The sequence below is a fragment of the Phyllostomus discolor genome, chromosome X (assembly GCF_004126475.2).
Source record: "Phyllostomus discolor isolate MPI-MPIP mPhyDis1 chromosome X, mPhyDis1.pri.v3, whole genome shotgun sequence".
In the NCBI taxonomy this organism is placed as follows: Eukaryota; Metazoa; Chordata; class Mammalia; order Chiroptera; family Phyllostomidae; genus Phyllostomus; species Phyllostomus discolor.
Window position 1 is genome coordinate 34,574,708 of NC_050198.1, and position 125,075 is coordinate 34,699,782.

Below are 125,075 nucleotides of genomic sequence, written 5' to 3' on the forward strand. Positions count from 1 at the left end.
AAGGAGGAGAACATCAGAAAGAGCTGAAGGAAGCATGAGGATGTTCCAAAGGGGCCCCAAAGCTTGGTACACAGGAGCATCAATCAACAAATCAACCAAACATAACTTTACTTACTCTAAGATTTAGTTTAAAATAACTATTCAGTCATTCATTCAAATCAGCCATGTTTTAGTGTCATCTGTGCTGTGCCAAGCACTGTGCTGGGCAATGCTCTGGACAGAGATGATTTCAGACCAGTGTCACTCTTGAGCCACTTTATATAGCCTAGTAGGGGAGATAGATAATGGTGTGAGGGATCTCAGAAAATGTGACCAAGGGCACATTCTGTGAGGGAGGGATTCTTTAAGCCCATCTCACAAGGGTGAGAAAACCTTCATTGGGGATGTTGAGGAGGGCACATCTGGCAGGGGGCCAGCACAGGTAAAATACAGTTGACCCTTGAACAACGTGGGGGAGAAGGGTAAAGGTGCTGACCCACTGCAGATCAGAAATCTGCATATAAGTGGACCCGTGCAGTTCAAACCCATGTTGTTCAAGGGTCAGCTGTATTGAGTTGGGAAATTAAATGCAGGCCCTTTCAGGGAATGAGTGGATGTCCAAAATGTGGGCGAGGAATGACAGGACTACAGAGATCGGCTGGGGCCACATGGTGGAGAACCTCCAATATCAACGCCAACAAGTTTACACTTCTTTCTGTAGGTGGCTGGAAACAGCTAGCTGTGGGTCTGGCAGGAGGTAGCATTTCACATGCATCTATTAACAATTGCCCTGTGAGATTATTATCCCTATTATACAGGTGAAAGATCAAGCTCTAAGGGGCTAGAGGACTTGCTAAAGGCAACACAGTCAAGTGTGTAACTGAGCCAGGATTCGAGTGCCAAAACTGAACTTTGGGAAAACAAAACCAGCATGAAACTGAAGGTGGGAGAAGAGGGGCACGACCAAAGGCAGTGCAGCGTGGTCTACCAGGGAAGAAACAAGAGAGTGCTGATTGGACTTAATTCCTGACTCTCCAGGTCTAGCTCTTCAAATGCTTAGGTCTGGTCCTCGAGGAGGCATGAAATGCTCAGATGGCCCCAGCTGCTGCTTTTGCTTAAATGTGCGCATGAAGAAGAAAACAGGCACCGGTTGAAGATGCTCTAGATGATGGTCAGCCAAACCACGCCTTCTTGGAGGCCATTCCAGACTCTAAAAAGGCACCAACATTTTTACTGATTGCTGCTTTCAGGGACCCTAACCAAGAGCCATTGCTTTGCCCTATTCCTCCTGGGCTCTGTTGAGGACCAGGACATAATCAGTAGTGCTGGAAACATGTCCGTTTCATAGGGAGGCTGTTTGGGGGACTGGAAAGAAGTCAGGAACCCCCATCTTGACTTGCTTTGTGGCCTTGGGAAAGATCCTTCACTTGTCGGGGCCTGTCCCCTCCTCTGTAAATGGAAGGGAATCCAGCTATTTGTTATCTACCATTCCCAGCATATACACAGAGCTCTTACAATGTATCTAGCCCTTGGCTTCCGGGCTTAAGTCACCACCCCCCTCAAGGGCAGAAATGCAGCCAGCTGTGGGGAGGGGAAAGGACTGCAAGGCCAAGCCAAGCCAGCCACAGGAAGGGTAAATATCGATGCTGCAAGAGTAGAAGGAAGTATCCAGCTTGTGAATGGAAGAGAAGGGAACTAACTTGCTGAGCACCTACTCCACGCTACTGCTTGGCATTTGTTACCCGTGTGGCAACGGCTCATCACCCCAACTTTTAAACTGAGACACCCACTCAGGGAGGGTGTATTTCCCAAGTGTACATACCTAGCAAGGAAAAATCCCAGCATTTGAACAGGATCAACTCCACAGCTCAGAGCCTCATTACTTTGTTATGCAGACCTTTAGTAAAAGGAGGCAAACCTGCCTTGCCCTTACCTCCCACTGAGTTAGAGCATCTCACCCACCCAGTTGCCTGAGCCATCTCCCAATAGTGCCTCACCTCCCAGGGCTAAGGCCTCTCTCTCCATAGGCTGCACCATGGGGGAGGGGGCATAAGGAGGAGGCAGAGGCGGGAGGTGAGCACAAGGTCTTTTTATGAGGCATCAAATATACATTCTTATATACAAGGAGGAAAAAAGACAATGCCTGAACCCCAGCTCCTCTCCACACAGCCCCTCCCACTGCCGCCCTCCCCTGTCCCCAGGCACCACAGTGCCTGGCCCTTCATACAGCCAGGGTCTGTCTGTCTCTACTGCAGTCCATGGTGGAGAAGGGAGAGGGAGGCAGGAGCTGAGAAAGGAGCTGGAGATGCAGGTCCAGAAGAGGAGCTGGGGCTTGTAAAAAATATATTTATAATAAATAAACGGGTGTAAAGGGGCTGGAGAGGCAGCGGAGATTTTGATGGACAGAAAGACTCAGGCATCCTGGCTCCTAGTCCCCGCTCTGATGGCTTCAATCTCTGCCTCAGGAAGGACCATGTTGGGCTCACGGTGGCCCTCTGGAAGCCTCTCTCCCCAGGGCTGATGCTGGGTGCCCTGCCCCAGCGAGGTGTGTGTGGGCGATGTCTGTAAAGTGCATTGTCTTCCGTCGTAGGAGGGGTAGGTGTAAGGGAATGGGGGGGCATGCAATATGGGTGAGGGAGGGTAGTACCCTCCTCATCCCAGACCTGAGCCCCCCCCCCCAGCAAATCTGTCTGGACTTTGATCAGGATAAGAACGTTGCAAAGAGAGGCAAGGTCCTGAAGCTGAAGAAGCCAGGGCTGGGGCATAGACTGGCTCTGGAGGGGAAGCACTGCCCCATCTGGGGATAAGCATAAATGGGAGCCCACCTACCTAGTGTGTGGACAGTCCATGTTCTCTGGCAGGCAGAGAGACACATGGAAGGGTGTAGTCAGGCCCTGAGGTCAGAGAGAGGGCCAAACCCTAAGGTTTGGCCACAACTCTAACAGAGCTCCCTTCTAGGCCCACATGGCCAGAGGCGCCCTGGGGAAGCCTTTGTCTTCACCCCTCCTAACACCTGCTCTTCCCTACAAGCCAGAGCTGGCAGGAAGCTCACACTGGTGGGGAGGTCTGAGGTCACCAAGCTAGACCTGGGTGCGGGGGAGGATGAAGAGAGGAAAAAGAGGACGAGGATCTCCAAAAGGTTCCCCCTGGAGCTCAAATCCTGTGTTCAGGTTTCAAGTGGCAAGGACCCTTGAATTTGGAAGGAAACCCCATGGTGACTGTTGGGGGTTAGAGGAGGGGTCCCAAGGCAGGGAGGAAGTGGGCAGGAGGACATTTCTATGTGTACATATATTTTGGAAAAACTGAGGAAGCAGAGAGGGTGCAAGGCCCTTGTCCCGTGGATTCCCCACACCTTCTTGGGTCCCAGCTCATTCTTTCCATTCATCACACCACGGTGCTGATCCGGCTTGGCTTGGCCTTAGGGTTTGCAGTGGGTGGGTTGGCTGCGCCAGGGGGCCCAGAGGCGTGCAGTGGGCCATGGGGGGAAGTGGGTGGCAGCGGTGAGTGTGGGGTATGGGGTGAGGGCGGGGGCAGGGGTGGGTAGGAGGGGTGGGGTGGGATGGGTGAGTGTGGTGACAATGGGGACTGAGGGTGGTGGGGGTGGGAGTAGGAGCCCCCTGGTGGCCGGGATCCTGGGCCCCCAGAGGCCCCTGCTGCTGGCATCATCTGTGGGTGGTGGCTGAAGATGAAGTGCTTGGGGCCCTGTTTGTGAGCTGGAGGGTGCTGGGGGGCAGGACTGTACAGGGGCAAGGGGGATGTGGGTTGGTGCAGGGGGTGGCGGCCATGTGGAGCAAACTGAGGGTGTCCTCCAGCCCCTCGCCTGGGAGCTCTGCCTGGCCGGCCCAAGGTATAGTGCTGGGGGCCTGGAACTGGGCCATGGGCGTGGAAGTGGCGATGTGGCCCCACAGGTGGGGCTGAGGCGGGAGGTGGTGGAATGGAGCCCAGTTGGGGCAGGGGTGGGGGCTGCTGAGGAGGTGGGGGGAGAGGAGGTTGCTGGGACGGGAGATAGGGTGGTGGGGCGGGGCCTGGTCCTTGGCAATACTGGGCATGCAGGGCCTGGAGCTTGGACTGCCCATCAGGCAACACCCCCAGGCCACCGTGGCTGTGACCATGGTGGTGGTGGTGGTGGTGGTGGTGGGTAGAAGAAGCAGATGAAGAGGAGGCAGAGGCCTGGCCTGTTGGCGGTGGTGGCATCTGGAAGGGCCCCTTGCCCCGCTTGCTTCCAAATAGGGAGCCCAGGAAGGATGAGGAGTTGGAGACGGGCCTCTGGCTCTTGTACTCCTCTGGCGGCGGGGGTGGGGGCGGAGGTGGCATCCTCTGGTGAGGGCGTGGACTGCTAATAACGGACCCCTGGAAGGGGGAGGGGGGGGAGTCAGGCCAGTCTAGACATCCTAAATCCCCAACCTTAAACTCCCCCTGGGCCCTGAGGGCTGGAGCTGGGGAGACAGGAAACCCCACAGCATCATGAAAACCGAGTAACATCCTGTACTTGTACATGGAGCACCCCAGCTCGCAGAGCTCTGCTGTCACATCCACTATCTCATCTGAGCCTCAGCTGGGAGAGGAAGAGGAAGAATTAGCGGTTCTTCCTCCTCATCCCCATTTTGCAGGCAGACAGAATGCTAGGCGCAGAGAGACAGAGTAACTCGCTCAGGCTCCAAGAGCAGGAGTTGGAGGTAAGAGCTCCTCGCAGCCCAACGCCAAGGGCCTTACTACTCAGAGTTGGCCCAGGGGTTGAGAGAGGGGGCTCGGGAGAGTTGAAGACAGACTGAGAGACAGGCAGAGTGAGGACAGACAGAGTTGAGGACAGATGGAGAGAGTGGTTGGCTGGGAGAGGCAGCAGCAGGGTTCCCAGCAGGGAAGAGGCAGAAAGCAATAGGGCCCCTCCTCCTCTGGGGTCCAGGCAGGGCAAGGCTCATGCAGAGGACGAGTTGGGCAGGAGCTGGCACTTACTTCGATGGTGCTGTCCAGCGATCCCACGCTGTTACGCCTCCCCCGCTTCCCTGCACCCACAAGCAAGGAGCCCAGCGTCAGAGTGGCCACCCGCCCTCCCCACCCTGCTGGGCTCCAGAGCTGGGCACTAGGCCTGGGCCCCTCCCGGGGACAGACACCCCTATTCCCTTTCCCCCATTGAAGAGGGAGGGTGGGGAGGAGGAGAGGTGAAGGAGGAGGAAAAGGAGGAAGAGATGGAGGAGGAGTAGAGGTGGTACTGGAGAAATAGAAGAGGAGAGAGAGGAGGAGAAGTGGAGTAGCAGAGAGGGGCTAAGACTGTGGCCCCACTTCACACTCCCGGGCCCAAACCCTGGGCTCCACCTGTTCTGATCTGGCTCCCAGGCCCCCTACAGCACAGTGCCCAGGCCTCTGGATGAAGGCAGGGGCGTGCATGTGTGGCAGGTGCAGGGAAGGCTGGTGGTCAATGAAAGGAGGCAAAGAGGACACCGGGTCCCACGTCTCCCCAGCCAGGGCAGGGGCCCAGAAGACTTGCCTGCATCTGAGAGGTCTCGCAGGGAACTGCTAAGTGCACCCCTTTTGAGCCCATCGCCTGCTCCATAGGTGTCCTCCAGGCTGCTTCTGGCCAGAGTGCCATTTACTGAGTCCTTGGCCCCTCCGGGCTGTGACGCGTTAGGCCGCATCATACCTTTCTGCTTCTCCAGCTCAGCTGGGTGGCAGTGGGGGTGACAGGGATTGAAAGTCAGGAAGAGGAGTGACAGGCCAGCTGACTGATCCAGCTCTCCATGGGCCTTTCCCCTCCTCACCCACTGTGTCCCCAGGGCTTCTGGTTCGCCCCTTGGACCTCCAGCGCATCCCCACCACCCTCAACTACATTTCCCAATCCCCCTGTAGTGTCCAGCCCCTTCTTGCATGATCTCCTCTGCCTTGGTCTTTCTTTCCTCCCTCTCAGTGCTTCCTCCTCTCCTTGCCCTTCTTGCTTTCTCCCGCCCCTGCCCACTCTCAATTTGGTCTCCTAAACCAGACCTGCCCTTCAAAACAGAGCTTTGTAGTGGCTGGTTCGCAGTAGGGGCCCTTCTAGACTGTGGCAAAGGGCAATCATTCCAGAATCTGCTCAGTTCTAAGATACTTTGCTGCAGAGCAGAGGGTTCCTGGAAGGGCAGGAGCAGGAAGCGGACAGGAGTCGTGTCCTCTAGTATGTGTGAGCAGTATGCTGGGCACTATGTGTCCTCGATCTCTGTCAAGCTTCACAAGAGTTCAGAAGTAAGTGTTATCATCCATATTTTTTCAGAAGAAAAAAAACCTGAGAATCCAAGAAGTCATAGAGCTTACCCAGGGTCACATAGCTGGCAATAGGGCAGCCAACATTCTGGAGGCAGGCCTGCCTGAGTCCAGAGCCTGTGTTGTTTAGCCTCCTTATACCCCCACCACCCTGCAGAGGTCATGGAGCTGTGTGTCCCCCTCCCTTTATCTTGGTACGCTTATCCCTCTCTCTGAATGTCTCAAGGATCTGGTGAGCTAAAATGTGTGACCCTGCCTTGCTGAGGAGTAGAGTAGACCCCAGAACTGTGAAGGCCTCACCGAGAAGCTGTCTTCCATCCATATCTCTCTCTCGCTCACTCTCCTCCCTCTCTCTCTCTCTCTCTCTCTCTCTGTCTGTCTCTCTCTCTCTGTCTCTCTCTCCTCTCTCCCTCCCTGCTTAATACCATGTTATATAACTGTAACTGCTTTGTTTGGAGAAGAAGAGAGTTGGACAGCATTGGGCAGAGTGAGATGTAATCACACACTATTTTCCATTATACATGATCAAAATGACTTGGTGTGGTCCCTGGGGGCTGGGAGGATGGGTCACTGGGACCCAGCTGAGGAACTGGCATGTGGGGAGAGGAGAGGAGAGGCTGGGAAGAAGAATAACATTTGCTGGTCACCTAGGATATTCAAAACTAGTGTTCTGCTACCATGGAGGACACTATGTTGGCCTTATCTCATTGAATCTCTGTAACTCTGTGAAGGAGATTTCCTTATCCCAATTTCATGTAGGAAGACAGTCAACCAATCTGCCCCAGCTCATCCAGATAATAAGTACCATACCTGGGATCTGAAACTAGAGTCCTACCTCCAATACCCTGATTCTTCTCCCTGATGCCTTTCATTAGCAAGAAGAGTTGCTCATAATTAGGGCTTGGAATAATAATCAGAAGTTGACAGGTAATGAGCCCCTTGTCATTGAAGGTATTCAAGCAGAGGCTGAAGGGTTCCTGGAATGAGGGTAGGAACGTTGGGCAAGCTAACCCTCAGCTCAGATTTTCAGAGGACAGGATTCTTGGTGTCGACATGGTTCTGTATCAGGATGGGGCGCGGAGGGGGAAGGAGAGATGGTGGGGCTACTCACACTCCACACGGTATTTCTCCATCTCTTGCACCTCAGCGATGGACTCACGCAGGTCAGATGTGAAGCGTAGCCGATCCTGGAGGCTGGGGGCGTTGAAGATGATGAGGACTTTCCGTTCCCCGCCAGGCACTGCAGACAGCAACTTGATCCCAAACTGGTAATCTGTGGGGCAAGGAGGGGGGGGGCCCTCTGTGAGGACTAAAGTATGATGGCCCATATGCAAAATAAGTTCTTTCATGTCCAGCTCTGATTGAGCCTCTTATCTGTTTGAGCATCTTCAGTGGTTCCCCTTTGCCCCCAAGAGCCACCTGGGAGTCGGCCATGTTACTCTCTCTACCCTGGGATGTAAGGGCAAACTCAACCCTGGCTGCTCTCTAGAACCTCCCCTCCTTTACACCTCTACCTCCACTCACATTGCTCCTTCTGCTCAGAAGGCCACCCAAAAATGGCCTCTGGCTCAGTGTTTCAAAGCGCAGCATCACTGCCATCCCTTCAGCCCCCCAGAAACCATACACACTGTGGGACCATAAGCTCCCCAGGACACAGGGCCGAGTCATACTCCACCCTATCCTACCCTGCATCCAGGGACCGAGTAGATGACATCAGCCCAGTTATCATGGACTCCCAAACTGGAGGTTGGTGTGGATGCAGGATGAGCATGGGGGCCACGGCATAGACTGTTGGGATGATGGGATTCAAGGAGGGACTCACATGAATTCTGGAAGAGCTGCATGTGCATTTCCACCAGGGGAAAAGACTGACGGAAGCTGTACGTCACCAAGATCTTCTTCTTCTGGAAAATTTTGGTGACCTTTGGCAGGGGTGGGAAAAAGACAAGAGGCAGGGTTTGGGGTGGGGAATTTCCGAATGGCACCTATTTCTCATCACCTCTCTTCCCTCCCACTGCTACTACCAGATGTATACACACAAACATACATACCCACAAACTGGGGAGAAGTGAAGCTTGAGGAGCAGAACAGGAGACAAGAGAAAATGCAAGTTCCTGATGTAATGACTACGCACAAACAGGTGTTTGTAGCTTTCACAGGAAGTAACTGAATGCTGCTTCTTCCAGGAAGCCTGTCCTAACAGCCCACACAGATCCACCCCTGCCTCCCAGAGTGCTAGTTCAGTGCCTTTCACCATCCTCAGCCTTGAGGAGAGCGCTCTGAGTGTGTGATCTCTTCTTACTGGACCAGGAGCACCAAGAGGCAGGAGTATAGTTTTCATATATCTCGCCCACTCGCATGGAGCCCAGCACACAGTGGTAATCTCCACTGAACCAACATATACGTTAATATCTTCGTGTGAACGCAAGGTCTTTATCAAGTACTTGGGTACTCTGGACTCAATGAACACAGGTTGTGAACACCTGAGACACTCTGTAAGCAGAGAAGTCTGCAATTTGTGTTGAAAAGCAAACTGAGCCCTGACTGGCGTGGCTCAGTGTGTTGCGCTTTGCCCCACAAACCCAGTTGGGGGTGTGTGAGAGGCAACCAATCGATGTTTCTTTCCCTATCTCTCCCTTCCCTTCTCCCTAAAAATAAAGAAAATCCTTTTTTAAAAAAAAGCAAATTATTTGATTTCAGGAGAGTTTCAGTGTATAGGTAGGCAAAATATTTGTTGAGTCCTTTGGACTATGAGCTCCCTAAGGATAAGGACTAAGGCTCAGTGGTCTCTGTGAACCCAGTGCCTCTCACAGGGCCGGACACACACAGGGGCCATTGTCTGACAAACGCTGAAACATTTACTCAGCAACTGTATGGGCCAGGAACTCCTCTGGGTTGGGCTATTCCACATCTGACCTCTTATTTCATCCATAGGAAAACCCTATGAGATAGGAAGTAGCCTCATTTCACAGAGGAGGAAATTAAGGCTCAGAGAGGGCATCAGAGAAGCTTCATCTAATGCAGCGATTCTCAAGTGGGAGTGACCTTACTCCTCCCAGCGGACATTTAGCAAAATCTAAAGACATTTTTGGTTGAAGAAGTGCTGCAGACATCTAGTAGGTTGAGACTAGGGTACTACTAAATATCCCACAATGCACAGAACAGGCCCCACAACAAAGAATTATCTAGCCCCAAATGCCAGTAGTGCCGGAGTTAAGAGACCCTGCTCTAAAGGAGAGAAGATCAAGGGAGATAATTCACTGTCCTAAAATCCCCAAGGGGAGGGAGAACTTGTTCTCTGTGATCCCAAGGGCTGAGTGACAATTGTTGGAGGAAGCCCACCGGGAGACAGACTCCAGCAGTCAGAGCTGTCTGACTGGGAACCTGGATGCCAAGGCAACCTTCAGTCCTTGCAGTCACACCAGCAGGGCACTGTGCAGGGTGCCGCTGTCTGCCCTGGGTCAGTGGTTGAACAGGAGACCCTGAAATTCCCTTCCCTCCTGCAGAGTCCTCAGAGTCCCAGCTGTAAAAGACGCACGTCAACACTGGTGATGAGCTCGGTTTTAAGAATTGCTTTAAGCATCCTGACCATCTGAAGGGCTCAGACTGAGCCCAGGGTCACAGGTTCACCTTCTCCCATCCAAACCTTCAGGTTATTGAGGTGGATAGGGACCTTTCCTACCACTTCTGAGAATGTAAGCCTATCATCTCCCCTGATCCTCATGTTTTCTGCCCTCGTGTGGCTGTCACTACCTCCAAATGGATCCAGGAGGTAAAACAGGGAGCAGGGGGAGCCTATACCTTGCCCAGGACCACAGAGAGAGAACACATGGCAGAGCACCACGCCCACCTATCTGCACTACTGTTCACACGGTTCCCAGCGCACAGGGGCCCAGCTCACCGCCTCCTCTCCATCTCCTCTCCTATAGTGTTCTTACCACGAGGAGGTCGTTGAAGAGGAAGACTTCCCGCTGATGCAACCCTAGCCTCTGGGGGCGGTTTGGATCTGGCACCTCATATAGCTGGCAGCAGCAAACCAGTCTACGGTGAGGAAGAGACAGGACCTAGACAGGCAGGAAGAAATAGGTGTCAGCAAGACCAGCAAGGCAGCTTCAGGCACCTTAACGTTGACTGCAAGAGGACATTTCCCTCTGATACACACAAGGAGCCTAAGAAACAAATGCCCAGGCTTTTCTGCTGCCTTGCCTTTGCCCCAGGAGCTCCCTCTGTCTGGAATGCCTTTCTGGCCCAGTTTCATATGACCACACTTCACTCTTCCTCTGAATCCCAGCTCTAGTGCCATTTATTCCAAGAAGCCATTCCTGCTCTCCAAGGACTGAAAACAACCTCTCCCTCCTTTGTGCTCCCCTAAACTAACTGTAAGGCAGAAGTATTGTGTCTTTGTCTCACACCCCCTCTCCCCCGCCCCACTCCGGGCCTGTGAGCACCCCCAAGGACAGAGTGTGTGTGTGATTCATATCTGCATCCCTGGTGCCCAGTGAAATGCTGGGCTCAGTGGAAAGGCATCCATCAGTACTGGTTGACTAAAAGACTACAGTGTGTTCTTGACTTTGGTTATCAAGTATTGGCTTGGCTCCTCACTTGGGATGGACAGACAAAACCAGAGGTGGGAAGGATGCTAAGACTGAGACAGTACCCACCGTGTGTCCTGCAGCGCACTAGATACATTCCCATACAGTGTCTCAGTGCACATCGTGACCCCTGAGGAATGCATTACCACCCACTCCATTTGGCAAGTGAGGTGGGTCTAGGGCTCAGAGAGGGACACTGACTTACCACTTGGTGGCAGAGGCCAACCCACACCCTGTCTCCTTTGGAGCCACACAAGTCACTTACCGGCTTCTTGCCCACAATCATGCGCTCCACAGCCTGCACCTGGGACACATGGTCATCATTGGTCCGCAGTTCACGCCCCTGGATCCGCTGGTAGATGCCCACCAGGAGGTCTCGAGGGATGTCTTCACCATTGTCAACCCCTGCATAGGGGGAGTAACATAGGTATATGGCATAAATGTGGGGAGTGGGTAGCAGGTATTCTCCACAGAACCCCACATGCAGGCCTGGGCCATAACAATAGCCAGGAGTAGAAGGAGTAGGCACCCTCGATCCTTTCGTCAGGATCAGCCAGGAAAGCCATCACTCAACTACAGAGGCAGTTGCTTTCCTCCCCAGCATGGGGATTTTGTCTAAACAAGTCAGATCATATTGTGATTAAAACAATCTGATACTTTTTTTGCCTTTCCAACTGGCAAAAATAATGTTGAGTGATAAGATCTAGTGTTAGAAAGAGTGCAAGGAAGTGGGCACGTATAGTAACATAACTATTTTGGAAGGTAATTTGGCAAGAGCCTAAGTACTCAGTGATTCCTGTCCTAGCAGTCTGCCCTAAGAAACTACTCAGAGACATGTACACAGACATGTAGAAGCGCTACTGAGGGGAATGTTTTGAAACAACCCAAGTTCTAACAATAGAAGAACAACTAGGTAAAGCTGAGTATATCTGTTTAATAAAATAATCTATAGCTATTAAAAATTTGACATTTACAAAAAGCATGAGAAAATTCCTCTAGCAAATTCAGTGAAAAGAGCGGGGCAAGTTGTGTGTAGGATCTTGACTTCTTGAAAAGTTACATGAGTGTAGGAAAAAAGACTGGAATACACCAAAATATCAACCATGATTGCCTCTAGGGGGCACAGTTTGGGGTGATTAAAAGAAATGCCAGCCCTGGCTGGGTTGCTTCGTTGGTAGGAGAGTTGTCCCATGCACCAAAATGTTTCTGGTTCAATCCCCGGCCGGGGCATGTGTGGGAGCCAATCGATGTTTCTCTATCACATCGATGTCTCTCTCTCTCTAAAATCAATAAAACATATCCTGGGTGAGGATTCCAAAAAAAGAAACGACGACATGCCATGCCTGCTCCTTGCACAGGTGCTAAAGGAACATCCTTCATCACACAACCTTTTGACCTCAACTGGCAGAAGGGTTAACTCATCGACTGTGAAAACCCTGAAGGTCAGCAAATCAAATTTGTCTTGTCTGCTTGTTTTTCTGCAATTCTATTTCCCTCTTTTGTTTCTGTTTCAATAATCCTAACATCTGTGCCATTTTTAGAAGGCTTCTCTTTGGTGAGAGGCTGGGCCTGACCAGCCAAGAAAAAAGGTGACACCCTTAACCTGGCACTCAGGGCCTTTGTGTATTGGTTCCAACTGACCTTTCCGACTGGGTCATCTACCCCATCTCTGTTATTAGCTGGACAATTTTACACTTTCCTACTTGGGTGCCTTTGTTATTCTTTCTTTATCGCCACCATTCTGCTACATTATCTGTGCTTTCAAGATCCACCTTAAAATGAATACTGCTTCCTTCAGGAAGCCTGTTGGAGATGGGCCCTCCCTCCTCTGAGCCCTGACCATGCTTTTGGCCCACTCAACATCATGGTCTGTTATCTCTGTTCGCTTTCTGCCTTATACTGTGTCTCTGGTACTGTAAGTCGGTTTCTCCCACTAACAGGAGCTCTCTTAGGGCAGGGACTATGGCAGATGCCGCTCCACTGCCCTCAGCACCCATCACAGCACCTGGCACACCTGAGGCACTCGGTTAGTGTCAACTGGCTGGCTGGCTGGTTGAGTTAAAAAACAAATGCATAAGAAGAGGAAAGGATACTAAAATAATTGAGTGAGTCTTTCTGGGTATAAATAAAGAAGAGAAAAAAGGAGGGAGTGATGAGTGAATGAACACATGAATGACTGGGTGAGTTAGCATTAGCTCTGTAAGAGTCGGGGTTTTTATCTCTCTTGTTTAGGACATGCTTGGTCAATATTCAGTGTGGGAACGAGTAGATGAACAAACAATTGAGTGAATTAATGAGGGAATGCCCTGGGAACATCCAGTCTTAGCAGAAAGTGAGAGCATCACAGGTTAATTTCCAGGGAACCTTCCCCCCACCCCACGCCCCTCACCCTGCCCACTTTCCCTTCCCAGGGGAAGGACAGGAAAAGCTGATAGGGAGGTGTGGGGTCACCTCTCAGGTTCTTGATGAAGTCATCTAGTTTCATCTTGCGTTCAGCCTTGACGCTGGGACTGTACATGTCAGTATTGAGGAGGATGATGGCAAAAGCAAGGATGAAGATGGTGTCTGGGTTCCGGAACTGGCGCACAAGGGCTGGGTTACACACACAGTACCGCTGGCTGCAGGGCAGGAGGGGTCAGGGCCAGGGTCAGGCACCAGTAATCTCTACCAACCCACCATCCTCCAAGTCTGGCACCACCAACTCTCTCCTTTGAGAAGTAATCCCAAGCCCTCTACGTCTGTCTTTCTTCAGAGTTTCCCCAAGACCAGCGCGTAAAGCTCACACTCACTACCTTTTACTGAACTCTGCCAGAGGATTTATGCACATGTCTTATGTCATTCTATCACAGTCCTGCAAGGTAGCTATTAGCAGCCCCATTTTACAGCTGAAGTGACTTGAGATCCCCAAGTGATAAGGTAATTTGCCCAAAGTAATAGAGCTGGTAAATGGGGAAGCCAGGATGAAAATCTAGATCTTTTTGGTTGCAAAGCAAATCCCTCTCCCATTATGGGAAACAAGTTTTCAGCAACTCTCCTGTGTCTCCTCTAAATACCCCCAAAGTGGTGGGGCCATGGTTTATACCCAGGACTGCCTGAACTCTGCAGCATTCATAGTAGAGGATAAGAGTTAAGGGTTGTGGAGTCAGACACACTTGAGTTCAAATCCTGGTTCCACCACTTACTCACACTGTATGGCTCTGGGAAAGTTACTTCACCTCTCTAAACTTCTAACTTCTCATCTGCAAAATGGAAATAATAATAGAGGCACCTACATTATAGGGTTCTTGTATTCTGTGAAATAATCATGCAAAGTGCCCTGAAACCTGGTAAATACCCAACGAACATTAGCTACTGTTGCTGATGTTGTCATCACTTATTGGAGACCCATGTCCAGATGCTAAGCTAGACACTTCATGCACATTACCTTTGATCCTCACAACTTAACTGCCTTGCAAGATAGGATGTATAACTGCCCTTTTCTGATGAGGAAAGTATGAGGCTCAGAGAGGGGATCTGCAGACACATTATGCTGTCCCCCCCCAAGATAAGGAAAGGCAGCTTCAGCAGTGGGGAACAGGCGCACCTGAAAGCTTCGATGAGTCGCTCTACTTTCTGGGCTTCGCCCTGCACCCGGATATGGGACTGGAACTTCCTGAGTGCATCATCCAAATCCATGGAGGAGAAGTCCATCTCATCCACCACACAGCTGAGGAGCGAAGAAAGGGGTGTGACATTCTTAATTCCTCTGCAGAAAACCTCTGACCCACCCTGACCAGCTCAAATGGACAAACACCCCCACTGATAGACATCCACGTAATATGGACCCGTGGCCCAAGTAAGTACGTACAGGGACAGAACATTGGAAATTGAATCCACCCCTGAAAAATCAGGTCCAGACACATGGTTTCTAAGAGTCTTTTCCATTGACCCACTCATTTCAGAGATGGGAAAACTGAGGCCCAAAGAAGGCCATAGGATAAGCATGTCTTACCTGGGGCCACCCAGAAGACTTTAGGAATAGGGTCAAGAGAGATCAGGCCTCTTTGGGGCACAAGGGTATAGGAGCGGGAAAGGCTATTTATCCCATTTTGTAAGTTTATCTGAGCAGAAAGGACAGGCTGCCCCCTTCCTCCCTCTTGCCCTCCTTTTCCAGGAATCCCTGGCCCGGTCTGCCCCATCCTGGGGTCCTCACTCCAGCACATCTCTGTTGAACTGTTTCTGCCGGTTCCCTAGGAATTCCCCTATCATCTGCCGGCTGAGGCCTTTCCGTTCCAGGATGAAGTGAGCCACTCCCACTGGTGTGTCTGACAGGAATCCCCGCTCGATCAGATACTGGATACCCTTCTCTGGCTTCCTGCAGAAAGAGAAGAGGTAGATGAATGACTGTCCTCCTAGAATGGTGCCCTCTGTCCCATTTCTTGAACTCATTTTGGGCCCAACCGTGACCTTGGAGAAGCAAGGAAGTCAAATACATAATTTGGTTCAATCCCTTTCTTATACACGGAAGAAAAGGAGAGGAAGCCACTTTCCCATTTCACAGAGCTTCAAAATTCCAAGGCACCCTCAACTCAACTTCCTCCTTCACTAGAGCTACACTGTAATGGAAAGAAAATTCAGATTTAGTGAGAGCCTGGTCTGTGCCGGGAACTTTGATCTTCCCAGCAGGCACTGAGGACTCCTTGGAGAGGGCCTGAGCTCCAGGCTAAGCCCTTTTTTCTGAGTCCCAGACCATCAGTTTAGGAAAAAAGTGAAGAGGCTACCTTGCTCCTTATCCCACGTGCCCCCTAGACAGGTATCGGCCAGCCTCTGAGCGTGTCTATAAACAAGGCGCTCTCTACTTTCCACACAGCCAAATCTGCATCTGAACTATCCCATATTCGGAGACCAGAGTCTTAGACCCATCACTTATCATGCATGACTTGGGACAATTCCCTTTACTTCTTCAAGCCTCAGCTCCTTCTCCATAAAATAGGAACACTACCACCCACCTTGCTGAGTTATTCTGAGACTGAAACATAGGTGGCAGTGTCTAATAGGCTACATGTAAGACATTTATTTTCTATTTTCAAATCACATGTCACACTCCCACCCCACTCCTAAGCACCTGGCCCAGGACCAGGCATCTAGAAAGAGCTTGGTCCTGGTTACTGACTAGTCTAGCACTCCACCCTGCCCCCCCAGTACTCAAATATACACATCCTACTAGTCGACAGATGGAAACATTGAAGCCCAAGGAAGGAACCCACCTTGCCCAGGGCTACACAGCGAGTCTGGCCCAAGTCAGGATAGGATCCAGGTCTCCTGTGTCTCAGAGCAGGGCTCTTTATATAGCACATCGGCTCCCCACCAACAAGGGGAGGTGGGGGACCCCAGGTTCAAAATCCATTATATAGATAGTGAACTGGGGCCCAGAGAGGGGAGCATCTCACCCAAGATCACACAGCCAGTCAGAAGCAGTGCTCGGACTAGAAGTGCCTCTGATGGGTGTGTTGGGGGACTTTCTACTCTGTCACCCTGTTTTCAATCTTCTTCACTGAATGGCTGGGGAGAAACACCATCCACAAAATGAGAAGGTGGCAGAGGCAGATCACTGCTTGGAGTTCAGCCCCAGGGGTCAAAGTGCCCAGTGGCAGGGTAGGAAGGGGCAAGGGGGGGCAGGAATGGGAAGCACATACTTATTGAAGAGGTTGAGGCCAATTCTGTAATGCCGCCTCTGCACCACATCGTTGTTGAAGGCTGGTGAGTCCCAGCTGTGCCTCGTCTCTCTCTGGTAAGTCTGCTTGCACAGGCCAGTGGCTGGAGGCTCCCTCAGGCTGTCCCTCGAAGAGGAGCCAGAGCTGCAGTTGATGGTCTCGTTGGAATTGCTGGAGCTTTCAAGGCTCTCATTATCTCCACCATCAGAGTTCTCCCCTGCTGCCTCACACTTCCCCAACCTCCGACCCCCAGCCACACCACTGGGCCCAGTGCCACTGTTGGGGGCTGGTGGCAGAGGCCCTGGTGGGGCTGGGGCTGGGCCCTCTGGGGCTGGGTAGTGGCGGTGTGGGATCGGGGCCCTGCTTGGTGGCCCCTTGTGCTTTAGGGTCCCATGGGGGCTGCAGCCATCAGCCTCATACACCAGCTGGCGGTGGACAGAGCCGCGATCTGAGCGGTCACTCAGGTCCACAGAGCTGTCACTAGGAGGCTCAATGGTAAGCAGGGGAAGGTGGGCAGCCCGCAGCCGGAAATCTCGACACTCCAAGCACCCAGGCCCCCTTCGAGTGCCTTCCTCACGGCTACCATCTTCCCGGGTCCCTGATGGCCCTGGTGCAGGAACTGGTGGGAGAGGGGCCTGTGCCCAGAACTCAGGCCGGCCCTGGGGTGGGGGCTCTGTGCTGGGCAGCCGTTCAGGGGATGGTGGGGGAACTGGGTCATCCAAGTAGAGGGGAAGGTCACTGAAGGATGTGGCTGAGCTGTCCTCTTGCTGTTCCTTCGACTCTCGTTTCTCCAGTTGGGCTGATCCTGTCTCCTCAGACATGGGCCCCGATGGGTGGCAGTTTAGGGCCTCATCAATGGATTCAGCCAAAGACTTTACCTGTGTTTGGAGGGAAAGGGGAAGAGGGAAGGGGAGAGAAAGGAAGGGAAGATGAAGGGAAGGTTGGTGGGATGGTAGGAAGGTGGGGATGAGAGAGGAAGGGAAGGGGAGGGAATAGGGGAAAGTTCTTGGTTGGTCAGCCAAGAAAAGGGATTCCCCTCCCCAGCTCCCAGGCAACCATTGTGACCTCACAAGAGCAGGGAGTAATGGCCACAAGGTTCACTCTCAGATATCCCAATACCTCTTCAATGTCCATATAAACCCAAGCCAAATGCCACGTCCTCCCTCATTGAATCCACATTTCTGCCTCTGCCATCCCATGGGTGAACCAAAACCCCAGCTTCCTCTGGGTTTCCAAAGCCATCTGTCTCGTTCTGTCTTAGGAAACCCGTATGATTTAGCCTTGAGAATCTAGACCATGGCTGGCAAACTCTGCTTCCCTGTGGTATTCAGCCTGTCAACTGGCCCCCAATGATTCCTGCCTCCTGGTATTCACACCCTTGTGTACCATACTGTCCTGGGGTTGGTCTGTGGGATTGGTAGCATATGTCAGAAGTGATGACATATCACTTCCAAGAATAGGTTAAGGAAGACTACAACTTCTGTCCTGAGGACTCTCACTGGCTTGTGCTTTCTCTCTCTCAGACCCTTTGCTCCAGGGAAAGCCACGCTGTGCACAGCCCTATCGAGAGATCCATGTAGTGAGAACCTAAATCTTCCTGCCAACAGCCAAGCGAGTGAGCTTGGAAGCAGATCTGTCAGCCTCAATTGAGTCTTCAGTGATTGTGGTCCCACCCTACAGCTTCAGTACAGCCTCATGAGAGACCCTAAGCCAGAACCACCAGCCAAGCCACTGCCCTCAGAGACAATATTTGCTGTTTAAGCTCAGTCTTTCAGTTCCGTGTTAAACTACTAACTTTTGGGATCATTCGTTACACACCAGTAGATAACTAATACACTTCCCCATCAGACTTGGATAGCACTGAGAGCTGGGCCTAGGCCTGGTTCCTTGATCTTCTCACCAGACTGTGAGTCCCTTCTCGCCTCTCTTTCTTGAAGGATGGGTTCAGGCCCAGTTTCTCTCTTTCTAACTCAGCTCAACACATTTCTTAACAGAGAAGAGATATTCAATTAATGTTTGTTGTATGAGTGAATACATGAGTGATTTAGATTTTTGTATATATTACAAAATACTAGGTATTTTTGCATATATTACCTAGCTGAACTGAATCTCCAGAACAACTCTAAAAATAAAGTTCTACCTCCATGTTATTGGTCATGTTTCAGTGAGGTTAAACAGCTTACCCAAGGTCACACAGCTGGGAAATGGCAGAGCTGGAATTTGCACCTGAGCAGCTGTGCCGTCACACCCAAGCCCAGAATACTCTTCCCACTACCATCAGTGCCCTCTGCATTCCCACCCTTCCATGCTTTTGCTGATGCAATGCCTATGTAAGCCACCTAGCTTTAACTTGCTAAACCTTATCTGTCACATAAGGCCCAGCACCATTGCTGTTTTCTCAAAGAAGCCTTCTCTGGTCCTCCCAGAAGAAAATTTCTTCTCTGTCTTCTAGGTTCCCATGTGATCTTTTCTCATGGCTCTGACCACATTCTATTTTAGGAGACAGTCATGGGCACATAATGTTGGCCATTAGATCCCTGAGAGCTACTGGCCTGGGAGGTCCTTGAGAAAAAGGACCCTGGTGGTTCCTCTGTCTCCCCCATGGTGCCCAGCACAGAGCCTGGTCTGTGGTGTTGTGGTGTAAGTGAAAGGGCGTGGGCTTTGGAACCAGACAGAGCTGAGTTCCAATCCAATTCAGAAAAGTCATTACACTTTTCAGTGTCTCAGAGCCATAGTCACATCCCCTGGAAGATTGGGGTAAGCCCCCATCTCACAGGTCATTATGACGTACGCACAGTAAGTGCTCATCACCTGTTATTAGGCCTTAATTTGATAGTAGATCAAGTTCCAAAGAGTGAGATTTTTTTAATGTTTTTATGTGTTTTATACATCCAGATTTTTAATTTGCTTGTTTTAACTATATAATTTTTGGTCTTGCCAATTGTTTCCTCACCCCCAGCAAGTACCCAGGAGTTCCTGCCTTCCGGTGGGTGGGCTCCCTCCCAGAGGGCTGCAGGATGCCACACTCCACCATGGAGAGATGGGCCAGGCCTCCTGACTCCCCAAGCTAATGAACCACCCAACCCAAGGGTGACCCTCAACGGTCTTTAAACCTCTGGCCCTAGGTACCTGGAAAGGGGGAAATGAACCCTCGAAGGCCAAAGCCTCCACACCGACCCCCGTGGTTCCCGCATTTTGTCAACTGTTTTTCATTGTTCCCATAGTCCCTACTGGTCATTGTTCTTAAATGCTTGTTGGGCAACAACGTCTAGTTTGAACTATAGGTAAAAAGTGGTAGGAGTAGATGGAACATAGGGATGGGAAGGGAAAGCCCTTCTCAGGGATGCTCACCTGCTTGGAGAAGGAGTCCTCGAGCTCTGTGATGTCATTGGAAAACTCTCCAGATGTGGTGACAGAGCTTCCTCCACCATCGATGCCCCCTCCACAAGAGCCTCCATATGGGAGTCCCCGTTCAAGCCGGTGGCTCCGAGCACCAGCCATGGCACCCTCGTCCAGCGAGGCAGGCTTGCCCTCGAAGTACGCGGGGTTCTGTGCCTTCTCATACTCCTCAAAGGAGAACTGCATCCTCATGTTGGAAAGGATGATGCGTCGGGACATGCGGCTTTCTGAAGCTGAGCTGCGGAGCCGCTCAAAGTTCTTGTTCATGCGGTACTGGCGGAAGGCCGTCTGGATGGTCCTGGCAGCCCTGCGGCTCAGGAAGGAGCCCCCATACTTCCTTTCCAGCATTTCCACCTGGCAGGGGAGGTTTGACAGGAACAAGGTCAGACATTCACTACAGCCTCATCTCCCTGGACCTCAAGGACACCGCAGCCACCTTGCAGCTAACTGCCTACAGCTGCCTGAATGCGCCAGGCTGCCCCCAGAGCATTGTCTTTCACTCTAGTCTCAGATAGCACTTGTTACATGGGACGGGACTGTGGTTTCTCTCTCTTTTTTTTTATTTACAAGAAGTAGATAGTATTCCAAAAAAAAGTTAGACAAAATAGAGAAGTCAAAAAAAGGAAAGAAAGAAGGGCGGAGGGAGGGAGGAGAGAGGGGGAGGGAGGGAGGGGGAGAGAGAGAGAGAGAGAGGGAGAGGGGAAGAGAGAAAGAGAGAGACAAAGGAAGGAAGGAAGGGAGGAGGGAGGGAGGGAGTGAGGGGGAGGGAGTGAGGGGGAGAGAGAGGTGGGGAGAGAGGGGGGGGGGGAGAGAGAGAGAGGGAGAGGGGAAGAAAGAGACAGGAAGAAGGAAGGAAGGGAGGGGGAGGGAGGGAGGGAGGAAGGGAGGGGGAGGGAGGAAGGGCGGGGGAGGAAGGGAGGGAGGGAGGGAGGAGGAGGGAGAAGAGAGAAAGAAGGAAAGAAAAACTGGGAGCAAGGAGGAGGAAGAGATAGAGAGGGGAGGAGAGGGAGGGCGACTGGGAGTGGGGAGAGCGGAAAGGAAGGAAGGAAGGAAGGAAGGTTGGGTCACTTAAAGTCCCAACACCTAGGCATAACCACATTTAACATTGTGGTATATATCCTTCCAGTTTTTTTCTATACGTAATATTTTGTGCCCCCACTTTAGTCAAACACTATCTTGTGTGCTATATGTAATACACTATAGCACACTCTTCTGAAATTGTCAACTTATGTGTTTGCTTCTCCCCTTAGACTGAAATTTTTGAGAACTGGGTCCAGGGCTCATTCATTTTTACATCTCCAGTGCTCAACATGGAGCTCAAGGAGTGTGCTTGCTGAGGGAATCAAGGTTTGGTGACTAGGTGGTGAATGCATCCCCAGCAGGGTGAAGGGTCCTGGAGCCAGTCTTCTCCCATTCCAGTCTCACTATCTCTCTCTGCAGACCACCCCCAAGTGCCACATCCCAATCCCTCCCGTGGCTCTCTCATTCCTGTACTCCTACTTTCATTCTCAGCCAGAGCCATGTCTGCCGTACCTTCTTGTCCTGCAGATCCGTGGAGAGTTCGTAGCTGTCCGACAGGGCCTTGGAACGCTTTATCTCCTCCTCCTCCTGCTTCCTCAGGGCAACACTGGCTGGCTGGAGGCGAGCCCGCTGAGCCCAAGGAAGGCCCACCCCAGCAGGGGAGCCCCCCATGTGGCTGCTGGTGGGGGGCAGCTGGCTCAGCCGGTATGGGGGTTGGCTCCCAGGACTATCAACCGCTGTGCTCAGGTCACTGCCTGGGGCATCACCCTCCACACTGCGGGGATGAGATAAGATGAGCCAGGATGTGGGAACAAAGGACAGGTCTGCTGGGCCAGACGGAGCATGTGGATTAGATTCCTTCTGGCAACCCCACCTCCTGAGGCTTCTTCACAGACACAAAGACCCTAACAATTAAATGCCAGAAAGGAGTCCTACCCCCCAAGCTGTCTCCTCACTACCCTCATGGTCCCTTCCTTCAGCCCCCCTTGCCTTCATAGTGCTATCCTCATTCCACATCAGCCCCATCCTCTCACAGCTCCATCCTGAAGTGTCCCTCCCCCCTCACAGACCCCGTCCCCTCACAGCTTCATCCTCTAGACTGCTTTCCTTTAAGGCTTGGTCTTCTCAGTCTTGGCCCCAGTCCTATTCACCCCCTTCACTGCCTGGCCCCCTCATGGCCATATCCCACCACAGACTTATCCCCAGACTAGTTTCTTTCTGATCATGTCTCCATAAGTCCCTTTTTCTAATAGTCTTGTCCTAATAGTTCCATTTCCAAATCCTCCTTCCCTTCAGGGACCAGTTCCCTTAGAGCTCCGTCCCTCCCCCACACCTTTTTCCCTTATAGCTCTATCCCCTCATGGCCCTGTCCCCGACACAACTGTTCTGTGGTTTCCCTCCCTGCCCGATCCCCAGCACAATTCCAGGTCAGCCCTCTCCCCACACCCAAGGCCCACTCCTGGCATCCTGGGCATCCAAGCTCTCCCCTCCCTGTCCAACCCTGCCCCCTGCAGCCCCACCCCTGCCTTTAGATGCCTGGACTTGGGCATGGCCAGTTCCCAGGGTTCCCTGGCTGCTAAGGCACAGGGCTCAGCGACAGTGGGCGGTGCCTCCCATCCAGCATCCTCACAGGTAAAGAGCTGCCCTGCGGGGCAGCTTCCTTTTTCTCCTCATGGCTTCCTCTGCTCAGCTGGGGAAGGGAGACAGGGGTCTCAACGCTGAATAGTGGCAGGAGCTGGGCACTGGGCCTTGCCCCCCCTGGTTACCCAGAGCTGTTGTTCCACCTGACCCGCTCCCATGGTGCCATGGCAACCAGGCTGCCAGGGAACCCAGGTGGCGACAGAGCTCAGACGCCCTGAGCCCAGAGGGCATGGTGCAGAGCCACAGAGGTGGGTGGACAGGGAAGGGACTCAGAAGAGGATATCTGGTGAGGCCTGGAGGGGGTTGTGGGATAGGGGGAAATGGGTGTGGTTGGGCCCAGGTAATGGTCTGGTTTGGGCAGGCAACAGGTGGAGGGAGTTATTGTTTGGTGAAAGGATTAAGGGGCCACTTTTCAGCCCTTACTTAGCAAAGGCCAGGGTGCAGGGCAGAGGAGAGCTGCGGTGGGTGCAGGGGAGCTCTCTACCAGTGCAGGAGCTGGAGCTGCAACAGGCCTGCCAGTCTTGCAGAAGAGCAATTTGGGTGGGGTGCTGGGCTCAGTGGGGAAGCTGCAACAGTGAGGCTGAGTCCTGGGCTGCTCGGGAGGAGTTCTGCTTCTCCCTAGCGGGAGCTCCCGCCCACTATTCATCTTCCATCCTCGCAAGCATTAGTCTGCAACATTATTAGAAGCCAGGCAAAAACAAACTGGAAGGCTGCTCTTTACCCCAAATTGTCTTTTCTCCTGGGCCTCCGGGGCCTGTGCAGTCGCCCTCCAGGAGTCAGACTCAGCCCAGCCCCTTGTCCCTACCACAGGCATCTAAGATGCTTCTTTCCTCCCCCTGAGGGCCGTAGAATTTTGCCCAGCACCTCTCAAACTTCTTTCTCCCACTACACAGCTCCAGCTCAGTTTTGATCAACCTTCTCCTTTGTTCATGAGCTAGCTAAAGCTCCCACTGCCCACAGGAGATAGCCCCAGTTCCTTACTGTGGCATTTGAGGACTAAGATAATAATTGCTAATGCCTAGAGAGCATGTAGCATGTTCATGCATTGCCTTTACCACTTCACATATAATAACATGCTTACTCTTCAAAACAACACTATGAGATAGGTGTTGTTATTTATCTTCATTTTACACATAAAGAAACTGAGGCCTAGAGAGGTTAAGTGACACACGCAGCTACTAACAGTGGAGCCAGGGTCCAGATCCAGGCAATCTGACTCCAGAGTTCACACTCATAAACATTAATCCATGCTGCAGCATTGGCTGCCGGTCCCCCACCCCATCCACCCTTCCCTCCAGCCTGGCCCAGATCCTGTTTCTTCCCAGTATTCCTCTGTTTTCCACCTCCAAAGCTGCTCATACAGTACCTTTCACCTAGAATGCAGTCCCTATCATCTCTGCCATCTGCAATGTGAAAAATCCCCCACGGGTCATATGCCACCACTAAGAAGCTGTTCTGAAGCCTGCTTCCAACCAGAAATGATGCCTGATCCTGTTCTGAGCTCCCCTACACAGCATGCCTGTCCTTCTTTTTATGGTGCAGGTTAGCTTTGGCAAAGCGTGACCGCTATTTGTGGTCATGACTCCCAGAATCCCAGCACAAGAAGACAATTTGGGAATCTCCTAATGAACACAGAGCTCAAGGCCTGGAGCAGAGTAGGTGCTCAATAAAAAACTCCCAGAGTAAGGAAATCAGTGAATGAGCTCTGGTGGGCTTATTAGGTGAGAGGAGACACAAGTCCTCTCACCTAAATTCTGACCACAGCACCCAATCCGTTCTCCATCCTATGGTCAGAGAGAGAGAGAGAGAGAGAGAGAGCGCTTTCTGAAGTACAAATCTGACTCTTGCTCTCCCACTAAAACCCTTCCAGAGCGCCCCATGACTCATCCAGCAAACAACGATTGAGCACTTTCACTGTGCCAAGCACAGTGCTGGGTGCTGCAAATTTAATGGTGAACAAGATGCATAAGATTTTTTCCCTCAGGGAGATGACATTCTAGTGGGAGAAGCAGACTATAAATATACACTATCGTTGCAGGTAGCGGTAAAGTGCTAGGAAGGAAACTACAGCACAATAATAAAAAGTGCTGTGTTAGATGTGGTGGACAGGGAAGGTCTTTTTGAAGAAATGGCATATAAGCAGAGCCCTGATGGAAGTGAAACTGAGCTGTGTGGTTATCTGAAGCAAGAACAGTGCAGATGGTGGGGGTGAGGGAGCAGGGAGAGTTAGTGCAAAGCCCCTGAGGTAGAACTATGCCTGGCATGATTGAGGAACAGTTACTCCTCTGCTCCGGTTTAGCTGGAGCAGAGTGACAGGAAGGAAAGTGATATGAAATAAGATCAGAGGAGTAACAAGGGGCCAAATCATGAAGAGTACTGAGCCCATGATAAAGACTGGTTTTTGCTCTGAGATGAGCAGAGGAGGGACACGATCATGATCCAACAGGTATTTCAGGAATTATCATTCATGGGATAACCTCCGGCTTCCTCACCACAGCCATGGATGGCTCTCCTAACCTGCCTCATATACCCTCTGCCCCAATACCCTGGCCTGGCAACCTCCTGCTCACCCTTCAACATTTAGCTGAGGTGTGCCCTTCCATGCCTGCCTTCCCCTTTCACACAGATTGGTTTACAGGTCCTTCTTTGTGCTGCCATAGGGCCCTCTAGCCAGCTCGATCCTTAAGGCAAGGGCACTAATTGGTTCACTGAAGCCTGCAACTTACTGAGGAAGTCACCATTGGCACCACTTTCTAGATGAGGACACTAAAGCTCAAAGAGATCATGTAAACTGGCTCAAGGTCACACAGCTGTTAAGTACGAAAGTCAGGATGCAAATCCAGGGTCTAAAATGTCTTTTCAGAACTTCTCACTGACTCTCTCCACTTCTGGCTCGGTGCTGCCCCCTGGCTCTCCATTCTTTGGCAATTCCACCCTAGGGAGCTTGACGCACAGTTTTGGTTGCAAAGGGAATAGCGGCAGGGAAGTCAGGCTGTCAACTCAGGCTCCCTCTAGAGGGCCTGGCAAAAAGGACAGTGCTTGATGGCAATGCTCCCAACACTGAGACTTGGGGGCGTGAAATGCCTTAACTCACAGCCCCCAAAACACTCAGGGACATGCTGATCATAATCAATCAATCTCTCTCTCTCTCTCTCTCTCTCTCTCTCTCTCTCTCTCTCACACACACACACACACACACACACACACACACAGATGTGCACTCCCTACTGGGCTATATTCTGCAGGGGAAACTGAGAGTGTCCTCTGCGTTGGGGGAAATAAACCATGTGTCACAAATAACCACAGTACAAAGCTGAAAGTTCTCAGGGCTGGGGAACAGAGGAAGTGTTGGGGGAGCTCAGGAGAGAGATTCCTTCTGCTTGGGGGTGGCTGAGCAGAATAAAAATAAACTCGCATGTACAGTGCACCTTCCCTGTGTCAGGCATTTTCTGCACATTATTTAACTTGCATGGCAAATGTGAAGGAAGAATTAGGATTCCTACACTGCAGGTAAGGAGAAAGGCTCTGAAGGGGGGAACTGACTGCCAAAGGTCTCAGCAAGAGGCAGAACAGGGACTGGAAGCCCAGAGCCCTGCTAGTTCCCCTATTGCCTGAAGGCATCCTGGGGGAGAAAGCTATTGAATGGGGCCTTGGCTAAGAGCAGTTGATAGAGATGAGGAGTAAAGGACCTTGTGAGTCAAGGCACTAAGATGGGGAGAGGCAGGGCAGGATGTTCTGTCTGGATCTGTGGTAGCATGCTCATGGCAGAGACACCAACCCTCCCCAGCTGCTTTTCCTAATGGGAGGTCTCTCTCCCTCTTTCCCTTTATTGGCACTGCCCAGAGCCAGGCAGCCAGCAGGGGATGGGATGAGGATGCAGTTGCCATGGAAATGAGTGGGGGCTGTTGCTATAGATACCATAAGATGAGGGCAAGAGGAAGCCAGGGATGCTGAGGACTATCCCCATGACAACTTGGGCTGCAAGGGGGGGACCGGAAGTGAGAGACAAGAAAACAAGATGAGATCAGCACACCTAGATGAGGCTGGAAGAAGACTGGACAAGGAGATGGGACCCAGCCAGGGGCCAAAGGACTCCAGTCACCTCCGTCTTGCCCCAAAGCTCCTTTGCAAACTGTTCCTGGTGTCCAATCCCAGTGCCACAGGGCTTCCAAACCTCAGGTCAGCCTGGCTTGGCACCGGGGCTGGCAGGGCAGAAGGAAGCCATCAAAGGACTGGCTGGGCAGACAGCGGGCAAACACAGTCTGGCAAGCACACAGACCTGGGTTTGAATCCTAGCTCTGCTTCTTTGCAGTTGTAAAAATAATAGTTGCCATTTACCAAGTACCTGCTTTTCTCTAGGCCTAGCAACCCTGCAAGGTCTGGGTGGTTCTCCTGAGGGCGGTAACACAGATGAGGAAACTGAGGTGCTGAGAGATGAAATAGCTTGCCCACAGTCTCGGTGACCAGCAGTGGTGGAGCCAAAAGTCATACCAAGGTTCCTGCTCTTACCACCCCACACTGAACGGCCCCTCCAAAATGGAGTCCCTACATTCTCCAGCTCCCCACATCTTCCCACAGGGGCATGCAGAGGGCCAGAGACTGGGTGAATATTTGTGGACTGTGTGAGTGAGGAAGGTACCCAGGAGGAAAGCCTGAGGTGAGAAGGCAGAAGTGCCTGGTGCAAGAGCAATGGCCCATGGGTTTGGGAGGCTGAGGGTACAAGATCCACAGAACTAGTATGGACTTTCTGAATCCCCCCAACCCTCCCAATTTGGGAGGGTTGACTATTGGCACCAAAACGAGGTGCCAATAGTCAAAGTGATTTGCCCAGGGTCGCACAGGATGAGAACCCAAGTCCCCTACCTTACAGGCCAGTGCACCCCTTTTAGCTTTTTAGCTGAATCTGTCCAGCCTCCTCCTCCCCAACCTTTAAGTTCCTAGACAAGAGCAATAGCAGGCTACTTGTACTTCCTAGGATATGGCGAGCTGATCCACACTGCCATGCCTGGGCTCAGGCTCATCCTTGGCTTCTTTTGTGCAGGATGCTCTTTCTCTCCCCTTCACCAGTAGACTCCACCGGTCTAGGGAAGCTCATCTGCATCTTGCAGCATGTGGGGCAGGCAAACCCTCCTGGGAAGTTGGTTTTGACTCACAACCTGACAGGGTCAGCTACTCCTCACTATGCACACTCCTGTCACAGGTGGTCCTCATCTCCAGCCAGCTTGTGATTATCTACTGAAGTGTCCATTCCCCATCCTCTTCCTGTTTCCCAAGGGCAGTGGCTGGTGTGATTCATCTCTCTGGCTCTTCCAGTTCCAGGCCCAGGCCCAGGCCCAGGCCCAGCACACTGCAAGTGCTCAGCAGCCACCTTGGTAGCATAAGAGCACAGGTAGTTTTCATGTGTGTCTGTGTGACCATCTTGTGAGACAACTATCACTCTAGAAGCCACAGTCCCATATGCGCAAAAGCCACCCACACACAGTCTTGTGATTATCTCCACCAGGTACATAAAGTCACCACCTCATACAATCGGCCTCACCCATTCAGAATTCCTCACACCCAGCCTCACATAATCATATTCCCTCAGATATATAGCAGTGCACAGTCTCTCATTTCTGTTATACACCTGCCAGGCTCACACAAAGACATGCACATGTATGCACAGGCACACGAGTTTCCCTCACAGCTGATAGAACCCCCCCTTTCCACAGCACAGGCCCTCAGTCAATTCAGTTGCCTACACAGGAGTCTACGCCACAGCTCCCATGATGGCCATCTGACCGTGACTTGCCTTGTCCCTTCATTTAGATGGACCCTTGCCCCTCTACTTCCTTCTATCTCCAATCAAATGAAGAGTAGAATGTTCTCCTACTCCTCAGACACAGGTCACCTAGACCCAATGCCCAGGAGAACCAAACAGAGCCATCTACGCACCATTGCCCAACAGGACCCTAGAACTCTCCACCAGGTTTTTGTCCATTCTGTCTCTCTCCTATACTGACTTCTCACCTCTCAATGCCTATTCAAACCCTTCCCAACCTTCCACTCTTGCCCCTTCTCTTCCAGTAAGCCCTCTTGGATACCACTCCCCAGCCCACCTTGTTATCTCCCTCCTCTTTGGGTCAAGAACATATTTTGCTCATTACTAAAGCCATATCTGCTTAATCATTTCAACGCTTCACAACCTGCCTACTTTCCCAAGGGATTTCTCATCTCCCCTGAGAGATAGAGGACTTATGGCGAACACAGCCAGTCTTAATTTTGATCCCTCACAGTACTTAGCTTGAAGCCTTGCACACAGTGCCTTCTGGAAGAGTAAATAAGGGAGAGAAGAAGCGAGGCAGGGAGGAAAGGAAGAAATAAATGAGAGTTTGAATGAGTAAATGAATAGATAAGTTGAGTCACTGAGTGAAGTAATGAGGGAGGGAATGAGGTGAGCCTCTGGAAAAACGATGGGATCAACGTAATGAAGATACAGAAGGGAAGGAGGAAAGAAAGGGGAGGAGGGACTGTCACGTGGGCCTTAATCAGAACAAGAGCCACGATCACTGTGCACTCACCCAACCACACACCAGACCCTATGCTGGGCTCCTTGTGTTTTCTTGCTATTCTTCGTAACAACCCAGAGAGGTAAATGTATTCTCACTGTGATGGGAAGCACAATCAAGCACAAAGAGAAGGAAATCCTTGCTCCAGTTTACACAGAGAATAAGTGGCAGAACCAGAGGCAAACCCAGATCCGTCTAATGCCAAAGGCTTAGAAAGGGAAAGTTGGATCCGAGCCCACTTAGGGGGTCTCCTGGCTTTGCTGCTAACACAGACACATGATACAAGATGTGGGTTCCACAGCCCTTAAAGGGCACCTTTCATCCTCCTACCGACAGCCTCCAGGGATTCTTAGAACCAGCTTCTGGCAGGTGCAGGAAACATTCAGGGTCATTGCATCTGGGGTGGAAGAAATGGCTTCCCCTCAGATTCAGATATCCCTAAAACTGCAGAATCAGAATCTTGAAAGTAGAGAATCAAAGACTTAATATCTCAGAAGATTAAATCACACCATCAGAATTTTTTTCTGAAATGGTAGAACCATGGAATCTTAAAACCACAGTATTGGAAAATCCAAAATTACTCTGGAAACAGAAACCACAGGACTGCGTGGAATATATCACTGAATCATATCTTAAATCCATAACTTCTTAAAATTGTAGCATCTCATACTGACAGAATGTCAGAGCTGGAGAAGCCTTTGGAGATCCTTTGAGCAGGCCTCCCGCCTCCTGTCACACATGGGGGAACTAGGTAGAGGAGAGGCCAAGTGACATGTCCAAGTTGGCCAGCTCACACTTCCTTAGGCTGACAGGCTGTAGAAGGTGACAGGCTTGCTCGTGGTGAGAATGCCACACCATTCCTTCACTTACTGGGTGCCTTTTGGGTGTTAACACCACCACAAATTAAACCCTACTCTCTCTCCCAGACCCTGTTCCCAGCCCTGGATAGGAGAGCAGGTAAGGCCCTGGAGAAGACAGGGGGAGGGAAGCAGGGGTGGGGTGGAACATACATCAGACAGAGAGAAGAGATCAGCTTTTATTGATGGAAATTCCTTTGTACACAGCAGCACGCACTCTGAAAGGCCTTTTCCTCCTGATCATATTTACAGAGCATTATGGGAGTGGCAGGGGGCATGGGACAAGGCCTTCAAGCAGTGGGAGAGATGGCAGCAATGGCCACAGCAAGGGAACAAGTGATGGGGAATTAGGCAGGCTGGGTCCTGCCCCATCTGGTCCTCCGAGCCCTAGGCACCCTGCATCTCTGTTTGTGCTCACAGAGGACAGAGGTAGGTCCTTGGGATGTTATTTGGAGACCTCTCCAGGAGTGGCAGGCTTCAGGGTGCCTGGGAAGCGGGGTGCAGTTGCGGGAGGGTCCAGGTTCCAAGCTCCAAGCTTTGCTGCTCCCACATTTGAGTCAGACCTAGGGCTCCAGCATTTATAATTTGGGGGCTGGAGTCCAGGGGAGGCAGCAGTAGGGGTAGGAATTCGAAGAAGGAGGTGGGGGAGGAAGGGGCACGATGCTTGCCCATCTGGTTCTTGAAGCAGGGATGGAGTGCCATGGGGAATTGCGGGGAGGGGGGCATGGGGGACTGGTTAAGGCTTTTGCTTCTGCATAGAAAATGACCCTTGTCCTCTCAGTTACCGAGAGGAGGGACTGCTGCACTCGGAGGCCGGACAGCAGAACTGATGAGCGTCTTCCTCTTCCTCTTCCTCAGTCTCCTCCTCCTCCTCTTCCCTGGGACCAGGAAGGGCAGGGTAGAGGCCACAGGCGGTGGGTGACAGAGAGAGGCAGAGGCATTAGTTTGCAGAGCAGGGGAGATACGTGAAGGGCTGGAACCAGGGAGTTGGGACTAGGATGGGGGTCAGAATGGGGAGGCCAGGGCGATGGATTGTCTAGGCCAGAGGATCTTGTGGCTGGTTCCCTCCTAGGACAGCTCCCCCCCCCACACACACCCAAGCTGGGCTCAGTCTTCAGGTCTTACACAGAGTATAGAGACTCCGCTTCTGACCTGACTGGGGCCCAACCTTCATTTGAATACATAGTAGCAACTTGCTCTCTAGGGCACTTTGCACATATCATCTCATTTAACACCCCCCCCCAACTTGCAACAATGCTGCAACATTTTAGAGATGAGGGAATTGAAGCTCAGAGAGGGTAGATAACCTGCTTAAGTCACATACCTGGATGGTATGTGCAGAATCAGGGTTTAAATCTGGAGTCCCTGAAGGTCCAAGTCTCAGACTCATCCCACCAGGGTCTTTGGGTGAACTTGGCACTAGCCCTAGAAATCCACTATACCCTTGAAGGACAAAGATTTGTATAATATTTCCTGAAGGCTCAGGGTTGGGGAAATAGGAGATGCTTAGAAATGGAGTGTGGAAAGCCCACAACTTTGGATGCAATGCCACAACAGACCTGGGTTGCAATGCCAGCTCTACCAGTGCTTCCAGGCCGTGTTCCCAGGTGTATTATCACCCCTCTTGAAGCCTCAGTTTTCTCGTCTGCAAAAATGGGGCTCATGTGCCAACCCCACTGGATTGTTGAAAGGACTGGAACATATGTCAAGTGCCTCGCAAATAAGAGCAATGGGAACCCGGTGGTGGTTATTGTTCACTGCTCATTAGCTGAATCTAATTCCCAAGGTGGCCGCTTACACCCACACAGAAGTGCCACAGAGGCAGGGAGGAGTCACTGCAGATACACAGTACCCTAGGGTACCACACAGCGGTACCAAGGGCCAGTCTGCATGTGGCAGTCACTGGAGCTTCGCTATAGCTTCATGAGGTGGATGGCCAGACAGCAGAGCTGGGAGCGGTGGTGGAGGAGGGGCAGGTGCCTTGGAGTGATGAGCCTGATCTTCTGAGGAGACCCAATGAAACATTATCACCCCACTTCTGGACCCCTGGGCTTGGGGGAGGCAGTAGGTACGGAATCTAGGAAAGTGGAGGATTAGGAAGAAGTGGGAAGGAAAGAGGATAGGCAAGGGAAGGCACTGCTGTCCATCTCACAGACAGACAAGCATGCACACACACATGTGCACACAAACACGCACACACACACGCATGCACACACAAGCCTCCTCATACTCAGAGTTCCCTCTGACACATTGTTCCACAGAGCCCCTGAGTCAACCAAATCACATGAACCAGGGCTCAAGTCCCGAGCAAGCAGCTCCCCTTTTCTGAGTCTCCCATTCCTCATCTATAAAAGGAGAAGAAAACTCTGTACCTCTCAAGGCTGTCATGAGGAACAAATAATCTTCCAGGCCCACTGCTCACTTCCCTCATATGCAGGCCAGGCCCCTGCTACCCTTCACTCTGACACTGCAGCCACTTCCTGATTTCTTCTCCCTACCCTTTTGGCCTACATTAGCCTTCCTAAAGCCCACCTTCGACCACGTATCTTCTGCTCAGACACCCACCTTGGCTCCCCATTGCTTCCTGGATAAAGTTCAGACTCCTCAATTTGGCATTCAAGGCTCCCCCACATTATGGCTTCACCTGGCCTTTCCTGTCAGGTGAAAGAAGCACCAGCTTTAGAGTCAGACAGACCTGAGTTTGAATTGTCAGCCCCACCACTTACTAGCAGGATCAACTGGGCTCCATTTCTTCACCTCTCTAGGACTTATTGTCCTTATCTGCAAAAGGAGGAAATACCTCTTCTGCAGTGCTCAGTGGGAATAAATTCAAGTGTGTAATACACCTACCACCAGGTAGGTTTGGTGCTTCGTGCATGGTAACTGTTGTTAGTACTGTCATCATCAATGGGATCAATGTTATCCTGCTCACTCATGCCCGGCCTTCACCAAACTACCTTGTTCATCATTCCACCAGTATGCCCAGCCTCTAGGACTTTCCTAATTCTGTTTCTTCCTTCTGCACAGATCTTTACCTATGGAAATCCCATCTGAACTTCATGGTCCAGCTCCAGTGTTGCTTCCTGCAGGAAGTCCTCCCTGATTCCCAACCAGAAGTATTCTTTGCCTCCTCCTAGCTCCAGCAACCATGCCCTTGGTTAGGGATCTCCATTTATTGCTTTGAACCTTCCTGAAGCATTCCTTTCACCATACCCTCAGTGCCCTTGTATTCCCTCCCCCACTACCACCACCACCTCTGCTTTCTTTTCCTATGCTATTTAAGGCCAGTCCCTCCACCCGGGCTCTGGAGCCCACCCCTGATACCTCCTCCAGAGCAATCATCCCCTCTCCCTCCTGTATTTCAACCTCTCCCTCTCTGTGCCTCCTTTCTACCAACATTTATAGAAGCTCAACTCTCTTCCATATGGGAATAAAAAACCCTCTATCTGCCCCCACATCTCCCTCTAGCACTCACTGCCCCTCTCTCCTCTTCACAGCTAAGCTTCTTGAGAAATTTGTCTACACTGGCCATCTCCATTTCAGTACCTCCCACAAGCTCTTCAACCCACTGCAATCTGCCTTGTGTGCCCACCAAGCCACGGAAACTGCTCTCAGTAAGGTCACCCAGGACCTCCTAGTGGTTAAAACCAATAGACTCTCTTCCACCCTCATCTTACTTCCTCAACTGTAACATTTGCCACTCTAAACAAGCCCCACCCCCACCCGTGCACAGAGGGCTCTTTCCTTCCTCTGCTTCAGTGAGCCCACTCCCTGCTGGCTCTCCTCCTACTTCTCTGTCCACCCCCAGCTCCTCTTCCTCTCCCCATTCCTTATGTGTTAGTACCTCCTACCCAGTTCTGCTCTGGTCCTCTCCTCTTTCATTCCACACTGTCACTGATCTCATTCCATTCCATAACTGAGGTATGCTGAGGACCCCTGAAGCTCTCTCTCTAGCATGGCCTCTCTCCTGGGTCCCCAGACCCACCAAAACTAATGCTTGCAGGAAGTTCCACCGAGATGGTCCTTAGGGACTTCAGAGCTCATGGGAACCTCTAACTCACCATCTAACCAATGCAAACCTATCCTCCTGCATTTCCCACCTTAGTGAAAGGCACCACCAACCATCCAGTCGCCCAAGCCCAGAACAAGCCTTAGAGCCACCCCAGATTCTCCCTGTTCCCTTAGCGATTCCAGTCACCAAATCCCCCCAATTCTACCTGGTAAATTGCTCCCAGAGGCTATATATACATCGTCTGGCCCCTACTACTTCATTTTCTACTCTTCTTGCCTCTTGTTCACTCTCCAATCATACTGGCCTCTCTGACGTCCCTCAGACATAATGAGCACACACTTGCCTCAGGGCTTTTGCACTGATGCTCTTTCCCCAGGTGTTGCAACAGTCTACATATTTAGTTGCTTATTTATTGAGTATCTGTCTTACCCACTGTAAGATCTATCACGACAGGCAATGGTTTGGTTCAGTGCTATGTCCCGAAGCCACAGCACAGTGCCTGGGACTCAATGAATATTTGCTGAAGGAATGAACACATTGCTAGGTCTGAACACTACAACTTACTGTGAACTCCACCCTCGGTCACCTCCACCCCCTACCCATTATCTTTTTTAAAATCATAGATAAAGTCTTTATTACTCTGTCAGCTGATTCATATACACTGTTTGTTTTTTTTCTTGGAATCAGCTACCTGGGATGTTCCAAGACTGCTTTAACCACCTCTTGTTGTCTTAGCTAAGAAAGCCCACCTCAGTTCCGCCTGGAAGTCCTCCACAGGTACTTGCTGCTGCTGAGATTGCCGGGTACAGCTGACACTCTTGCTTGCTCAGGGAGGCTGTCCTCCTACGTTTGACCTGGACTTCCTGCTGGGGTATGTGCTGTTCCGTAGCCCTTCTCCAGTGTAAGCGGTACCTTCCTTGACCTCCAAGCCCCCCCCCCTTCTATGTGCCATTCCAGGCAGGCAGGCAGGCAGGCAGGCACCGAATGTACTAGTTACCCCCTATGCAAACCCTTGACCTCATCGCCTTCCGCACTCCACTGCAGCCCTGTGGAGAGGGGACAGACACATGGCAGAGGCTAAGCAAATGGCATGTCCCTTCTCCTCCTTCCCATAATTGCGGCACGGTGGGAAGGGACAACTGTAACAGACAGGTGAAGGAGGTGGCTGCCAGCCATGCTAGGCAGAGGCTGAGCCCCCACGCATTACCTTTTTAGTCTCTAACTCCAGTCTTCTCTTCCTCCCAGTCACCTCTCAAATCCATCTCCTCTGCTCCATCCCCACGGCCACTATTTTAGCCTCTCTCTCTCTCTTTCTCTCTGATTACTACAACAGCTTCCTCCCTAGTTTCCCTTCATTCTAAAGTGCTAATTTGATCATATCATTTTCCCTACTCAGAAGTGCTCGCGGCTCTCCAGCGGCCTACCACAAACAAGAAGCCTGAACTCCCCAGACAGCTGTTTAAGGCACGTCTAATCGCGCAGTCCAATGCTTCATTTCACCATTTCTCACCTCCAGGCCTTTGTTTACACTCTCAGAGCATCCTCTCCTACCTCTATCTCTCAGAATCTTTATGGACTTCAAATGACCAGCTCAAACACTACTTTCTGCAGAAAACTCACAAAGCAGAAGTAATTCCTGTCCAAAATCCATAGAGAAATAACTGTCTGCAATGTCCCTTGGGATCTCCAAGTATCAGGAGTAGAATAGAAGGTAGTAATTATGTTGGGGACCAAAGACTTTGGGTACTGGGTGAGCACTAATAGAAGTACCCTTTTGCTTCTGCATGATTACCTTGGACTCATGGCCCCCCGGATGTCTGCTGACACTGACACATCCTTGCCTCCTCCTTTTCTCTCACCTTCTATTGGGTCTATCTCATTAACAGCTCTCAAAGGATTTAGAGTTCCTAATTTGAAGCTGAAACACTTATCTGTGAGTGCTTCCCACTGGAGTAGCACAATGGCAGCCAAGTTCGAAGCCGTTACTTTATTCTAACACTCCAGTTTGGGCCTTCCCGCTGACTTCTGTGCATAGAATCCACTTTTTATACTGCTAATATGATGTTTCTAAATCATGAATTTTACTCAACATCTTTTTTATTTAGAAACCATTCACATGACAGTTCTTCACCAGAAATACTGGTCCTTAACCTTTTCCAAGAAACACAAACCTTTCATGCATTTAATGACAGTCATTAACCATCTTCCTGACAAAAAAAAAATACACGCACCTATACCCACACAACATTTTTCTTTTTTTTTCTTTTTTTAAAGATTTTATTTATTTATTTTCAGAGAGGGAAGGGAGGGAGATAGAGAGAGAGAGAAACATCAATGTGCACTTGCTAGGGGTCATGGTCTGCAACCCAGGCATGTACCCTGACTGGGAATCAAACCTGCGACACTTTGGTTTGCAGCCTGAACTCAATCCACTGAGCTATGCCAGCCAGGGCTAACATTTTTCATTCCATTTCAGGAGGTTCATGGGCCACAAAGCCCAGCTGGGACCCATACAGCCCAGGTTAAGAACCTGGCCCTACCCAATAACATCCAGGTTCTTTTGCATATGCTGTTCCTTCTGCCTGGAATGTTCTTCCACACTTTACCCTTCCGTCCCTGGCTAACGCTTACTCATCCCCTAAGGCTCAGCACTTAGGCTAAGTTGAGCTGCATCAGACCTAGATGGGGCCAGATCCCTTCCTTTGGGCTTCCACAGCCCCCTGTTCTCTCCTTTGTTATAGCCCTTCACAGTCTCCCCTACTGACTGGGAACTTGTGAAAAGCAAGAACCATTACTCAGCATAAGCTGGGGCCACAGCAGAATGCCATGTGTCTACTGAAGTGAATACTAATAACTGCTATGCTTTTTTTTTTTTAGCACCCATTGTGTGCCAGGCACTCAGCAAGGTGAATTCTACTTATGACCTCATCTACTCTTCTATAAACAAGCTCCATGATGCTGATGGTATTGTGTATTTTTTTTTTCACAGAGAAAGAGCTAGGCGCAGAGGTGTGAAGTGAGTTGTATAAGGTCACTCAGCTAGTGAGTAACAGGGTTGGGACTGAAATCGAGATGTTTTGGCACCAGTGCAAGTATTGGTCCACCATGGTTCCCTGCCCTGGACTGTGGGATTCAGAGATGGCATCAACGAATAAACAGGACCAAGAACCAAGGCCAGAATGCCCTGCCTGGGCTCCATTTCCAAAAGCCACCTACTTTGACTTCCGCTCCTATGTCACCTTCACACAAGGCTAGGCACCTGGCTCTCCCTTCTTTTGCTGCAATCCCCTCCATTCCCATGTACTACTCTCAGACTCCTCATCCCAAAGCCCCGCCATGGTCAGGCCCATTCTCTTCTCCAGAACCATCCCCAGACATGTACAGCTTTTAGATCCAAGCTAATCTGATGCTATGCATTTGGCCATGAGGAAAATAAAACATGGATAGTCCCTGCCCTTCAAGAGTTGATAGCCACCCAGGAGTTTTACATATATTGTTTCCAATCCTAAAATCAGCCCTGAGAGGTAAGTAGGCATTGTTCTCATTACACAGATGAGGAAACAGAGGCTCAGAGGTTAAATGGCTTGTCTAAAGTCATAGAGTTAGCAAGAGGCCAAACTTGGACTTGAATAAAAGTACTGACTCAACCATTCCCCGCCCCCCCCCCCATTAGGTCATCCCACTTGGAAGAGCCAAACGTGGGCAACCGTTTCTGGCAGGGCTGGGGGAAGAAGGAAAGCTATTACTCTTTCAACACTCAATACACACATCCCCTCCTGTAGGTGGACAGATAGCGTTAGGTGCACCTTCTCTGGCAGCCCTCTGAGCCTACTTGTATCTCAATCCAAACCACACTATGCTGTCATTGTCTATGTGTCTCTCTCCCTTCTAAACGTAAGCTTCCTAATGGTAGAACCAGATACACTTCATTCCCATATCCCACTCAAGGTTCAATTGAAAGCCTAACAGAGAGCAGGAAGGACAAATGCTTGCTAAATGAATGGGGTGGCCTTTGAGCTAGTTATTAAAATCTAAACACTGGATACAGGAAAAAGACATAAAGGAGGAGGGAAATAAAAGGGCCAGTACTTTTGAAATTGTGACAGGGTATGAAAAACCTGTTGTCATTGTTGTTTTGGGGTTTTGTTTTCCTTACATGAATGGGCTCATATCATAAGCCCTGTTTTGCAACTTGCTTTTTTCATGTATCAATAAGTCTTGTAGGTCCTTCCATGCCAATATGTGGAGATAAGCCTTTTACTTTTCATCTGCTGCAGAGTAATCCATAGTATGATGGATCATGAAGGAAAAGCAGTTCCAATGGACATTTAGGTTGCTTTAATTTTTCACTACTACAAACAATGCTAGGATGAGTATATTTGCATATGTCTGCAAGTAGCTTTAAAGGACAGGTTCCTAAAAAATGAACTGCTGGGCCAGAGGAATATACATTTTGTTTAAAATGTAGATAAGTTATTTCTATTGCTTTAATGTTTTTATAAACTGGTTAAAACTAAAGAGTATTTCTACTTATATAATCCCGTTTTTATTTTGAGAGGCATACGGCATGCAACCTTTTCATTAAGAGTCGGCTGAGAATGCTATCCTACAAGGGCCTATGATAAAGAGTTGCACAGTATGATTTATATTTGTGATTGGAATTGAGGTATTTCAGGAAAGGCTTCTGCTGGCCAAACTGGGGTGCATCTAGTAGTAAAGCTGTGGAGAAATCTAGCTTCCAGACATGGTTCCCAGCTTGGAAGCATATGATATTTAAGACTCTGGTGGCAACTAACAAATTGTCCTATTTTCTTAAAAAAATGGTACCAATTTGCACTCCAGTCAAGGTAAGTGAGGGATTCTGTTTCCTTACAACACTTTCAATAGTTTAGATTTTGGCACTTTAAAACCAATACTTCATTGTTGTTTTAAACACATTTCTTTAGCTATTAGTAAGCTTGAGCATCCTTTCCCATTCATTAACTAGTTGTCTATTTCTTCCCTGAGTTGCCAAATCATGTATCTTCTCTATTTTAAAGGGGTTGCATGACTTTTTCTTGTTGATTTCTAGGAGACCACATAGCTACAGACAGAGATATTAACTTTTGCCTGATATCTGTGTAGCAAATACATTCTCTTAGCCTATTGGTTGTGTTTTAACTTTGTGTATAGTATCTTTCTCCACAAAGAAGTTCTTAAATTCAATATAGTCAAAATTATTGCTCTTCACTTGATGGCTTATGCATTTTTAAGTCATGTTCAGAAAAGCTTCTTACCCTAATATTATAAAAAATATTCCGGACTTTCTTTTGGTACTCGTGCATCTTTATTTTTTGTATTTGTTTATGTATGAGGTTAAGGGTTTAACCTAATTTTCCCCCAAGTAGTAGCCAATAGTCCCATCCCATTTATTGACTCCCCACTGATTTGAAATGTGTTCTTTATCATAAATTCAATTCCTATATGAATATATGGATTTGTTTCTAAACTCTTTACTGTTTCATTTATGTATTCTTCTATTTCTGTGATGATAAAATATTTTTAATGACTGCAGTTTGATGATAAGTTTTTGTATGTAATAGGGCAAGACCCCCTCACTGTTCTTTTAAAAAACTTTCTTAGTAATTGATGGGCATTTACTCTTCCAAATGAACTTTAAAATCCAATTGCTCAATTCTCAAAGAAAATATCACTGAAAATTTAATGAGCAATACATTGAACCTTTTGACCAAATTAGGTGGAAAATGTCATTTTTACCATGTTGAATCTCCCCATCCAGGAATAGGATAGGACTCTTGATTCATTCAAATCTCCTTATAGCCTTTGATGAAATTTTATAGTTATCTATAGAAAATTATTCTACATTTCTTGTAAATTCCTAGGAATTTTATTTTTTTGCTATTGTGAATGAAATATTTTTATGTATGGTGTCGTGTCTTCTAATTAGCTATTGCTAGTATTCAGAGAAGCTAATACTTTAGGTGTTTACTTATTTTGTATCTACCCATCTCACTGAATTTTCTTATTCTAATAATTTTTTATTTTATTCTGTTTGATTATCTAACTAGACACCCATATCATCTTCAAATCATGCTAACTCTTTCTTTCCAATATTTATACCACTTATTTCTTTTTTTAAAGATTTTATTTATTTTATTTTTAGATGGGGGAAGGGAGGAAGAGAAGGAGAGAAACATCAATGTGTGGTTGCCTCTTATGCGCCCCCTAGTGGGAACCTGGACTGCAATCCAGGCATGTGTCCTGACTGGGAATCGAACCAGCAACCCTGTGGTGTGCCCCGGCCCATGCTCAATCCACTGAGCCACACCAGCCAAGGCTTATGTCTTTTTTTAATCCCATGGGTTAAACTTCCAGAAAAACAATGGTTAATGACAGTGATAGCAGTCATGTTATTTGTTCCTGAATTTAATGGAAATTTATCTAGTAGTTCCCTGTTACATTTGATTATTGTTTTTGGTTTCTGACAAAAAGTCTTTAGCAAGTTAAGGCAGTTTGCATTGATTCCTTGCTTACTGTACTAGTTATCTCTTACTGTGTAACAGATTACCCCAGCGCAGCAAGACACTCACTAAGACTTTTTAAATTAAGAATGAATGTGTAATTTTATCAGATGATTTTTTGCAGCATTTATGAACGTAGTTGTAGGATCTCTTCTGTTTAATGTATTAATGTAATTAATTACAATGACATCTTTCCTAATGTTGAACAATCCCTGCACTACTGGAACAAAGCTTCATTTGTCATGACACATTTTTTTAATACACTGACGAGTTCAGTTTGATAACTAAAATATTTGTTACTCTATTAATACGTGAGATTAGGCTATAGTTTTCCTCTTTTTTTACTTTTGGGCTAAGCCTGTCCAGTTATAATAACCTTATGGCATGAACTAGGAAGCTGTTGATCTTTTCCTGTCATCTGATCTTTCAAGATTCAATAGAACTTCCATAATACCAAATGGGCCTGGTACTGTCTCTGAGGAGAACACTTGGTCCATGTTTTAAATTTATTCTATACTGTTATATTCTGCCACTCCTTAAGTCATTTGGTAATTTATATTTTCCTAGAAAACCACCCATTTCATCTAGATTCTATTGGCATAAAATTACACAAAGTATTTTCTTATTACTTTTTTTGTCTCCTCAGATTCTATAGTTAAATCCTTTTGTCACACTTTATTTTACTTATGTTTTCTTGCTTTTTTTTTCAGACATATCTGCCTGAGAATGGTCTGTCCTGGTTACTGGTCTTTTGAAAGACCACCTCTTAGTTCATGAAATCTTTTGTTTTCTATTTTATTAATTTCTGGTTTTATCTACAGTAATTACTTTATTCTACTTTCTTTTGGTTGTTCTTTTTCTACATTCTTGAATGGAATAATTAGTTCATTTAATTTGAACTGTCTTGTCTCTAATAGAAGCATTTAAGACTACACATTTTCTTCTGGGACCTCCATGGTTGTATACCATAGGTTTTTATATGTAGTGTTGTCCTCAGCAGTTATTCTAAACAGTCCATAAATTCCATTCTTATTTCCTCTTTAGGATTAGGATTTTTAAACTTTCAAATGGACCTAGTCTTTTTGCCACTGATATTAATATTTCATTTTATTGCATTATAGTTAGAAAATGTAAAACGTGTTTTCCAATTAACCTGGCAATAACGTTGTTTTGCAAAGGTGTGAGCAGATTTTTCCTCACACTTAACGCCCTTCCCCATCCTATCCAACTGGCAAACTCTTACTCATCCTTTAAAACAGTTCAAACATACATATTCTAGGGCCAACCACTCCTGCTTTTGGCAACAGGTATCTAGGGAAGAATTTTAAAGGAAGGACCAATTATGAACAGGTTCTGAAAGTCCTCTTTGGTTTCCTGACCTGGTCCCCCAATCATTCTCCTCACATGCTCAGACACCCATTCCACAGTCACTCCAGGGGCTAGAGGGAGATGGGGAGAGGGTCTGGCAATGATATCGCACATTTGTCTGGATGGGTGAAGGATTGGGGGAGGGGTGGGTCTAGCTCTTACCTGCTCTCTGCCAGCCTGCCTGAGGGGGGAAGCTTCATGGAGTCAAGGACCTGAGTAGGACAGCAATACTGGTGTAGAGTATGAGACGCTGTGGACCTGAGAGACAGTGAGAGACAGAGAGAGAAAGAGATACAGAGAGAGAGAGACAGGGAGGGAGGGGAGAGGCAGGGTGGGGGATGGGGACAAGGATGTGAGAGTGAGTAGGGGGAAGGGAAGAGTAAGAGGAAGGGGCGGTGCGGGACAGGTGGAGGACAGGGAATGGAAGAGGGGGGTTGGGAGGTAGGGAGGCAAGAAGGAGGGAGGAAAAGGAGAGAGGGAGGGCAGGAAGGAAAGAGGGAAGGAAGGAGGGAAGGAAGGAAGGAAGGAAGGAAGGAAGGAAGGAAGGAAGGAAGGAAGGAAGGAAGGAAGAAAAAAAGAAAAAACCACAAAGTCAAGAAAGAGAGGACGGCACTCGAACCACAAACAGAACACAATGACAACAGGGGGCAGCAGAGACAAAAGAGCTGGGCTGGGCCTCCTGTGTTCCAGGTGACTCCATGGGGACCTTGGCCACGGAGACACTGGCACACCACAGCAGGGAAGGGGGAAGGGAGCCCTCCTCACACCAGACGCCACACGAGTAGGGAAGAGTGATGGGGGAAGTGAGGGATGAAAGAGAAAGGCAAAAGATGTAGGGGGGAGCTCCCCTTTATAGAATATTCCTCACAATAAGGGAGGGAGGGATGGAGAGAGGCAAAGCTCTGGGTCAAAAGAGGGGGAAGAGCCCAGGCCAGGTGGGTGGTAGAAACACTGTAGGGGGAGGGGAAGAGAGACAGCCAGAAACTGAAAGAGACAAGGAAAAGGTGAGACAGAACTGGAGAAAAACAGAGGAAGAGGAAGACAGAGAAAGGGCCAGACAAAGGACACAGAGAGAAGACAGGGAGAGGTAGAGAGTGCAAGACGAGTGGAGAGGAGAGGAGAGGAGAGGGGAGGGGAGGGGAGGGGAGGGGAGGGGAGGGGAGGGGAGGGGAGGGAGGAGGAGAGCTGACAAGGTCTCAGTGGTCTTGGTGACAGGATGGGACTAGGGGGTAGGTGGGCAGGTGGAGCCCAGCTAGCCAGAGGACAGGGTAGTTCCAAGGAGCAGAGGTCTTTGCTTCCAAGGCCAGTGCTGCACCCCCACCCCAGGAGAGGGCCCACGTTTTGCCCCCCAGCGCTGTGTACCCACCCCTAGTGCAGGGTCCAAAGGCCCCTCTGCCTCCTGCTCCTCGTGATTAAAGTCCAGAGAATGGAAAGGGAGAGGAGTGATGGCAGGGTGGTGAGGCTGAGGGCCTGTTCCCTCCCCTACCCAGCATAGGGCAGATGCTGGTAGTGGGGCAGGTCCTTCCAGATCAGCCAGCCCCTGCCCCCCAACAACCTCTGAAGGGAGGTTTTGGCCAGGGCCCAGCATTCAAGAGCCCAAATAAAGGCCTGAAGATGTGGCTGCAGGACAGGCCAGCTGCCCGCTATCTCACTTTCTGCAAATGTGAGGATACCCAAATCTTAGAATCTTTCCGAATCTTGGATTCTGAGACTCTTCTTATCAGACACTCTGAATCACCATCATCATGAAAATGACTGTTTCTCAACTGCCATCTATGTGCCACTCACAAGCCTAAGTCCTTGACTCATTATTTCATTAACCCTGAGACTCAGAGACCCTAAGGCTACGGGAATGTTGGTATCAGTGAATCTCTGTGGCTATCTGGAGTCCTGCAGTGCTGGGCCACACTGCACCCCAGGACAGCCACCAATCACAACTCTCCCAGGCCACGGACTGCGCTACTCAGGGCTCCAGGGTCTTAACGGTTTTGGGCACGCTGATGTCCAAGGGCTTACCCACTCCAGCTGGCTCCCTCCTCCAAGCCAAAGGCCCTCCTAGAGTCCAAGAGGGGAGCCAGGAACCAGGAAGCCAGGAGGCTGCTGAATCAGCAGCCCAGGGACTAGGTCCAGGCCTGAGCAGGAAGGGAGGGGGTCAGGCTGCAGGGGTTGGGGTGCCAGATTCCTACCTGCTACTCCTCCCGGGGGGCTCCATGAGTCTGAACCTTTCCCGCAGGCAGGCCCCCTGGCCCGGGCGGGCGGTGCCTCCACCGAGTCACCAAACCCTCCTCCCCAGCCCTTCCCTAGAAGGAGGAACCAAGGAGGCGGGGCCAGGACAGCCGGGCTGTAGGCCAGACTGCAACTGGAAACTTTGCTCCTTCCCCTGCTCCCCCAGGAGGGCTGGGAAGTCCTGGTAAGAGGAAGCGGCTATGAGAGCTCACAGTGACTCCTCTGGGCCAAACCGCAGGCTGGGCTCCCTATGTGCACCTCCACTGGAATCACCCCAAGCACCCTATCAAGTCTGTGTCACTAGCCCTACATCTCCTGAAGACAAAACCGAGATGCAGAGATGTTAGGCAACACAGCACAAGCACTACAGCTGGTGAGTGGCAGAACTGCAAGATCGGGACCTGTTTTGGCCATTCCCAAATCTGTAATCCATCCCCTCGGCCATGTTGCTGCCTTGTGAACGTAGAAACCTTTCCACAGAAGCTTTTCACAAACATCCTCTTCCTCAGCACAGCTAATGAAACCATTTGGTTGTTGTTCTGGGATGCTCCAGATGAAGTAAAATTCAAATCACTCATCTTGGGAAATCAAGATGAGGCCCTGGCCAGTATTCCTGACCACAGCAAAAGTTCTCACTCTATTCTGTGCTGCTTTCTGGACTGCTGAGAAAAAAGCTCCCTGAAGAGAAGAGCAAAAATCAGAAGAACTGCCATTCACAATCAAGAGGCTGTTTTCCCAAGGACATTTCCCTGCCTAATTTTACAGATGGGGAAATTGAGGCCTGGAGAGGGGAAGTCTTATTGGAGTTCATGCAGCCAGTCAGACTGGAATACAGATGCCCTGACTCCCCAACTACCGACTATAGTAATCTCTCCCCTCCACATGGGTGGGGCTGGCAAAAGGAGAGAATGTGGAGGATCTGAAGGATGTGTGGGTCCTGAAGAGTACCCCAGATCCAGCTCAGAGCATTCTTGTCCTTTCATGGCCCCAGAGCCTAGGCCCCTGGCTGTTCTGAGCAGAAGGCAGCCCTGGGAGGGGCCAGGGGTTCAGTGATCTAGAAGGAATAGGAGCTGACAGACAACAAGCCAGCCTTCCTGCCTCCCTGCCGGGGCAGCTGGTTCCTCTCAAGAAAGCCAAAGCTGCTGAGAGAGATAGGCTCTCCAGACCACCACAAAGTTGGCATCTGTGGGCCCTTCGTGGCCTCCTCTGCCTCCTCCTAAAGCCTCCCCCCACCCCGCCCCACTGGTCCTCAGGACTCTGGACTCAGCCGCTGCTCTTTTCCATCTCCTTCAGCACCTCTCCTAGTTCCTGCCACAGCTGAACCTGGTGCCTATTTACATTTTTTGTGTGTTAAGAGCTGCACCTCTGGCCCAAACCTTCCTCTTGGCCTGGCAGGAGTTGAGAGACAGAAATTCTAGTCCTGGCCCTAAGGCTGATGCTGTGTGACCGTAGGCAAGCCCCTTCCCCTCTCTGGTGAGGTCAAGAGCCTTCACTTCAGTGCCTGGTAGAGCCAAGCACAAGTCCCAGGTTGGCCACTTTTCAGCTGGTAACCCCTCTGAAGCTCAGTTTATAAAAGACGAGTGGCAATTCCTCCCTCACAGGTTCTTGTGAGGATTCAGTGAGATGAATGTGCACACAATGAATGGTCTCAGCTCAAGCCTGACAGAGTCTGACCCCTCTCCCACAGAGGTGAGGGACACCCATGGGAAGGCTGTTGGTTTCAGGGAAGGGACTGTTTCTAGGAAAATATCTCAATCTGGGCCATTCCTGGAATTATCTGAATATGTTGGGGAGACTCATGTGAGGACCCACCAGAGGCTGAAGGGAAGAAGGAGTTGTGGATGAGGAGCTTGACTTGGCCATGGGGCACTGCCAAGGCCTTCATTCACTGATTTACAGATCCTGTGGGCCAGGCACTGGGCTGGGGGATGGATGCAGCCGTGACTAAAGGTAGCCAATGTCTTGATCTCATGGAGCTTATACCCAAATGAGAGGAAACAGACATTCAACAACTAATGGAATTAAGCTGGGTAAAAGTGGAGGTAGCAGGGGAGAATGTTCCAGGCAGAGGAAACTTGGGCAAAGGACCTGAGGGGGTATCTATCTCCCGGAACTGCAAAGAGCCCAAAGGGGCTGAGTGGAAAAAGCAAAGAGAAGAGAGGTGAGTCTAGAGATGTAAGCAGGGGCCCGATCTTGCACAGCCTCAGAGGCCACAATAAAGTTTTAGTATTTATACTAAGAACAATTTGGCAGCCCATGGTTCATGAATAGGCATAGGGGATGTCTCTGAAGCCCCTGAAGTTGTATGACAAATATTAATGAGTGATAGTACGTATCTGGGGAGAGCATGGCTTTCATCAGATCCTCAGATGACTTTGTAGTCCCAAAAGAATAGGCAAGGTCCTTACACGAGTAACGCACAAGTGCCTACACTGAGCTAGTGGGAGGCATCCTAGAACCTTCTCTGAGCTGGCCCTTCCCCCTCCCCTCCAGCCAGTTTCATTTGCCTGCCCCATCTTCACCCCATGCTCCGCCCAGACAGAAGTGCTTGCAATTCTCTCTTGCTCTGTTGTCAGCCTGTCTTTGCCTGTGCCGTCCCTCTGCTCAAAAGGCCATCCCCCATCACCCTGTCCCCACATCTTTAGCTCCCCCTCGTTCTTTACAAGCTAGCTCAGAGCTTGTTGGGCTCTGGAAGCCCACTCTGACCCCTCCCCCGTGTCCTTTCCACCATGTGCTTCTCTCAGCACTCTGTTGCCTCCTCTGGGCCAGGAGGTCTGTGAGCAGGGACTGTGTCTTATTTATCTCAGTGTCCCCAGCATCCAGTACAAGGCACCTAGTCACACAAGCCAGTGTTAGTAGGAGACACACAATCGACATAGAGGTGCAGGCTGCAAGATGGGCTGACGGACACTCGAGGGCACTGTGAGCACTGAAATCATGGTCTGATGCTGGCCGGGCTGGGCCCCAGGGCCTGACATGCAAACCGCCATCTCCAGAGCCTGGAAGCAGGAAAAATGCTATTGGGTCTTGCAGCTCCTCAGCTCGTGGCCTAACTGACCAGGGTCCCCGTTCCAGCCTCCCAATGTACTTTCTGCCCACTTTCCAGACCACTTGTCATGACAGGGCCATCACACTGCGCATACGGCCTTCGAAAGTCACAAATGTAAGGGCTGAACACCACTTCCACCACCCTGGCATGCACTTTGGCTCTGCCTGCAACACTCTCCACTTCTCCTCACCCCACCCTGCCCCACCCCTCACCTTACTAACTTCTACTCGTCTTCCAGCTCTCAGCTTAGATGTCAGCTTGGAGAAGCCTCCATGACCCTCAGGCTGGGTTGGGTATACTTCCTGGGAGCTCCCACAGCACCCTACACTTCCCCTGTAATTCTCTGTAATTGTTTCCTTGCCCATTGGCCTACACAACAGTGAGTTTCCTCAGAGAAGAAGTCTGATTACTTATCATCGTTATCAACTGCATTTAATTTAGCACATCAGTGCCTGGCATGTCACCCGTGAGTGAATGATTGAATACATGGGTGGACGAATGGATGGATGACCTCTCACAAGTCCCTTTACCCTCTCTAGTGTTGTTCCCTGTTGGTAAAGTGGCTGTGACCATCACTACGTGGCAGGGCAACCGGGAAGATTAGAGAGAATGTGTGTTGAGGGCTCCTGAACAGTGCCTGACACATAGCAGACACTGTTCGAATCAAAGCAATTCTTAATATTTGGAATTGTGATAAAAGGGAAGGGAGGAGCTGGAGACTCTGCCATGAGCCTGGGGTGATCTCGCCCACTTGGGTTTACCATTTACATGTGGAAAGATGGCTTTAACAATAATCAGAAAAGTATCGTTTCTATTGGAAATAATGGCAGCAGCTGCTATGTGCCACAGCAGAAACAGGAGTCTCCAGAGAAGGAGGTGGGCAGCCTCCAGTCTCAGGCAGGAAACGGGAGGCCAGGACTGAGGCCAAAGCCGCGGGCATACTGCCTCTGCGTCCGGAGAGCAGTCATTACGGCCACAGCTGGTTCCCAACTCTTTACTCACAGGTGAAAATTTGTCTAAGGGGTCATTAAGGCCCTCTATAATTAATGGAAAAACTGCAGGGTTTGTATTAATGGAAAACTAAGCTCAAGCATCAAGCTGATAATATTGATAATGTGCGCTTGTAATTATAGACTGCAGATAGCTATAAATTCAGTCACTGCACTAATAAAATGTAAAAATTCCTGAAGCAACCAAGAACCTGGTGGCAGCTGCACCATGAGTAGCATTATGCCAGTTGTTCTGAGGCTGTGAAAATCCCCACATACTGGGAGCAGTGGTAATAGTCACTGTGCACTTAAAAGCACAAAATAAGGGGAAATTTTTAGATAAAACAGGGCGTTTTGATGCAAGAACATGAAATTTGAAAGCACTGTGAGCAAAGGTCAATTTGCATTACAGTAGGAAACAAAACCTTGATGGAATCTTACAATAATGGGCCTCTGAGCAGACTGCCACCCAGGCTCCGACCTTCCTGTGGGCACAAAAACTGTGCTCATGGCAGAAGGCCAACCATCAAGTATTTGACCTTTCTACCCTTGTCCTCTTTGAAGGGAATCGACTCCCACCTACAGCGCCTTGCCACCTTGTGTTACCACAGGCTAGACAGAAACGCTGCAGTCATGTGGCAGTGGACCCTGAAGCCAGAAGGTCATGTTGCTTCCAGGTTGGTGGCCACATCAGGCTATGTGAAAGCAAAGGAAGCCAGTCAAGAGACAGGAGTCAATGACAAAGAGATGACAGGGACCCGACAAGCCATGAGAGATGACAGGAAAGACGTGGGTGCCAGAGATAGAGAGACAGGGAGATAGAGACAGAGACAGAGACAGAGATAGAGATAGAGACAGAGATAGAGATAGAGATATCTTGGTTTCTTGGTCCCATTTCCAGTGGGTGAGGCCTGGCTATACTTCATTTACTATTCTTAGATTCTGTGAGATGTAGCCTCATAATAGTTCCCCCCACCCTTTATTCTTGAGCAAATTTGAGCGGGTTTGTGTTCCCTGCCACAAAATGCACCCAGACTAAGACAAGGGAAAATTGGAGATATAAGTGCAGGGCTTGCATAAGCAAAAACTCAAAGAGAACACTTATGTAGGGAGGGGTGAATGTAATTATAAAGCATTCGTGTTTGTTCACCCAAATGGTCCCTCGTTTCCTGACACTGTCTACCACAGATGAACGCTAAAGACACACACACACACACACACACACACACACACACACAGGCATCCAGTGGCACACAGAAACAAAGGCAGCAACAACCAGACTTGCTCCTATGCAGACACCCTGACACACACAGACACTCAGTAGCCTGTAGCACTGCCCCTGCACTCCTCACACCCACATGGACAGGGCTGGCCGGCCGGCAGCAGTGCACCCACGTGCATGAACACAGTAGCGTTGCCCGCAAGGCTTGGTTTGAGCCAGGAGTGGAGGCTTCACTGGGCGCTGAGCAGCCTCCCTCCCCAGCTGCCAAATGACTCATCCCCAGGGCTGCTAATTAAAGCCAGGACAGAGGGGACAGAAGCGAGGGGAGGGGAAGAGAGAGTTTATTTTGGTGCCAACCAGGCACTCAGCCAGCTTAGGGGTCACCTACTTCCTGGGGCTGGGCCAGGTGGGGGGCAAGGGAGTGCAAACAAGAAGGGGAGGGAGGACCCTCTTGCCCTTTCTTGTCTCCTGTGAGCTTCCTGGAAAGGTACCTTCTTTGGGAAAATTACCCACCTCCCCCGCCTCCCTCCTCCTCTACCCCGCTGTCAGATTCCAGCTCCACCCCTTCCAGACTCCTGTCCCTACAGCTGGCTTCTCAGCAGCAGCAGCACATTCCCATTTGGGCTTGCCAGAACTGGCTTATCTGTGTCTCTACCCTGCTTCCGTCCCAGCTCTCTCTTGCCCCAAGGACCACACAATACAAGCCTGGTACATAGGGAATGCTCTGTGGTACTTCTGGAATATGATTGAGTTAACCCCAGTACAGTGCAACGTGGTGACTGCAACTCTGGTAGCCTGGATCCCTATCCCAGTTCCACCACAGGGGGAATCATTTTAGTCCTCCAAGCCTCGGTTTCCTCATCTGTGAAGGAACAAGAATATGTACCCTATAGGATTATTGTGAGAATTAAATGAGAAAATACAGGAAAAGTGCCCAGCACGATGCCTAACATATAACACAGCTTTAATGATCAGCTGGTAAGTGCTGCTGCTAACACCCCCATCAGGCCAGGTTCCAGGCTCGGCTCCACCACATACCACACAAGGGACTGCAGACAAAGTCACATAAGCTCTCAGAGCACTGTCTGTTATGTAAAATGGGATTTGTGACATGACACCATAGATTTACTGTAAAGAACAGGTGGCAAACATAAGGCCCATGGGCATCAGCCCTCCCCACCTTGTTTTATCTGGCCCGGAACCTTGATTCTACCTGGCAGCAGCGCCAAGCTCTCGCTTAACTGTTAAGGAGTAGTTACATGTATACGGTCCTAAAATTACATCCAGCCCTTTGACAGCAACTGCAAGGCTGATGTGGCCCCCTGTGAAAATGAGTGTGACATCCCTGCTGTAAAGATTTCAGCCTGTCAGGTGTCCTGTGGGGAGCCCAGCTCTTAGATGCAGCTTGACAAATTGCAGCAGTGATTACTAAGGATAGCAGGAGGAACTCAGACCTTTGCAGCCAAAGAGGCCCAGGAGGGAGGAAGCAAGCAGGGACGTCTTCCCAGAGTGGGCAGGACCAGAGTTGCACCCCCCAGGGTGCTTTGGGCAGGTAGTAAGTGACAAGGTTCCAGACAAAGGAAGTGACTGCAACAGACAGCTGGACAGGGTGGACACCCAGGCTGTCGCAAACATGAGGCAGCACAGGAGGGGAGAGCCAATGCCACTGGGGCTGCTCTGGGGACTGCTAGCGCCTTGGACGCCTTGGACGTGTGAATGGGGGAACCAAGGAAGGTCGTCTGTGAGCTCTCAGCCACCCTAGATTACCAGGAGGTCAACACAAGGAAGAATTTTAGAGATTATCTAATCCAGACTCCCGATGGACAGATGGGGGCACTGAGGCCCAGAGTGGGAGGCCTCTTCTGGGAGTAGAGCCAGCAGTGGCTCCTCCTCCCACCTCTCCTCCTGAGATTGCAGCGGCTCCAGTTGCCATGGGGACATCCCTGGCTCCTCAGGGTGTCAGCCGCTCCCCACACCCTCTCTCCTTACCTAGCAACAGGCCACCTCCTCCAGCTCTTATCTTTGTGTGCCTAGCAACCCCAGCCCGGTCCCTAGTCCCCTCACTACCCAGTTCCAGCCTGACCCCAACTGCAGAGGCAGTACCTCTAGGACTGGGCTCCTTCTGCTTCTGGTGGCAGAGGCATTGGCCTCTCCTGCCCCTCTGTTTTCAAGTTCTACACTTCACATTTCTCAATCTTGACTGGTCAGCATACGGCAATGGATTGGGTTAGGGGAGGGCAGAGAGCACCCCGATGTGTTATCCACTATTTTATGCTGAGCTTTACTTTGCTGTAAAGGTTGTCTTGTCAACCCACAGAAGTCAGAATTATTATCCTCATTTTACTGACGAGAAAACAAATAAGGATCAGAGAAGTTAAGTGACTTCACAAAGCACACACAACTAGGAAGCAGGCTCTGCTAAGAGCTAGCTAGCTTCATGACCTTGAGCCATCACCAGTTCCTCTCTGGACGTTGGCTTAAGGTGCCTGGAGGTTTGACAACTTCTCAAGAATCTACAGGAAGTCCAGGCACCTTCCTCTACCCACAGCCCTCCCGCAACACAAGCTGTTCAGCTCTAATTAGACTCCACACTTCTGCTGGCACCCCATACTTGGAAGCCCTCAGGCCTGGGCCTTGCCATGGGGGTTTTGAATCCACCAATTCTGCTCACTCCTTGCTCTTCTGCTTCCAATGCGGCCACTGCCTAATGCTTCTCCATGGTGTTTCTTCTATCTACCTAACCTTTCCCCTTCACACACACATGCGTTCATTAGAGGAGGACATTGGGGTTCCAAGAGATGAACAGATTTCTCCAAAGTCATGTATCTAGACAGTGACCTAGCCATTAATGGAGCCCTTTGCTTCCCTTGCTATGCTGCAGAGCCCAGCCTCTCCTCCAAACTTTCTAGCCTCCTCACTGATGACAGAGGTTGGGTCGGTGACCCAACCCTGACCAGCGTTCTGATCTTTAACATTCGAGCCTTCCCCTGCCTTTCCCAGATGTGTTTTAGCTCAACCGACTGCCAACATTTCTAACCTCACGCTCACTTCCTGAGTACAGTAGTTCTGCTTCCAACAATGCCCTCCATATGCACAGTCCTCCACAGCCCAGCTTAGATGCCCCCTTCTCCCAGAAGCCATCCCTGACCCCTAACTGAAGTGAGCTCAAAAATTTATATGCAGGCACTCAGAGCATCCTCTGACAGTCCCATGTGTCCCTTGTCCCCAGTTAAAGAGTCTTCCTGCCATGTTTGCAAGATCTTGCCCCATGAGTGGCATGTTTTAGGTGCCTTCCACAGCCCAAGTCTAACCTTTAATTCTCCAATTGCTGAATCCTCACAGCCCCTGTAACTCCCGTGACTGTGGACTAGCATGGATGTTGGGAACATACAGGCTGGTTTGGATCCTGAGTCAGAGTGATGCCACCAGGACCCATTGCTCTTTTGGGGGCAATTCACTGACCCTCTCAGGAACTTCATGCTCCTCATTTGTAAATCAAGGATCCTAATCCATGTCTAATGGGGATATTGTGAACATTAAGTAAGAACATGTTCAGAGTTCTTAGAATGTGAGGAGCAAATGATCACTGCTATTATTACTAATATTAGGATGAGGAAGAGGACAAGTACTATTATCTGCAAGGCTTCCAACAGCTCCCGCAGGGACATGGGCTGGGCTCTGGGCTTTGGGCCAAGCAGTCCTGGGTTTGAATCCAGGCTCAGCCAAATATTAGTTTTGTGACTGTGGGCAAACCAGGCCTGGCCACAATTTCCTCAACTGTAAAACAATGATGTTAAGGCCAGCCCAGGTTCCGCCTACAGTGTCATTGGGAGGATCAAACAAAAGAAAGTCCTTGGCAAGTTCGGTAAGTTGTAAAGGCCCAATGTGTATCACCATATGACTTATGATTATGATAATTACTAAATACCATGAGCTACAGGTCTCAGGAACTGCTCAAAGCTAGAGACATCTTCAATCCGTCCCTTGAAAAATACCAGGCATATCAGCAGGAATGCCTGGGGGCCTGTGCTGGGTGGGAGTCAGCCCAAATTGCCTTTCTCTGAACCCACAGTGGGACAGTGGGGTCCGGGTCCTTTTTGAGACTAGTCCGTTCCTAAATGCTAGAACAGGCTGTGCCCATGTCACATCCTTCACTGCATGCATGGGCAGGGACTAACTGTGTCTTGTCATGGATCATGGGCCTGACTGTGGTCATCACATGCCTCTTGATTGCTTGTTGGCCCATGCACACTCCCATTCCCACAGCTCCTACCTTGGCCCTGGGCATCAGTGTGCTCACCCTGTACTCCCTGCCTGGGATGCTACGGTACGGTGTATCTCATTATGCACCTCTGTCTGTATGCTGGGTTCTTCTGCCCCCTCCCATATCCACTGCCTGGATGCCAGGACTTGGGCTCTTGCATACTGTTGGACAAGCTGTGCCTTGCACAAGGGTTCACAGCCAAGAGGGCATGTGTGGGGGCTGAATCCAACCTGTGCTCTGCTCACTGAGCCAGAAACCCTATTGATGGGCTGCAGTAGTCCATGGAAAGGGAACATTCCTTCAACTGACACACTCAGTGGAGTCTTCTCTTCATGAGGGTGCTGCATATGCTAGTCGTAGCCCTGTCTGGGACCTAATGCACCCATCCCCTGCCTCTTTTGCCTGGGCCCATCTCATCTTACACGCCCACCCCATCACCCCTGACCCAAATGTTAAGACTAATGGGCCTTCTTCTCAGACCCCCCAGTAATTCTCACTTTGTTCCTCTACTTAACACTTGTGTCTTCATGAAGCTCCTAATGGGTTAAGGCATGGGAAATGCACAAATAGCCTTTGTCTCTAACCCAGTTTTATTCCTGCCTCTTCAAGTGACAAATTGATCACATCCTGAAAACTTACTGAAGCTTGTAAACCTTTTTACCAAGCAAACAACAAAAAAATATGTGCACTTGTCACCATGATGTATATTTCTAATATGTACAATGTGTCACATCGAAAGTCCATCCAAATCCCACTACCCAGAGCTACCGTTGTTCAGGGTGGAGCATGAAAGCCAGACCAGGGAAGCCCCACATTTATCATGCCCTCTTCTCCTAGGAAGAGACATTTGAAAAGGTCCCAAGGCCAGAGTTGGACTCTCTGCAGGTCAGCTTTCCCATCTGGGCAGCTCCCATGAATCCCTCCAGGGCTCAGCCTAGCCCACAAGTCAGCTAGGGTCAGAAGGACTGAAGAACAGTTCCAGCCCCCTCCCACACCTGCCACATTCACCCCAGCCCTCCCACCCCACTCCATACCCACCCCTAGTAGCAACAGGACAAAACCCTTGGAGTGGGCCCCCACCCCTACCCATGGAACCTGAAATAACAAATCAAAGACCCCCCCACCCCAGTCCCTGCCCCATCTCCCGACTACTAATAAAGAAAGGAGGTACTGACCTGACTGTTCTGGAATTCTCACCATCAGATCTGAATGGGAAACAGAGAGAGAAAAAAGAAAACGACAGTCAACATATGCTCTCACCTCTTCTCCCTCTACCTGGTGCAGTGGTCTTGAATCCTAACGCACATCATGAAAATGAGGACTCAGGTATTTCAGGCAGAGCAAAGAGCTGGTGCAAATGGCATGAGGTGGCAAAAGGCCTAGACAGTTGTTGCAACAGGGAGGAGGACGGTGTGGTTGGAGTGGAGGGAGGAAGGGGAAGAGTGGTCAGAGGTGAGGTCAAAGAGGTGCCAAGAACCAGCCATGTGGGTCTTGTGGGTCAAGGTGAGGAGTAAGGTCTTCCATCAGTGTAGCCGAGTGGCAGCCGGCAGCTGTGGGCAGGGGCAAAGTTCAAGCTTTGAACTCAGACAGACTGTGCCTCAGATATCGGCTCTGCCACTTTCTAGCCCTGGGACCCAGGCAAGTCACTTCTCCTCTTGGAATCTGAGGCTCAGTCCCCCCTCTTGTAACATAAGGCCAATTCTCACAGGGCTGTTGGGATGATTAAATCCTTCAGAACTCAGCAGACAAATGCCAGGTATTATTAACAACACAGAAAAGGCTTTGACAATTGCCTGGTCCAACCTGCTTATTTTCCAGATGAAGAGGACCAGGCTGAGAGGGCGAGTGAGTCAGTTGCTGAGCTCCTTTCTACATTGGTCTGCCTTCTTCACTGTGAGCTCTCTCAGAGGTGAAGGAAGGGCAACAAAAGAGAATGGGGTGGGGAAAATGAGGGAATGAGTGAAATCTGAATCACACCCCTCCACTGCTCCTCCCAAGGGACTATGTGTGTTGGTGCGGCGGGGGTGGGGGGTGCTGCACACACAAGGAAGTGGGGAGTAGGAAGGAACTTGGTGCACTGTTGCTTTGAGGATGGACAAGGGCAAGAAGAAGGACCAGGGCACCTGGAACAAGTGGGAGACTCTGGGAAATGCCTTCTTCATCCCTGTCATCTTCTTTCTCCCTCTTTAGCCCCTCCTCCAACCATTACACACTGCAGAGGGGAGAGACATGAACACATTGCAGGTCCTGTTCTCAGGTGAGAGAATCATGATGGGACCTTAAGTGAGGAGGACATCATCTATGCTGAGTGCAAAATGAGAGAGGGACACACAGGAAGCAGGTGGACCTCAAAAGAGAGTATTTGTTGGAAGAGTTAATGGAGGTGGGGCACGCAGGCATCAGGGTGCTGGAGCTCAGACAGCGGGTGAGTACAGTACTTCCAGTTCTGCTACTTACTAGCCACATAATCCTGGGGAAGGCACTTCCCTCTGCCCAGCCTCAGTTCTTTCACTTGTAAAGTGGGGGGTGGGATGGTAAGAATCTCTCCCCTTGTGGGTGAGGCTGAGAAGCTTGGCCTAGCATAGTGCCTGACAGTGGGTCACACCTATAGGCTTCGCAGCCTTCTCAAGGGATGGAGGACCAAGGCCACAGAGAACCTTTTCACGTTTATGAGAACTTTCCATCTGACTCTGCAGCAACAAGATTGCTTCTGAGGCCTGGCCCCATTATTCACAGGTACCAGGTCGGAGGGTGGTAACTTCAGTGACTCCCCAACTACCAACAGAATGGAGGCCAAGTCCCTCAGTCTCTCTCCCTAACATTAATCCTCTGCTCCAGGCAGGAAGGTCTTCTGGCTACCCCACCCCACCGGCAAACTCCAGCACACACTTATGCAGGCTACTGTAACCGGGTCCCAACCGGGGAATACAAACCCTCAAGGAGCTCTGGAATTGGCCCCCTGCCCCAATCTACTTTAGAGTGACATACATACTCATCTCCATTCTCACGTAAACCATCACTAAGCACCTACCATGTACTGGGCAAGGTGTCAGGCTCTTTTTGTACGTTATCTCCTTTGATCCTGTAAATTGGAAATTACCCATCCAATTTTAAGGTGATTAAATTGAGACTAAAAGAAGTTCAAATGATTTGTCCCATGTCACACAAGTAAGGGGAGCTTGGTGTGAACCTACCAAAGCTCGTGCTTTTACTACACGTTCCACTATAATTGGAAAGGGGGCGGGGCTTGCACACAGTTAGGGTGGCTTTCCTTATCCTGGTTCCCCAATGTCAAGATGGACCCTTCCTCTCCAGGTCCCTTTCTTCTGAGAGATGTTACCGTCCTCAAGATGGCAGCTAAGGGGAGCCATGACACAGAGTGAATTAGTCAGTTCTCCTCCCTGAAGACTGATTTTTACTAGTTTTAGGGGTATACAACATCATGTGACCTTCAACATGGGGTGCTTCCACCCCGGGGGTTTGCAGCCCCTTATGTACTTCCTGTATTTTTAACTCTGCATAGATAATAATCATCATCACCTCTTTGGGGCTCATACTCAGTGGTCAATCGACCTCTTACTCCAAGAAGCTACACCACCATTCTTTTGGGGGGCAGTGTAGACTCATAGAAAGAATGCTGGGTTCTATTATGGCTCCTTCCCTAACTGGCAGTGTACATAGACTTGGATGAGCTCTCTGAACATTAGTTTATCATCTATAAAACAATGAAGTTGTGTTAGCTGAGTTCCAAACAATCTTCAGGCCTAAAACATTTAGTTTCTCCAGAATCCTAAAGTTTCTCTCTTTGATCAACCAGGTTCAGCTGTCTAAGATAAAGAAGCAAAGACCAAGGTAGCAGGCCTCCCTTTATCAATCCACCTCAGGCCTAATTTCTCCTGCTAGTACCACAGCCTTCTCCTAAGGAAAGGTCACTTAGGTCCTCAGGCTTTCTCAGAGGGTCAGCAACGCCAATTCCCATCCTGAGGACTGATGCGCACTAAACAGTAATGTGTTGAATCCTATAAGTATAGTGACCATATTTTCTGAACTAAGAACTCAGGCATGTAACCTGACCAAGCACTTCCATGTTGCTACTTCCAGATACAAGGGACAATCTGACAGATGGAAGAATAAATGGCAAAATATAGAAAGTTCCTGAACCTCTTGGGGACTTATGGGGATAACAGGGCAGAGGAATTGAAGAGAATGTAGATCCTTGATAGCCATACTGGGGTTTCTGTCCTTGTCTCCTGATTGGATTCCCTGCCTCTGGTTTTGACTCTCTACGCAGTCTGTAAACAGGACCTGGTGAACTATAAAGCACTTCTACCTAATAAGCTGGAATTAGATAAACAATGTTGTCCTCTGAGAACTAAACTATCTTTAAAAAATAAAATGCATCAGAAACAAGATATGCATAGTTACCTGAAAGAAAAAGACTGGTCCTCTAGCCAGGATTTGAGTAACATGTCTAAAAAATCAGATGTCCACCAAAAGGATGTCCAGAAAGGAGATTGGACACCGATGAAGGCAGATTTTCTAAAGGAGACTTGAAAGGCAACTGTGAACTGGGCACCTCCCAGAAGTGTCCCAGAGAGAAAGAGGTGGACATCCTGACCCAGGAGTCATGTAGGTCTCTCCAAAAGCTGACAACCAGTCCTGGGGACAGCCAGGCAGCTCCTCTCCCAAACATCACTTTATCTAACTGATGGTCTCTTCAATGGACAACTACCTTCTCTAAAGCGCAAACCAGTTAGTGTGGTTCTCCTGCTTCCTTCATTCGGGAATTTCCCCACTGACATTCCTGCTGGTCAAGCCCAAGTTCTCCAAAGCTCTAAATCACACTCTGCCCTTCCATCTGCTTTTTTCTTTAAAACACACACACACACACACACACACACACACACACACACACTTAATATTTGCTACCTGGAACAGCCTTGGCCCTTTTTATAGTCTTAAAATTAGTTTTAATTTATTAAACTGATACATTAAATAGTCTAAAAAGCGAAATTGTAAAAGGATCTTAACAAAATAATAGTCTTTTGTAAACTATTTTAGTTCTTTTCTTCCTGAATTCACGTTCGTATTTCTAAAGTGGATGCTCATGTTGCTAATCTGTCCTTGAAATTTTTGTGTGTGCTCTTTTGAAATTTTATTTTTACCAAAGTAATACATGTATATGGATTTCTATGTCACACTGTATCACAAGGATTATAATAAAACCCCACAAATTCCCAGCTCTACCTGTCCTCCTTTCAACTCCCACTCTCAGAGACAGACAGTTTTCAAATCTTTTAACTGTTTGTTTTGGTATTTACCTCCTTGTTTCTAAAGAACACACTTGTACTTCTACTTCTTGATTTATTTCTTAGTTGTATGTGTTATTATGGAATTCCTACTATTCGGGGAGGATACAGCTCTGTTACACACACTTCCACCTCCAGCCCCCAGTTCTCATGAAGGCGTACATGTCCCCTCCTTTCATTCTACCATTGTAGTCATATCACAATGTTTTGATTAAATCAATATTACTGTTTTCCATTATTATGACTTTCGCAATACTAATAGTGGATTAATCGCACCATATGCGATGATTACATTTACTTTCCCATACAACTTTTTCTTTTCCCTGGTGTTGAATAATATTATTTTTGCCTGCATAGTTTTCTTCGTATATATGATCAATTCTCCCCAAACTCTGTTACAAGTGCAATTCTTCTGTTTTGACATAGGTAATCCATCAGATATATATTTTTTTCATTCAAGACATTGTTCCTGTTGCAATCCAGGCTAGCTGCTCTCTAGACCTGTACAAGGTTGCCCTAAGACCTTCTCCATTCCTCATAACCCTGGGGTTCTGTGTTGGATTTCCTATTTCCTAGATTCCTGGGCCTTTTTTCTGAGTTCCAGTCTGCATTTCACTGGAGCCATTTCTCCAGTGCTTCCTGAGGAAGGAGGCACAGGACATAAAATCTTGAGATCTTACATGTCTGAGAACATCTTTCTTACACCCTCATCTTTGATTTATACCAACTGAGTATAGACTTCTAGGTTGGAAATTACATCCCCTCAGAATTTTGAGAATACTACTCCATTGTCTCCTAGCTTCCAGTGCTGTTGTTGAGAAGTCCAATGTCATTCTATTTCTTTATCCTTTGTACACGACATGGTTTTTCTCTGGAAGCTTTCAGGATCTTCCCTTTATCCCTGGTATTTCACAGGAGCTCACCTTGGTATGGGTCTTTTTATCATTTGTTTTGTGGTTTACTCAGTGGGATTTTCATTCCTGTGGTTCTGGACATATTCTTGTATCACGCCTATGATCATTTCTTCCTTGCTGTTTCTTCCATTCTCAGTTTCTGGAATTCCTATTGTTGGATGTTGAACTTCCTCAATTGATCCTTCAATTTTCTCATCTTTTCTCTCCTATTGCCCATCTCTTCATCTTGTTATTCTGCTTCCTAGGGCATTTCCCCAAGTTTTATTTTCTGGTCTTTCTGTTGAAATCTTTATTTTGGCTCTCACTATCTTTTATCTCCCAGGTTTCTTCTCCTCTCTCCTCTGTTCCCTCCAAGTTCTTTTTTTTTAATGTTTGCTTGCTTGCTTACAGGTTGATGATCTTCCCCAAATAGCCTTGTACTAGCGATCATCTCTGGCTACCTAAGGTTTGTTTTTTTTTAAAAATGTCAGTTTAATTTACAGGAAGTGAAATGTATCTATTTTAAGGGTCCTTGACTGATGTTCCTTGGCAATCAGTTCCCATAACACTAACAAGTTGATGGGAATCTCTGTGGGTAGATGGTGTTTGCCAGGTGGTTGGCTTCACTACAGAGTTACTGAGTTGAAAACTTGTTTTTTTTGTTGTTGTTGTTGGAAGACTGGCAAATTTCATCTTCTGGAGGCCCTTTAGTTCCCCAGAAAAGACTCCTTTGCCCTTTTCTGTGGTCCTGACTTTGGTGTCCTGGATATAGATCCCTTTGCTTGCAGCCTTGTTTCAACCCCTCCTCCACTGTGCTTGGTGTCCCCCAGCCCAGAGCTTCTTCAATTTCTCCAAAGAATTGACCTCCAGCTGCAGAGTTAGGGGTGGGATGGGAAGAGTCCCTGACTGAATGGGGTTGGGGGAGGGCCAAGAGGGTCTGTCAACAGATTTTCAATATTCTCCCTGTTTTCAGTTCCACACCTCACCCTATCTTGTGGTTCATAGCACTTCTGAATCCTGGGCATTTATGGAGCTTTCTGGATGGAATAGTTTACTTCTGATCAGCATTTCCAACCTTATGTATTTCTACCATTTTTTATTCCTTTACTCATATTTCAATGGGACTTGGGGAAGCAACAGAGATAAATAAGTTAACTTAACTTGTATTTAACAGGAAGTTTGCCTTCTTATTCCAGCCAACTCCTATTCATCCTCTGGTGACTTATTTAAGCAAGAGCTTTTCCAGGAAGCTGGTCTTAATGTCCCTAGGTTGGACGAGGAGCATTTCTTCCATTGTCCCACAAGATTCTTTTCTTGACTCTATCACAGCCTTGATCAAACTGTTCTGAAAGTGTCCATTTTCATGTCTGCCTCTTCCTGCAGACTGGGAGCTCCTGATGGTCTGGGGTTATGTCTTAGTCATGTCCATACCCCCAGTTCCCAGCATCTGGTCCACAGAAGTGCAGAGCAAATATATGGCGATGGAATGAATGAATAAATGAATGAATGACTATAAGGATGAATCAGAGCAGCCAGAGGGGCCATCTAGGAAGAGAAATGAGAAGCTGAATACAATTGTTCTTACACAAGGTCAGTTTCCAGAAAGTTGTAAGTCCCTAAAAGTGGTATGTACAGAGATACCCACTGTGGCATGATTTAAACTAGTTTAAAAAAGTGAGCCCAGCTTCTACACTAAACATTCAGAGGATGGTTAAGTACATATGGTATATCCTTGCCATTAAAAATTATGCCATTAAAAACTATGCTTATGAAGAATGTGCAGTGGCATGGAGGAATACTCAAACAGGAAAAGCAAGCAAGCCCTGATGGTGTGGCTCAGTTGGTTGGGTGTCATCCTGCAAAGTTAAAGGTCGACTGGTCCAATTCCAGGTCAGGGCACATGCCTGGGTTGTGGATTCAGTCCCCAGTCTGGGTGCATATGAAAGGCAACTGATCAATGTTTCTCTCAGACATCGATGTTTCTCTCCCTCTCTTTCTCCCTCCCTTCCCCTCTTTCTATAAATAAATAAATGAAATCTTTTTTAAAAGGCAAGAAAATATCATATGTGCTATATCATTTCAACTATATGAAAAGAAGGCAAAGAATGAGGGAAATACACTAAATGTTCTGAGTGGCTGCCTTCGTGTGTGGTAATGATGGGCAACATTTTTCTCCTATGCTTTCCCAAGTTTTCCTAAATTTTCTAATGGAAGAATACATTAAATGTATAATTTTTTAAAGTTCCTTAAAAAGGAAGATAAGTTTCCTGAGAGTGCTATGAACAAAATACTCTGAAGGGGTACTAAGGGTCTGTGTGCACATCTAGCAGTGCTTGCTGGGAAGGCTCAGTTCTTCACTGGCCAGAGACCCTGAAGGCCCTGACCCATGGGACACCGCCCCATCCCTGATGCAAAGCAGGACCTATCTCAGGAAGTCAATGGTGCCCATGAAGCCCAGCCTAGGACAAATCACAATGTCATAGGTTGTGTTGGGAAACAGAGACTGCTACACTGGTCCCCACACTTTACAGGCCCTTCTCCATGAGGTAAAGGGTCTTGTGGGGCAAAGGGAATATGTCCATCTGGATCTTTGGCCCTCTCTTTTCCAGACTCCACTCCAGGTACCCAGGACCCCAGAATTCCTTGTCCATGGTTCTTGAGCTTACTTGAAGAAATTGTATGGTCTTATTATCCAAGTCCACCTGTGAAACCCAATGGGTGGCCAAGAAGAAGGAGAAATAGATGGGGCTCAGTTGTGGACTATGGTGTCCATATACATCTAAAGGTTCCATATGAACCACAGGTGAGAACAGAAGGGTGGAGGGCCAAGGGCCTCCACTGTACCTTGCCTGTGCCCCCCCAAATATAGATGCAGGCAAGTCCATAAGTCCCTGCTAAGCCTCACGGTTTGTAGAAGGGCCTAACATTGAGTGTTGGACAGATTAGGGCTCAAATCCATTTATTTGCTATGCAATGGTGGATGAGTCCATTCCCCTCTCTGAACCTCAGTTTCCCCAGCAATAAAATAGGTATAATAATTCCAACTTCATAGAGTCGTTGTGAGGCTTACTGAGAGCAGAATGGCTTAGTGGTTGTGAGCACAGGCTTTGGGACAGACAGGCTTAGGTTTAAATCCCAGCTCTGCCCCTCCTAACTATATGATTCACATCTCTAAGGCACAGTTTGTTGATCAATAGTATGGAGATCATAATATCACTAACCAGATAGAGTTGTTGGAAGGATTATGGTTGTAATGAATATGTAATAACATTGGAAAATGCTTGAATGAGAAAAGGCAGCTTAATAATGGTCTTGTGAATGCTGGCTATGGTGGAGCTGGCTGGGCATCTGCACTCCCCATTTCCCTGCCCAACCTTATTTTTCTCCATAGCACTTACTACTACTATGTGACATATTCTGTATCTTCTTGTTTGTTTCTTTTCTATCCCTGCTCCCTACATTCACACACTAGAATGTGTGCTCCTGAGGGCAGAGGTTTTGTCTGTTTTGTTCACTGTTTCCCAGTGCCTGGAACAGTGGGAGTGTGAAGATGTTCTTCAGTTTCCAAGTAGATATCTGCCATGCAGACAGGGGTAAAAGGCATTCTTGGTCAGGAAAATAGCTGGAACATAGGCATGGAAGCATAAAGAAGTCCACCATGCTTAGGAAAGCCTAGACAGCTCAGTACAAGTTGAGTGCAAGATCAGGAAGGGAACAGGGTGGCTACAAAGATGGGTGGGGCTGTGGTCTGACCCGAAGGTGCTCACAAGAGCTTTCCTAGAACCACAAGTGGTGTAGAGACCTACTTGTGATGGCCAGGAAGGGGAAACGCACTAGGAAGAAGCAAAGTTGCCTCCCATGTTCAAGTGCTACCTAAATCACGACAATGTGAAAGGTAAAAACTGTGTGAAAGATAATTAAGGTAGAGAAAAAGACCCCTTTCTAGGGGGCCCATCTGAGCTAGGAATCAGACCTAGAAGTGACAAACAGGCAGGTACTGAAGTCAGGTGGAAGAGGTAATGGTGACATGCAAGAAAATGTTATAAAGGTTTACTGAAAGAGAAGAACAACTAGATGAACCACAGAACAAATCAAAAAGCTTGTTGGACAGTGTCACTGCTTTCAGCAATGGATCCACACAAGATCAAGGCTGAGATGATGGTGGTGTTGCAAAACAAAGGCCATGGTGCTTTCTGCTGCAGCTTGTCTTTTTGCTTCTGATTACTCTTCCTGTAGTCCTCGTTACCACTACTCAATGGACAGGTTCTGGGATGGTAAGGATGGTGCTGCTGATGATGATAATGATTGCTGTACACTTGAAAGGAAACACTTGTTTATCACTTTTTAAATTTCTTTCTTAGTAAATAAAGAAGTAAGCATCACTTCACATTATTTTAAAGAGAAGAAAGACAGGCAGAGACTATAACAAAGAGAGCTTTGAGTAGCAGGCAAGAGGGTAGCAAACTTCATTTGGTAATTGCTGGGGAGCCTCTGGGGGTGTTGGCCCAAGGAGTGATAAGGTCAAATGCTGTCTTCCCTACCACCCTGCCCACTCCTTTCAATCACTAAAGCAAGCTTTATTTGGTCCTTTGTACATTCTGCCTTTTAATAATCCAGAAAGAATACAGTGACTATTTATTAAGCATTTACAATGGTCCAAGACTTGTTATTACTTCATAACAGTTGTGCTTGGTAGTTATTCTTCTCATTGTGTACATGTGAAAACTGGGGCTCAGGGTAGCAATGTGATTTACCTAGAGTCACACAGCTAATAAGCAGTACAGCTGAAATTCCGGTCTGGGTTTGTCTGCCTCCAAAGCCAATGCTTTTAACTGCTACAGCTGTGGCTTCCTTTTGTCATGTCAGAGCTAAGAGGTACTTTATCTCCCATATCAGCCAGTAGGCTTGGCCCCTCTTCCTTGCTTGGCTCGGGTCTCCCCTCCACACAGCACAGCCCATGGTCTCCCATACCATGAACATTCAGGGAGTGCTTCTGGAGGACAGAATCATTCCAGGATGGAAGAGAGGAGCACCAGAAAGGAAAGGTGGGCTTAGGCACAGGTACTGCAGCCCAGATCAGATCAGCACTATGACAGAGAGGTAGAGGTAGAGGTAGAGATAGAGATAGAAGGAGGGAGGGAGGGAGGGAGAAGACAGGAAAATAGAACTGGCTTTCCAGCCCTCCTTTTTTGCCTCCCTCAGCTGGAGGAAGAGGGATGGAGGTGCAGCCATGATGGGAAAGAGAGTGAGTGGAAGGGGGAGCAGCTAGAGCAGCCTGCTGTTGCAGAAGCCTGGGCTCAGCCTCAAAACCCCCTCCTGTGCACTTGGGGTCCATCTCTGGCCCACTTGCTCCCCACTGCCTGAGCAAAGGGTTTGGGCTGCTCTTCCAGCACTCACCCAAATCCTGCCAAAGCACAGCTCACATCAGACCTAGACCCTCTTCAATCACAGCAAGGGCATTCTGAGAGGCAGAGGGGCTGGCCCAGAGATCCAGAGGGAGGCAGTGGCAAGGTAGGGGTCAGGATGCAGGTCTCCAGTTCCTCAGCTGAGGACTCTCTAGTCTGCATGGTCTAGATGGCTGAGGGTGAGGAAAAGGGGTGCTCCAAAGGCTGCCACAGAATATGCATGACAGGGCTGGAGCCAGAGGCAACATGTGCCAAAAGAAGGACATCCAGTGTTGGGTATTTGGGGGCTTACTAATCATTTCCACTCTCAATCTGGATTGAGAAAACAGGACAACCATTTCTAAAGGTAACTTTAGTCTTATATTGGACCTCAAAAGCACAAATGTTTGTATCTCCCCTCTTTCCCAGGACCCCACTAACATGAAAGTAAAGGAATAAAATAAGGTATGAACTCCTAACAGTGAAGCAGATGCAAGAGAAAGGATGATTATCAAAGGGTGAGAGACATCCACAAATTTCTGGAAGCAAAAAACAAACAGAAGACTGGTCACAGTCGAAGGACAGCCAGGGACACCACTCAGGGGCTTACAGCTGGGGAGGGAGCCACTTGGGCCACCAGAGGCCCGGGAGACTCCAGACTAGGAGATGGTAGGTATGAGGAAGGGGCTGAAAATGGGGGCAGGGGGAGGTAAATTGAAGGCAAATACAACCCCCAGACCCAGAGCACAAGCTCCCTGGCATTCACCCTTAGGCAAAATATCAGAGGGCTTTTAGCTAAAGAAATGAAACTATCTGGGATGAATTAGGGTACCCAGTGACATTTGGGTGCCCTCCAAGTAAAGTGCTTTTTTATTCTGCCATTTGGAGGACCCACATTACAACAGCCAGCTCCCTGGTGATCCATTTAAAATAAAGCCAGTGAGGGAACGAACCACCCCCAATAGGCAGACATCTCAGTCAGACCTTCTACTAACTCATTTATAAAGTATACAATGGAAAAAAATGAGAGAAAAGGTGAATAGACTAGAGGATCAATCTAGGAAGTTCAACATCCAACTAACATATTCCAAGAAGAGAAAACGAAGGGGCAGAAACTATCAGAGAAATTATGTAAGAAAACACAAAGTGCGTCAAATGGCAAGGGCTCACTGAGTACCAGGTGGGGTGAATGACAAGCAGACCTTGAGCTGAATGCTGGTTACATAAGGAATATTTGGCTGGTAAAAATTAACCAAGTCATTCATTTGTGATATGACCACTTTTCTATATTTCAGTATGAAGTTAAAAATGCTCTCCTAAAAATCTTCAAGTAAAATATCTCCCCAGAAGATGTGTTATGATTATCTTGTGGATTCAAGTACTCCACACAAGAGTAAACAACCAAGCAAATAAATAATAAGAAAGAAAGCCAGACACGGAGTCAGGGAGGGAGGCATAAAGAGAGTCCTGGTTCAAATATGAAACAAAATAAAAAGTGGTGTCATTTTGAGCAATTTGTAGAACATAAGAAAGGAAATTTCATTTGCTCTTGAAGCTAGAAACATTTTCCTGGGAGTACAGAGGTTGTGACAGTGGACCTGTGGGAAGTGATGTGCAATTACAGTGCATTTACTGGGTCCTGCGATGAATAATATTGACATAGCCATCATCACATAAACACAGTGTCTTGGTGTTCAAATTTTCAAATCAATTTGTCTAGCTAAAGCACTTGAAACCTAATTATTGTTACGGCACAGGATACAAATGTCACCAGCCTCACTGCATGCAAAGCTACTGAATACAGAAAAGCAGGAGGTGGAAGGGCTGAGGAGAGGTGGGAGGAATGATGGGGCACTAGTAACTACACCTTACAAACAGAGTGGTCAAGAGATATTGTGGAAAATTGATGGAACAACAAATCACCTATTAAAATAGTATTTAATAAGGTAACTAATAGAGGAAAACATAGTAATATAATTATCAAATTTTAGGAGGGGGGATGAGAAAGAGCCAGTTATAAATAAGTGAAATTCTCATTTGTCACAGCAGGAAGAATTCAATAGATAATGTTTACGGTTGATAAATGAAGAAATAACAATTGAAACACGTTATTTAGACATAGGAAGTTACCACCAGAAAACCTAAGTAGTGAAAGTGGTATTTCTGGGGGCTGAGAAGTGGGGGCATTGGCATTTTTTACCATGTATGTCCCTGTGTACTATTTGCATTTTTTAAAGATTTTATTTATTTATTTTTAGAGAGAGGGGAAAGGAGGGAGAAAGAGAGAGAGAGAGATTGAAACATCAATGTGCGGTTGCTGGGGGTCATGGCCTGCAACCCAGGCATGTACCCTGACTGGGAATTGAACCTGTGACACTTTGGTTTGCAGCCCGTGCTCAATCCACTGAGCTACGCCAGCCAGGATGTATTTTTTTATTATTATACATATTTAATTTATTTTTTTAAATTTATTTATTTATTTTTAGAGAGAGGGGAAGGAAGGAAGAAAGAGAGGGAGAGAAACATCAATGTGTGGTTACCTCTCACATGCCCCCCACTGGGGACCTAGCCTGCAACTCAGGCATGTGCCCTGACTGGGAATTGAACCAGTGACCCTTTGGTTCACAGGCTGACACTCAATCCACTGAGTCACACCAGCCAGAGTATTAGCTTTTTTTTTTTAACTGTGTAAACAGACTGCTTTGATTTAATTTTTAAAACAAGTCCCTCCTCTTTCTTTGGACCTCAGTCACCCACATGGTATACGCAAAAGGAGGAGGCTGATGATTCCAGAGGGAGGTGACATGAGGACCTCTTCTCCAATAGGTGCTTCTTTCCAGAGCAGGAGCAAGATGGGAGAGTGAGGGACTGGCTCCTCCCTAACTAACCCCTCAACTCCTCATGGGACCTCAGTCACCCATGCAGATGCAGCCTTGTCACTGCCTCAGCCTGCGCCATCCTCTGGTCCCTTTCAAACCCCACCATGGCCAGTCCAGCCTCTCTAGCCTTCCATTCATTCAACTACTTATACCCATTAGTTATTTATACCTGCCTGAGTCACAAAGGATTTGAGGTGAGGCAGAAACCAGATACAATGAGCCATGACAGAATCATATTTGGAAGGAGGAAATATACCAGTTTTCAGGAGAAGCAAATCTTTGCCAAGCACTGAATTCTTCAAGTCATTGTCCATGGGAGATTTCATGAAGGAGAAGAAAATGACTATTTTTGTTTTGTTGTGTTTTGCTTTGTTTCTTTTCAACTTTGTCTTATTTGAATGATATGCTATTTAAATATTTGGATGAGTTATCTCTTATTAAAACTGAAGAATTCCCTGCTAATACCATGATTGTGAAATGAGGTGCAAGAGCATATGCTTTGGCATAATTGTGGATTATGTCACTGGTGTTCTTCCCCCTGAAATGATTCTTTATTGAACACCCGAAAGACCATTCCAATGATCTTGGGTAATCCTGAGAATTGGGCATTGGCGTCCCATTTTATAAATGAGGGAACTAAAGCTCAGAGGAGGTAAAATGACTTAGCTGAGGTCGTCCAGTGGGTTGGAGCAGAGCCCAGATTCAAACTTAGGATCTGTCTGTCTTTAACACTCATTCTCTATGTATCATACCATGGGGTCTCAAAAGAAAAAAATGCACCCAGGCTGGAGACACCCTGTCCAAGGTAATGGGGACACACTGATGACAGATACAGGCCTGTCCTCTCCCATGAAAACAGAATAAGGGAGAGTGGGGTGACAGGTTGGCTGCCAGGCCAGAAACTGCCTCTGAGCTGCCTCACTTACCTAAATGAGGACGTGGAAGGCAGAAAGCAGCAGAAAGAAGGCTGGGCCTAAGTTGAGGAAGGGAAACTGTTAAGCCCAGTTATGAATATAGCAGGTCTAATATCTGAGGGGCTGAACCAGGGCAGAGGGTCTATCTGCTGTGGAAGCTAGAGAGCCTTTATTTAGGTGATGCCTCTTCTTCATCACTTCCTCCCCCACAAATCATCTAGCCTCCTTGAGCCCCAGTTTTCTCATCAGTAGAACACAAAGATAATGATCCCTGCATCCTCCACAGCATTTCAAGGCATAAAATCGTTCATTTAAGGGATGATGCTTTGATCACTGGTATTAATATGAGAGTGACTCATCTAATCAGAGCTCCTCTGCTCACACGTTGAATAGCCTTTCACAAGTCCTTTCTCTATCTGGGCCTCAGTGTTCTCATCTATGAAATGAACAGCCTAAGCTGGATGATTTCTTTTTAATTTAATCCTTACCTGAGGATATGTACACTGATTTTAGCAAGAAATGGAGAGACAGAGAGAGAGAGAGAGAGAGAGAGAGAGAGAGAGAGACATTGATGTAACAGAAACATTGATTGGTTGCCTCCCGTAAGCACCCTGACCCGGGATGGAACCCGCAACCTCGGTATGTGCCCAATCAGGAATTGAACCCACAGTGTTTTGGTGTATTGGACAACACTCCAACCAACTGAGCCACCTGACCAGGGCAACTGAGCTGGATCATTTTTAAGGGTCCTTCCAGCTCCAACTTTCTTGACCTTTATGCCAGTATTATTAAAACTCTTCTGGTCATGAACGGTCACCACCCCTCTGAACTCCGGAAGTGGACTTCACTTCCCTCTGTCACAGCACTTGTCATTGTGTTGTCATGATCTCCCCCCCCAATACATTATCTTTACTCCCACTGCCCGAGCTCAGGCCTTATCATCTCTCACGTAGACTATCACATCAGCCTCTTCACTGGATGCCCTCCAAACTACCTTCCAAACTGCCCTCTAGTGGGGTCTCTCCAAACATGATTCTCAGCAGTTCACCCCATACTCTACATTGCACACCTTTTCCCTCAGCTGAAAACCCTACATTGGCTTCCAATTCCCAACAGGATAAAGCTCCTGACCCTGCTCTTCGGGTGTCCTCATGATCTGGGCTGGCCAACTCTTCAGACTCTTCTCCAGACACTCCCTGCCTCCTTGTTTGTGCTCTAGCTTGTACTGACTGGATAAAAGTACTCTCCCCTGCCCCCCGTCCCCTGCCTCTGTACCCAGCATGAGGGTCTGCTCATGCTGTACCCTCTACATTAACCTCCTTTTTGCCAATTCCCACCAACCCACATACCACCCTTCTTCGCCTAGCTAACTCCTACTCATCCTCCAAGCCTCAGTTCAGGCATCACCTCCTCCAGGAAGCCCTCCCTGACAGGGCAGATGTTGCTCCTTTGGGTTCCCAGAACCCCCGTAGCTCCCCTTTGGCATAGCACACCCAATACCACATTGCAATCACCTGTTTCCATGACAATCTTCTTTATCCAAATCTGAGTGCTCTTGAGGCCAGGAACTGTATGATGTTAATCAAAGGACCTCCTGCCTACAACAGCACACGGTGTGCCACGTACTAAGCATACAGTATTCACTGCACTGACCTGTCTCTCAGAGACGTGGTAAGTTCCTACATGTCGCCTCCCTCCTGCTATTCCATAGCAGAGTTTTACAAAGTTATTATTCATCATAAAAATGCCTGGAACTGCTGAACACTTCATATGCATCATCTCTTTTAATTCTCACAACAATCACCATACGGTAGGTTATTTATGAATCGGCCAGCAGATCAGATGTGCACAGTTCTGTGAGATGCTTCCCAGTTCTACACGGACATTTGGGGGAAGAAAGAAATTAGCTACTTTTCATTACAGATACAATGACCATAATTCTAAACCGGTTTTGTAGAGGAGAATACTGTTTTTACTCAGGTGAATGCAGTACACTGCATTCCGGAATTTGGTAGGAAATCACAAGGCCCAGATATGCAAATCATATTATCCCTTTTAAAAAGCATAAAAATCAGACAGCTACAAATAAATGCATTTGATATTAGTGAAATGGCACATACAGAGTGATAACTGTAATAGGTTTTCTTCTACCATGTTAGAGGAGTCACCCTGGTCAGCAGCGTACCTCTGGTTTGTCATCTTTGTTTTGAAAAAGCAGTGATGCAACGATCTTGGCTGGGTTGTTTGGGTTGCTACGCTCCACCTCTAGGGGGCAGGGCAGCCTCACATACTATTTTCCATCCCTGTCCCTCAGCTTTCTATCCTGATCAGGAGCTTGATGAATGTGCTAGGCCGCCGCCAGAGGAATTTTCTGAAACATTTTTGTAGGGGGCAACATGAGTCTTGCATATCAGAAAACACACTATCGTCCCTGCTTCCAACTTGAGAAAACAGAGGCCCTGGAAGTTAAGTGACACACTCCTTTTCCAGCACCACACTTTCTCTGAATGCTAAGTTCCTGGAGAACTTCAGTTTCTAAGTGCTTGAGAATGGGCTTCCCAGTGTAAATGCTTTCAACATGGGTGCTCTGAGAGAGATCCAATGCCAGGAGGAAGTGAGAGTGACTAGCAAATGATCTTGCTCGAAATGAGTTACCTCAAAAGAGGAAATAAGTCACGTATTCATCATTTTCCCCTGTGACCAGTGTTTACTATTCTTTCAGGAAATACAGCAGGGAATGAGCCAGAGGGGCCGAGTCTTATTCTGACTCCAAGATACTGCACCTGGCCCAGGGTCTGAGCCCAGAAAAGACTTGATTGATAAATAACTAACTTCTTACTGGACTGGAAGGCCTGCACAGGACCTCTTTGCTCCTTTCAGAACAGAATATTCTTGCCTTGAGGGTCAAGACCATGATATGACATGGCCGCAGCACGAGACAAAAAAGTAACCATGGAAGATGGGCCTAAATGTCTCCAAAGTCTCATCTGCCTTTGTTACTCTGACAGTCTATAAACTGGGAGACTGCTGAGTGTGAGGAGCATCAGAGAGCAGAGGCCAAACAGCATCAGGGAGCTGGAGGGAAAAGCCACAGGGAAGCCAAGAGAATTCTGAAGTTGAGCCATCTCTCTATAAAAGTCCTGGAATGAAGAAAAACGTAGGCACCTGTGGCCATTAGTGCACCAGGACTTAATCTGACAGTCACTTGTCTATTCAACATTTATTGAGCAGCTACTATGTGCTGTGCTATGTGTTTACAAGCCTCTAGCTCCTTCACTCATACCCAGGGCACCTAGCATAGATACAATATGCACTCAATCTATGTCAGTTACATCACAGTCTGAAGGGGCTCTCAATCTAGTAGAGAGGACACGAGATGTAAACAAATAACCATCAATGTATAAAAAGGGCCAAAGTGCTCATTTCAAGGGTCAGGGATGGACCAAACATCAGGAGGCACCCACAAACAAACATGGGAGAGATGCCAGCAGAGCCAAGCCTAGGAACTGAATGGAGGAAGCCCAGGAGAAGGGAACAGCATGAGCAAAGACCCAGGGGGTAGCAGAAGGCTGAGTGAGCTAGCAGTAGGGAACACAGGCCAGTCTGGCTTGAGCACAGTCTGTGTGAGGGGGGCTGTAAAGAGATGAGAGGGGAGAGGTAAGTTGGGGGTTCATCGAAAGAGGCAGGAGAGTTTGAACATTTCTATTCTCCTGCAGGCAGAAGAGAGAATGAAACCACTGGAGCCCTGCGCAAAGCCTGGCCTGGCCGCACTTCATCAGAGGCTTGGCGAAGCAAGAGCAGGAGGGGTATCTATAGGGAGACCACGGCAAAAATCCGTGAGCCAATTAAGAGAAGGAGCTGGACTGGGACAGTAGTCCTGGGATCTCTGCTGCGGGAAGCCCTGAGCCACACCTGGACTGTTCTGTCTTTACACCCTGCCAGCCTGCGGGAGGTAACTGTGTAGCACAGGCTCAGGAGCCAGATGGTTCTGGGCTCCATGCAATTGTGTAACCTCAGGCAAGTAACCACACCTCTCTGATCCTCGTTACCTTGTCTGAAAAATGAGGATCATGCTATATCCACCTGGCAGGGACCCTGTGAAAATGAGGTAAGAGACAGTACTGCCTATGGGTAAGAACACTGAGGACGGACTCTGGGCTCCTAGCTCCTTCTCAGTTCTTCCCCTTATTCACTGCGTAACCTTGGTTGAGTTATTCAACTTTTGTGGACCTTGGTTTCCTCATCTGTAAAATGGTTTTAATAACAATATCTACATCAAAGGATTCAGGTGAAGACTGAAGGAATTCACGCATGGAAAGCGCTTAGAGCAAACAGTGCTTGGCACACAGTAAATGCAATAAAAGTATGATAACTATTATTACATAAAGCTGCATAAGGTGGCGCCTGGCATGCAGAAGGCTGAGACTCACTGAGCACACGTGTGGCCCCCTCTCCATGTTCCAGGACTTGATTGTGCTCCCAGTAAATTCAGAAGCCACAGCAGGCAGGGGTGGGACAGATGGAAAACCAGCCAGGGCAAGCTTGCATTCAGTCTTCTTCACACCTGCCCCTCCAGGAGACACACACTCTCTTCAAAGCCCCCGCCCCCCATCTGGGTCCTCGACCCTGACCTGGCCTATCCTGATCCTCTGGAAAATCTCCACTCCTCACCAGCCTTGCTACGCATTTTGTCCTGGGTTCCATCGTGATGGGGGGCCAGCCTGGAACCTCGTGTCTCAAGCACAGACAGCATGGTGTTGGCTCAGCCTGGTGGCCCTTCCTGCTATGTGCATGCACCTAAGAAATGTTTGTGGATGACAACAGCTCCATTGTTGCCCCAGATCTAGACAGAGGAGGAAGACTCCTCTAATTCTCATTCAACTTGACATTATCATTTCTTCCCACACGACTATAATGCTCTCAACACAGTAGGGGGAAGATAAATGGTTTTCCCTCCTGAGAAGGAGAGACCCTCCTGGGAAAAGCACAAAGACCCCACAGGAGACAGACTTCCCCAGGGCCCCTCCCTGGGCTTGCTCCCTTCCTCCCGGTTCTCTCAGTCCCTTTGGGGAACACTGACACCCCACTGCATGTGGGAGACAGCTATATGGTAGACCAGACGTTTCTCTGGATGTCAGGAACACCAGGTCAGGCCTCTGGTTGCTGTCTCCTAATGTGATGCAGCTTGTGGGGTGGGCAGGAGGTGGGAGCAGGGGACGGAGAGTTACCACCAAACCAGCTTCAGCTCACCACCGCCTACAGCAGAGCCAGAGCTGGGCCCATGCACAAAGCATGGGGAACACAGCTCTCTTCAGCATGGAGCGGCTCAGCACTGGCCCCCAGCATGCCTGTAAATCATTCCAGGTGACTGACTTGCAAGGGGGGCCAGGCCAAAATCAACAAAGAAAGCAAGGTTCTTTTCTGCTCATCTGGTGGGGGGGGCCAGGGGGGTTTGCAACAATTACAGGGAAAAAGACCTGAGTATTGGTAGCAACCTGCAGCTACTAAACAACAAACAAACAAATAAGTGAAGCCCTGACATGCAGAGGACCAGTGGCCAGAAGGAGGTCGGGCTTTATCTCGCTCTCTGCTGTTCTAGAAAGGCCACACCCAGACCACAGCAGAAGGCATACTGGCATCCGGGAACTTGTCCAGAAGACACAGTGCAGGAGGATGTGGGAATCCTGGGGGTGACAGCAGTGGGGGTGGACGTAACACCTGCTATCAATTGCAGCAGAGGGAAAGTTCACAGGATTGGGAGACTGTTTTATGGGTAGTGTGATTTCTGCTGTGTCGCTTCACATCTCTGAGCCCTCAGTTGCCTCAGCAGTAAAGTGTGGATTGTGTTGAGAGACGCACAGGGTCGGCCATGGGGAGGACTCAGTAAGTCCCTAGGCAGAGGGGGCCCTCCACAAGCAGCAGCTGGGTCCAGGCCCTTCTCTGCCCTCTTCCTCCACCAGAGGGAGCCCGGGGACCAGGAACGCCCAGCCTGTACCAGCATCTACCTATCCTCCCCCAATGCTGCAGCCTCTGCTGCTCAACTCCCACCCCGCCTGCCCTAGCTTCCAGAGGCAGCTTTCTCACCCACTCTACAAACCCAGAACAGGCCTGGCAGGGGAGTCGCTTGCAGCAGCTGTGGTAGCAGCAATGGCTACTGCATCAACAGGCCCTCCTGATGCCTGGCCAGGAGGAACAGTGGAAAGCAGGGAGACACAGCCTTCTTTCCTCCCTGACGACTCCCCCACTAATCCTAGAGTCATTTCCTCCCGCTCAGATCCTCTAGATACCTAAGGCTCTCCTCACCTCTCCCAGTTCATGACCCAACCAGATCCCTGAGGCCAAGAGATTCTTGTGGATTGGAAAGCTCTAATGGAAAGATAATGGGCATCGAAGACAGGTGGGCTTGGGTTCTAGTCCCAGATCCATCAGGAACTAGCAGCATAACCTTGGGCAAAGTCTCTTCATCCCGGAGCCTCAGTTTCCCCATCTCTAAAATGGAGTTACTAATGCTCACTGCACAGGGCCTGTTGTGAGGACCAAAAGAGAAAATACTGGATGTGCAAGTATTTAATGTGTGGTTAGGAGGAATCCAAAGAACTATCTAACCCCTCTTATTAATCCAGTAGGAAATGTGAACCCAGGAAATCTAACAAGAACTGGGAAGGAGCGAGAGGTTGGCTTGTGTGGATGGCAGAAGCACAGAGCTCAAGAGCAAACGGGCTGCCAGCCAGCCAAGAGATTCAAACCTACGTCTGCAGGATGGAGAGTCTCAGTGTCACGGAATCCTGGAATTGAGGGAGGCCCAGGTCCTTTCATCGGGCTTCACACCCGACTTAGGAAGTGTGCTTTCTCCAGCTCTCCTGGCCCCCTGCTGGGCCTCTGCTGGACATGTCCTAGCCAGCTCCCACCCCCCACCTCTTGAGGCAGCCCACTGCATCATCAGAAGACCAGGTTGGAAAGGTCTCCCTGATTTATTCCCAATTTTTCCCACTGCTCCCGGTTCTGTTCCCTGGAGCCACACATAATGAGGCTGCCTCTTCTGTCACAGGCCTGATCACCCTAGAAGAGTCCACAGCCAGACTGAGGACCACAATACCTATCCAGTCTCCCTCTGCTCTCCTCCTACCATGGCCCTCTCCTGAAAGAAGACTAAGACAGTGCTTACTTGATCCAGACCCTCCTCCCTCCAGTGTGTGGCCCCAAGCCCCATGCAGTCAGCCCTGCAGGAATGGGCTCCCAGCAGCCCCACCTGGTCAGGAGAGCCCATCTCCCTGCCCGCCCCCCCCCCCCACACTACTCTGGGACAGTCCACCGCAAAATTCAGCCAAGAGTGCACTGCAGTGGGGCCCAGCCGGGCCCTCGAGCTGCAGCTGCTGATCCTGGGGCCCAGCCATCTCAACCCAGCACCCCAGTCTGCTGCCTCACCACGGGGGAGTTGCAGAGAGCTGTCTCCGGCAGATTTCCTGAGGCAGAAGGCTTCCCCACCCCCAGCCCAGCCTCCAAGAGACACTCCACCGGTTGTGGCACATGGTAGGACCAGCTGAGCAGTGAGAGGAGGGGGAAGGCTGTCCATTCGCTAGAGGACTTCAGACTTGCTCTGTAGTGTGGCTGGATTAGTGACAGAACCATCAAATTTAAGCTGGAGTGGCCCCTAAAGAGCATTCAAGGCAGACCTTGCCTTTGAAAAAGATATAGCCAGAGAAAGGAAGGGACTCAGTCAAGGTCACAAAGCCAATCTGCAGCAGAGCTGGAAGGGGAACCCAGGTCTCCTAACTCCCAGTTCAGTCTTCTTTCCAATCTAGCAGATAGAAATGAGGGAGCCTTTAGGGCAGCCCGCATGCCCTTGACATTTATCAGTTTAACATCTCTCAGCCTGACATTTATCCTGCCCAGCAGTTTACTGTGGTATCTGTGTGGAAGAAGTGGACCCAGCCCATGTCCCACCAACCCAAGAGATAATGCCAAGGTGTCCCAAATAGGCAGACACACAGACCCCAGCACAGAAACTGGCCCTGATCCAAGAAGAGGGAAGCTCTGTAGACTTCTCTTCCTTGTCTGCTCTTTAGCTGGGTGGTGTTTTTCTTTAGGTGGAGAGGGGGGTGGTCTTTGAGGAACTAGCCACGGGTTAGGCCTCCATCTTTGCTCCCCAGGCCAGGATGTGCTGCAGTTCCCCTCCCATGGATGTCTCAGCCTCCAGCAGCCATTCTGGTCCCCACCTGCCTCCCTGAGAAAGGATGGAGCTGAGGCTGCCAGAGGAGACAAGATCAGGCCTGCACTCAGGACCTGCAGAGGAGACCCCAACAGGAAAAAAAAAAAAAAAGGAGGTGGGTTTTCTTTTCCTGGGCGCTCTGAGTTGGCACCTTCACACAGAATAAACACATCCTAAACAAACAAACAAATAAATGGAAAGCCATCCCCTGGCAAGGCTACAGCCAGGGAGTGAAAAAAGTGGAGGGGCGATGACTGCTGTAGGCTCTCCCTCTCCCTGGCTGCGGTTCTGAGAAAGAAGAGATGCCTGCTCCCATAGGGCCGACCCAGTCTGGGGTGGCTAGACAAGGGGCCTCTGGCCCATGAGGGGTCCGGGTTCCTCCTAACAGAATGGGACAGGAGAGAAGGACATGGAATCAGGCATCGGGTTCTGACTTTACCAACTAGCCAAGTTGGAGAGGGAATAAAAGGGGAAGAGGCAGGGGTACAAACACGTTCCTTACTTTCTCTGTAGGGTTGTGGCCGGGCTGGTGCTGGTACTGGTGCTGTGGCCGCCACCGGCCCCGGGACTGGAGCTCCTGGATGCGCCACGGCTTAGTTGGCCCCGCTCCCGAGCTGAATAGCCGCCTTCCTTTTCGCGGCCCGGGTGCGTGGGTCCGGCCTCCCGCCCTCCCCGCTCGCGACCCAGGGCTGGGTTCTCGTGGTGCAGGTGGCACTGGGCCACGTCGCGCTCTCGGGCTGGGTAACCAGTAGTGTCCTGGAACGGGTAGGAGGCGTCCCGCTCCTTGTCCCGATACACCGCCTCCCGGTTCTGGTAGGTGCCGTCCCGGTTCGGGTACCCCACGTCCCGGGCCGCCTGATGGAACTGGCTCTCCCGCAGCTCGCGGTGGTGGAACTGGGTGTCCCGCAGGTTCTGGTACTGGCTCTCGCGGCCCGGGCTGTCCCGTGCGCCGTGGGGGTCCCTGTGCAGCTCCCCACGGTGCAGCTGGCTCTCCTCTCTCAAGTCGCGGTTCTCCTGGGTAAGCTGGTCCAGCTGGCCCTCCAGCTCCTCGATGCGCCGCCTCTGGGTCTCCAGCAGCTGCTGCTGGCTCTCTATGATATTGTTCAGCTCCAGCAGGTACTCCACCGCCCGGTTGGGGCTTTCGGATCCCGGGCCGCCCGGGGGCCCCGACCCCGCCTCCATCCTGGCTGCCCAGGGACAGGGGAAGGGGCAGGAAAGCCCGGTCCCCGCTTTCTCACGGCGCCACCCTCCCCCGGGCCCAGCCGGGGGAGGGGGCCGGCGGGACGCGAGGGCGCGCACCGGGCTTGAGGGCCCGGGGGCCCGGGGGGGCCCGGGAGACAGCGCTGGGTCCGGCAGCACGGGGAGCAGGAGCTGAGGCTACCGCTTCTGCCGCCACCGCCACCACCACGGCACCGGAGGACGCGGCCCACGGCGCTCCGCCCGTTGCGGAGTGACTGCGCAGCGCGGCCGCGCGGGACCGCCCCGGCCGCCGGCCCGCCCCCCGCCCCTGCCCCCACCCCGTTCTCCCGGCCCGCCCCCGCGCGCCCCACCTGCCAAAGCCACCAGCGTCCAGAGTGGGACCCGCCCTAGGCACCCGGGCCAGCCGCGTCACAGGCTGCCGGAGATCGCTCCCTTCAGCGGTCCCAGGGTCCTCACCCAACGCTTCCTAACGAAGTCCTCCACGCCAATCCGTCCAATGCACCCCGGGTCCGCCAGGCCCAAGACAGTCATCTAAGACATCCCAGGAACCCCCATCTCAGGCAGCCCCCACCCCCACCGCCGGTGCAGGCATCCCACGGACTCCCTATCTCCTTTGGGTCTTCCAATCCCAAGTGTCAGATACCCGCCAATTTAGCCAGTGCCTGGGTCCTCCAACCAAAGCAGTCTCAGGATCTCCCATCCCAATAAGCCCTGGGACTTACCATCGCAGACAGACTTAGGATCAAAGCTCTGTATATTCCTTCAACCCTCATTTTCTTCTCTTCTTTGGAAATGTCTTCCACATTCAGCCTATTATCTCCATCCAGTGAAACTGTTCCCATCCTTAAATGCCACCTTATTGAAGCCAACCCTGATTTCCCCAGCTAGAAGTGCTCTCTTTTTCTCCCCTCTTGACTTCCCACTGCACTTCCTCTACACTTCTCTTGTGGCATTTGTGGGACAAATGGAACTGTGCTTCATAGCACACTCGTTTCCATTCTTGTTTTTTTGTCCTCTGCCAGACTGAACTCCTTAAATCCAGAAACATGTCTTCATTCGCCTCTGTGAGCACATTGCGGTAGAGGAGAAAGCATGTTTTCTAATCAGAACAAAAAATGATTTAAATTTCATCTTCTTTCTGAACTTTCATTTCCCTACCGACAACACCTACCTCACAAGGTGGTCCTGGAAAAAAGCATGCAAAAAACATTTGGCACAGAAAAGATAACCCACAGAATGGGAGAAAATGTATGCAAGTGATGTATCTCCTAAGGGCTTTGCGTCCAAATTATGTAAAGAACTCTTACAGGTAAACAACCCAACAATGATTTGAATACACATTCCTCCAAAGATGTACAAATGACCAGTGAGCACATGAAAAGATTCTCAACATCATTAGCCCTCAGGGAAATGCAGATCAAAACCACAATGAGCTTCCCAAGGTGTTTTTCTGGGTTCCTGTTGTGACTAAGAGGAAAACTTTCACAATGTACAGAACCCTTGCTGTTCTGCAGATGAATAAGGGGGATGTCCTTAAATTCCTTGCAGCAGAAACCCACCTAGGTAGCACCAAACTTGACTTTCAAATGAAATGGCACATCTCCAAAAGGAAAAGTGATGAAATCAAAGGGGTGTAGGATCAAGGGTGGGAAAAAAGGATGGCTGGGGTGGGGGGGGTGGGGGGGAATGGGCACAAGTGTACTTGAACAACAATTAAAAAAAAGAAAAACAGCAATCACAAAAAAGTATTTAAAAGAAAAAATAGGAAAAGTGATGGTATCTGCATCATAAATCTGAAGAGAGGCTGGAAGAAGCTTCTGCTGGCAGCTCATGCCATTGTTGCCACTGAAAAACCCTGCTGATGTTAGTATCACATTGTCCAGGAACACTGGCCAGCGAGCTGTGCTGGTTTGCTGCTGCCACCAGGGCCACTACTGATGCTGGCTGCCTCATGCCTGGAACATTCACTAACCAGAATCAGACAGCCTGCTAGAAGCCATTGGCTTCCCGTGATTCCCGATCCCAGGGATGGCCATCAGCCTCTCACAGAGGCATCTTATATTAACCTGCCCACCGTTGCTCTGTGTCACACAGACGCTTCCTCTTCTCTGCGTGGACATTGCCATCCCTGCAACAACAAGGGAGCTCACTCAGCGGGTGTGTTGTGCATGTGCAGGACCATATCCTGTGAGCATCCATGGGAGGTCCTGCCTGATCTTTACTTCCACAAAGATCCTAAAGAGATTGAAAATGGAGAGCAGGCTGCCGCTGAAAAAGGCTGTGACCACAGAGGAATTTCAGGGTGCATAGAAGGCTGCTCCGGCTTTCCGAGTTTATTGCTGCTCAGCCCGAGATCACTGAATGGGTAGGAATAACCACTGGGTGGTCTTAAGATGTTCCTCCACATGCTCCTAAATGGAAAATGGAAATAAGGTTGTTGAAAAATAAACATCAGCTTCTTAAAACACACACACACTGAGATACCATTTACACCCACCATGAGAGCTAAAATAAAAAGGACAGACAAGGAGAAGTATTGGTGAGCAAGTGAAGAAATTGGAACCCTCATTCTTTGCTGATGGGAATGTAAAATGGTGCATCCAAATTGGTGAGACGATTTGTAAGTGTCTCAAAATGTTAAACACAAAGTTATCATAGGACCCAGGAATTCCACTCCTAGGTATATACACAAGATAAATAAATACATACATCCACACAAACATTTGAACATGAATGATCATAACAGCCTTATTCATAATAGTCAAGATATGGAAACAATCAAATGTCTATCTATTGATGGTGAATAAGGAAAGAAAATGTGGCACATCCACACAGTGCAACATTATTCAGCCTTACAACGGAATGAAGTCCTGAGGCATGCTAAAATGTGGGTAAACCTTGAAAACATGATGCTAAAAGAGACTCAGAGGGACACATATTGTATGATCCTCTTTATCTAAAATTCAAGAATAGGCAAATCCATGGAGACAAAGAGTAGAATAGTGATTTCCAGGGACTGGGGCATGGGTTGGGGAAAGAGGAGTGACTGCTAATGGGTATGGGTTTTTTTCTGGAAGGGGGTGAGGAGAGTGAAAATGTTCTAGAATTGGATTGTGGTGATGGCTGCACAACCCCATTCATGAAAAACCACTGAATTAGACACTTTTAAGGGAGAATTTTCTGGTATGTGAATTATGTCTTGATAAAGCTGGCTTCAAAAAACAGCTTGCAAAGACAGAGTCCAGCGCATCATAGTAATCACAATAATAATAACTGACACATCTGTGGTGCTTCCCATGTGACAGGCGCTGCACTAAGCTCTTTACATGTACAAACTCACATCATCCTCTTGAGAGCCCAGTGAGGTAGGTACTGTTATTACCTCCCCCTTACAGTGAGAAAGTAAAGCCCAGAGGTTGAATGACTTGCCTAAGTTCACCCAGAGGCATAGCCAGGATGCTCGGATGTTTCCTTCTCACTTCTTTATACCTTTCCTTACACATTGTACGAAACTGGTGTTCCATAAGTGTTAAATCAATACATCCATCAAACTTCTATTCATCCAGAGAACATTTACAGAGCATGTATTATGTCCTAGGCAATTAATTGCATTCTGTCCTTATCCCTACTTCTCTCATTCAGATTCCCTGTGGGGTAGGGACAGAGAGATGCAAAGATTCATTCACAAAGTGTTTACTGAGTGCCTACTATGTCAATCACTATTCTAGACACTGAGAAGATAGCAGTAAACAAAAGAGACAACAATCTCTAACTTCATAGAGCTCACAGGGGGAGAAAGACCATAAACATAGAGACTATAGAGAGCATGTTGGATGGTGTACTGGGTTGAATAAAACTCTCCAAAACTTGATGTCCATCCTGTGAATGTGACCTTATTTGGAAATAAGTGTCTTTGCAGATTTGTTCAAGTTCAGGTGAGGTCATACTCTATGGGTGTGGGTCCTAATTCAATGATTAGGGTCCTTATAAGAAAAAGGAAATTTGGACATAGACCCACGCACACTGAGAATGCCATGTGAAGATGGAGGCAGAGATTGGAGTCTACAACCCAAGGAATGCCAAGGATTGCCGGCAACCACCTCAAACTGGAAGAGGCAGTGAAGAGTTATTCCCTAGAACCCTCAGAGAGTATGACCCTGCTGACCTTGATTTCACACTTCTAGCCTCCAGAACAGAGACAGAATAAATATCCACTGTTTTAAGCCACCCAGCTTGTAGTACTTTGTTATGGCAGCCCTAGAAAACTAACATAGATGGAGAAAAACAAAACAGGGAAGGATGATGGAGAGCTCTGGGTGAATCAAACATTGCCTGTGCCCTCAGGGAGTTCCCAGTCTAGTCAGAGAGCTACAACCATAAGTCACAAACAGGACTAACACGACAGAATGTGCAAGGCACTAGAGTGGAGGCACCAAGACTGTGGTGCTGGGATGTCTTTATGGATGTGAAGGTATTTGAGCCGAGCTTAGGATTTCTACAGGTAGAAGTGGTAGAGCTGAGAAATACCTGTGGAAGGGAGCCATGTCCAGTGGGAAGAAAGGAACAATCAGGAAAACAGTGCCTGTTTGGGGAACTGCATATAGTTTGGTTGAAGAGAGTATGAGAGAGATGTGTGTGTGTGTTGTAAGGCATAGGAAGAGATGGGAAGGCATGGCTTGATTCAGTTTGGAGAAGACTCATTGATGAACTGGAGCATTGGGGAGGGGGGGAGAGAGAGAGAGAGAGAGAGAGAAACGTTGATTTGTTGCTCCATTCATTCATGCACTCATCAGTTGCTTCCTGCATATGTCCTCACGGGGATCAAACCTACAACCTTGGTGTCTCAGGATGACGCTCTAACAAACTTAGCTACCCGGCTAGTGCTAGACCTTCTTTTATAGACAATGAAAGTCATGGAAGGTTTTTGAGCAAGAGTAACATGGTAGGAGGGGAGGGGGTCCACATGGATACTGTATATACTGAATATTACACACTATGAGGTGGGTCTTGTGTTGGTTACTTGTTCTTGTGCCTACTGCCTCCCCAGAGGCATTTCCCAGAAGCTTCGGCCCCTGGTATGATTACCCTAGAGCCAGCTTTGCTAAGGAATACAGAGCTCAAGCAGAAAAGAGACCTGAAAACCACATCTCCCAACTGCCGGTACCCAGTCAACAAGAACTTGTCGTGATAACAAGAGCCATGAAATATTTTCCTCCCATGCAAAGGTGGCATCTGTTCAAATTGGTTTTTCCTATTGGATTCTCACAGCTCTTCTCATAAGCAGATCTTCTGTACCTGTTAGCTGCCAGACACATAATGGGAAAATCAGATTTAAAAACAGAAATCATTGGTCTTTCCCTCAGAGTTTACAGTCCAGAATGTCAGAGCTGAAGCAACCTTAGAGATGAACTTGTTTTTCATATGAGGGCACTGAGGACCAGAGAGAAATGATTTGCACAGACTTGCTGTATAACTACTAGACTACAATTTCTCATTTGGGCTATTTGCTGAGGTTTGGTGTTCCAAAGAGTCTTAAGATTGCAGATTTTAAGAGCAGAGTGGTAGGGAAGTGACCATCTGTGAGAAACATAGGAGAAGGAAAACGGGAGGGAAAAGGAAGACGCTTATCTCTGTGGGGATCCCTAAGGAGATAGCAGTACTTAAAACTGAGACAGCATTTGTCTAATTAATTAATTATCCTTCCAGTCCTTTTTTCCCTACTGGGGGAAGGGCCAAGATGTAGCCAAAGTGCCTGTCAGTCTTGAACAGTTTCACAGAAAACCATCCTAACAGGCCAGTCAAGAGTTTTGTTTTAGGAACAATTTTCTCTGCGAAGATGATTTGTAAGCTTGATCCTGTCAGAACATAAAACCACACAGCCCAATGCTTTTCCAATTTTGTCCTAGCTGCCATAAAACTTTGAGCCAAATTCAGAGTCCAATTATAATCCAGTTCATTTTAGGTACCTGGCAACATCTATTCCTGCTTCCTTTACATGGGTCTCTGCTCTGTTTTCTTCCACATTTTTATCCCCAATTGTCTTTCTTTCATGTCGCAACTGATAAGTTGCCTAAGATTCTCTTTAAAGTAGGCAGGATATAAATCTTATATAAACTAAACTATATTTACAGATGCTAAAGGGATTTGAATCAATAAAGAACATTGGAAAGAACAGATGATATTTGGCCTAGAGGAGAGCTGGCTTATGAAGACATGATTACTGGCTTCAAATATCCAATAGGCTGTCAGCGGTGGCGGGGGTGGGGCATTGTGGTGGATTTATTGTGCTTAGCTCCAAAGGGTGCAGCCAGAAACAATGGATGAAAACTATGGGGAGACAGAATCCCAAAGGGAAGAAATCTCTCACAGGCAAATCTCAGGGAAGATGGTTAATTCCCCATCCCTGGAGATCTTCAAGTAGTGGCTGGATGGCCTCATTTGGAGGGTCTATTGCAAAGGAAAGGTAAATACTGGATAGGGCTGTTGGATAAGATGATTTTTAAGGGCTCTCCCTGATATATGCAAAACAGTTCTAGATGTAAAAAAGACGACTGGGGGTGGAGTGGGAAGAGGGGACAGGAAAGAAAGAAACAAAGGTTCATCGAATGCTAGAACATTCTAGCCCAAAGCAGTGAACTGTAACTGTTCCTAAGACTCTTGCAAAAGGACAAATGGTCTGTAAACAGAACCCAAGCCTGCCTTTCTCCAGTCCTAGTCCATGTGAGTCCTATAGAACAGGAGAAATAGAAGAATCAGCCACATTGTTCCTGTTGCCATCTAACTGGCCGTTATTCAAGGAAGAGCAGATCAAGTCTGTTAGAGCTGGATGGGACCTTAGAGATCCTGTAGCCCTAATCTCTCATTGCAGAGCTGGAGAGAAAGAGGCCCAGGGTGGGAAGGGGCCTGTATACCTATCAGGCACTTCACCTGATCACATGCAGCTGCAGGGAGCTTTCAATCTCCTAAATGGGCCTGGCTCGAGGTCCTTGCACATGGTGGGCACCCAGCAAGCAGGTAGAAAATTGGACTGGATTGCCCAGAAGGGCTGGAGCTAGAACCTAGGCATTTTGACCCTAGCCTATGAAGCTTTCCAAGACAAAATTTTATCCAATTCAATTCGACAGACATTTATTTGGCATCCCTGTGTGCCAGGGCTGGAGCTATAGAAAGAGACGAACCAGAGGCAGGCTGTGCCTTCAAGGAGGAAACAGCTCCTCCAGGGAGCTGGGCTTTTCCCTTCTCAGGCCCTGTGCACCTGCTGTTCTTTTGGCGTGTAAAGCTGTTTTCACTGCCTACTTACCGTCTATTCATCCTTCAGATCTCAGTTCAAATGTCAGTTCATCAGTGGCGCCTTCTCTCCCAGACGACGTAGATCCCTCTGATATAGCCTCTCAGTGAGTCTTTCTTCCTTAAACTTAGCAAGTGTGTAATTATATATTGATTTGTGAGGTTCTTTGTTTGCTTCCGTCCTGCTTCCTTCACTAGACTGTTGGCTCTAAAAGGGCAGATACTCTGTCTCTTGCTCCACATTGTAGCGCAAGCCTGGCAAAAAACCTGGGACATGGTAGGTAAGCAATAAGCTATTCATATTTGTTGAATGCCTAAATCAACAATCTAATGGAATATCTGACAGATAAATTATAACTACAATTCAATGTGATAAGGGGTATAAGGTGATATAGAAATCAGTTCCCTAGGAAGGAGGAAGCAAGCTCCTTTATCAATGGAGCTGGCCTTGCAGAATGTGTATGCTGCCAGACATCAAAGCACGGGCCGAACAGCACAGCCTTGATACAATGCCTGTTGTATTCAGACAAGCCAAAGCTGTGTGTCAGCCTTTTTCTATGTCCCCAGCCCCCTGAGAAGTGGGCCAGTTCTGCCATACAGGGACAGACTGAGGGACACCTGAGAGCCGATTGGGATTCTGGCACGACTGGCAAAATCAGACCACATGGGGCTGGCAAGGCCAAAAGGATGCTCCCGACATTCGAGATCCAAGGATCTCTCTGTTCTTCAGTGCTCTCCTCTAGAAGAAAAGGACTGAGAGGATTGGTTGGTCCTGGAATCAGGGGACAGTTCTGTGCCTTTTGGGTGGGGTTAGTCCTACTGCCAGGCATAAGAGAATGTTGCCCTCTAGTGGTAGTGATGATGATGATGATGATGATGATGATGATGACGACGACAACGACGACGACGACTAGTGGATGTGGTCCTTGCTAGGGTGACGAACAATCCTGTTCTGCCTGAGATTGTTTCAGCACTGAAATTCTGCTTCCCAGGGAGCCTCCAAATCCCAGGGAAACTAGGACAGTTGGTCATCCTACCCCTCAATGGCATTCAATGCACTCTGCATACACATGATTTCATTAGATGGCTCATAACCCTCAAAGGCAGAGATGAGGGCTCAGGCTCCAAAAATCTGCAGAGCATTAGACATGCAGCCCATTTCCCAGATGAGGAAAGAAAGCCATACAGAAGGGAAATAACTTCCTTGTTCAACAGCACATTGCAAGTTGATGGCAGAACTGGGATCTAGGTCTCCAAACCCACAGCCCAGTGCTCTTTGTCTCTGCCTGGCATGCCTTCACCTATTTCATCATTGTGTCTGGGTCCCACACCCTCCAGGAAGCCTTGCCTAAGCTACCCACTCCTTAACCCTTTCAGAAAGCTTCCCCCTCTTCAAGCCTGAAACACTCATTTGGCACTTCGCACATGCTATAGGTACTGTTTTATTTAAAATCCTTTAAATGTATAACTAGCAAGAAAAAAAGTTCCTCAGACCACCCAACCCCCTTGGAGATACTGGGGAGGAGAGCACCCTCTGGGGTGAAGAGTCTCAGGTGTGCCCATAGCTCATCCAGGGCCCTGAAGCAAGGACATTTGGCATTACAGAGCAAGAAAAGAGGCAAAGAAGAGGCTTTTGCAATCACCAGGTGGGATGGATTTGAGAGCCAAGAGCTGAGCACAGGTGAGAAGTCGTCCCTGCAGCATCAAGAGGATAGAGATTGAGACCTTTCCTCACCCCAGTGTCGCCATTAGAGAATGGATCCTAGGGGTTTTTTTTTTTTAAGATCTTATTTATTTTTTAGACAGCAAGGAAGGGAAGGAGAAAGAGAGGGAAAGAAACATTGACATGTGGTTGCCTCTCGTGCGCCCCTGACTGGGAACCGGACCTGCAACACAGGCATGTGCCCCCACTGGGAATTGAATTAGTGACCCTTTGGTTCACAGGCCAGCGTTCAATCCACATCAGCAGGGGCTGATTCCTAGTTTTCTTGCTACCAGAATTGCAGTGTCCTTCCCTGCTCCCCTGGCCCTGATGAGGACCCCCCAAATCAGTTCTTGTCTCTCCCCTCCACTGAGACAAATTTGCAAACTCCCACATCTCTCTGGAAACGGCAGAGAGCAGGGGAGAAGAAAAAAGGAGAAAAATCCACCCACATGCCAACAAACTGGAAAAAAAATAACCCAGGCCTTGTCTCACTCAGCTGTTGGCTTGCTGCTCCCTCCCACTGTGGCGGCTGCTCCTGCCTCCTGGACAGGGACCTGGCTCTGTGCAGCTTCCCTTTCCGTCATGAGCTGGCTTTTTTCAATATCTCTCTCCCCACCCCAGGTACAGGAGGAAGTGTCCTTGAGCCCAGGGGTAGGACAGCTGTAAGAAAGGACTGACAGAACCACTAAATGCTTGTGGCCAACCACAAACTCAGTTTCCATCACTGTCCCCCAAACCATGCAGGAGACCAACCCTCCTCCCATCCCAGGAAAAGAAGTCAAGGAGCTCTCTTCTGCCAGGCAGCTTCTCCCTGAGATGCCGTCCCCTGCCTTCCCCCCACCCAGCCCATTCCCTCTGCTGCCTCTCTCTACCATTTCAGTTTTAGGCTCTGTTTTCAGTCTAACTCCCTGTACTTTTTGTACTCTATTTTTTCTTCACCTTCTGTCCTGGTGTGGGGCACCATATATTTTTAAAAAGTGAAATAGAGTGTGTTGATAGGAAAGGAGGGCTCTGGAAATCATCACTATCAGAAACTGTTGAAGAACATTGAGAAGTTTAGTCTGTACGAGAGAGTATATGGACTGGTAGAATCGCAGAAGGATGACACCACAAGGACCATTTTAGAGTAATCATGTCCAACCTTTCATTTCATAGATGAGGTGACAGGCCCACAAAGAGAAGAAAAGCTGGACCGTCACACAGAAGAGGGGACAGCTTTGTTCTGTGGACCTCCAGGAAACAAGGAGTGAAAGACTCCTTGTGAAAGATTCCTCCAGTGAAAACAAGTGGGTGAAAGATAAGAGAAAAGCAAAAAAGACACTTTTCTTTCTTCCTTCCAAATCCTTATTCCTGTTATTTTATTTCTTTCTCTTATGGTGCAGGATCTCCAGTTCAATGGTGAACAAAAGGGATGATAAAGGGCAAACCTGTCTTCTTACTCATCTTAAAGGGAAAACTTTCAATGTTTCACTATTATATATGTTTGCTGTAGGATGCTGGAGGGTAGTTTTACCATTTTAAGAAAGTTCCTTCTCACTCTGGCCAGGTGGATCAGTTGTTTACAGCATTGTCCAATACACCAAAAAGATTATGAGTTGGATTCCCAGTAAGGGCACATGCCTGTGTTGCAGATTCGATCCCCAGTCAGGTCAGGGCACATAGGGGAGGCAACCAATCGATGTTTTTCTCTCACATCTCTTCCCCACCCTCCCTCTCTCTTTTTCCCTCTCCGTCTCCCCTCTCTCTCTCAAATCAGTTTTAAAAATACATATCCTTGGGTGAGCATAAAAAAATTTTTTAAAAAGAAAGTTCCCTCTTAGTAGGCTAAGAACTCTTTTATCACAAACAAGAGTCAAATTTTAAGTGCTTCTTCTGTATCTTTTGTAATGATCATAATTTTTTTCTCTTCTAATGTTTATATGGTCAAAACAAGTATTTAGGTCAAGAGAAAGGTGACATTTCTAACATAAAAAAAAAAAAACATTCAAAGAGACATTGGCTACCTTGTGGGTCAAAGACAGCAGCTCCAAGTCAGTGGAAATGTTCAGGCACAAGTGCAACCATTCAATAAATATATGGTTGCCAGGCTCTGTTCTAGGTGCTGGTGACTCAGTGGTGAAGAAAGTCCCTCCTCTCCTGAAGTTCAAATTTTAGAGAATGAATGACAGACACAAACAAACAAATACATGAACAGGATTATTTTAAAAAATCAAAAGTGCTCTGAAAACAAATTAATGTGCAAAGGTAGTGATTGGGTGGAGATGGGGATTAAGATTAAATAGAGTAGTCAAGGAAGGTCTCTCCAAGGGGGTGACAGTTGAGGTGAGTTGAATGACAAGAAGACGACAGTCATTTTAGGAAGTTCTAGAGTCATGTCATTTCAGACAGGGGAAACACAAGGGCAAAGGCCCTAGTGTGGAAATGAGTTGGTGTATTCAAAGGACTTCAGAAAGAAATCTGACTGGAGGAACCAAGAGGCACTGGTATTAGATGAGAAAGGAAAGGAGTTTTGGAGCGAGACTGTGTAGGGCCATGTCAGTCACGGAAAGGTGTTTAGATTTTATTCTAGGTACAATGAAAAGGCATTGGAAGATTTTGAGCTGGGAATTTGATGTGTAGAGAATGGAGTATAGTGGGGGCAAAACTGGAAACAAGTAGGCCAGTGAGGAGGTACAGGCAAGAGACCATGATAGCTTGGGCCAAGACAGTGATGATGGAGAAAGATAAGTGGACAGACTCGGAATATATTTTTACCCAAATGCTATCAATCAGCTTGATCTCATTGGTATTTATAGACGATCCAACAACAGCAGATAGCACATTCTTCTCAAGCTTACAGTGAACACTCACCAAGATAGACCATATTCTGAACCATATAACACATCTTAATAAATTTAAAAGAATAGAAATCACACAAGGCATGTTCTCAAAACACAATGGAATTAAATTGGAAATCAGTAAGAGAAAATTTGCTTGGAAATCCCAAATGTTTAGAAATGAAACAACATATTTCTAAATAATGCATGGGTCAAATAAGTCTCAAGAGATACTTTTTAATATTTTGAGTGAAATAGAAATGAAAATACAATTTATCAAAATGGGTGGGATTGTACAAACTCTCAATCTGCAAATAAGCCCTCCTGTAACTAACAAGAATATATATAGCAAGGTTTCAGAATATAAGGTCAATACATAAAAATCAATTACTTTCCTGTATACCAACTAACTATTAGAATTTGAATTTTTAAGAAAACAGTTATTATTTACAATAGCTGCAAAACAATGAAATACTTAGGTATAAATTTAATAAAATAGATGCAAGATCTGAATGTGGAAAACTATAAAACACTAATGAAAGATATCAAAAAAGATCTAAAAAATGGAGAGATATTCCACGTTCGTGGACAGGAAGACTCAATACCATGTTGTAAAAATGTCAGTTATTCCAAACTTGATTTATAGATTCAGCATAATTTCAATCAAAATCCCACCAAGCTATTTTGTAGGTATAGAAAAAATAATTGTAAAGTGTATGTACCAAGATTTTTAAATACAGTGTATTTTCCAGCTTCCCGTCTTCACACCAAAATAAAGTATTGACACACACACACAGACATGGTTTATGTGGAAAAGCAAAAGACATAGCACAACCAAAATGATTATGAAGAAAAGAACAAAGTTGGAGGATTCACACTACCTGATTTCAAGACAGCCAGGGTACTATAAAGTTTCAGTACACAAGAGAGAGGTATTGAAGAAAGAATAGACTCAAAGATCAATGGAACAGAATGGAATATATTTCAAGGTACAGTCAACAGAACTTGATGGTAGCATAGGGTGAGAAAAGCAAGGAATCAAAAAGGACCATCTCTATGAGATGGAGGAAGATTGAGTTAGATGCCTTTTAAAGATTCTTCTGAACTGTAAATTTTAATATAAAATTTGTGAAGTCTACGATTCCTTGACCTAACCCACATAATTGTCTTGACCTATGACATCTATACTTGGGCCTGGGGTCTCCCTATTAACTGACCCCACATCTCCAAGCCCAGTCTCCCCACCCCCCCTCCCTGTTCTGTGTTGGGGTGCTATTAGGGACTCTCTGCAAGTGAGAGCCCATGACCTGGGTGAATGCTGCCTGCAGTTTTGGTTTTAAGAGGATCAAGCTATGTGTGTCAAAGATCTGATTACCCTATAATTAGTGTGGTAATGAAGCATGAGGAAGAAGCTGGGAAAGGGAAAGTAGAAGGGAAGGAAAATGAGGAAAAGAGAAAAGAAGGAGATGAAGAAGGAGATATGGAGGGGGAGAAAAAGAGAAAAAGAAATAATCTGTTTGGCCTAAAGAGGAGAGACAAGCAAGCCACTATGGCACACAGGAGTCCCCTTGGCAGAGTGCATTCAGTCCTGCTAGCCTCAGCTCATGTCCTCAGCAAGATCCCTGTTCATTCGCAGACCTAAGAGAGCAGAGATACTGTTACTGGAGATAGAGTCCTCTGTAGTGACTACATCTGGTCAAAGCGGGAGGATGGATGAAGAGAAATAAATGTAGTGCCCTGACTGGTTCCATGTAAGAGCAACCGATTAATGTTTCTCTGGCACATCGATGTTTGTCTCCCTCCCTTTCTCCCTCCCTTCCCCTCTCTCTGAAAATAAATAAATAAATCTTTTTTAAAAAGAAATAAATGTAGTTAGGGTGCTTAACTTTTTGTTGAGTCACAGACCTAGCTGAGAAAATTGTTAATATACATGATTATACCAAATTTTGCCTGCAACTCAATATGTTCATGGATTCTTTGAAACCCTCCAGAGTCTGTGAACCCCATGTGAAGAATCTCTGAGTAAGAGAATATTTAGGAGGTAAATGTCAACATGGTTAGTGAATGGATTGTATGTGGTTGTTAAGAGTGTAACTCAAAGAGGAAATCAGGATTTATGGCTGGGGTGGTTGGGTGATAGAATAATTCACTGAGACAAAGAGCACCCTAAGAAGAACAGGTTTCAGGGAGAAAGTACTGAGTTAAATTATGGACTTGTTGCCCTGACTGGTGGCTCATTTGGTTGGAGTGTTGTCCCATACACCAAAAGAAAAAGAAAAAGTTGCAGGTTGGATCCCTGGCCAGATCACATACCTAGGTTGCAGGTTCAATCCCCTATTGAGGCACATACGGGAGGCAATCGATCAATGTTTCTCTCTCATATCAATGGCTCTCTCTATATATCTATGTATCTATCTATCTATGTATCTATCTCTTCCTCTCTCTCTAAAATCAAGAAACATATCCTCAGGTGAGGATTAAAAGTAGATGTAAACTTTGGACCTGCTGAGTTTAAAGTGTCTATGAGATATCCAAGGGGAGATATTTGGGAAGCAGTTTGGTTTATGGCTCTGGAGTTCAGGAAAGAAATGTAGGCAGGAGCTATAGAGATGGGAAGCATCAGCATTTATGTGGCTATTAAAGCCATAGGAATAGATAAGATAACCCACTGGGACTGCAGAGTGAGAAAAGGGCCTTGGACACAACCTTATCAGACACGAACACTTAAGGAAAAGGTGGAGAATGATGAACCCAAAAGAGGGATGGGGAAGTAGTGGCCAAAGAGTAAACAGTAAAACTAGGAGAGTGTGGTGTCATAAAAACCACGGGTAAATTATCTTCCAAATGGAGGGAATGGTCAATGTGCCAACTACTACATAAAATAAAATCCAAAAACCATTCATTAGATCAGCAAAATCAATATATAAAATTAGATCAAAAATCAATATACACAAATCATTTGCATTTCTATACACTAACAATGAACTATCAGAAATAAAATTTAAAAAATAATTCTATTTACAATTACATCAAAAAGTAAAATACTGAGGAAAAGTAAATTTAACTAAGAAGGTGAAAGATATGTACAATAAAAATTATAAGACATTGAATAAATAAATTGAAAAGACACAGATGAATGGAAAGATATTCCATGTTCATAGATTAGAAGAATTAATATTATTATAATGTCATACTATCCAAAGCAACCTACAGATTCAATGCAATCACTATTAAAATTCCAATGGCATTTTTTTTACAGAAATAGAAGAAACAATGTTAAAATTTGTTGGAACCACAAAGGGCCCTAAATACCTGAAGCAATCATGACAAAAAACAAAGCTGGAAGAGTCACACGTCTTGGTTTCAAACTACATTACAGAGCTGTAGTAATAAAAATAGTATAGTGCTAGATCCTAAAAGTTTTCATCACAAGGAAAAAAACCTATTTTTTGTAACTATATGAGGTGATGGATGTTAACTAAACTTACTGGAGTAATCTTTTTACAATACATGCATATGTCAAGCCATTAGGCTGCACACCTTAATCTTGTACAGTACTGCATGTCAATTACATCTCAATAAAATTGGAAAAACCCAGTATGGTTTTGGCATGAATACAGACACATTGATCACTGGAAGAAAATAGAGAGGCCAGAAAAAAACACATGTATATAAGGTCAACTAATTTACCATAAAGGAGCAGAGATAAACAATGAGGAAAGGGTGAAAGGTTCTTCAAAAAATATTTTTGGAAAACTGGACACATACATGCAAAGTAATGAAACTGGACCCCTATCTTACAACATACACAAAAATTCAAAATGGAATAAAGACTTGAACATAAGACCTGAAACCATAAAACAACCTAGAAGAAAATATAGTGGGGAGGGGGAGTTCCTTTTTAAAAAACACACATATATATATATATATAATTGATTATGCTATTGCAGTTGTCCCATTTTTTCCTACCTTTTATTCCCCTACACCTTGCACCCCCTTCCTATCAACATTCCCCCACCTTAGTTCATGTCCATGGGTCATACATATAAGTTCTTGTTGGAGGCCATCCAACAACCAACCCTTGACACAGTCACAATGGATGAGACGCGTCTGCACAGCAGAAGCAGCTGTGGCTGGGTCTCCTGTCTATCTCTTCCCATATGCCTGTCCCTATTAGCATCAGGTGGTGAGATTTTTGGACACCTGTGCTTTATAACAAAAAACCTTGCACAATGACTCTGATTCTGTGTGATATGACTTGCTGACCACTAACTAGAAGCCCCTAATAATCCTAATGCTGCCCACTCCCCCGACCTGGAAAGTTAAGGATAAAATTAAACTATGGGCAGACTAGCTGCCAGAATGCTGGAGGAGGCTATTGCTAGGAATGTTTAGGGAGTCACCATTCAAAAGCTCAAGATTTATTAGAACCACTGCCTTTCCCATGCCCTGGGCAGGAGCGGTTATTGATGGGACCAGGTAAATAGAGGAGGAAGGAGTTTTAATTTAAATATAATAATCTTAATACATAGCAATATAATATGCCCCCCCGATATGTAGTTAATAGATCTAGGCAAAAAATCATTTATCTAATTTAGACAATCTAATTTCTATAAACAATAACTAATTTTTAAATCACTCCTTGTACCACTTTAATTTAGACCAATCTATAGAAATTTAGTAGATATTTCATTATAATCAGCCTTTAAAAGTTTGTGCTCATATAGCTTCGTTGGCTATCTGATTAATGACCCTCTTGGTCAAAATAACCTTTGTTTAATATGGTTGATCTGTGAGATTTCCTGTACTTTTCAGTTATTTCTTTGTTTAATATGATTGATTTGTAAAACCTGTGTTTTTAGAAATTATTTCTGTGGTAATCATTTTTGTTTTAATAATCACAATATGTATTGAATGTTGTATAACTTCCCCTATAAAAATAAAAATTGATTTTTCTTGGTGAGTCAGTCAGGTCTAGAGAGCCTGGCTGTCCTCCGGCATCACATCTGGTGTCTGTCTCGTTTCGCCTGAGCCGTTCCTCCTTCAGGGACCCTGAGACCCGCCAGGGCTGGACCCTGGCAAGTTCTTTGGCTTCTCTATTTCCTATACTATTCTTAACCTCCCCCTGTCTATTATGTACCTACCATTTGTGCTTCTTATTCCCTGCACCTTTCCCCCCATTCTCCCCCTTCCCCTTCCCCACTGATAACCCTCCATGTGATCTCCATTTCTGTGATTCTGTTCCTGTTCTAGCTGTTTGCTTAGTTTGTTTTTGTTTGTTTTTAGGTCCAGTTGTTGATAGTTGTGAGTTCATTGTCATTTGACTGTTCATGCTTTTGATCATCTTCTTTTTCTTAGATAAGTCCCTTTAACATTTCATATAATAAGGGCTTGGTGATGATGAACTCCTTTAGCTTTACCTTGTCTGGGAAGCACTTTATCTGCCCTTCCATTCTAAATGATAACTTTACTGGATAGAGTCATCTTGGATGTAGATCCTTGCCTTTCATGACTTGGAATACTTCTTTCCAGCCCCTTCTTGCCTGTAAGTTTTCTTTTGAAAATCAGCTGATAGTCTTACGGGAACTCCTTTGTAGGTAACTGTCTGCTTTTCTCTTGCTGCTTTAAGCATCTCTCCTTCTCTTTAATCTTGGGTAATGTAATCACGGTGTGCTTTGGTGTGCGCTTCCTTGACTCCAACTTCTTTGGGACTCTCTGGGCTTCCTTGACTTCCTGGAAGTCTATTTCCATTGCCAATTGGGGAAGTTTGCCTTCATTATGTTTTCAAATAAGTGTTCAATTTCTTGCTTTTCCTCTTCTCCTTCTGGCACCCCTATGATTCTGATGTTAGAACATTAAAAGTTGTCCCAGAGGTTCCTAAGCCTCTCCTCATTTTTTTGAATTCTTGTTTTTTCATTCTGTTCTGGTTGAATGTTTATTTCTTCCTTCTGCTCCAAATCGTTGATTTGAGTCCTGGTTTCTTTCTCTTCACTGTTGGTTCCCTGTACATTTTCCGTTATTTCACTTTGCATAGCCTTCACTCTTTCCTCTATTTTGTGACCATATTCAACCAATTCTGTGAACATCCTGATTACCAGTGTTTTGAACTCTGTATCTGATAGGTTGGCTCTCTCTTCATTGCTTAGTTCTATTTTTTGAGCTTTGATTTGTTCTTTCGTTTGGGCCATACTTTTTTTTTTTGTCTCAGAGCCCCTGTTATATTATAAGTGGCGGAGCCTTAGGCGTTCACCACAGCAGGGCAAACAACGTTGCTGGGTTATGGTGCTGTTTGAAGAGGGGTGGCATCTGAGAGAGAATAATGCCCCTTGTTCGGCTCTCAACTGGCTTTGAGTCACTTCCTCTGCTACCCGCAAGCAAATTGGGCCCTTCTGTTGCTGATTCCTGGGTGGATGGGTTTGTGTACATTCTAGGACCCTGTGGGTCTCTCCAATGAGCTCTCTTGTGAAGCTGTGAGTTTCTCCTGCTGCCCTAACCCCCACAGGTTTGTATAGTCAGAGGTTTTGAGGCTTTATTTCCCCACCCTAGAACCCTGGGTTGCTTGGTCTGTCTCACTCCCCAGTTGTTCCTCCTGGTTTATCCACACGCAAATGTGGGACCGCCAGCAGCTGACTTGCCCATCCTGGTCCTCAAGCTGCCACCTTGTCATGCACCTTCTCTGGCCTCTCCTGCTGGCCTGAATGAATATTTCTTCTTTTAACTCCTTGTTTGTTGGATTTCCATACAGTTTGATTTTCTAGAAATTCTGGTTATTTTTTGTTTTTAAATTTGTTGCTGTCCTTCTTTGGGATGTGTGAAGTGGCAAAATGTATCTACCTATGCCTCCGTCTTGGCCAAAAGTCTGGCATTGCATTTAATTTTTAGGTAGTTCTGGGTAGTACTGCCATATTAACAATGTTAAGTGTTCCAATCATGAACATGGGATGTCTTTCCATTTACTTAAGTCTTCTTGATTTCCTCCTGCAGTGTTTTGTAGTTTTCAGTATACAAATCTTAAATCTCCTTGGTTAAATTTATTCTTAAGTATTTTATTCTTTTTCATGCTAGTGTGAATAAGGTAGTGGGAGTTTTTTGTAAGATGCAAGAAACTTGAATATGTATAAAGTATGACTCAGTACAGAGAAAGAGATTGAAGATGTAGAGGAGAAGAAATTGATAGATCAAGGTTCCTGAGGAAGTAGTAGCAAATGGGATATAGAGGACCAACTAAAAAGATTAGTTGAGAAGAAAAATGGATCCACTTCCACTGTGTCAAGAGAAAAAGAGCAGGATTGTTCAGGTGGGTACATGAATCTGCATGTACTTTGTGGCAAGGAATTGAGAACATTGCTGTCTGGGGCCATCTAGTTTAAGTGCAGTGGGAGGTGAAGCCAGGGGAAAGGAAGGGGAAGGCGTAGGAAGGCTGAGGAAGAGAGGATTTGGCAAAGGGGCCATGGAGTCTTGGAGAGCTGAGCAGAGAGGTGGGATTGCAGACAGCATGCAGGACTGAGTAGAGGTTGGGGACCATGACTTCTCAGTGGCTCCCATCTGAGCAATTGTTTGAGACCGGGATTGAAATAGAGAAGGTGGAGTGTTGTATTCATCCAAGGTTGGACTGTGATGGAAGGATGGCAAAACATATGCTTGAGGATGTTATTGGCTAGAAAACAGCAGATTGGGCACATTTCCACTTTTCAGGGGAGAGGCAAGTGTCAGTTCAGTCAAGGAGATGAAAGGTCTGTCAGTGAAGAAGCTGAAGAGTGAAGTGAACATTCATATTTTGGCTGCTCGGCATTCACACACTCTTGCTCTTTAGTGAGAACCCAAGACAGGTGTGGAGGCAGGGCCCTCCCATGTGCTACTGAAACCAGGGAGGGGGCTCATATTTCTTCTTGCTGTACCCTGGTAGCTAGTGCATGGGCATGTGATCTCAGCATGGCAAATCACAGGATCCTGCCTGGGACTTTGAAGGTTGAGGGAGTGATAGAAGGTGTGCAGAGTCAGTTAGAGACATTTCAAGGCAGCTACCGCAGAGTCAAAGGTCTGATAGGACAGAAATAGTATCAAGAAGCAGCAGAACACAGTTGTAGTGGCACGTGTCATTGACAATGGGGACAAAAGCCTCATCCTATCAGACCATCCCCACAGCACACTCTTTGCTATGTCATGTCATTGTCACCCTGGGCCCCTGACCCTACCTGGCTCTCCAGGCTTCTCCTGGATCACGCGGATTATCTGATGCTCTTTTCTCTTAGTTGTGATAGGGCGGTTTGTGCTTATCAAAGCATAGCAAACTCCACATCTCAATGACTTACTTATACAAGTTTATTTCCTGTTCCTGCAAAATCTATTACGTGTCTGGTGGCTTTTGAAGAGAGCTCTTTTCCAAGTGGTAACTCAGGGATACAGGCTGACATCTTGTGGCTGTCTAATCTGGCATCTGAGGCCTCCCCAGCTGCCACAGCGGAGAAGGGAGAGCAGGAGGATTGTGCACCAGTTCTTAAATGCACAGTGCATTGGCCAGAACTAGTCACATGGCCCCATCTAACTGGAAGGACTGGGGAGTGTAGATTTTGAGCAAACAGTAAGTGACTCTGCCACACTTTTCAGTCATTTCATTTTCTGTTACAGTTAACTGAAGTCATCACTGATGGTCCCATTCAAGTACCCTGACTAGTAAAGGATATGGGGCTTACAATACTTAAGAAGGTATATCTTTCAAAATTGTAGTTATACAGTGATGCACACATTTTATAAAAAGCTGAATATTCCATAAACATTTAATGTAGAATGTGAAAAGTCCCTCACGACCCCACATCCTCCAAGATAACTATGATCAGTAGTTTGTTAGTTAGTGTTTCTCTACATGCTTTCATGCTAATAGTAATGTTTTATCAAAAATAGGATTATTCTGTAGTTACTGTTTTGCCAGTGCTTTCTTCACTTAACATCATATATTTGATATTATTCCAAGCTATATAAATCTATGTTTTTCTTGTTTTCTCCCATTTTTATTTTTAATAACTTTTAAAATTCCCACCCGAGGATATGTTTTTAGAATTGGCTTTAGAGGAGAAGAGAGAGAAACATCAATTGGTTGCCTCCCATATTCGCCCTGACCAGGGATTGAACCCGCAACCTAGGGATATGCCCTGAGCGGGGATAGAACCCTCAGCATTTTGGTGTACAGGGTGATGCTCCAACCAACTGAACCACCCAGCCCAGGGCCTAACAATTTTTAATTACACAAGTAATATAAGAGTAGGTTATACTTTAAAGTTTTGTAAAGCTTTCAGGTGAGGCTCAAGTTCTTTTTACCATCTCCTAATCATAATTTCTTCCCCTTTTTAAAAGTGTTTGAGTGAGTATAGTATTCCATTTCATGAATCCAACATAATTTACTTGAGAAACCACCTTCAGTGCACAATCAGCTTTTCCTTTTTATTGGGTGTTCCATGCAAATATTCTTCCAAGTTTATCCTTTGACATTATTTATAGTGTCATTCACTAAAGTTGTATTTTCATTCGGTTAAATGTGTCTTTACATTATTACCTGGAAAACAGTGAGGGGCAGAAAAGTATATATAGTCTATTACCCTTTGTGTCAGAAAGGAGGGAATCGGAATAAATATTTGTATTTGCTCATACTGGCAGAAAGAAACATCGGGTAACAAAAAGTTAATATTGGTTATCTATAGGATTCACAGGAGAACAGGTAGATGGGGATGGGGTGTAGACGATCCATCTGAGGGTACACCTATTTGTATAGTTTTGAGTTTTAAACTGTGTACATTAGATTTCCTATTGCCAGTATAAAATATTACCACAAACTTCGTGGCTTAAGACAATATGAATTTATTATCTTGTACTTCTGGAAGTCAGAGGTCTGAAATGGGGCTTAAGGAGCTAAAATCAAAGATTGCATTCCTTCTGCAGACTGTAGGGGAGGATTCCATTCCTTGCCTATTCCAGCTTTGGCTCATAGTCCCTTCTCCATTCACAAGGCCAGCGGCACAGCATCTTTAAATCTCTTGCTCTCTGATCTGTGTGTGTTGTCATATCTTTCTCTGACTCTGACCTCCTTCCTCCCTTGTCATGACATCAATCCTGCCCAAATAACCAGGATAATCTCTCCATGTCAAGGTTTTCAGTTTATTTCTCTTTAGTGCTGAATAATACTCCCACCTATGTCTGTAACACATTTTGTATATCCATTCAACCATTGATGGGCATTTGGGTTGTGTCCAGGTTTTTTTGTAGTGAATGAATAAAGTATGAGTAGTTTTTGAACACTAATATTTTTTATACATCTACAATTTATTTTGCTGTAACAAATAGGATAGGGATCCAATTTCATGTTTTGCCAAATCACAAGCCAATTTCCCCAACACCGTTTATTGCATAATCCATCCTTTCACCAATGAATTAAAATATCATCTTTCAATATATTAAATTCTCCATAGATTGGATGTTTTTTCCGAACTTTCTATAGTGTTCCATTCATCTAGTTGTCAGTTTTGAACCAATACCAGTGTATTTAATCCCCACAGCCTTACAATATCTTTCAATAAGTGGTAACACTGGTTGGTACTCACCACTCTTCTCTTTCAGGATTTTCCTGGTTATTTCTAGATGCTTATTCACCTATGTATTTTCTTATTTTTCTTTTTTTTAATTTTATTTTAATCATTGTTCAAGTACAGTTTTCTCCCTTTTATTCCCAATCCCGCCCACCCTCCGAAGTCTCCCCACTTCCCTCCCATTACCACCCTCCCCCTAGTTTTTGTCCACGGGTCCTTTAAATTTGTTCCCGTGAACCTTCCCATTGTCCCCTGGAATTCCCTCTTCTCTCCCCTGTGGGCACTGTCAGCCTGTCCTCTATTTCAGTGTCTTTGGTTATATTTTGCTTGTTTCTTTGTTTTGTTGTTTAGGTTCCTGTTAAAGGTGAGATCATATGGTATTTGTCTTTCACTGCCTGGCTTGTTTCACTTAGCATAATGCTTTCCAGCTCCATCCACGCTGTTGCAAAGGGTAGGAGCTCCTTCTTTCTTTCTGCTGCATAGAATTCCATCGTGTAAATGTACCATAGTTTTTTGATCCATTCATTTACTGATGGGCATCTAGGTTGCTTCCAGCATCTAGCTATTGTAAATTGTGCTGCTATGAACATTGGGATGCATAGGTTCTTTTGTATTAGTGTTTTAGTATTCTTAGGATTGAGTCCCACCAGTGGAATTGCTGGGTCAAAAGGCAGATCCATTTTTAGTTTTCTGAGGAAATTCCATACTGGTTTCCATAGTGGTTGTACTACTCTGCAGTCCCACCAACAGTGCACTAAGGACCCCTTTTCTCCACAACCTCTCCAACACTTGTTGTTTGTTGTTTTGTTTATGATGGCCATTCTGACTGGTGTGAAGTGGTATCTCATTGTGGTTTTAATTTGCATCTCTCTGATAGCTAGCGATATTGAACGTCATTTCATGTGTCTTTGGATTTTCTGTGTGTCCTCCTTGGAGAGGTGTCTGTTCAAGTCCTTTGCCCATTTTTTTAATTGGATTCCTTCACCTATGTATTTTCTATGCTAATAATAATGTTGTAAAGCAGGGGTATCCAACCTTTTGGCATCTCTGGGCCACACTTGAAGAAGAGTTGTCTTGGGCCACATGTTAAATACATTGCAACCCATAATCATACAAAAAAATCTCATCACCTTTTTCGTAAATTTACAATTTTGTGTTGGGTCATATTCATAGTCACCCTGGGCTGCATGCAGCCCACAGGCCTCAGGTTGGACACCCCTGTAAGGGATAAAATTTAGAAATTCAATGTGAATTAAAATTATTTTGGTTGTATTAAATGCATAAATTCATTTGAATCTGGCCATCCACGAACTAAATATGCCTTATTGTTTACTCAGATATTTTATATGCTATAGGGGAGCTTGTTAAGTATAGAATGAGGGTTTCAGAGCATGCAGTGGAAAGGTTCTGGAGGAACAGAGGTGGTTCAATGTTGGCTTAAGGTAGGGAAAGCACAGAGTTGTATGAAATATAGGAGAGAACAGATGATTAGAAGAGTTCATGTAAAACATGGTTGCTGTACTGGTTATCTATTGCTGAGTAAAAACTAACCACACACTTAGTATCCTAAAACATGTATTCATCTCATGGTTTCCATGGGCTTAGCTGGGTGCACGTCCTCTGCCGGGTCCTCTTCCAGGGTCTCTCACAGGGCTGCAGTCCAGGTGTTGGCCAGGGCTAGGGTCTCCTGTGAGGGTCTGAGAGTGCAAGGACCCACTTCTGGTTGTTGACAGATTTTCCGTTCCACAAGGACTGTTGGACCGGGAGACTCAGTTCTTGGCCAAATGCTGGCCTTCACGTACTTGACACACAGACGGCCCTAACATGCCAACTTACTTCATCAAAGCCAGCAAGGGGAAAGTCTCCTAGCAAGGTGGAAATCACAGATTTCTGCAGTCAAATCCCTAAGTGACATCCTACCACCTTTGCCCCATTCTATCTGTTAGAAGTGAGTCCCAGGTCAGCCCACACTCAAAGGAAGAGTGTGAATACCGAGTCAGGGATCATTAAGGAGTCATTGTAGTGACTACCTGCCACAGTTATTTAGAAATGTAGGCTATGGTAGGTTCGGTAGCATTAACGAACTCAAAGGTTGCCAAAGGAATGTCGCAGAAGCTCCCTGGCACACGGGGATAAGTGGGGACACGGGTCTCCAGGGTTTTCCTATAACCTAGGTCGATTGCATTTCCAAGAGAACAGTGGCCTCTGGTGGAAGAGGAGACCCCAGATGTGTTGAGCCCAGTAAATAACAACTGTTTCCACATGTGTAGCACTTCTGGGTTTACAAATATGCCTTTGGAGTTATTAATTTGATTCTAATAACCACCCTGTGAGGTAGCCAGGCAATGAAACTAAGATTCAAAGAGGCTACATGATCACCTGACATCTCACAATCAAAGGGTGGCAGAGCCGAGACCTGAGCCTGTCTTCTGATTCCCAGCCTATTATGCAACAGTGCTTTTCTGCTTCCATGGCCTCCCCCACCATTTTCCTCCCTCCCGGGGTTCAGACTGTGGCTCATCACTGCTAGCTACTCAGTCCTCCTCACTGCACCTTCAGGATTACTCTGGGTCAGACACAACGTTTGTAAATCTCCCAGCCCACTGTATGGCACACAGTAAGTTCTCACTAAAGGGAAGCTATTAGCCATTATTATTCCTTCTACTCTTCCAGGCCAGCCTCATTGCTACTCATCTTCATTTCTGCTCCTTCCCTTGCATCTCTGAGGTACCACATTCCAAGGTGCAACTTGCTTTCAAAAGACACAAACACCCAACAACGTTTGCAAGCAGACATCATCCACCTCCCAACACTCCCGCCAAGAGCATTTGGTAGTCAGTGGTGTACTTTTTCTACTTATTAAAAGTGCTGTGAAACAGTGTGCTTGTTATGCAGGTAGCAGCCTCATATATCTCGTGTTCACGTCTCTTGATTGCATCGATTCTCTTGTGCTTGACTTAATCCCATGTTGTTTTATACAGTAATATGCTACAGACTTGTAGCCTAGGAGCAATAAACTATACCCTATAGCCTAGTGTGTATCAGGCTGTACCATCTAGGTTTGTGTAAGTGCCCTCTACAAAGTTTGCATAATGATGAAGTCACCTAAAGACACACTTCTCGAAATATATCCCCTCATTAAGAGGTGCCTGACTACACACACACACACACACTCTCTCTCTCTCCCTCTCTCTCTCTCTCTCTCTCTCTCTCTCTCTCTCTCTCTATATATATATATATATATATATATAATATACGTTACATATCACTATATTACATTTATGTTTAATAGAGAGTGCTTTGTCTGGGCCGGGCATCCAGCTCTGGGTCCTCCATGGCCAAAGTCCATCCTTTCTTTCAAAACGCACACCCCACCAGGACCCTCCTGCAGCCAGTCCATTCTCACCCCAGCCACTCTTGCCCCATGCCCTTCCAGAAGCCAAGATCTAATTTGTACCTGAGCCTTTGCCCCCCCCCCCCATTTTGATTGTGGAGCCTGACACATCTATTGTGTCCCGCCCTTGCTGCTTATTAGGTGCCTAAACTTAAGTAAATTGCTTCTTCTCTAGGAGCTGCACTTTCTCAGAGATGAAATGGGATAATAATTTCCACATTAAGGGGCTGTTGTGAGTGTTAAAAGGTTATGTAGAGAGAGTCCTGAGCAAATAACAGAAAGTTCTCACTGAATAACAGAAGTACATGAAGTGTTGAAGCTCCATCCCCTGTTCCTCCACCCCACTCCTCTTGGTGTCCACACAGCACAAGGTCACAGTAGGTGTTCAGAGTATGATTTCTCTCTCTCTTCTGTCTTGACAATTGTTACTTTAAGACCCTGGTTCAAGGCACAGCTCCACCTTTTGTCCAAAGGCAATGTTGGAAAAGGCTAAGACAAGTTGGAAAATGACTGAAGTTGATCAGAGTTGAGGTCCCACCACGACCTTATTTAACTGTGTGACTTTGACAAGTGACAGAAGCCTCCCTGTGCCTCAGGTTATGTGCATATGGGGGAGGGATAACAGCACCTACTTCAGTGGGCACTCTCACTTTCTATCCATCACTGCACCTCTTCCCATCCCCCTCGCTCCACCTCCCAGCTCACCACTTGGCCTCTTGGGCCTCACCCTGTTTCAGCTGACCCAAGCCATGCCCCAGCCTGGAGAAACCATGCCCTGAAGTGGATTGGAACCTGCAAGGCAACTACTGACATCACACACCCTTTTGTGCACGAGTGCACGAGGACAGAGCTGAGCCCAAATTTCATTCCATATACAACCATTCATGCACCTGAATCGGTGCAATGAATATTCACTCACCTTCCTCTCGGACTGGCCATATGTTGAGCTTTGCTGGAGACAGAGGCCCTGTCTTTCGGGAGATGCCGATCCAATAGGAGAGAGAAGCCTAGACATCCATTCAACATGGGGCAGAACTAGAGGGCAGCCGTGCAGGCTGGGGAAGCCCAGAGTTAAGATCCAAGGTAGGTTACTTGGATGAAGTGACACTTGAAGTGAGTTCATCAGGTCTAAGGAGTTTCCATGAAGGGCCTCCCATTCAGAACCCTTCGCAAAACACCTAGACAACAGAGAGCGGGTACATTGTAGGAAGCAGTTAGAGTTAGTTCAGTGGCCAGAGCGCAGTGTGTCAGACCACGAGTGACAAGAGATGTGGCTTGAGAGGTCTGGTGAGGCCGTAACTGTGGGAGGACTTAATCGCCAAACAAGGAACTGGAAGTTTATCCTTGGAGGCGAGGGGTGCCAGGAGCCAGGAAGTGGACTTGGGGTTGTTGGTGTGAGGGGTGTTGTGGATGGAGCAGGGAAGTGACAGAGGCTGAGGAAAGCACTGGATTTGAGAGACAAAGGAGAATCATCTGCATTTGGTGAGGGGTGGGCTATGAGGGGATAAGGGGAGTTTGGGCTGCACACAAGGCAGAGGACACAGAGGAAACTAATAGTGCACAAGTGCCACGGGGGTGATGAAGGCAAAGATAATGGCAGGAGGAACTCTGGGTGCTAAGAAATCAGTGTAGGATAGAAGGGGCAGAGACACCATTCTGGAGGAGGAGGGGCTCTGGCTAAGACACACTGTGTGACCTTGGGCCCTCTGGTCTTTTAGGTTTCCACCTGATAAATTGGGGGAAAAGGAGGATAATGGTGAGAAATGAATTGCATAAAAGGATGTGCAGGAAGTGCTTAGCCCTGTGGGTGATTCAAAGGGGGAGACCTGGGGCAGGTGGGTTTGGCCCAGGGTGGAGTGAGGCTGGGCTATCACCATTGGTAGGAGGACACACATGCTTGCAGAGGAAGGAGGTGTGTGTGGAGGGATGATGTGACCTGCATAGATGCCTGTTGGTTTTCAGTGGGGTCAAAGTGCAAGGAAGTCAAATGAATTTTATCCTGGGAGGCCCTATGTTGGCACTTGGCAGTGAAGGGTTTCTCTGAGCTGTGAACCCTAGGCTACCACTTCCTCAGGAAGTACCCAGGCCTGGGAGGCCCGAGGGCTCTGGGTTCTGATCTCCAGTCAGTGCCTCAGTTGCTGTGTGACCCTGAGTCAGTTCAAACCCACTCTGGGTCTCCGATTTGCTATGTGAGCAGCAATGACAGTGAAAGCATGTGTGTTGGTGGAGAGGTGGGTGAAATGTTTCCAAAGGACCTCTCCAGCTTTACTATGCTTCAGTTCTATGACTATGACCTTGAGTCCTTTTTAAAAATATCTTGTCCTGTTTTTGTCCCTGTCTTCCTGGGTGCTCTTGAGTCAGCTACTGAAGCTCTCTGGATCTGTTTTCACATCTGGAATCAGGGGATTAGGCAGGAGAGTCTCCAACATCCCATGATTCTCCCTGGAGGATGCTCACCCTCATCTCCAGCTGAATGCTTCAGACAAATCAGAGGAAAACGAGGCACCGGTCGCAGACGACCCCCTCCCCTCCAAATCTTCTGTCTTTCCCCACTGCCCTCCCCTCCCTACTGCCAAGAGCTTGTAGCACTGGCTCACTTGCCAAACTTGTTTCTATGACAACGGTTACAAATAACTCAGATGCAGACAAAGATTTTAACCCAAGAGCTGCTGGGCCAAGGGCTTCTTCCTCCCTCTCCACACCCAACTGAAGGAGCAGTCTCACAAATTCTTGGAGATCAACTCACTTCCCTGCTCACAAGCCTGCCAGGGTTCCCCAGTGTCCCAAGACTAAGTCCTGGCATCTGAGGCACTCCTAAAACCTGATTCAGATCTTTCCAGTCACATTTCCCACTTGCTCCCATTAAAAAGTGTTCACTCCAATTATGAGCACCTACTGTCTGCCAAGCTCTGTGTTGGATGCTTTACATATAGGAGCTAAGGAAATCTTCCCAGAACTCTATCAGATAGAGACAGTATTATTCCCATTTTCTAGAGGAGAAAATTGAGGCCCATGGATGTGACTTGAGTAAGGAAGTCACAGAGTCAGAATTCAAACTCAAATTCATCAGAATCCCCAATCCAGGCTTTTCCATTGCCAATGGTTCACAAAAGTTTGTCTACATGCTTGGGGCTTATCCCAATAATCCGGGGCTGTTAAAAATTCTTATTCTACCTTCCATTCAACAAGCTGGAATGCATCTATCTTGTCTAACTCCAGATACGATGTAATATAAGAGTAAAGGAATGAAGTGTACAAACTCACATCTCCAAAGAAACTGGAGGAGGTTCCATCAATGGGGAAGAGGCTTCAACAACATTCTGGCAAGCAGGAAGGGGCAGAAGGGACAGTAACTGAGAAAGCAGGGCCGGGAAAGCTAGAGGCACAGTCCACATGAGGGAAAGGATCTGCTTGAAGATCCTTGGTCTGCCTGCAAAAGCCTGGTGAGGCTGTGGCACAGAAAAGGTTTCCTGATGGTGGGAGTCAGATGTAGAGACCCCAACTTCCCTCTGCCATCCTCTGCGCTCGTGGGTAGAAATTACAACAGCCACGCATCCACACTCGAGCAAAATGTGAACTGCTCCCCAGAGAAATCATACAGTCTCAGAACAAAGCCTTCACTTCCTGGACTCATGAGTCCTCCAGCAGAATGTGCAGGACCCCACCCAGTCTCTTTAAAGGGAAGGCTAGCAGTGAACTTGACAAACCCCTGCCCCTTACACAGGCTCCCAACCAATCAAATTTTTATTGTTTTTTTTCTTACACCAATGAGCTGAGAGGTTTGAACATTTGTGAAAAAATTATGCTAATAGGGTTATAAAAGAACTGATTAAGCAAATGGGGAAAACTAAGGCTGGACGTGTTTCGAGGGGGAAAACCAAGGAATTATTAAACTCAGAAATGCAAAAAAAAAAAGGGTGAAAGAAATCCAGGAAATTATATTACATTTCTTGGCTCTGTAGCAACCACTGATTTATTAGGAATTGGGATATAAACATATTAGAAGAGTGAAGGGAGGAAAAATCAGGATGTGTGTGTGGAGGGGAGGGGGATAAAAATCTCCTATAACAAGATTGCAAAAGATAATGTCTCAAATTGTAGAGTTAAGAAATAGTAGCATAAGCATATTATAAAGAAACATGGTAGTCCTTCAGGTTAAAACCCTGTTTAATAACAACAATGATGACAAACGATGAACTGACAGTGGCTTCATATATAGGGCTTTATTGACCTTTGGCCAAGATGGAGGCATAGGTGGATACACTGCTTCTTCGCACAACCAAAAGAAGGACAACAACATATTTAAAAACAAAAAATAGCCAGAACTGCCAGAAAATCAAACTGTATGGAAATCTGACAACCAGGGAGTTAAAGAAACATTCATCCACACTGGTAGGAGGGGTAGAGATGGGCAGCCAGGGCGGAGAGGACTCAGAAAGGCAGCAGCTGGTGGACCAGGTGGTCCCATATTTGTGTGCAGATAAACCAGGAGGAACAACTGGGGAGTGAGACAGACCACACAACCCAGGGTTCCAGGACAGGGAAATAAACCCTCAAAACCTCTGACTGTAAAAACCTGTGAAAATTGCAGCAGTGGGAGAAACTCCCAGCCTACAGGAGAGTTTGTTGGAGAGACTCACAGGGTTCTAGAATGTACACAAGCCCACCCACCTGGGAATCAGCAACAGAAGGGCCCAATTTTCTCGTGGATGTAATAGGTAGCAGAGGAAGTGACTAAAAGCTGGCTGAGAGTGGAACAAGCACCATTGTTCCCTCTCGGATAACCCCCCATACACAGCCCACAATACAGCCATGTGGGGTGCACTGCCCTGGTGAACACCTAAGGCTCCGCCACTTATAATATAACAGGGGCTCTGAGACAAAAAAAAAAAAAAGTATGGCCCAAACGAAAGAACAAATCAAAGCTCAAAAAATAGAACTAAGCAATGAAGAGAGAGCCAACCTATCAGATACAGAGTTCAAAACACTGGTAATCAGGATGTTCACAGAATTGGTTGAATATGGTCACAAAATAGAGGAAAGAGTGAAGGCTATGCAAAGTGAAATAACGGAAAATGTACAGGGAACCAACAGTGAAGAGAAAGAAACCAGGACTCAAATCAACGATTTGGAGCAGAAGGAAGAAATAAACATTCAACCAGAACAGAATGAAAAAACAAGAATTCAAAAAAATGAGGAGAGGCTTAGGAACCTCTGGGACAACTTTTAATGTTCTAACATCAGAATCATAGGGGTGCCAGAAGGAGAAGAGGAAAAGCAAGAAATTGAACACTTATTTGAAAACATAATGAAGGCAAACTTCCCCAATTGGCAATGGAAATAGACTTCCAGGAAGTCAAGGAAGCCCAGAGAGTCCCAAAGAAGTTGGAGTCAAGGAAGCGCACACCAAAGCACACCGTGATTACATTACCCAAGATTAAAGAGAAGGAGAGATGCTTAAAAGCAGCAAGAGAAAAGCAGACAGTTACCTACAAAGGAGTTCCCGTAAGACTATCAGCTGATTTTCAAAAGAAAACTTACAGGCAAGAAGGGGCTGGAAAGAAGTATTCCAAGTCATGAAAGGCAAGGATCTACATCCAAGATGACTCTATCCAGTAAAGTTATCATTTAGAATGGAAGGGCAGATAAAGTGCTTCCCAGACAAGGTAAAGCTAAAGGAGTTCATCATCACCAAGCCCTTATTATATGAAATGTTAAAGGGACTTATCTAAGAAAAAGAAGATGATCAAAAGCATGAACAGTCAAATGACAATGAACTCACAACTATCAACAACTGGACCTAAAAACAAAAATAAAAACAAAAACAAACTAAGCAAACAGCTAGAACAGGAACAGAATCACAGAAATGGAGATCACATGGAGGGTTATCAGTGGGGAAGGGGGAGGGGGAGAATGGGGTAAAAGGTACAGGGAATAAGAAGCATAAATGGTAGGTACATAATAGACAGGGGGAGGTTAAGAATAGTATAGGAAATGGAGAAGCCAAAGAACATTCATGTATGAGCCATGGACATGAACTATGAGTGGGGGCATGGTGCATGGTGGTCAGAGAGGGACTGCAGGGCAGAGGGGACTAAAGGGGACTAAAATGGGACAAGTGTAGTAGCATAAGCAATAAAAAATGTAAAAATATATTTGGCTTTATTTATTAATTTATTTTTCGGGAAAGTAATTTATTATTAACAAAAGTGTGGCATGCTGCTCAGGTGCATGCTAAGTTCAGCTGCTCAGCTAAGAAACCAGTCTCTTTCTAAGTTTTTGTTCCTTAAAGTGTTGAGTCTTCATCCTCATGCTCATTCCCTCAGGGTCACAAGAGAGGGCCTCCTGAAAACATCTCATGGCCATAGCTGGGACACATGGCCATCTCTAGCTGCAAGGGAGGCTAAGAACATATCTGGCTCTTGAGCTTCTGAGTGGGAGATGACTGGGGAAAAGGGAGTTTAAAATGGGAAATGCCAGAAGAAACAGCCAAAGACTGGTAAAATAGCTTAAAGTAGCTGCCTCTAGGGAGCAGGACTTGTAGTCAGAGTGGGACAGGATATTGCTGGATTGTTATTATGAACTCCTGGGCATTATTTTATTTTTTAAGTGTGTGCAAGTATTACTTTGATGAAAAATTAAAATTTAGAAATAAAGTGTTATGGTTTCTATGAAAACAATTTTAAATAAAAGCTAGTGGCCATTTTCTGTCTCGAGAGGAAAGGACATCAGTTCACTTGGAAGCAAACTAATGAGAAAAGTCTGTTTACTTAGATTAAGGTATCTCAGGTATCCACCCGCTGATTTTAGAGAAGATTGTGCTATCACCATTAACCTGAATATGGCTGGTAAAAACCAATGCAGCACATTGTAGCAGCTACGTGGGCTGACTGTGGTTTGACAGTCCTGGTACAATTTCCTGTCTGGCATTTATGAGCTCTGTGGCCCTGGGTGAGTGACACCCGGGAGCCTCACTTTCCTTCTTTATAAAATGAAGGTAATTCAAGTGCCTGGTACAGAGTAAGCACTCAGCAAGTGCTATCCACTTTGATTAAAATGTTAAATGTACTGAGCAGTGACATAATTTAGGTGTAATTTAACAGTATTATGCTTCCATTGAGTTCATGTTTTCATTCTAAGCATGGGTCTGGACTGGACTGTCCCTGAAAATTATCATTTGTTCTTGAGAGATGTGTGTGCATATTTTTTCCAAAGCTTTTGTTCAGAGATACTCAGTTTGGACCACACTGAGAGGTATGCAAGCTTGGATTGCTGTTAACTTCTGTTGGAGGAGAGACTATAAAAAAGAACTAGACTGAACGTTGGTTCCACTACATATATTATTATATAATATTGAAAACAACCCACTCTGTGAAATGTGCTGCTGGCTATTGTAACTGTCTCAGGTGGGCCACAGGGACCAGTTCGGCATGATGGGAGACAGGTATGTGAATGTCCAAGGAATAAAATAGTTATGTGAAGTGCTATGCTGGAGCAGAACATACAGTTGGCCTGGGAATAGGGAACAGAGCAATAATCTCTCCTCTCTACTGTCAAGGTGAGAGCTGAGATGTGGACTCCAGGTAAGGAGCACATGGTCCAAAACCGTCCATTTGGTGTACAATCATCTTTCTCACAAAAAATATACTAGGGGGCTAAAGAGAGGGACAGCTAATAGACAGTCCCCTTCAGATGGGCATAGGTGACATTCTCTTGGAGGGGTAATATCTGATATCCATTTAAAATTTTCCTTTCTGGCTTGGTAATTATCATCCATTATCCTCAAGACTCCAGTAAAGTTCTATTAAGCACACATACACAGAAGATATTGCATCCATTAGAAAAAGGATGCTATGAAAAAGGCACCTTTGGAGAATAAGAAAGATTGCTTAGAAATTAAAAATGACTGCCAAAATAAAAAAGTTCAATAGAAGATAAAGTCAAGAACATGTCCCAGAATGCATATTAAAAAAAAAAGGAAAGACATGGGAAATGTGAGAGAAAATAAAAAGACAAAGACAGTTATCCAAGACATCCAAATCCAACTAATAAAAGGTCTAGAAAGAGAACAGAAAAAATAAAGGAGAGAAAGTTAGCAAAGAAATAAGAGTGATTTCTCAGAGGAGAGGGACATGATTATTTAGATTGAAAGGGCCCAACCACCAGGTGCCCAGCAAAACAGATGGAGAAAAACACACTTCTGGGCTCATCACTGTGATACTTCAAACACTAAGTATAAAGGGGAAAATATGAGCCTCCAGAGGTAGGGAAGACAGGTTGCCAACAAAGGAATAAGAATAATATTAGCAGCCGACATCTAATCAGTAATTCTACATACTGAAAGCAATACCTTCCAAATTCAGAGGAAAAAATATTGTAATGTAGACCAAACACAAACTATTATTCAAATATGAAAGTAAAATAATGCTATACTTTCAGGCAGGGGAAGAACCCAAAATTTACCTTTCTTGAGAAGTAACTTGAGCCCTGGCTGGGTGGCTCAGTTGGCTGGAGTGTTGCCCCACAGGCCAACAAGTTTGTGGTTTTGATCCCCAGTTAAGGCACATACTTAGGATGTGGTGACTGCTTCCCACAGTGATCCCCAGTCAGAGTGCCTATGGGAAGCAACCAATCGATATTTCTCTCTCACACCAATGACTCTTTCTCCCTCTCTCCCTCTCTTTCTCTCTCTCTCTCCCCCCCCCCCTTCCTCTCTCTCTAAAATCAATAAAATATATCCTTGGGTTAGGATTTTTTTTTTTCAAAAACGAAGTTACTTGAGGATGTTTTCCAACAAAATGTGTTGTATCGGTCAGGATTTGGGATGTAAATAACAGAAACTGACTCTAGTTAATTTAAACAGAAAAGAGGTTTATTGCAAGGTAATCACGCAGCTCACAGAAGCCTGGAGAATGGGGCAGGAGAAACCACACTAAAGCCCACAGTGTTAACAGCTGGTTAGAATGCTGCTACTGGACGTCATCTGACCCCCACACACCGCTACAGTTGAGGGCTAACCATCCTCCTGTCTGTTCTTGATTTGTGGTCAACTTTGGGATTGTGTTAGTCCTGCTCCTCAAATGCATGGCACATTCTTTTCCTCAGTTCATTTGCGGTTCCTCTTTTGCTTTATTTCACTGCATTATTACTTTTCCCGGTCAGTCCCCAACCTCACTCCCATTCCCCTTTCCACCTTAGTGAGCTGCTTAAGTGCATTCCATGTATATACACTTCCTCCACTCCATCTTCCATATGTTTATTTTGACATATGCATATCCATGAAAATATGCAGTGTTGTCTTCTTACATTTACATAAATTGTATTTTGCTCTAAATATCCTAATTTAAAAATAAAAGATTTTATTTATTTAGTTTTAGAGAGGGGGGAAGTGGGGGAGAAAGAGAGGGAAAGAAACATCAATGTGCGGTTGCCACTTGCACACCCTCTGCTGGGGACCTGGCCCACAACCCAGGCATGTACCCTGACTGGGAATCAAACCAGCGAGCCTTTGGTTCACAGGCTAGCACTCAATCCACTGAGCCACACCACCCAGGACCAAATATACTGATTTTTACCTTTTCACTCAACATTAGGTTTTGGAGACCTATCTATGTGGCTACAGTGAATTTAGCTCATTTCTTTTTATTGTTTAAGTTTTTCATCCTGTGACTATTCCACAGTTTGCTTATCCAGCCTGATGATGATGGAGATCCGGGTTGCTTCTAGTTCTTCACTACCATAAACAATGCTAAAACAAATGACCTCAACTATATTTCCTTAAGGACCTGTGTGAGAACGTCTCTGGAATATACACCCAGGATATACATAGGGTATACATAGACAGTAAGTCCTCATTGAATGTCATTAATAGGTTCTGAGACTAAGTAAAACAACATACAAGAAAACCAGTTTTATCATAGGCTAATTGATATAAACAAAAGTTAAGATCTCATGACATTTCATTATTATAAGAAAATGATGCTGGACCAAACAATGTTTCCAGGAGGTACTACCAAATTACTCTCTGGAATACCTGCATCAGTTTACACTCCCCACAGGGTTTTCCTTTCCCTCACATCCTCATCAGCAGTTGATGATATCTGACTGTACATCTTGCTATTTTTATACTGCTTTCTCACTATTATTTTAATTTTAATTTTTTAAATTAATAGCACAGTTGAAAATCTCACTATATTCAAGTTCCCCTTGTGTAAATTCCATTTCGCCTTCTGTTAATTACTGTTCATGTCCTTTGCTCATTTTCCTATTGGGTTCCCGTCTTTTTTTGTTTTTTTAGTTATTAATCTTTTGTTAGTTTTGCAGATTTCAACAATATTCTCCTAATTTATCAAGTGTATGTTAATTTTATATATTCCTGTCTCCTTTGTGTTGCTGACTTCGTATTCAAAGCCATGAACAGAGTATTCAGCCCTTGCTGCATGGTGGGCAGGAAAAGGAAATATCTCATCACGTTCGGTTTCCATAGTTGGAAGTAAGGCTCTATCTCCCTACAAGACTCACACTAGTGGAGAATCCCCCCAAACAGGATGGAGATTTAGATGCTAAGTAGTCACTACAGTTCACTTCTTTGGGTGTCCAACATCTACATATACCATTCTTCTCATACTTACTTGAAAAAAATTGTTCCATCTAATATAGAACCTCATATAAACAAATACATACACATTCCCTCTCTAAAGGGAGACAGCAAAAAGTATGTTAGAACATTTTCAGGTGCAAGTAGTATAAAACGCAACTCAAAATGGCTTAAATAATAAATGCAATTTATTGGTGCACATAACTGAGAAGTCCATAGGCAGGGCAGACTTCAGGCACGGTACGATCAGGACTATGGTTCCATTTGGCTGTGTCCCATTTCTCTTGGTTCTGTTTCTTCCATTTGTCAGCTCCATCCTCAGGTAGGCCTTCAGCATGTTCACAACACAGCAAACAGTAGTGACCAGACTATATACTTCTTTCTTCATATGCCAGGGAAGGCGAGCCACATCTCCTCTCAAAAATGGAAAAGTGCTAAGTTTCAGTGTGATTGGATCATTTGTGAACAAATCATCACTGTGGCAAGCAGGCAAGATTACTCATATTGGTTTATACCAATAAAGGTCTACATCTAGAGCTGGAGGTGGGCTCAAGCCCATTCAGATAGCACTGTTGTTGTACAAAGGGGAGGAGAGGCATGGATATTGGAGAACAACCATGAAGTCCGCTATAAAGGAGTAAAACTAGGAAAAGGGAGCCACAGGTCCAGGAAAGATGGGTTTGACCCAGGAGGGTACTGAATGTATGTCCCAGGATGACAGTTGTGCCACAGGCCTACAGAGCAATCAGTCCAAATTGGAGTAGGAAGGAGGTATTTGGGGGAAAAAAGGGAGACTCAAATGATTTTATACTTTCCTTGAGAATTTGGACAACTTAAAAAGGAGGTAAGTCAGACAGTGCAAGTGGGTAGGAAAGGCAATTAGAAACTCCAGGTGGAAAAAAAGTGCATAAAAAAGAAACGTAACCCCATTCGTACACTAACTGGAGCTTTAGGGAACAACACTGACATGATCATAATAACACAGACACTCTTTAGACTTTTACAATGACCTATCAGCAAAGTATGGATGACTTAATTAGGGTTATAGAACAAAATGTAAATGTGATTAACTGTATTAATATAAAAGTAAAAGTATAAATGATAGAAGTTAAGAGATTGAAAAAGGGAGTATGCATGGATGTGATGCTGCTGAGGAATTCATCTTTCTCTGCACAGCCTGGAGGTGTCTTGGGCCTTAAAAATACCAGGTATGATGTAAAGTAGGAGTGAGATGTGGGCTGAAAACCAGGAGATTAATCGGATAGCTGCATATCACACAGTTAACCCACTACCTTGTGTACAATTCACAGCAGCCAGGTATCATCTGCCCATTAGGCAAAAACCAGAGGGCTCTCATCAAAGGAAACTGAATAACCTCAGAGGAAACAAATCCTAGCATTCTGGCCTTCAAGGACTTTGGAGCACAGTAGTCAGTTTGCCCCCAATCCTCCTCAAGGAGAGCCACCAGTTACCTAGCCCTGTCCCCACATACAGAGCCTCCGATCAGATTTTTATTGTCACATTCTTAAATATGAGTAAGCAACCATGGATCACAAGGCTTTTGAGAAAACTCTACAAGTTGAAAGACGAAAATAAGCAAACAGGGAAAAACAAATCCCAAAGGAAACAGATATTTCAAAGAACAGAAGGAAATAGAAAAATACCTGTCTTTCCCAGAGACACTCAAGATACTAGTGCATCATTTAACAAGAATAGAATACTGTAAGAAAGGAAAAGTGAAGGTGGATAGATATTTGGCAATTTTAAAATTGCCAAAATTTTAAAAGAAAAGAAATGCAATGGAAGACTTGGAAGATAAAATTAAATCTCCCAGAAAGTAAACAAAAATAAAAAGAAGAGATGGAGAGATGGGAAGGTAGGGGTGAGGGAAGGAGAAAGAGGAAAGTACAGAACAGATAAAAACTACAAACAGTAAATTCAAAAGGTCTAACATCCAACTTTACAAAGTTCCAAGAAAGAACAAAAAACACAGAAGAAAGGGATGTATCAGAGAAATAAGATAAAGAACTTCAAAACGAAGAAGGGACCTAACCAATGACCAGCACAAGGAGTGACAAATCCCCAAACCCAAATGCATGCTTATAAAATTTCAGAGTAAGAATACAATTTTAAAAATTACTTCAAGAGGAGGTAGGTAGAATAGAAGTACCTTTCCCTAGTCCTCTCCCCAAGTACAGTTAAAATCCTAGAGCATTATCTATAAACATAAGAAGACTCTAAGAGAAGGAGAGAAGAAGGCAAACCTGTTGGGGACCTTGATAGCAGAGGAGTGACATGGTAGTGAGTACCCTGGGTTTGCTTTTCACCTCACAGTACCCAAGACTTGGTGCTGGAGAAGGTGGCAATGAGATAACAACCATTCTACTCCAGCCAAACACCACAGAAAAAAAGTGTGGCCCCACCAGAAAAGGCAAAGTGTGGAGCCTACACTTCCACCCTCACTGGCTAGGAAGAATCACCCCACCTCCTTCCTGCTGGAGTGGTATCCAAGAAGGTTGAGTGGGGAGCCAGAACTCCCATCCCCTGTCTAAGAGTAATGAAGAAACCCTCCCCCTGGTGTGTCAACGGAGACTGAGTGGGGATCCTGGACTTCCTCGCCCACCTGGCAGTAACAAGGTAGTGGCCCCTCTTTTACTGCCAGAACAGTGTCTGAGGAAGTAAGCTAAAACAGAATATCTAAATAACATCCAGACTCTGAAAACACAATACCCAAAATTCCCCGGTTTCAATAGAAAATCACTCATCATACCAAGAATCAACAAAATCTCTACATGAATGAGAAAAGACACTTAACAGACTCCAACACCAAGATAACAGAGATGTTAAAAATCAACTGACAAGGGTTCGTAAGGAACCATCATAAAAATGCCTTAATGTACAACTAGGAACATGCTTAAAATGAATAAAAAATAGAACCTGTCAATAACGAAATACAAAATATAAAATATAAAGAACCAGCCCTGGCTGGTGTGGCTCAGTGGATTGAGCGCAGGTTGCGAACCAAGGGGTCGGGCACACACCTGGGTTGCTGGCCATGTGCCCAGTAGATGGCGCTACAAGGCAACCACATATTGATGTTTCTCTCCCTGTCTTTCTCCCTCCTTTTCCCTCTGTCTAAAAGTAAATAAATAAAATCTTTTTAAGAAGGAAGATGTAAAGAACCAAATGGAAATTTTAGAACTGAAAAAAATACAGTAACTAAAACAAAAAGGACAATGGATGGGCTAGCAGAAAAATGGAGAGGACAGAGGAAAGAATCAGTGGACTTGAATATAGAACAATAGAAATTACCCAATCTGGAAAATGGAGAAAAAATAGACTGGAAAAAAGTGAACAGGGACCTGTGAGACTATAACAAAAGATCTAACATTCATGTCACTGGGGACCTAGAAGGACAGAAGGAAAAGAAATGGGGAAAGTCACTTATAAAGCAATAAGACTCAAACTAATATCAGACATCTTATTTAAAAAAAAAAAAAAGGATGCTAGAAGAAAGTGGAGCAATGCCTTCAAAGCTCTAAGGGAGCCCTGGCTGGTATAGCTCAATGGATTGAGTGTGGGCTGTGAACCAAAGGATGACAGGTTTGATTCCCAGTCAGGGCGTATGCCTGGATTGCAGGCCAGGTGTTCAGTGAGGGGTCTGTGAGGGACAACTACACATTGATGTTTCTCTCCCTCTCTTTCTCTTTCCCTTCCCCTCTCTCTAAAAATAAATAAATAAAACCTTTTTTTTTGAAAAAAGCTCTAAGGGACAATGGCATTGAACCTCAGAATTTATAGCCAAGTGTAAGGATGGAATAGATATTTTCAGACCTGCAAAGACTCAGGAAATCTACCTCCTACACAACCTTTCTGAGACAGTTACTTAAGGATATTCACTATCAAAGCAATGGAAAAATAAATTAAAACAAAAACCTTGGGAACGAGTAAATAGTGGATATAACTAAGGAAAGCAGTGAAGAAAAGTCCCCAAATGCATCAGGCCTAGAGAGTGACTAAGTCCAGCTTTGAGAAAGGGGATGGAGTGCTCTAGGAATAAGGTCTCTTGGGAGGAAAAATGTGGGCTTAATGAAATACTTAATGTAATAGAGATTTTGAAAAGAAAAAATGGAGTATGAGATAAAGTAAAATAGTAAAAGAGAAAAAAGAATTATAAACTCAAGGGAAAATGAAAAATTGCTAAGGAAAACTAAGGAAAAATTATAAAAGTACATTAATTGGCTCTGTAATATTTATAGTCATATTAATATAATAATTTTATTGCTTTTCAACTTTTAGAATCAAACTATCAAACTATGGACAAAACACACACATACATGCAAAAACTTACATCAACTTTACAACAGAAAAGACCAGATGACAGAAGTTGGGAGGTTGGCAGTGAGGAAGAAGGCAAGAGAAAAAGATATTCTCATCTAACAAAGTTCTGGTCAAGAAATATTGTCTCTGGTTGGTGGAACAAGAAATAAAGGCGTTACCTAAGTTCAGAAAGGTGTCTAACAGAGGAACCAAATTATATGAAAAGCAGGAAGGACAAGAGTTGAACCCAGTGTAAATAACCTAAAAGCTCATCTGTCAGAGCAGGACACCAACGGGTAATGCCTGCAATTGATAAAGGACAAATGTCCACATAGCATAACAAATATTTATATATGGATATAACAACCAGAAAAAAATGGTTACTAATGGTTAAAAGTGGTAGAGGGTGCGGATGTGTGGAACAACAGATTCTTGCCTTTCATAATGCCCTTTTGTGCTGATATGAGTTTATTAATTTGCTTTCTAAGTAACGTAATGTATTCTACTTTTTAAAAAAACGTATTTAAAATTGATTTTTTCTTTTTTGTAAATATTTATTTATTTATTTTTAGAGAAGGAAGGGAGGGAGAAAGAGAGAGAGAGAGAAACATCAAAGTGCAGTTGCTGGGGGCTGTGGCCTGCAACTCAGGCATGTGCCCTTGCTAGGAATCGAACCTGCGATACTTTGGTTCGCAGCCCGCGTTCAATCCACTGAGCCACGCCAGCCAGGGCTAAAATTGATTTTTTAAAACACAAAATAGACCTAGCTGGTGTGGCTCAATGGATTGAGCGCTAGGCTACAAAGCAGAGGGTCACTGGTTCGATTCCCAGTCAGGGCACATGCCTAGGTTGCAGGCCAGGTTCCCCAGTGTGGGGAGCATGAGAGGCGAACACACGTTTCTCTCTCTCTCTTCCTCTCTCCCTTCCCCTCTGTCTAAAAATAAATAAGTAAAATCTTAAAAAATAAAAACAACATAAAATAAACACTCCTGCCCACCACTTACCCCTGTCCTTAAATTCCCTTGTCCCTACAGACCCAATGGCAGCAGAATATAGAAAACTTTGGGAAACCTTCCATCTCTTTTCCTGCTTCTCCCTCAAATGCAGCTCTGGCTGCAGTCCAACTGGAATATTTGTTAGCCCATACTTGCCCTATTATACCCACCACCTTGCTGTTTCCCTGTCTCCCAGGCCTGAAAAGCCCTTGCTCCTTGTCTCCACCAGTTGGATCCTCCCTATTCCTCAAGGCTCAGCTCAAATTCCACTTCCTCCAAAGTCTTCCTTAGTCCTCTGGTAGAACTTCTTCATCTCTCCTCCCAAACTTCCAAGTCTTCATTCATTCCTTTAATGATGACACATACTTTTCTTCAAGTACTTTATTTAGGTTAGCATTTCATGTCCCAAACCGTCTACAAAAATGATCTCCCTAAAATACCACTCGTGCTGTCACACACCTGCTTCAAACCCTTCAGTGACTTCCCATTGTCCTAGGGTCAAACTAAGCTTGACTGCTTAGCTTCCACTACCTCTTTCCACGGTGTGGGACAAGTCAGCTCCCTCCCCGCAGCCCCCAATCCATGCACTTTCACACTCCTCATGTAACTTTACTTGGGCAGCTCCTCTGCTTAAAATGTTCTTTCACCCTTTTCCACATGGTAAACACCAACTCTTCCTTCCAAAACCAATTCAAGCACCCCCTTCTCTATAAAGGCTTTCCTGAGTACTCCTGCTCGAGAAGAACCATCTAATGGTCCTGTATTCTGTCACTGCCTCATTTAGACTTCTGTATATCATCTGTCACATCTGGTAAACTTACCTGCTCACTTACCTGGGTCCTCAATTAGCTGTGAATTCCTGTAGTTCAGGGGGTATATCTCATCCCCAGAATCTAGCACAGGGCCTGCCTTGCAGTAGTAGAAACTCAGTGTATGCTTGCTGAATAAGTAGATGGAAAAGTGATGACTGAGTGAATACAAAAAAGGACAAATGAGCAAATGAATAGATGCTTATAGTAGTGCACAAATGAATTAGTGAATGAATGAGTTTATGCATGAATAAGTGAATAAATGATGAGTGGATAGATGAATGTCAAAAAAAGAAGCCAGCGAGTAAATGAACGAAAAGTGCCCATGCCTGTGCCAGTGAGGGAATGAGAGAGGGAATGAGTGAATTCCCACCTCCGTGTCTTGGTTCAAACCCAGCCAACCAGAAGACCTTCTGCCCTGCTCTCCACCCATCTAAAGTGCAGAGCACCGTTTTAGCCTCTTTTTGATTACAAGGAAGAGAGACACTCAGGTTGGAGATGGAGATTTATTGAAGCATTCACAGTGCAATAAGTAAGTCAAAAACAGCTACGCAGGCAGCATCACAGAAGAACAGAAACTTGAACATGGTTCATGATCCAAAGCAGCTCTGGAGCCTGGCTTATCTTGTTACCCCATCAGCTGCAGGCATCTGTTGCTCCCTTCTCTAGTGCTTCCCAAAATGGTGACTCAACTTCTTTCTGGCTGTATTTATAGTCCTACTGCCACTGACTACCTTTATTCTGCTCCCCTCCTTGCTAACTCAGGGCCTTTGGGGCCTCACAGCTTCTAGGTCTCTTGTCACCTGCAGCGTCCTGGCTTCTGGGGCTTCGGTCCCAAATAGTCCTTCTCTGCTTGCTTGGTAGCTGCTGCCACCTCTTCAATTCTTGCTGCCCCATGGTTCCAGCTACGCTGTGGCTCCCATGGCCTCATCACTTCTGCTGCCTTGTGGATCCTGTCTATTCAAGCCCTCTGCTGCTGTATGAATCTCATGGATTCAGGGTGTTGTCTCACAGTTTCCGTCTTTCGTGGCTCCTTTTGCTTTACAGCTTCTGCTACCTTGTGGCCCCATGTTCTCATGATACAAATGTCTCAAGGTTTCTGCAGCTTTCTCTTTGTTTTTGCTGTTTAGTTTTTGGCATCCCACACCCACCACCACTTCTGCCGCATGAAAATCTAATTGTTCACTTCTGAATGCCTCACATTCAGCCTCCATGTCATTCAATAAGCCACCCCTATGAGGCAGAGTTCTTACATCAGTCCACCCACTAGGCCGCTGGCCAGCCTAGGGATTAGATGTCCTTGAGTCAGATATTATCCTAACCTAACCATCAGGGGCCAGAGTTGTGAGGTCACATGGTACAGAGCATGGCAACTCATGCTTAAGAAACCCCTTAGAAGGGGCTGTGGGCATGGTAGTTTTGCTGAGGGTTTCCAGAAGGGGACAGTGCAATTGGAAAGCCTCTTGTTTGCTCTCTCCAGGACATGGACTTTCGAGGCCAAACTAAGTCTCACCTTCTCTTTGGCCACCTCTGCCTGTCCTGATCTTCAGTGAGGGACATGTGGAAAGGAACTTAGGTTCTAGCTTTGGCTCCAACACTTCCTAGTAGTGGGACCTTGGGGAAGTTCCTTCCCCTCCAAGTACCTCAGGAGGGGGTTGGACAGCATCTTTAAGTTCCCTTACAGATCTGACATCTGGGCATCAGACTTTAGGTTATTGTGTAAGGGATGTGAGTCTTACCTGGGGAAGCCCTCAAAAACACCTCTTGATGTGGCTCAGTGGGTTGAGTGCTGGCCTGTGAACCAAAGAGTCACTGGTTCGATTCCTAGTCTAGGGCACATCCCTGGGTTGTGGGCTAGGTCCCCAGTGGGGGGCATGTGAGAGGCAACCACACGTTGATGTTTCTCTCCCTCTCCTTCTCCCTCTCTAGAAAAATAAAATCTAAAATAAATAAAATATTTGAAAAACACCTCTTGAGGCAGTACAGAGGAGTCAGAGTTCTGGCTTGGAAGAGCCTCCCTGTACACAGGAAGTGTTTAGCCAAGATTTATTGAACTGGATGAATGAATCAATGGCTGGGAAGGAGGGGAGACCACACAGCACACAGAGGATGTTTGACCAGCTTGGGAGAGGAGCTGCAGTTACTGAGGAGTCTGAAAGGAGATTCTGATTCAGATGGACGAAGAATTACTGGGATAGGGTGGGAAGCTTGGCTATAAATGGGTAACCATTCTATCCTTAGTCACCTCCCACACCCAATAATCAGTCACCAAGTCCGCTTCATCATTGTCCCTTGGCAGCTCACAGCTACCCATTCCCACTGTCCCTGCCCTTGAGTAGGCCTCCAGGTATTTTCAATAGTTTCCTAACTAATCTCCCTGTCTCCTCTGCCTCACAAATGCAGTCACTGATGCAATCATTCACTCTAATGCCATTTATTATGTGTCTACTTGGGGTCTGGCACTGCGATTTTGCTGGGACTCTAACCATAGAAAGATATCCTTGGGCCCACCCTTCTGCTTACAGCATTTTTAGAGACAAAATGAGCAAGTATGATACACTGTGAGGACTGAACAGGGAAACAACAGGCATGTAGTATACAGCATGAGCACCTGACCTGATCCATTCCACACTCGCTGGCCAGAAAGGGGTAGCTAAATTCACATCTGACCACGTCTCCCCTGCTTAAAACTACTCCATGGCCCCTACGGCCCCCACTGCCCTCACACGCCAGTTCTAAGCTGGCTGCACCCTATGCTCAAGTGCTGACCTTCATAGGCACTCAGGAGTCTGAGGCCCCATCCCAGTTACTGGACCTGAACTTTTAGAGGGTGGGTTCAGGATGTCCCATGTGTTTCTGGGGTGCAGTGTTTGGGAACCACACTGTCCCATGACGTAAAGCTGGACTCTGTAGCCAGGCTCTTGGGCTTCAAATATGGTTCCTCACAACCTCTCCAGCTTCAATTCCCACTGCTCTTCCCCACCCCAGGAAGCCCTATGCTTCCGTATTTCTGAGTTCCTTTGCTGTTTCTTGCCTTCAGGCCTTTGTGCATACCATTCCCACTCCCTGGAAACTCCTACCAGCCCCTCAAGATTGAGCTCAGGTCTCACCTCCTAGACTAGATGATGCCATTCCTTAGCCTCTCCCGGTTAGATGTCCCTCGTTTTCCATGCTGCCCTCAGAACACTGGTCACACTGACACTATATGGTTAATGGTAGTTTTCTGCATTGCCTCCCCAACTGGAAAGTGAGTCCCTCCAAGGCAAAATAAAGATTTGGCTCATGTTTGTGTCCTTGGTGTGAAACACCATGATTCTGAGAGTGACATGCCCAATTACAAGTAGACACTGTCGTGGAAGTGCCCCCTTTCTTAAAACAACAAAAAAAACTTTATTTATTTTTAGAGAGAGGGGAAGGGAAGGAGAAACATCAATATGTGGTTGCCTCTCGCACACCCCCTACTGGGGACCTGGCCAAGCAACCCAGGCATGTGCCCTGACTGGGAATCAAACCAGTGACCCTTTGGTTCCCAGGACCATGCTCAATCCACTAAGCTGCATCAGCCAGGGTATGGAAATATTCTTCAAGAACCTAGATGAAGGCTGCAGGGTCCGGAGTGTGAGACTCAACCCGGTGTTCTCCAAGGAGCCCTAAGGCTGCTACTCGCATTCAGTTTCCTTTTGGAAACACCCTGGTGTCTGCGCCCCTGAGCACAGCTTCACTGAGCTCGCATTGTCTTGTGATGACATGAGGCAGTCACTGGGGGAGCACTGGGTGAGCATCAAAGGCTCAAGTTGAAGTCTAGGCTCTGACACTGAAACATTCAGATGTCCCACAAGCCATCTCACCTCTCTGACCCTGAGGATTCCGCTTAGCATTTGTATTCCTGTGCTCCAGAGCCTTAGCCCATGACCCTTTCCACTCTGTGAGGTAGGGATCAATTGTCTAGGTCAGTGATTTTCAACCAGCGTGCCACAATAATTTTTAAAACATGCAACACCTATTTAACTGCCCTCTTTTCCCTTAAGACTGTCAAGTAAAAAAATTACAACAGCCAACATAATAGCTGTCTGGTGTGAATGAAGCCAAAATTATACCTACTTGTGTCAGATCAGCAAAAAGTATATTTTTTGGTGTTCTACAAAATTTTAGTAGTTTGTGTGCCCTGAGAAAATC

At 46.9% G+C, this 125,075-nt stretch overlaps 1 protein-coding gene and 1 long non-coding RNA gene across 7 annotated transcripts; both read right to left on the bottom strand.

The window, feature by feature from the left end:
• Positions 1 to 2,053: 2,053 nt before the first annotated feature.
• On the bottom strand, positions 2,054 to 78,626 carry IQSEC2 (IQ motif and Sec7 domain ArfGEF 2). 6 transcript variants are annotated; one of them, XM_036016905.1, is made up of 16 exons: positions 77,702 to 78,626; positions 54,787 to 54,816; positions 42,024 to 42,119; positions 21,428 to 21,689; positions 19,847 to 20,248; positions 16,478 to 17,373; positions 14,995 to 15,156; positions 14,386 to 14,508; positions 13,254 to 13,420; positions 11,068 to 11,207; positions 10,149 to 10,274; positions 8,033 to 8,132; positions 7,322 to 7,483; positions 5,465 to 5,638; positions 4,933 to 4,982; positions 2,054 to 4,329 (listed from the first exon to the last, which is right to left on the bottom strand). In XM_036016905.1, the coding sequence occupies exons 1-16, from the start codon at positions 78,379 to 78,381 to the stop codon at positions 3,364 to 3,366; spliced, it is 4,536 nt and encodes a 1,511-aa protein (XP_035872798.1). In that variant the 5' UTR covers positions 78,382 to 78,626; the 3' UTR covers positions 2,054 to 3,363. The 6 variants fall into 6 exon arrangements, with proteins under 6 accessions (XP_035872798.1, XP_028378052.1, XP_035872799.1 ...); XM_028522251.2 differs by lacking the exon at positions 42,024 to 42,119 and having other exon boundaries at positions 77,702 to 78,625; XM_036016906.1 differs by lacking the exons at positions 54,787 to 54,816; positions 77,702 to 78,626 and adding an exon at positions 44,048 to 44,184.
• Positions 30,124 to 32,516, bottom strand: LOC118498567. The gene is made up of 2 exons (XR_004901058.1): positions 31,520 to 32,516; positions 30,124 to 30,838 (listed from the first exon to the last, which is right to left on the bottom strand). It is a non-coding gene; the product is annotated as an uncharacterized LOC118498567 (long non-coding RNA).
• Positions 78,627 to 125,075: the final 46,449 nt, after the last annotated feature.

Excerpts from the sequence above, each read along its gene's own strand:
- IQSEC2 (XM_036016905.1), bottom strand. The coding sequence starts at position 78,381 with ATGGAGGCGGGGTCGGGGCCCCCGGGCGGCCCGGGATCCGAAAGCCCC. Across the intron at positions 54,817-77,701 it reads GCCACAACCCTACAGAGAAA|ATCTGATGGTGAGAATTCCA; the intron begins GTAAGGAACGTG and ends TTTCCCATTCAG. Across the intron at positions 7,484-8,032 it reads GCAGCTCTTCCAGAATTCAT|ATTACCAGTTTGGGATCAAG; the intron begins GTGAGTCCCTCC and ends CTTGCCCCACAG.